General features: G+C 57.2%; 7 protein-coding genes across 22 annotated transcripts; 3 read left to right on the top strand and 4 right to left on the bottom strand.

Moving 5' to 3' along the window:
• Positions 1-4,265: 4,265 nt before the first annotated feature.
• Positions 4,266-33,040, top strand: WASF2 (WASP family member 2). 5 transcript variants are annotated; one of them, XM_048969084.1, is made up of 9 exons: positions 4,266-4,376; positions 17,697-17,850; positions 21,657-21,791; positions 22,303-22,456; positions 23,542-23,659; positions 24,748-24,878; positions 26,296-26,451; positions 28,132-28,640; positions 29,107-33,039. In XM_048969084.1, the coding sequence occupies exons 2-9, from the start codon at positions 17,721-17,723 to the stop codon at positions 29,262-29,264; spliced, it is 1,491 nt and encodes a 496-aa protein (XP_048825041.1). In that variant the 5' UTR covers positions 4,266-4,376; positions 17,697-17,720; the 3' UTR covers positions 29,265-33,039. The 5 variants fall into 5 exon arrangements, with proteins under 5 accessions (XP_048825041.1, XP_048825044.1, XP_048825043.1 ...); XM_048969087.1 differs by having other exon boundaries at positions 4,267-4,376; positions 17,702-17,850; positions 29,107-33,040; XM_048969086.1 differs by lacking the exon at positions 4,266-4,376 and adding an exon at positions 8,172-9,063.
• A 3,565-nt stretch (positions 33,041-36,605) lies between these two features.
• On the bottom strand, positions 36,606-39,543 carry GPR3 (G protein-coupled receptor 3). The gene is given in 6 exon segments (XM_048969098.1): positions 36,606-37,470; positions 37,473-37,580; positions 37,583-37,633; positions 37,636-37,842; positions 37,845-38,324; positions 39,460-39,543. Coding segments are annotated over 5 exon segments (942 nt in total). The 5' UTR covers positions 38,305-38,324; positions 39,460-39,543; the 3' UTR covers positions 36,606-37,354.
• A 1,000-nt stretch (positions 39,544-40,543) lies between these two features.
• On the top strand, positions 40,544-44,521 carry CD164L2 (CD164 molecule like 2). Its single transcript, XM_048969099.1, has 6 exons — positions 40,544-40,726; positions 41,556-41,648; positions 41,771-41,848; positions 41,946-42,014; positions 42,881-43,046; positions 44,323-44,521. Exons 1-6 carry the CDS (start codon positions 40,642-40,644, stop codon positions 44,327-44,329), a joined length of 498 nt encoding a protein of 165 aa, XP_048825056.1. The 5' UTR covers positions 40,544-40,641; the 3' UTR covers positions 44,330-44,521.
• A 121-nt stretch (positions 44,522-44,642) lies between these two features.
• On the top strand, positions 44,643-54,903 carry MAP3K6 (mitogen-activated protein kinase kinase kinase 6). Of its 7 annotated transcripts, XM_048969061.1 has the most exons (28): positions 44,643-47,172; positions 47,675-47,814; positions 48,272-48,295; positions 48,606-48,790; positions 48,883-49,051; positions 49,170-49,276; positions 49,344-49,514; positions 49,797-49,909; positions 49,994-50,153; positions 50,242-50,392; positions 50,462-50,569; positions 50,643-50,692; positions 50,783-50,875; positions 51,055-51,133; positions 51,204-51,337; positions 51,411-51,538; positions 51,616-51,752; positions 51,840-51,945; positions 52,039-52,196; positions 52,268-52,460; positions 52,534-52,669; positions 53,142-53,295; positions 53,369-53,554; positions 53,801-53,906; positions 54,003-54,111; positions 54,196-54,427; positions 54,514-54,590; positions 54,674-54,775. In XM_048969061.1, the coding sequence occupies exons 1-28, from the start codon at positions 46,917-46,919 to the stop codon at positions 54,759-54,761; spliced, it is 3,750 nt and encodes a 1,249-aa protein (XP_048825018.1). In that variant the 5' UTR covers positions 44,643-46,916; the 3' UTR covers positions 54,762-54,775. The 7 variants fall into 7 exon arrangements, with proteins under 7 accessions (XP_048825018.1, XP_048825014.1, XP_048825015.1 ...); XM_048969057.1 differs by having other exon boundaries at positions 54,003-54,427; positions 54,514-54,903; XM_048969058.1 differs by having other exon boundaries at positions 50,242-50,569; positions 54,514-54,903.
• SYTL1 (synaptotagmin like 1) lies at positions 54,774-64,102 on the bottom strand. Of its 6 annotated transcripts, none has more exons than XM_048969075.1 (16): positions 64,006-64,099; positions 62,907-63,220; positions 61,332-61,483; positions 60,271-60,416; positions 59,923-60,025; positions 59,801-59,840; positions 59,640-59,733; positions 59,428-59,525; positions 58,703-58,837; positions 58,453-58,619; positions 58,247-58,349; positions 57,995-58,156; positions 56,616-56,694; positions 56,447-56,546; positions 56,144-56,349; positions 54,774-55,007 (listed from the first exon to the last, which is right to left on the bottom strand). In XM_048969075.1, exons 3-16 carry the CDS (start codon positions 61,457-61,459, stop codon positions 54,862-54,864), a joined length of 1,707 nt encoding a protein of 568 aa, XP_048825032.1. In that variant the 5' UTR covers positions 61,460-61,483; positions 62,907-63,220; positions 64,006-64,099; the 3' UTR covers positions 54,774-54,861. The 6 variants fall into 6 exon arrangements, with proteins under 6 accessions (XP_048825032.1, XP_048825033.1, XP_048825029.1 ...); XM_048969076.1 differs by having other exon boundaries at positions 58,703-58,810; positions 64,006-64,098; XM_048969072.1 differs by having other exon boundaries at positions 56,447-56,525; positions 59,428-59,733; positions 64,006-64,102.
• Positions 64,103-65,296: 1,194 nt separating this feature from the next.
• Positions 65,297-71,633, bottom strand: TMEM222 (transmembrane protein 222). The gene is made up of 6 exons (XM_048968991.1): positions 71,485-71,633; positions 69,815-69,899; positions 69,432-69,463; positions 69,167-69,263; positions 68,921-69,051; positions 65,297-68,020 (listed from the first exon to the last, which is right to left on the bottom strand). The coding sequence occupies exons 1-6, from the start codon at positions 71,598-71,600 to the stop codon at positions 67,933-67,935; spliced, it is 549 nt and encodes a 182-aa protein (XP_048824948.1). The 5' UTR covers positions 71,601-71,633; the 3' UTR covers positions 65,297-67,932.
• Positions 71,634-76,260: 4,627 nt separating this feature from the next.
• On the bottom strand, positions 76,261-99,297 carry WDTC1 (WD and tetratricopeptide repeats 1). The gene is made up of 16 exons (XM_048968975.1): positions 98,941-99,297; positions 94,083-94,230; positions 91,834-91,917; positions 90,942-90,988; positions 89,659-89,770; positions 89,094-89,281; positions 88,544-88,726; positions 88,146-88,240; positions 86,976-87,091; positions 86,486-86,561; positions 84,894-84,990; positions 83,565-83,738; positions 80,660-80,895; positions 80,160-80,328; positions 79,549-79,741; positions 76,261-79,394 (listed from the first exon to the last, which is right to left on the bottom strand). Exons 2-16 carry the CDS (start codon positions 94,188-94,190, stop codon positions 79,197-79,199), a joined length of 2,076 nt encoding a protein of 691 aa, XP_048824932.1. The 5' UTR covers positions 94,191-94,230; positions 98,941-99,297; the 3' UTR covers positions 76,261-79,196.
• Between the last annotated feature and the right edge of the window lie 3,235 nt (positions 99,298-102,532).

The following is a 102,532-nucleotide window of genomic DNA, read 5'->3' as shown; positions in this document are numbered from 1 at the left end:
AGATCTCTGGAGATGGGGTTGGCTTTTTCATCCCTTCCACAGCTCTTCTGGCCAGGCAGGAGCTCCCCAAGGCCAGCCTTGCTCATTACATTGCAGCTCACCTACTCCTTCCCACTGCAAACAAGCGCACGTCTCAATTTATTTATTGTTTCCCTCTTTCCAACCCCCCCCCCCCTCCCAGTTCTGAGCAACCGGAGGCTGATCCGGGTTCAGACGTGGGGTGTGGGAGTGGGGCAGCCCCAGCTCCAACCTCACCTGGGCTGCGATGGGGCTGGAGCCACTGACAGCACACAAAGCCCAGCGATGGAGCTGCCTCTGCGCACCCTTGCACTGATGGACCGTGCTGTTTTCTTTAGTCTTTTATTTACACTTTATTGCTCTTGTTTTTGCACCGGCAAGCGCTGCTGGAGTGCACAGAAATCCTTCAGATCTCGGCTGGCAGCAGAGCTCTGCCTAATCATAGTCATTATCTGGAAGCAGGTAATGGGCATCTTTCCCATGTTAATTTGAAAACAGAGCCGGAGAGAGCAGGACGGCGGCGACAGAGCGGGATCTGAGCTTTGGGGTGGGGGCACGGGGGGCACCCCATGCATGGCTGCTGCCCCAAGCTTTGTGCTCCATATACCCACCAGGAAGGGCTGCACTGCAGCCCAGCAGTGCTGCTGAGCCCTAGCATCCCCAGCTCTGGAGGATGCCGCTCGCCCTCCTCCTCCTGCCTACCCTCAGAACTTGCCCTCGGCTCGGCCCAGCGAGGCTCAGCCCTTCGTTAGCAAGGCCTCGTCCCTTTCATCCCCGGCTGCAGGAGGGGATGGGATGCAGGGTGGCGGGAGGATGGCTCCCATGGGCGATGCTCCCCCTCACCGGGGCCGGGAGGGGAAGGCTGGGTGGCGTTGGAGTTTCGTTTGCTGAGATACCATTAACGAGTGAGCAAAGGTTGCAGAGTCTCCATGGAGACAAGACAGCAAGCGAGACGAGCGGGTGTGCAGCCGAGGTTAGAGCTGATTAGTAAATGTCAGCAGCACAGCCACTGCCCGCTGCCGAGCTGCCCAGCAGCACCCTGTGTGTCCTGTGTGTCCCATGCACCGTGGGCACAGCGTGTATCCCACGTGCTGCATGCATCCCATGCACCAGGGACACTGCATCCCATGTGCGCCCTCAGTGCTGCACACAACCCATGCACCACAGGCACCCTGTGCACCCCTTGCTCTGCATTGCATCCCATGCACCACAGGCACCCTGTGCACCCCTTGCTCTGCATTGCATCCCATGCACCACGGGCACCCTGTGCACCCCTTGTTCTGCATTGCATCCCATGCACCACAGGCACCCTGTGCACCCCAAGTGCACCCTCATACAGCCCAAGCACCCTGTGCACACTGTGCATTCCGTGTGCTGCGTGCATCCCATGCACCACGGGCACCTCATGAGTTGCATGTCTCCATGCACCCTGAATGCAGCATGCATCCTGTGCATTTCATGCATCCCGTGTGCACCCACTACCCTCAGTGCTGCTTGCACCCCATGCACCCTGCAAGCCCTAGGCACCTTGGGTACTTCATGCACCCTAAGCACCCTGTGCACCCCACATCCTCTTCCCTCTGCAGCCCAGATTGATGCTGGTAGGGCTGCGACTCACGAGAAGCAGGACAAGCCCAGAGCATGTCATCGTGTGTCTGTTTCCAGAGCATCTCTGCAGCTCTGGTGCTGCCAGCCCTGGCTCCCTTCCTGCAGGGATGCAGCTGGAGCCGCTCTGCCTTCATGCTGTGTTCTACTCAGCCATTTTGTGTGCAAGGACAGCACAGGGGCAGCCAGCTGGGGACAGGCACCCAATGCTCCCCCCTCCCCCCCTCCAGCATCCCTGAGTGAGGACGTGGCCACGGCCCCATGCAAGGCTGGGCAGCACAGCACAAGATAAGCTGGGGGCTCATCTCTTCAGCCAAGGATTTCTGCTCATCCCTGTCTGCGGAGTGAGGAAAGATGAGGCTGGATCTGCTGGATGCCGTCTGATTTTAACGAGGAGCAAAGCCCAGGTTGAGGAGAGCAGGGGTGGGATGGAGCCAGAGGGGCAGCAATGTGGAGAAGGGCCCTTTTAGGTGAGTGGGGGTTCGGACATTGCTGGAGCCCACCCAGGGAAGAGGCAGGAGCAGCCTGGCTGCCTGTCCCTGGCCCCCAGAGCATCATTTCTTTCCAGAAAACAGCACCTGGCAGGCGAGAGCATCCCTCTTGCAGAGAAACAAGTGTCAGGGGGTACGGCGGGGGGGCTGGATCCTGCAATTTAGCAGGTATTATTCGGCAGCTATAAACAGAGCCTCTCACACAGGCGGGGAGAGATAAAGGTTGCAGCGCAGATACAGATTAGGTGGTTCCCTTGAGGCTGTGACACCTTGAGATAGAAGCAGATCTTCTTCAAGGCAACGGCTGGCTGGCAGCCTGGAAAACCTGGAGCCCACAGCCTCCAGCTGCGCCTTGAGGCCCCGTCCTCGTTCCCACCCCATGCCTTTGCACCCATGGACGTTGGTGGTGGGTGGGGGCTGCAGCTGGGCATCCCATCCCGGGGCTCTGTGCATGTGAGAGGTGCAAAACAGGCGAGAACGAGGCACTGCCAACACGTGCAGGTGCCCATCTCAACCAGGAGGTGCGAAAGGAGGCGGTGGTGGAGGTGAGACCCTGCTGTCCAGCACCGCAATACCTGGGTTGGCTGGATTTGGGAGCAATCCATTTTAAAGCCCCCAGCAGAGCCGCCTGCACCTCACACCATTCATTTCACCTCCAGCTTCTCCAGGCAGAAATGAACCCAGCGTTCCTGTTTGTAATCAGGCAGGGGAAGAAAGATTTAATGCTCCAGGTGCACAGACAGAAGCGCTGCGGCAGCGGAGCACCGCACTGTTAATTTTTGATCAAGTATTTGCTCCTGCAGTTTGGGACAATGGAAATCTTTGTTCACTCTCTTCCTTCCCCCCACCTCGAGGGTGTCTCATCCAGGCGGAGGATTACTGCTCTATAGCAACCCATGCTGTGTGGCAGACCGAAGGGGGGGTCCCCAGCATTGATACCCCCCCTGCTGAGGACCAGCAGGATGGTGAGCAAGGCTCAAGTGTACCCCTGTGCCCGGTACCCCCAGTACCAAGCGCCCTACTGCCCAGTATCCCCATGCTGAGCCATTCTGGGCCTGGTATCTCCATGCTGAGTAGACCCAGTAACCCCAAATTAGGTTCCCCAGGACCCAGTGCCAGGCACCTCAGGTCCTGCACTCCTGTATGCTGGATACTCCCAAGGCTGGCCCTTCCACACAGGGTACCCCCAGGGCTCACTGTGTCAAGTGCTGGGTACCCCTAGGACCCAATACCCCTAAAGCTGGATGGCCCTGGGCCTGATACCCCCTGTGCTGAGTACTCCTAAGTCTGGTATCCTCAATGCCACGTATTTTCAGGCACAGCACCCCCATACCAGGTACCCCCATACCAGGTACCCCCATACCAGGTACCCCCATACCAGGTACCCTCTGGGCCTGGTACCCCCATACTGGGTACCCCAATGCTCCTAGCAACCCCATCCCACGTACCCCCAGCTCCCAGTACCCCCATTCCCTATACCTCCAGGTCCCAATACCCCCACACTGGGTATCACCAAGCCTGGTACCCCCAGCTCCCATACCCCCCCAGCCTGGTCCCACGGCCCGCATGGTGCATGGGACCCTCCGGGCTGGTCCCTAGCTCCAAGACCCACCAGCCCCACCCCTCCCCAGCCCTGTCCCCCCCATTCCCCCCCTTGTCCCTGCCCCGACCCCCGCCCTGGTGTGACACCCCCACTCCCCCAGGTGGAACTTTCCTCCCAGGCCGTCAGACCATAGAGGCGAAAGGCAACACCCAAGTGCGGCTCTCAGTGGTGGGGGGAGGAGGGGAGGGTGGAAAAGAGACGCTTTTCCTCCAAAGTCGCACGGAGTTTTGCCGCGATCTCGCCACACAGAACACAGAGTCATTTTTTGAAAGTGCTGTAACTGTTCGTGCTGTCGCGACTTTCCCTCCTGTCGCGGGGGACGCGTTCCAAAGCCTCTCGGACCCCCCCGTCCCGTCCTCCCCGTGGTACGTTCCGCCCTGTTTACTCTTTTTGCGCGGCTCCTTGGGTGGGGTTCCCCTCCTGCTCCAGTTTCGTACGTAAGTGGCGCAGGGCGCCTTTGATAGACAGCCATCCTCAGCCAATGGCGTGGCCGTATCGCTGGGCGGTGATCCAATGGCGCCGCGGGCCGGCGGCCGGGAGGAGGCGGGGCCAGGCCCGGTCAGGGCAGGGAGGGGGAGCTGTGGAATGGCGGACGGCCGGGCTGGCCCGCCCTGGTGGTAACGAGCCCGGGGGGCCTGAGAGAGCAGCACCGGAGTGGGGTGAGTGCGAGAGGGCTGAGTGGCGGCTCCCCGGCCCTCTCTGGCCGCCCCATCCCGCAGGAGAGCGGCGGAGGCGTTGGGGTGGGCCGCTGGGCCCTTGCTAAATAGTGAGCTCTCACGTTGAGACGGTCAGCGTTTCCTGCCACATAGTGAGCTCCGGGGCCTCGCCGCCCCCGGGGGCTGAACGGCTCGGAACCGAGAGCGGCGGGGAGGGGAGGGGGGCTGCGCTGGGCCGGGGGGGGGCCGGGGCTGCGCGTGGGGCTGCCTGGAGGCCTCGCTGTGAGTCCGTGCTGGGGCTGGGACCGAGGGCTGGGGGTCGGGGGGGTCGGGCCGGGCCGGGCCGGTGGTGCTGGGCAGCGCAGGGCTGTGCTGCACGGCTTCACGGCAGCACGGGGGAAGGGCGCTGTGAGCAGCGCGCCGGGCTTTTCCCCGTGTCAGAGCAACGCCCGGTGCCCAGCTGGGGGCTGCTGCTGCTGCACGGTGCCGTGCTGTCACCCCGCGTGCCTCCTTTCCTCCCTCCTGCCTTAACGCCTCCTGGAGGTGTGGGAGCCCCGTAAGCACACGTGACTCTTTCCCCCCCCCCCCCCCATGGTGTCCCACAGCTCTGTTGGAAATGCCCCCTCCTCTCAGCCTCTATCTCTAAACGAGCTTTGAAAGCTCCAGTGTGATCTGGTGGAGAAGTTTGGTCAAAGGCACTGACTGACCTGGCAGTGACCTCAGCCCGCGCTCCTTTCAGAGGTGGAATAAGTTGCTGGTGAATGTCCTCAGGGTTGTGCCTCGCTGGTAGTTAGGCTCGTGTTGGGGCTGCTCCTTTGGGATACAAATAGCAGACAGCCTTTGGTGAAAGGTAAGGGATGGCAGCTCTTCCCCGTAGCTATTATTTGACCCCAGAGAGCTTCTTCTGCTTGTCCCTTCTGTAAGTTTCACGTTTGGCACTGCTGTTCTGCTTTCTTTAGCAGCAGCAGCAGGGTTGCATGCTTTCCCATTGATCAGACTGCTGGCGGGGCCATACAGTGGGTTAAGAGAGCAGCAGAATGCCTGCTTCTGTACACCAGGTTGGTCTTCAGGAGCTTCATTTGTCCAGTGGCATCAAGCCATCAGTGCTGCAGGTGTTAGTGGACATGCAATAAGATCAGTGGTAATAAAGTTGTATTAAATCCACCTGCTTCGCTCAGAGCTGTGGTTTACCAGGCCCTCACACTCCTCCCTTGGGACTTGTGAGAACGGAAAAGTTGGGAGCGAAGGACATAAGGAGCCAGCAGTGTGTGTGTGTGCGAGTTCCCTTGTGGCAAAGCTGATGCACAGCATTACTTTGTGGGAAGTACTGAAGGTCACATGAGGAGGGGGACTGGTTGTGTTTTCCATCAGTGTGAGACGTCTGCAGGACGGGTTGCTGTGAAGCGGTGCAGAAGTTGTGAGCGCTGCACAGCGCCGTTTCTCGCCCTGGTTTGCCTCGCGATGACCTCGAGTGGGATTTTGTCATCAAAGCCGATAGAGTTTCATCCAAAACTTAGTTAAAAGCAAACCAAAGCTAACATCTGCCCACTGAAAGCACAGGCAGTGCGTTGATAAGAGTGGCTTTGACAGTCTGCTTGCAGTCGCAGCCAAGGACAAGCTTGATCCCAGAGCTGGGGTGCAGCGAGCAGAATGCTTTTGTTTTCTTCCCTTTGCCATTGTGAGGACTGTGCTTCCAGAGTTTGGATGAGAGAGTGTTGCCCATGCCTTAGAGGCCACCTAACCCTGGTGTTTGGTGGATCTTCCTGGGCAGGTTGGTGACTGCAGGGATCAAATGCAGCACTTCTGCTCTCCGACCCATCACCTTGTATTGGTGATGGGAGGTTCAGGTTGGATATGAGGAGGAGGTTTTTCCCCCAGAGGGTGGTGAGGCACTGGCACAGGTTGCCCAAGGAGGCTGTGGATCCCCATCCCTGCAGGCATTCAAGGCCAGGCTGGATGTGGCTCTGGGCAGCCTGGGCTGCTGGTTGGCGACCTGCACACAGCAGGGGTTGGAGCTGGATGAGCACTGTGCTCCTTTGCAACCCAGGCCGTTCTATGATTCTGGAGCCTGGCTGTGTGCAGATGAGAGCAGGTTTCCTTGCTGTACGTAATGTGAACTGTAAGGGAAAGCCTTCTGATTGCAAACTGAATGCCAGCTTTTCCTCCTGCACGTTTGCACCGCTTTAAAACCTAAATGCATTTTGTTTGTTTTCTTGCTTTGCAGCAAGTTCAAAACGCAAATGCCCCAAATTCCCCCCTTTCCAAGCTCTGTGCTCCTGCTCAGGCTTTCCCAACTGCTGCAGGGCAATGCTAGCAAAGTCCTGCTTCATCTCACTGTTCTCAACCTCTGCTCCCAGCCCTGCGAAACCAAAGGAGCAGCAGAATGCTTTTCCTCCCCTTATACCGTGGGCTCAGCCGTGCTTCTTGCTGTAGCCCTGTGTTCTCTTGGAGCAGCACAGCAGGCTGTTTCCTTCGTGCATAACGCGGCGCTGAGCAGAGCGGTGCGTTTTGGAGTCGTGGCTCAGGAGGTGTTTGCAGGCAGTGGTGATTCACGATGAATAATAGAACCCCTGTGATAACTGCCAGCCCAGTTTCTCAGCATACTTGGGATGTATCTCATTCTTCTGGGCTGGTCTAGGAAAAGCTGATTTCATTCACAAAGCTTAGATAATCACAGAGTGTGGGCGGAGGGGTTAAAACTGCACCCATTGCCTCATGTGCTCATGGTTACGTTGGTGAATTCAGCTTGTTTGTTTGTTTTAAATGATGGTGAGTGAACAAGGGTGAAGATGAAGATGTTTTGGGATGGACTGCAATAAGGAAGGATCCAGCAGGCGCGAGATGCTTTGATCCTTCTGGATCGCTGCTCTCTGCAGGCTTTCCAGACTCATTCCCAGCGTAGGGTTTCTGTTTTGGCAGTGGGTTTGGTGGTGCTGAGCCCTGGGGGATGCAGCTGTATCCAGCCCCTCTGGGTGGGGTGCTGCATCCAGCAGCATTCCTCTGGGAGCCCTAGGAAGGAGCTGTGTGTCTGTACCAGCTGCGCAAGGGTAAATATTTGTGAGATCAGGCCCTTGGTTACAGCAGATTAACGTTTATTTAAATATTCGGGGGTATTTATAAACGCTGTGGAGGTGGCTTCTGGGTAATAAGCAAATGACTGCTCAGAGCAGAACCACCCTGGTGGCATTCACTTCCTCTGTATTTCTGCAACCCTGTGCAATCAGGGCGCCGTTCGTTTCCTCTGTGAGGAGGGGAGGCTTCACTGCAAAGGGCACAGCGTGAGCAGGAGCTTCTGCACAGGGCTGGAATGAGGCCTGGTCCTGGTTCAGGCATGGTTTGCTTTTCTGGCCGAAGGACAGCAGGATTTTCTCCTCCCAGCAGTCCCTTCCCAGACCTCAAGCTCAGTGTTCCGATGAGGCGGTGCAGAGCATTCGCTGCGTGCTGAGCCCTGGACCTGCATGTGGGAGAAGTTGGGGCTTTGTGGGATGCTGTGGTGAAGTTCTGTGCTATGAGAGCGGTGAGGTGCTGGAACAGCTGCCCAGAGAGGCTGTGATGCCCCGTCCATCCCTGGAGGTGGTCAAGGCCAGGTTGGATGGGGCCCTGGGCAGGTATTGAATGTGGAGGTTGGTGGCCCTGCATGCAGCAGGGGGTTGGAGCTCCGTGATCCTTGAGGTCCCTTCCAACCCTGTGATTCTGTGGCCCTGGAGAGTAGAATGGGAGCTGCCTGCGAGGTGGCACAGCTTGGAGCCTGTTCTTAAGGCTTAGTTTCTACATGGCAGGCGGCTGCTGCTGCTCCATCACTGCGGCTCTGAGATGGCTGCTGGCTGGGAGGTTTCGGTTCTGCATGGTAAGGTGTGCTGCAGGGTGGGAGGGACAGCACGCAGGCCGCTGTGCTAACGATGATTCCTTCGTGCTCCACCAAAGCTGAACCGTGGGCTGATCACTTTGGTTTCTGCTGGGAAGTCCTCAGTAAGAGCTGAGCTCTTCCCCTGCGTTGTGTGCAGTCAGGACCTTCCTGATGGGAGGCGCTCATTTCGTGTGCACGGTGTTCAAGGCCAGGTTGGATGGGGTCCTGGGCAACCTGATCTAAATGTGGATGTTTGGTGGCCCTGCTAGGCAGGGGGGTTGGAACTACATGATCCTTGAGGTCCCTTCCAACCTGTGCGATTGTGTGATTCTGTGATGGTTCATTTGGCCGGTTCCCATAGGAAGCACACACAGACCCTCTTCTTGCCACACGTGGATCTGAATGGCGGCGTTCCTCGCAGAGTGATCTTCAGATGGAGGAGCTCAGTGCGGAGGACGGCTGCTCTGCGCTCACCTTGCGGTTTGGCCGTGCTCTGCTCCATGTCCCCCGATGCCGGAGCGGCTCTCAGTGTCGGTTCTGTGTCCTGTTTGCTCGCTGATATTTCCTGTGATGTTCCGGAGCGACGTTGCCAGCTCCCATTCCTCCTCATCAAACTGGGCTAATGACTCTGACCTTTTGTTTGTAAAGCAGAAGGAAAAGGCTCAACAAAATACTGGAGCTTATTTACTATCATTACCTCAGTGATGAGCAACGCCACTTTGCGGTGCTTCAAAGAGGCTTCGCTTATAAGATGCTGGAAATCCCGAGAGAGAGAAAACGTTTCAGATGGAGGAGGAGGAGGGGGAAGGTTCCTCCCAGCCCAGTGCTGTTAGCATACATGAGGTAATGCCTCCAGCCCTCGCCCTTCCATCTGGCTCCATGCAAGAGCTGCTCACAGCCTTTGCTTCCCTGTGCAGCAGCCAGGCTGGTTGGTATCGCTGCACGGGAGTGAGCTCTGCCTAAATCTGCTCTCACGCTGCACGGTTTTGCAGAGCACTCTGTTGACCTCTTGTATTACCGCTAATAAGATTGAATGTGGTTTTAATTTCTCGTTTCCTCTTTCACTGGATGCCCTTTCCTTCTTTCTGAGAGCCTCGCTTCAACTCCGCGCGGCGAAAGTCTTTTTCTGCTGCTCAAAGAATGAATGATGCTTTGCTTTCAGGCGGCTCCGTGCTGGAGGACTTGAAGTGGCATTCAGAGAAGGCTATCAGCCACAATATCTGATGTATTGGCGTGGCCGTGCTTCATGCATGGAGTGCGAAAAATAGGATTTAATTGAGAGGGAGGGGGAACGGCAGCCCTGGCTGAATGGATGGGTGAAAGTTCCCCGACCACCCCTTAGCCCAGCACAGTGCTCTGAGTGCTTGCCGGAGCAGGAGGAGTTCCCTTTCAGGCACCCTGTTTTTGTTCATGTGTAGCTCATGGGTTTGGCCTCGCAGCTGCAAAAAAAGCCCAACAAAACCAGGCACAAAAAGAAAGAACGGTGCACACACCCAGATCCTGCTTCTTTGAATGGCAACAGCTGCTGAGCCAATGGTGTGCTGGAGGAAGGCGTGTGGCTCTGAATGCGGCTTGTGTCCAACCTTTACCTTCTGTAGCGGCCACTTCCCCTTCCAGGTGGAGCTGGAGGCACGCAGCATGCACGGCATGGCCCTTGGGTTGCTAGTGAGGAGGAGTGTTGTATCAGGGTTACCTGTAGGCTCTGCCTTCGGTGGAAGGTTTCCATAAAGCTGCTTATCACACAGCTTTGATAGAAAGACTCGCATCTTTAGCATCCCTAAAGCAGCCTCATCTCTGCCGCAAAGATCAGCTGGATGAAGGCTTCAAACTCCCTGCAGTGGTTTGGGGGTGAGGCAGAGCCCAGAGTGGCGCAGGTTACCTGAGGTGAGGTCGCTGCTGGGCTCACAACACGACATGGAAGCAGTTTTTCAGGCTGTCCCATGGGGTTTTGCAGGTGGCCATCGCCACATCCAGTGTGCCCAGTGTGCAGAGCCATCCCTGCGCTGCTGGAGCAGCTGTTGCAATGGGGAAGCAGAACCCCAGGATCGGGGCTTGGGCTCGGTGGGCTGGGGGCTCGTCTGCCCAGCATGGATGCATGCGTTGCCCTCCATCCATCTCCTTTCTCCATCTCTCAATTCCTGACACCCAAAAAAGCCCCATGAGGGCTCCGAATGCAGCATCGCACACAGCGCTTCTGCCTCCTGCAGCCGAGAAACCTCACGTGTTATTGTGACTTTATTGAGGTGCCCTTTGCAAACCGTTTCAGCTCAGGTGCTCCAGGCTGTCCTGTTGTTTTAGTTGGGTTTCTTGTGACAGGAATCCCAGCACACACAGCGCTCCTGCAGAACATCTGGGCCTCTCTCTTTATTTTTGCTCGTGTCAAAGGTTAACTTAAAATATTAATGCTGCAAAGATTCGTTTAAGATATTCAAAAATGTTCAGGCAAGAATGCATGTACATATTGTAATTACTTCCTTTTTCTTACAATTAAAGTAATTGGATTATATTTAATGAGCTATTTACATTTAATAATTAAGAAAAGACTTATCTTTGCAGTATTCCCCAAGTGCAGCAGAAGGGTGGGGGCACTCGGAGCTGTGATATAATTATCCAGGCGTGAGTGGAAACTGAAAGAGCAGTTGAGCTGTATGGAAAACACTTGGAACTGGGTTGTTCCTACACCCCTCCATTAATCCAAAGAGTTGAGCGTGTGTTAAAGGAGGGGGGGCTGAGATGGGGCTCATCAGCTGAGGAGGAAGGCTGAAACGCATGTGGAGTTTGCAGGTGTGCTCCTGGGCTGAGTGAGAGCCGCAGAGGGGCTCCTGTGGCCCTGAGCACACCAAAGCCACCTGTTGATGGAGGCCGTGTTGCCGCTGGCTTTGCGTCCTTGCCAAAATCACTCCTAGGTTTAATGGGGAGTGCTCTGCTCCTTCTGCTGCTCCTGGCTCCTAGGAGGCAGCGAGGCCGGAGCAGCGCGCGCTGGAGGAGCCCGGTGTCCCTCCTGACGTGTCTCCTCACAGCAAAGACCTTGAAACCTCTCTGCTTCTGAGCTTTAATTCCTGTTGAATCAATAGTTCCGTATTCTGAGAATGAAACCTCTGACGGCTCTCTTTAATTGCACGAGCTGCCTTTCTCTTGGCACATCTCTCCTGGAGTTCCATTTCGATGCGTTCGTTCTGCCCGTGCCCCATAGGAGCACTGGGTGACCCTCTTTGTTTAAAACCTTGGTCAGCTAAATGAATGGAAGCATCCACGAGGGCAACAGCTTGGTTTCAGGAGTGAGAAATGTCGAGGTCAGCCAGCTGGCTCTGCTTGCAGCCTGGCAGGGGGGTGGGGGTGGCTGTGTGTCCCCAGGAGCAGCAGCACCCAGCGAGCCCCTTTCCAACAAAGCAGCGTGGCTGTTTGCTGCCCCATGGCATGCTGTACAATGCTGTTACTCTGAGAGCAGAGCTGATGCTTCCCAATGTCAGAACGTAGCCCTGGAAGAGTGCAGTGCTGCTCCTGCCCCGGGCCGTTTGCCTGCATGGCTCTTTGGTAATGCTGCTGCACTGCACCCCGGGGTTGTTGAGGTGGGTTGGTAACGCATGGAGGATGCTTTGGGGGTTCTGTGCTTTGGGTAGGAGCTGCTTTGGGAAAGCTGTGTGTGCTGGGGGTGAGGAAGCAGCACGCTGCAATGGTAGGAGGTGGTGGGGATTTACTGTGCGTCTCCCCTGCGGCTCAGGGGGAGAATAGACCACTGTGAAAGGAAGCAGCCCTGCAGCTGCCCTTCACTGCTGACTGCTGCTCAGCTGCTGGCAGGCTGGGCCCTTAATGACAGATGAGCCCGTGACGCGTTTTTGGGAATGAATCCTTGTTACAGCTGGCAGGATGGAGTTTGTGGCATCGCATGGCAGTTTGCTCTATAATTTTGCTCCCTATTGCTCGGATGCAGCACTGATTGCTGGGTCTCTCTCTGAGTGTGGAAGCGTAGCGTTTCTGATTGCTGCATCCCACTTCTGTGTGGCTGCATTGTGAGCTTGGATATCGCCCTGAGCACTCAGCAGAGCCTGCTGCTGATTTCCTCCCCCCCACCCCAGTTCTCCATGTGTGTGTGGCTGCTGCTTCCCTTTCTGCTCGCCTTTTGGGGTTACATAAAAGCCAGTCTCTTTCTGGCCATTACAGCTGCATGGGGGAGTAGTTACTGCTGAGAGAAGCTTGAAATTTGAGGCAGAGTTGTCACAGACATTAGAAAGAACAGTCAGTCTGCGTTGGCAAGCTCCTGAGTTAAGTCTCATTTCATACTGATGGGAATTTCAGATCTGATTATCTCCTTCCTCCCTCATTCCCAAGCCTGCTGCTGCAGCTCGTCCCCCCATGGCACTCCGGAAGGCTCTCTCCAAGGCTCTTGCTATGCTTGCCCTCGCTGCCTGCTCGTGTCCTGGCTGTGGTGTTGTGAGCCCTGCTGTGTGCACGGTGGCTGCTCCCCCCCACGGACCCAAAACATGGAGCTCCATCTTCCTCCCCTTCCCTAAAAATGGGTTCTGTCCTCCCTAGGTGCTTTGTGCCGCACCAGACACTGTGACAGATGATCTCACTGCCGGGGTCCAGATTTATTTGCAGATGGTCCCTGATCTGAGAGGTGGTGTGTCACATTGAGCAGGGAATTACCCAGGTGACTCCCACTAATGCTATGCTGGCCGGTCAGATACCGGCGAGAAGAACCTTGCCAGGTCTCCGTGTCGAGCTGGGCTGTTATTTACAGCTCTTTGTGTGCACTGCACACACATCTCACCTTGCAGCCCTGCCTGCCTTCCCCGCACTGCTGTGCTGCCTGTGCTAGATGCAGAAAGCAGCTCCTCTCTTGCTGTGCAGTGCTGTTTTCTGCTCGTCTCCAAACTGCTTGTTAAGGACTATTTGCTCCGAGTTGCTGTTTTCAGTTGACAGAACTCGCGTTGGAAAGCTAATGCTCAATCCTAAAACATCCCTGCACTGCTCCCCAATACTTGTAATCAAAGTCTGTCTCCTTTATTGTTTGTAACAATGCTCCAATTTGACTGTGCCAGCCCTCTTTATTAAAAATAGTCAATAAGACGTGGCTTTGTGTGAGGGCTCTATAGAGCGGCGGCTCGTGTGTGAAGCAAACCAATTGTGCTTGATTCTAATCCAGAACCAGGATTCCTGTGTGATCCGCTACAGCAGAGCTCCTGGGGAGAGCAGTCAATGAGAAACCCTACAGCAACGTGCTTGTCTTAAATGTACCTTGTGCTTCCCTCATAGTGCTGCATTAGGAGAAGCAAAAGCTGCACGCTGTGGTCTTGTTTTCCCTTTCCCGGCCCGTGCTTGGCCACCCTTGTTCCCCAGCACCCAAAAGTGTTTGCAGGAATGACTGCCACAATCAGAATGCACTTAAAATGTGGGGTGTGAGGTGTTAAAATGTGGTGAGCGAGGCGTTCCTGCGTGCTGTGCTGGGTGCAGGGACTCGGATGGGCAGCAGCGTGCGCAAAGCCCGCTTTCCTGCAGCAGTGCAAGGAGTCTGAGCTTGGTGCATGCAGTGCAGCACAGGTGCTGAGGAAGGATGGCGAGGTGCCGGTTGTGGCTGGAGGATTGCTAGGAATGTAGGATGGGGTTCTTGCCTTGCACAGCTTTTGTCGTGCTCAGCAAACTTTCCGGGCTGGCTTAGGGCTGTGAGCAGCGCGGCGCTCAGCAATGTGTGTGTAAGCGCTTTGGGAGAGAGGGGAAAGGATGAGGAATGCTGGCAGCGCCCTGCTGGACACGGGGGGAGGCCATGGGGAAAGCTGGGCTCTGGGTGCCTCGGCTTTTAGTCTCTGCTGTCATAACAAAGCTTGGAGCCTTCTGTGATTCAGGCCGTGGCTCAGAGACTGGAGAAGAAATGCTTTCCTGGAGCAGGTAGGGATGTTCTGCTGCAAGAGAGGGAGAGAAAAACATTGGTTCACTTGAGGCAAACCCTTCCTCCTTGTTCCTGAGAAGGTGTGCAGCACGGCAGGTAGCAGGACGGGCGTCCTGAGCATCTCTGCATGCCATGACATTGGTGGGGTTGGCACAGGAGCAGCGATTCCCTTCCACTCTCCAACCAGCAAAGAACGCCCCGCTTCCTCACTCACAGCTCGAGCTGCTTTCAGTTTGATGCCTTGCTTTTTTTCCTCCGTATTCGTTACAAATCTGTTGCAGACAGTCAAGTTTCATAGAGGCACTTTGCTTTTACCATACTCTGTGTCCTCCCTGCTTGCAGCAAGGTTGGGGAGGTGCTCTGTGCCCCCTGCAGCGCATGCACCCCAAACTGCCATTACAGCAAGTCAGATCTTCAGATTAATGAGCAAGTGGAATCTCTGCCCAAAAGATAAGGGTTGGCTTTATTTTTTATTTTATTTTTGGCCTCACAATTCATTTAACTTGCTTCTGAATGGCAGGATTTAGTTATAATATATGGTCTGCTGTGGTTACGTGACAGCGACTAATGCCTGATGACCACTCTGGCTAGCTGGGGTGGAAAACTGCTGTGCTGTCATGCCCTGACTATGGAAAGGAAAGCAGCTCTGGATGGCCCTTGCTGGTAGCGTGCTGTCAATCAGTTTCTTAATGACTCTCTTAAAGAATAAAAGCAAGAACCTCCTGGAAAGCTTTTTTTCTGTCTGTCCCTTCCTTGTTTCGTTTCTGCGTCCCTCCCCTGCCCCCAGCTGCTCACCTCGTGCTGTCTCCAGCATTTTGCTTCCTCCTTCTCCCTCTGCTCTCAGACGTTCTCCCTTCTCCACGCTTTATTTCCTGCCCCTCCCGGCTGCTGCTTTCAAAACACACCACTTATTTTCCAATCCAGACTATTAATCTTTGTCCCACCTACTCATGAGGCATGAAGGTTTTACAGGAGCCCATTAGCTGTTATCTCTATACCTTCCCACCAAAGGGGATGGGGAAAAAGGAGGTCCTCCAGGGAAGCTCCTTCTTGCGGGGGCACTGCTCTTATTGCTGGGCTCTGCAGCTCCCAGCTTTCCTCTCTCCATGCTGTGAAAACACCTGAAATCTCAAAGCTGAGGGGAGGTGGAGCGTTGCTTTCAGTGCCTCGTCCCAGCGCTGCTGCAGGAGCACAGGGCTGCCTGCCTGCTGCCATCCCGTCCTTCCTGCCTCCTCATCTCCAGTGCTCTGCAGGGTTAATGCCTTCACGTCTCACTGCTGCTTGCCAGCTCCTGGCTGGGGTTGGGGGCAGCAGGGCCGGCCCCGTTGCCTTGGGAAGAAGCAGCACTGCTGTGCTGTCGGAGCCATCACAAGGGCGAAACTCTTGATTCTGCAGTGGAGTGTGGCAGGCTGTGCTGGGAGGGTGGGGGTGGCTGCCAGGATGAGCTAGGCTATAAAGGGAGTGTTTTTCTTAGCCCTTATCGCTGCTGGCTGTCTTGCACTGGTGCAGATTCGTGCTGTAGTTGTGCAGTGCAGTTGTAAAGAGGCGATTTGCACCGCTACTCTTTGCCTTTAGTTGCAGAACAGGCTTTGAAACCAAACGCTCTGGGGGTAGGGAAAGAATAGACGAGGTGTAGCTATGGGCGTCCTTGAGGCTGGTCTTTCTGCAGGGGTATTTGGGGGTGTTACTCTGCATTTCTGCCCTCTTCTCTACATACATGCAGAGAGGAGCACTTCTCTGTGACCCAGCACAGCTATCATCTTTTGTGGGTGGTTTCTGTTGGTGCTAGTTTATTTTATTTCCCTTTATTCCATATGCACGCTCGCATCTCTCTCCCTTACAGCCCAGGCTCGGTGTCTGTCCCAGCTCTGCAGATCCCACCGAGCCCTGGGGAGCACGAGGGAGAAGCTCGATGCAGGCAGCCTGCAAATGCTGCCTTGTTTATGAGAGCTGCAGACTGCAGTCTGGGGGGAGCTGGGAAAGTTTGTCTGGCTTAAAGCGCTAAAGCTGGCAAAAGATTGCAGGGCTTGGGCTGTAATCAATAAAACACGGGGTGTTTGGAAGCGAAGGTCAGAGTCCTTCCTTGGTTCACCCTGTTCTTTAAATATCTCAGCAGTTACAGCGGCTGCTGCAGCGCTTGGGCACAGCGAAGAGCAGCACAGACCTCAGTCCTTGGAGAAGCACAGCTTTTATTTACCTGGAGGCAAACCCTGCTCCCTTCTGCTCCCAGGTTTATGTTTTTGGGGCCCTGTCCCTGGTGCAGGGCTGTGCGCACGCCGGCCCTGGCTCAAAATGGCATCCTCCATCTGCTTGTCCAGGAGATAGCCCTGCGCTGCAGCACTCCAACTCCTCTGCCTTAATGGGTCACATTTAGCAATTCAAAATCTGGCTTGTGAGGTAATTAGGAGGGATAATGCCCACTTCTTCCTCTTAACACCCTGATAGAAAAGCATCCAGGAAGGACTCCTGGACCTCAAAGATAAGCTGCCAGCTGCCACAGAGACTATCAAAGGGTGGCTCAAAGTCAAGAGCAAACAGCTGATTTTTTATGGTTCTTGGGTTTTTGCTGTTGGTGACAGGAAGCCATGTTCCCCAAGCTGTTAGCTTCCTGTTTTATTTTTACACCCGGCCCGGGCAGATCAGCATGCCTATCACATGGGAGCTGGCTGCTTCTCTTGGGCTGCTCCTCAGCTGACCTAGAAAAGTGATTCTTTCCCCTTCTAAATTAATCACAAAGTTGGGCTGTATTTGCTTTCTCTGAGTTTGGAAGATTTCAGGCCTGTGGCACCGCTTGCTCCGAGCTCTGCATAGCAAGGCACCCCTCCATCTCAGGGGCAGACATTGCGAGGGGGATGTTTGCTGCTTGGACACTTCAGCCTGTTGGCAGAGGAGAGTTTTGTCCCTTGGAAGGGCTGACCTGCGCCTGAAAGCTCTTTGTCCCGCTTTGGGCTCCCTTACCATTAAACGGCCCCAGCACAAATAACAATGGCCCGTGTAAACCTCAGCCCTGGGGGATTTCCTGAGGGCCGTTGGGTGCAGCCTGCAGGATGAAGAACAGTCAGCAGAAAGTTTCCTGGTCAGCTGCGAGCGCTTCCTGTTGTTCAGCAGAGCCGCGCCGCCGCGGGAGGAGCCGCGCGTTGTTCCCCCCCCATCTCCTGCCCTCGTCCTCTGGTCGAAGCAAAGCCTTCGCTCTCGGGTTTAACAAATTCCTGAAGAAGGGTTTGGAGGCTCGCTGAGATGCTGTGTGTGAGCGGGGAAGGCAGGAGGCTGCGCATGGGTAGGAAGGGAGCAGCGGCGGCGGCGATGCGGGCAGCACCTCGCGTGTGGGTGAAGCTGTGTAGTTTTCCATCGCTGCCTCCATACCTGAGCCGGTGGGACTTTGCTGTCACTGCAAGTCACAGAACAGCAGGATCTTTATTTCTGAAGAGCCAGTATTATAAGGTCGGGGAAAAGGGGGGGGGGGGAAGGAGGCTTATAAATAAAGCCATTTGAGAGCAGGAAAAACGAACACCATGGCTCTGGTGTGCCTGGAATTTGCGGTTGAGTAATCCTTTCCTGTTTCTTTTTTGGGTTGTTTTTCATCTTTCAGAACAGTGCCTGAAGCAGGTCCACCATGCCGTTAGTAACGAGGAACATTGAGCCAAGGCACCTGTGCCGTCAGACGTTGCCTAGCGTTCGAAGCGAGCTGGAATGCATGACCAACATCACCCTGGCAAATGTCATTCGACAGCTGGGCAGCCTGAGTGAGTACCATGGCGAGCCTGCGCGTTGCCCTCAGGAGTCGCTAGTGCTCTTTATTTAGCTCCCTTTCTACTCTTGTGTTCCTATTTCTCCCCCATCTGCCTTCCCCGGGTAATGCTAAAATGTTTTCCTAACGAAATCCGATGCTAATTTCATATCCCTGGTCCCACTGCCTTCCCCATCTAGGAGGAACCGGGGAGGGGGTGTGCGCATGTGTGTGCGTGCGTGTGTGCGAGGCTGCGGCGAAGCTGCAGATGGAAGGATGGAGCACAACTCAGGCTTGTAAAATGGGAGGCTCTCAGAGCAGCCAGGATCTTGTGTCAGAGAATGTGCCTCTAATTGCGTGCGCTACTAAATGGAGCTTGACTGCGCCGAAGCTGTGGCGTGTAAGTAGTCTTCTTTTTAATGAAAGATAATTAAAGTGCCCGTGCAGAAGCAGCCTGTTTGCCCCTGCTGTTTGCTACCTTGCAAGACCCAAAGTCCCCAGGCATTGCCTTTGGAGCACTGGGGGCTCAGGGCTGCTCACTCAGACGGCAGCACCAAGCTCAGCTCTCCGGTGGGCTGCCCCATAGCCTTGGAAAGGCCGGGGGGAAACGTGGGTCTGCGTGCCATGGGAGGAGAGAAGAGTTAATTGTGGTCTCTGTGGGATGGCTCCGTACTCCCTTGAAATGCTCTGGCTTCTGATTAGCCACCTTTACCCTTGAAGCAAGTCTTTGAGAATCAAACTAATATATTGTTGAGCTTAGCGGTGGTGTCTGCGAGCGCTTCTGCTTGCTCTGCAAAGTAAGCTCCTTGCCTAATGTGGCAGGAACCTCAGCTACAGCCTCTTTCCAGCAGTGAAAACCGTGGCTGCCACTGAAATCGGGGCCTGTGATGGCTGCCAGTCGGTGCCACGTTCTGTTTTGGGCTGTGGAAATGTCACTGCACTGGCAGGACCTGTGCATCCGCTCACCTTGTTGGTAATTTGGTGGGTCTGGTAGCCAAGAGGGTTGTGGAATGCGAGGAAAATCCATCTCGTGCATGTGAAATGAGGAGGAAGGAGGCAGTAAAGCTGTGCAGATCTCAGCTGCACAGAAAGCTAATCCCAGTCCAAAGGCATGCGGTGGGTTAGTGTGACAGAGCCCCGGTGAGATCCTGCAGATTTAGGCTGTCTTTGCACAGCTCAGATATTCAAAGCTTCTCTGTGTCTGCCTCAGCGGAGGCAGCAAAGCACAGGGAGCCAACTTGCAGCTGGGCTCCTTTCCTGGAAGGTGCCCTGGGACGTCTGCAAGGTGCAGCCGGGTACCTGGAGGAGAGATGGCTCCAGCTGACCCTGCGTGCCTCCCTGCACGAGGGGGAGCAGGGCATGCAGGGGGGATGATGAGCACCATCCCTTATCCGCATCCCTGGGGTCAGCAGTGTTTTAAATGAAGCCATTTAGGCTCGCTGCTGCAGAGCACTCACACCCAGGTGACCAAAGTGCTGCCTCCCTCCTTTACCTCTCTTACTTTGGAGGAACAAATCCACTCCTACTTCGCACGCTGAGCGTTGCAGGAATGCGAAGCAGGTTCCGTAGGCTGTGACAGCTCTGTCAAGTGAATAATCAGCCATGCCTAGTGCACCACAGTCTCTTTACAAAGATGCAAACATAAATCTTGTCAAACTTTCATATTCCAGTGAGTTTACCCCTCGTTACTATCACAGCTGGTAGCTCTCTGTGTAAGCTGGCTGTGCTATAGAATCCATGAGCTAAAGGTGGAGAGACCTATTGAATCACACTGTCTGTCTTCCTGCCAGTGCATGACAAAGGTAATTCTGATGGTGAGTTGCTCTTTGGCGGCAGTCAAAGTAACTAAACCAAGAATTAATCTCTGCCTTACCCCATCTGAAACTGCACGTGGAGCACCAAGGTGCACGCAAGATCCTGAATGCTGACTCAGGACTGCTGCACTCACACAGGTGAAGGAGCACAGACCATCCCTGCTGGCAGAGTTAAGGACACCACGTGCGATGCTCTTTGTGTTATTTCATGCTTGATGTGCCACTCAGTGCTGCAACCAAAGACTTGGTATCTTCCCTTCTACTGGTTGGAGTTCCTTGTGAAATTTGGAAATGATTGTCTGTTCTCCTGAACACAGAACTGAATTACAACTTTATGAGCTATTGCTGGGAGGGGCAACAAATTATCCTGGAGATAAGTGTTCACTTCCTTTGGTCAAACAGGAGGGCTGGTGCTGGTGGCGAGCACAGAATGCCTTGTGGCACCTGGCTGCAGTCACAGCTATCCACCCTTGGGTCTCCAGGGCTGCAGTCCTCCCCAGGAGATTGGGGAGAGCTGGGCTTGTTAGCAGAGCATATGTGGAGTCAGTGCTGTCCAGGAGAGCCGAGGGAGGAGGTCAGCTGAAGTTCACATGCAGCATTTGCCTTCTGCAGGCACTTGAAGCTGGCACTGCCACCAGGAGGGGTGGAGGAGGTTGATTTTTAACCTGCCTTGTTCTCCGTGCTTGGCGGCGTAAGGAGAACTGCGTGGCATTGAGAACGAGTCACTGATAACAGGGAGGAATGAGCAACCTCCGCTATGGGTGTCAGCTCAGCCCTGCTGGGAGGCTTTGCACAGGCACTGGTGGCTGCCATTGCCGTGCTTCATAGGAGGGGATCTTTCCTGCGTGACTCCTTGCAGCCAGCCACGTTTTCCAACATTGCTGGTAACGTCTGGCTTCTCACTGCTTATCCTTTCCTGAATGTCGGAGAGGATCTCTGGGAGTAACAGATTCCAGAACAAACTGCTGACCATACGATGCTGTGCTCACAGAACCAGACGGCTGGTTGGGAGCAGCCTTGTGCTCAGCAGCCGTGGCTGGAAATGTTTCCCATCAGTGGAAACTCGGTGGGCCTGGCTGCTGTCAGTGCCCAGTCTGTTCCCGTCAGTGCTGTCCTCTGCCTGGTTATTTGGGGTCTGCCCACTTTGAGGTAATGCTGGAGAGCGGAGCTTTAAGGACGATGCTCCTTTTAGCTTCTTTTTCTTTCAGTTCACCCATCTCTGTCCACCTGTGGTCATCTCTCCCTGTATATGTAGATTTTAAACTCTTAAGGACAGGGGACGTCTTTTTGTTAGGCTTGTAAGTGGTGCAGCAGGCTTCTGATCCAAGCCCCAAGGCGCTCTCACCATCCAAACGATGGATGATGTTTGTCATCACAGCCCACTGGGCAACCCAAGCTGTTACAGAGAGAACATTCCTGTTGGAGAAGTTCCCTTTTGGTTTTGATTTAGAATAAACGTGAATGCATCAATTTTTCAGACACTGCCACCTGAAGGAACAAAAGGGTCAGTGCTTTTGTCTGTGGTTATAGCTCAGGCTTTAGGATCAAGGGCTGGGTCTGCTCTCTGCTTCCAGAGCTCTTTGAGCTTGTAAATATGTGCCAGTTACCCTGGAGGCAGGCCTGCTGGAGACCAGGAGCCTTTGAGCTTCTCCAGAGCAATAAAAGTCTGTGTTGTCTTGTCTAATAAACAGAACAGCAGTGAATCTTAAAGGACCTACAGACCCATCCGGATTCAGACCACTGTTACGTTGTCAGCCCTCTTTTTCATTACTTTAACACTGACTTGAAAGCATGTCTCAGTTGTTTCTTCGTGGCCTGAAGATCCCCCAGAAATGCCAGGTTTTGGTGGAAGGCAGCGCTGTCCTCCTGGATGTTGCACCCAACCCTGGCAGACCCGAAAAGAAGCGCGGTTCATCCTTTCTTTCTGCAGGAAAACAAAGTGGGAGATCATGTTTGCACGTGGTTTGGTACAGCTCATGAGGGTAACGTGGTCGCTTTAACGTTGCAGGTAAATTTGCAGAAGACATATTTGGAGAGTTGTTTACTCAAGCCAACACTTTTGCCTCCCGGGTGAGCGTTCTTGTGGAGAGAGTTGACCGCTTGCAAGTCAAAGTCACTCAGCTGGATCCCAAAGAGGAGGAAGGTAATGCAGTGCAGCACAGTCCCTGCAGACAGAGCTCAGTAAAGGTTCTCTCTGAGCGTGGCTGAGCCGTGGCCCCACGGTGAGCCTGGTGCTGTGACTGGTGTTCGAATGTCTTCCCTTGGACTGAGGGGGTCTGTTCCACTGCTCCCAAAAAGGCCCAGTGCTGCCACATGGGCGTCCATCTGGCCGAGGAGAGATTTGCTTGTTAGCAGATCTGTGTGTGGCAGCTCGTCCTTCAGCACCTGGGTACCATAGATTTCCCAAGTCTTGGTCGCAGGGGTTTGAAACCACACAGCAGCTCTCAAGCCACGTCTGTACAGCAGCAGATCTTGTCACAGCACGGCCTGAGACTTGCTGGGCTTCCCAAGAGATCTGTGGGGAAAGAACCTGAGCTGAAGGAGTGCTAAGCACGCCAACAACTCCAGCTGAAGTCAGATGGTTGCTGCTTGATCCTCAGTGCCGTTGGCCTGGGTCAAGCTGCTCTTCACTTGCTCTTCTCTCTTTCTTACAGTCTCCCTGCAGGGCATTAACACCAGGAAGGCCTTCAAAAGCTCCACTACTCAGGACCAGAAGCTCTTCGACAGAGATTCTCTGCCGGTGCCTGTCCTTGAAACCTATGGGACCTGCAATACTCCTCCACCTCTCAACATTCTTTCCCCTTATAGGTAACACCACAGCACCTCCGTAGGCGTTTGTTCCCTGACAGAGGAAGCTTCTTCCTCCCAAACAGCTGAGGTCATTTCCCATCCCCTGCTGTATTGAAGTAGCCATCTTTAATTGGAAATAGATTTGGAGATCCGCCGGGAAATCTCCATCCTGTGGATTACATGAAACTTTGCTTTTGAGGCTGTACAAATGAGCATAGCTAGAGAATTATACGTTTGGTTACCTGCTGTCACTTTTGTGACTGCCTTGGGGCAAGGCTTGGCTTGCACTGCATAAACATGCTAGGTGTTGTGCAGATGATGCATTTTTCTTGTGCTTCACTGTAGCCCCGTGGCTTCTTTCCAGAAAGCCGCAGTGCAAACTGCAGAGCATCCATCTGTGTGTGGCTCTCACCCAGGTGGGAGCAGCAGGCTCCTGTAGGTCTGGAGATGCTTCCCATGGCCTCCCATGCCTGGCCTGAGACCTCTGATGTGACCTAGGTGGGCTTTGTGAGCCCTTCTCCCGAGCGGTCCTGCCGTGCCATTTCATCTTGTCCATGGCAGAAGTAAGGGGGTCAGAACACAGAGACTTAGCCCACATCCATAAATATCTTTTGAACAGGTAAAAAGTAATTACAGATAGCTGGAGGCAGCTGTCTTCTGCCAGACGCGGCTGCACTGCAAAGTAGGAGAGTGAGTGTGTGCACACACACGAGTTTCAAGGACGCTGCCGCTCTGATTTAGGGTTCCCGGGCTGGAGGAGATTTTTTCACACCAAAAATACAACACAAACAAGTGGGAGTTGGAGTGAGAGACCTGCTGCTCTCCTGGTGATTGCTCAGAGCAGCCGAGTTCTTCAGGTGCTGAAATGCAGAGTTTGTGTGAGGGTGGAAGAGATGGCAGGTGGGAGTGCTGGGACGAGCGGCGGCTGCTGTGGGTCTGCTGCCTGGTTTTAAATGGAGGACAGAGGCGAGAGCAGAGCGTTTGACCTTCTGATTGCAGACTTTTAATCTGCTGTCTGGGCTGGTGGCTTTTATTTTCTTTGGGCTGCAAACAATTGCATGACTTTGCCTCTTGATGTGTGCGTTTTCTCCTCCCCGTTCTAGGGACGATGGCAAGGAGGCACTTAAATTCTACACGGATCCTTCCTATTTCTTTGACCTTTGGAAAGAGAAAATGCTTCAGGACACCAAGGATATTATGAAAGAGAAGCGGAAGCACAGGGTGAGAAATGGGAGATCGCTGCCATTTCAGCAGCACTTCAGGGTGGGAGAGGAGGTGGAAAGCGTTAATGAACTGCGGGCTCCAAAGTTGCCATCCAAAATTGAGGTTTACTCTCTTAAGCTCTTCGGGGATCAATTCAGAGAAGTTTTGATCTGCTTTACTCTCATCGCTGTTAATTAAAAAGAAGACAACAAGGATACCCTTAATCTGTTTTTCCAAATGCCATCTTCTTTGTGTTGTTAGAAGGGTTTAATTTGTCTTCAGACGGCGCTGATGCAGTCAGCAGAGCAGGGCTGTGTCAGTCTTGTCTGTGCTGTGGTGCTGCACGGGGGTCTGCTGGGTGTTGAAGCAGCGCCAGCCCCTCTGCCCCAGCGCCACGCTTTGCCTGTGCTGCAATAAAATCTATTGTGGAAGAGTCAAAAAACAAAGGAGAAAACCTTCAGGAGTGCCAGAAGAGGCCATGATGTTCAATGAGCGGCCATCAGGAGGCTTAGCAAAGCCATGTAGGCTGAAAGCACCAGGTGAAGCTCCTGATTTGGTTAGTGGGGGATTTGAACCAATGCTGAAAGGGATACCATAAAAGCCTCAGTTTGAGCATGCTTCATTTAGCTTTCCAGCAGCCAAAGTCCCAAATATCAAAACAGATGCAGCTCTTTCCGTGTCAGAGTGACAAAGCAAGGAGCTAGGACGAGTCAGAACACAGAAAACGAGGCTGCACACCCCGAGCGTTAACACCAGCGAGGCGGCGGTGGGCTTTGGCAGCCTTGACACGCAGGCCAAGAGCAGAATTGATGAGGGGAAATGGAGCTCTCACTGCCCCCGAGGTGGTGGTGCCAGGCTGTGGCCCTGACGTCATGCTGAGGAAGCTGGGTGGTGTCTTTTGCTGCTCTCTCTGCTCCATCTTCTTTGTCTGGGAGGACGTTGGAGCTTTCAGCAGTCGGGAAAATGAGTGACAAATCTTGGCCCTCTCAGAGAATGTGCTTGCTTGAAACTGCTGCAGGTCTGTCCCATCCCTTCCTGTTCCCAGGGAGTTTAAAGCAAAATAAGGCTTTTGTTTGATTCCTCCTCCCTTTCCTTTCCTCCTGTAGAAAGAGAAAAAGGAGAATCCGAACCGAGGAAACGTGAACCCACGGAAAATCAAAACCCGAAAAGAAGAGTGGGAGAAACTGAAAATGGGGCAAGAATTTGTTGAGATAAAGGACAAACACGGCCCTGCTGGGTAAGCAAGTCCAGGGCTCCGCTCTGCTCCCCAGCAAGGGGTAGCGGGCAGGTGGTGGTGATTGTAATGCAGTTCACCCTGCTCTGCAGCTTCTCCAGATCTGCTGCACAGTGCGGATCGATACTGCCACTAATCAGATTCTCCAAAGTAAATCCATCTGCGGATTTAGAATTTGCTAAATAAATCAGGGAGCCACACGGCTTGAACAAGGTGGCAGCAACAGCCTCAGCAGCACGGCTGCTCCGTCTGCCTGCCTCGTGGGCACGGAACAGAGGCTGTGGCTGCGCATCCCTGGCCGTGCCCTTCCCGTCACCCCGAGCTCTGGGGCTGAGGAGCAGGGTGGCGCCTGGTGGTGCTGTGACGGCTCTGTTCGATCTCACAAGCGGCTCTTCACGCCCTGAAGTTGGAGCGGGGGCAGCTCCCATCCAAGTGTTCCAAGCTGCAGATCTCTCTTTAGTGCTTTTGGCTTGGGAATTCATTTAACTTTTGACACCAGCTAGGCTGGAAGCAGACTGAATTCCCCACAATGCACCTCTCTCTTGCTTGCTCCTCGCAGCTTCCTTTCATACAAGAAAAATCTCTCTTTAAATCACACTCTCCAGCTAAAAATAAAACTTGCTCTTAGTTTAATAGGAGGACAGGTTTGGTTTCTAGCAGAGGAATCGAGCAGCACAACAGCACCTTTCCCTGCTCCTCTGCTTTCTGGCATCAGTGCGTGCATGCGTTTGAATGCTTCTGAGGAGCAGTTGCAGCTCTGTGCCCCACGGTGAGATGAGCCCACTGCCACCTGAACAGCTGCACTGAGCAGTGCTTCAGTTGGGATGCTTGCTTTTAATGGCATGCCATATCTTTTCAGTAGCTCTTCTTTTTGTCACTGATGACACCCAGCGTAGCTCACAGCCTTTCGAGGCCAGCTTGCTCAAAATGCACTCTTTTATTTTCTTCTATCATCAAATACTTCAAAAATATTTTTGGTTTTCTTGTTGTTGGCTAAAATACATAATCATGTTCTGATACATGGCAGCAGTGACCGAGCAGGAGGGTATCCAGCAAAAGGATTACACAGAGTAAACTGATCCTAGGCACGTGATCCTTCATATAGCATGCTTTGAGAAATAGACTTCTTGTTTTTAACGGTTGCTTTCAGGTTTTGCTTCCTGTGCCCTGTTGTGGTGGTTGATAAGGTCCCACCTCGAGGCAGGTCCAGCTGTGCTGGGAAAAGCCTTCCTGCCAGGAAACCTAATTTCTGAGCCTTGCAGGTTGATCCATCTACTTGGTTAATATTACTGGTGCCAGCGCCGCACAGCTGTGATGCTGCAGCCCTTCTGAGAGGCAATGCTCTCGTGAGCGAGGGGGAAAATGAGTTTGAGACGTTGCTTTGAACTCTTTAAACACAGCGCTTGCCTTCCTCTCTCAGGTACCCCTCTAACATGGTGTATCAGAACGGCAGCATTGGCTCCAATGAAAGCATGGAGGTGAACTGCTACCCGCCGCCGCCGCAGACTGACTCTATTGTGCCTCCACCTCCTTCGTTCCCAGATGACAGCCTGCCTCCACCCCCGGTGGAATTTAGGTAAGCCTACGGGATCCCTTCTGTCACCAGGGAGTAGTAGGTGGTGTAAAAGGATGACAGGAGACGTGAGATGGCACAGCAGAACTTCCTGACGGGCGCTGGATGGGAAGCAGCGTCCGCCTGTCTGGAGGGAGGTGCAGCAGAGCCTCACTGTGTGCAGGAGGGGAGAATGGATTTGGAGGAGGACTCAAGCAGAGCTGTTCTGCTTTCTAAAAGAGCAGGGTCACATTTAATGGTCTGGCTCCGTGGCTTGGATCTGTCCCTCTTTTCCAGTGCAGTTCTTCCCGTGTGTGTAGGTTTACATTCCTGAGAGAGCTTTGCACTGGCAAAGTGTGCCCAGCACCTTCTTTCACTCGTGATTTTCTTTGCTATTGCCATTTGCCCTGTGATTTCTGACAAATGCACGATGTGGGCGCTGAAGATGTAGATGTAATAAAATGTGAAGGACTGGAACACACCAGCTGGCTCCTCCACAGCGGAAGTTCAGTGTGGCTGCTTTGTATCAGATGAAACGGTGGCTTCCAGTCACCTCCAGAGATGAGAACTATGGTCCGGCAGTGGCTTGAGACACGGATTGAAATGAGAGAGCAGCTTTTTGTTTTCTCTTAAAGGCACTAACAGTGTGTCTGATAGACAGGACTGCGTTAGCTTGTCTCCATCTTATCCAGAGGCAGCAGTGCTGCAGAAAAGGCTCTTCTGATGTGTCAGAGAGACCAAGCACTCCACTCTGCAGCATGTTCCTCTAGGGCAGAGCAGAAATGAGCTTTCAGATGAAGCTTAAGCTGCCTTATGCAGTTCCTTAGATCTCTGCCCAGCCACAGAGATCTTCTCCTCTCTGGTTTTGTTTTGGTGGTTTGTTTTTAAAGAATCCTGGGAGTGAGGTTTGATCTCCAGTGGTCTGTCACGGATCAGCGTTTGTGCACTGCCAAAAACTGTGACATTTCTGTGGCAAACAGACCAAACCTCTTTTGCCTTGCAGTGCAAGATGTCGTCAGTTTGGGGCTTCCTTTACACGCACGTAGGATGCTGCAGTCCCTTCTGGGTAGCGTTGTTCTCTGCTGCAGCACAGCTCCCATGGATGGGAACTCGCTGTTCTCCCTGAGAGCACACTGGGTGCTCATCCCTTCGTTCCCCACGGGGAGCTGTGAGACGTGGTTGCTGCGCTCCAGCTCTGAGCCACGGAATCCAGCGAAGAGATCTGTTCCTAGCAGGTGCTGAGAGCATATGTTCTCCTGGCAGACCCGCCAGCCCCTGTGCCATTTATCACAGTAGATGTCCCTGCTTGGCGTGTCAGAAGTCTGACCTCAGCATGGAGGGATAGCAGCTAGCAGTGCTGCAGGAGCTCCTAAGCCAAGAGGCTTCTCTGAGCTCAGATGTGACGCCTGGCCTCTGGCAGGGAGGTGAGATGGCTCGTGTTCTTGTCAGCCTGGAAGATGGGACAGATGATAGCACTGCTGCCAGTCCCCAGAAGCTCTCCTTTGTTCTGGTGGTGGTGGCCAGAAGAAACCCTGCAAGAAAACTAAAACCCGAGGAGCGAGGCCTCATGGAAACACCAGCTGAAGCTGAAGTCAGATTTTTGTCTGGGCTGCAACAGACACACATGATTCTCATTAACATGGAGTCTGTACGGTCTGACCTCAAAGCTAACGGCCTTATTTGTCTCTCCTTCTTTTGCAACAGCTATCCTGTAGACAACCAAAGAGGTTCTGGTTCTGGAGGGACCAAAAGATCCAGCCTGGTCAGCCCGAGCCACCCACCGCCAGCTCCTCCCATCGGATCCCCCGCGGGGGCCAGGCCGGGCTTTGCTCCCCCTCCAGCACCGCCTCCACCACCACCAATAATGGGCAGCACCCCTCCTCCACCACCCCCATCCCCAGGCACCCCGCCGCCGCCCTCTCCCCCCTCTTTCCCACCTCACCCCGACTTTGCTGCCCCACCTCCACCGCCGCCCCCTCCGGTGGCCGAATACAGCAGCATGCAGCCCCCTGCTCTGCCCCAGCCGGGCGGTGGGAGCGCACCGCCCCCCCCACCCCCCCCACCACCTCCTGGCCCCCCGCCTCTGTCTTCCAGTGGCCTCGATGGGCCCCCGGCGCCGCCTCCACCCTCAGACACCTCCGCCTCCAAGCCCAAGTCATCCCTGCCCGCTGTTAGCGATGCCAGGAGCGATTTGCTTTCGGCGATTCGTCAAGGTAAGGTTGCGTCTCAGCTCCAGCTTGCTCCACAGCCCGTGGAATACCCACCGTGTGCCGGGCGAGAGCGTGGGGAGCTGCCTCACGAGCAGGGCTGCGGCTGCCCTGCTGTTGGAGGTTTCTTGCTGTCTCCTTGTCTGCCCAACCAGATGATGGCCTCGTGGCTGTGTGCCTCTGCCTGCTCCTTGGAGACGGCAGTGCCAGATCCAAGTTTGCAAAGTGGGCTGAATGACAGTGGTGTAACCCTTTGGAGGAGCGCAGAAACGTTCAATTCCCATTCCACCTGCCCACCCAGCCTGTCTTGGCTGTCATTCACCATCACTGTTATTCCATAGCGTGTCCAATACTTGCTGGCAGAGTAGGGGCTGTCTTGCTCAGAGCATTTCATCAAAGGGACGGCTGCCTTGGGGATTTCAGCGTGACCAAAGCCTTTGAACGATCCCCTCCGTTGCCTTCTTCCCAACAGGCTTCCAGCTCCGCAAGGTGGAAGAGCAGCGGGAGCAGGAGAAGAGGGACGTTGTGGGCAACGACGTGGCGACCATCCTGTCGCGCCGCATCGCCGTGGAGTACAGCGACTCTGAGGATGACTCTTCAGAGTTCGATGAGGACGAGTGGTCGGATTAACCACGGCCCCGTCCCCTCGGTTCCCTTCCCTCCTGGGTTAACGGCTTCTTAAAGAACCAGGTGGCCAAACCTTCCACCGTTTCCTTTTCATCCCGTAACCAAAGATGTGCCAAGGGTTTTCAGACAACCACCAGCATATCTCCCCTCTCCCTCCCCCCCCGGGCTTTGGCAGGACTTTGTGCTCTGCCTTTCCAATAGGTCTCCTCGCAGGCAGTGAGGATGGAGGCGTTGGGATTTGGCTGGAGGCAGTGCAACGGTTGCTTATTTAAGAGAACTAAACCTGCAGATCCTCGATGCCACCAGGCAGAGCACACAAAACCCCTCCATCCTGAGGGATTTTTAAAGCAAAGATGGATGATCCTGTTGTGGCCGCGCGGCCTTTCAGATGAAGGACGTTTTCAGCTAGTTTCCTCATTGCAACAGCAGGCAGTTGATCTAGTGGCTCTTCCTTTCCAGTGAATACTGGTAGTGCTGCAAGAAAACAGGCTTTAAATGTCTGTTTTCTGCTGCATCCCACTGTCACATAATCAGTTTTCGGCACTGGTGCACAATTCCTTCCCCTCTGACCCTCCTCAGTATTTCCAGACTTACCCCTGCAGGGGGGCACTGCTGGCTGTAGGGCTGCAGCGTGCGTCGGGTGCAATGAGAGGAGGGCTGTGTTCCTTTTTAAAGCTGCCTTTACCTTCCTCAGCAACCTCCAGGACTGCTTTGCCACAAGGGAGCCTTGCACAAAGGGATGCAGGGCTGCAGCAGGACGGCTGCTTGGCTTCCTGCTGCAGGGAGAGCAGAGCTGACGGCTCCGCTTCGTGCCGAAAGAAACAAAGCAAAACCCAGAAGTGCCTACAGCAGGGAAGCAGCGGGGAGGGCTGCTCTGAGCACCAGGCCCTGTTTGACCAGTTGGAATCGCTGCTTCTCTCCTGCAGCGAGCACGCTTTTGCAGAGAGCATTGCTGCAGGAATTGCTGGTGTTACTTTTGCTTCCTCCTCCCTTTCACTTCAGGATTAGGGGGGTCCTGTGCCTCAAACCACCTCTGTGTGAGCTGAGTTGCCCGTTGGTTCCATCACACCTCACCCGTGTTGTTCCCCGTGTTTTGTTCCTGTAGTTGATTAGTTTAATTAATGTTTAAGAACATTTCTTCTCCCAGCTCACCCCGCAGATTCCTAGGCTGCTCACTACAGGCAGGGGAAGAAAATGGAGAACTTGAACTAGCTGACCTAGGTGTTACTGCTGTTTTATATTACATAGAATATATGCATATCTTGGAAATCTATAAGCAAATCTCCCAGTGCTGCAGATGTGCTTGTTGTATTTTAATTTGAGCACAAGTGTCTCAGAAAGCGATTCCAAAGCCTTGTGGCTCAGGCTGCTGTGGGCTGGGACCATTAAGACCAAATCTCCAACCTGTTTGCCTTTCTAATTGTCAGGTATTCTGCCAGCCTGTGCCTGTTGTTCCCTCTCCAGCTCGCCTTGTTTCGTGGTGTTGCTGATAGCTGGGGCGCCAGGCCCAGCCGGAGGCTGCTGGGTTGCTGAAAACCTTTCTTAGGGGTTTGATTGATGATTTCAGTTTGTGCCATCGAGTTCTTACTGATTTCTCGCGTGTGTTGGTGCATTTTTAATGTGTGCCAGAGCAGATGAGGGCCTGGAGGAGGGGCTGTGCTGCGCTGTGGGTCAGGCTGAGATCCGGCTCAGCCCTGAGCACAATCAGGAGAGATCGGCCAGGCTCTCCACCATTACATTTCTGTGCAGAGCAGGATGCAGGGCACAGAGCGAGGCATCCCAGCAGGCTGGGAACATCTGAGCGGCGCTCATTGCAGGTTCTGGAGGAGGGAAGGAAACCCCTCGAGTGCCAGCGAGCCGTCGTGCAGCGGAGGGACTTGGAAATGCAAAGTGATCAGCGCTGCACGCTGGGTGAGGGGGGCTGGAGGAGAATCGCTGCCTCTTGTTTTTCTGCTCCTTCTGTAAGCATCCTCCTCTGGCTTCTCTTGGAGACAGGTTCCTGGGGGAAACAGACCTCTGAGCTAAGCCAGGCTGACAGCATTATCACACAGGGAAGCGCGGAGCTCACAAATGCCAAACCTGGGTTAATTTTAAATTGCCTTAAGTAGATTTGGCCCCCTGTTGGGAAAGGGGAGCGAGTTATTGGTGTCGTGTGAAATGCAGAGCAATGCCACGCTCCTCGCAGCCCGGCGTGTGGGGCAGAGCTGGGCCTCGGGGCGCTGGGGACGCGGTCAGCCCACACCTGTGGCACAGGGATGCTGTGCGGGTGGAGCACAGGGCTGCAATGCCTCCCCTGCTCTGGAGCCCTGCTGGCAGCAGGAGGGGTGCAGCTCTGGCTGTGCAAGCCTGCTTTTACCCACGGCCGCTTTCAGATCCGGGGTGAGAGGCAGAACTGCAGGGAGGCAGAACTGCAGGATCCTGAGCACAGGGATTGCAGATCAACAAAGCAACGGGTGCGAGGTGCCCGTCTGTGAGCAGAGCTGCAGAGCGCCGGGCCGCTGAGCGAGCCTCGTATTTCTGAACCCAGCAGGGGAGGAGGAGAGGTGCCAAAAACAACCTTTGCGAAGCAGAGCAGCTGTGCGGTGCTGCAGGCCCCGCGCTTTCCTCCTGCCATCTTTGCTTCTTTGCAAAGGTCTCATCTTTGCAGCGCCGGAGCCGAGAGCCTCAAGCGTTCTGCACGGCCAGAAGCAGAGCTGGCCGCCGCGGGCCTCCCCTCTCTGCCCGCCCCCATGGGGGTCTGCACGGAGCTGGGGCCACCGCTGCCCCCCTCCCCTGCTCAGACGTTTCTCCCGCTGCCTTTGCCCGCAGTGCTCGGCTGCTGCTGCTGGCAGCCGCTCCCCCGGCGCCCCTCCTTGGCGCACAGGGCTGGCTGTGTCCCCGCTGCCTGGCCTCAGCCTGGAGCCTCGTCTGCAGCCGGTGACCTTCACCGCTTTTTGCTCTCCTTATCGGAGCCGAGCGCCGGCCCGCGTGGAGGGAAGGGGAAGGGGGCTGTGCGAGGCGCCATGCGGAGCCGCACGGTGTCGTTTCAGGGAAGGGCCGCTTCTGTCCGTGAGCTCAGGCGCGGCGCTGTGCTCTTGGAGCCCCTCGCAGGCAGGTGCTGCTGCCCCAGCTCAGCTCTCCGTGCTGCTGCGTTTCGGGGCTGCCGATTCCCCTCCTGTTTGATTTCTTTAAACAAAGCCTTGAAGTGGGGAAGCGGATTCGCTGGGTTTTATTACCGTATTAACATTCATTTAAATCCATTTCAGAAACTAACTCCTTTCTCTTCCTACTTAGAATGTCTTAGGCGAGCTGTAACCCTTCCAAAGTGCCTTATTTTTCCTATATGACATAAATATATTTATAAGAACTGTGCTGTGTGTGGCCGGGGCGCTGCAGAGCAGGGCGGCGTTGGGCCGATGCTCTCAGGGCGCCGGGGGGGAATTGGGTTTCTCACTTCAGACCAAAGGAGTTTCAGCTCCGAAACTCTGCTTAAAGGATAGAAAAAGAGGGAGAAGCACCGGCTGAGGAGCAGAGCGCTGCCTCCCTGGTCTCGGTTGTTCCCCTCTCAGAGCAAATGCTGATGGCACGGCTGGTGTAAGCCGGGCTTTCCTGCTGCCACTTTCAACCCCTTGGATGATGAAGATCCCGATTGCAATTTTTATTTTATTTTTTTTGTAATGTAGACGTGGACGAAAAAAAAACCAAACAACCAAACAAAGCCAACAAACCACGACGGTCCTTATTTTTAAAACCTCAAACTCGATAAAAAAAACCTTTCTATCCATCGGTGCCTTCGTGTGTTCTTGTGGGAGCCGCGACGCTCCTGTAGCGCCCGCAGGGGCGGTGCGTGCTGAGCTGCCGCTCCTGCTGCCCTGCAGAGCCGTGCGGGAGCCCTGCGCTGCGGGGCTGGGCTGTCCTTTGAGATGCTGCTGCTGGAGCCCGTGGCAGGGAGCTCAGCGTGGCAGAGCCGCCATCCAGAAGCAGCGCCGTGGAGCCGCACCTCGCTCCGTGCGCCGTGAGCTGCGCTCTGCCCTCGGGTTCCGCCTCCGCCTCGGCTGCACGAGGTCCCCGTGCGCTCAGGTGCGCCTCCTGGGCTCGCTGTCAGCCCCTTCTCGCTGCTGGATGGCGAGCAACAAAAGCGCCGTGCTTTGCCTGCTTGCTTCGCCGTGCCAAATCCCTCAGCTTCCCAGAGCCCCCCGCGCGCTCTGCGGCGCTGTGCCTTTCCTGGCTGACAACGGTCCCTGGCTGCAAAACCTCATTAGATTAATTGGCCTCGCCAGCTTCTGAACCAGCAAGCCCTCTCCCGTGCTGGGGCACGCAGGGCAGGGAAGGAGCAGCTCTGGGCTCTGCGTCCCGATGGCTGCGGGCTCCATCTCGTGTCGAGCAGCCGGGGAGCTGCGGTCGGTGATGGTTGGGGCTGCCTCAGTGCTTTTGCTTTTGCTCTGCAGGGCTGCACGTCGCACTGGAGGAGCAGCCGTGGTGTGAGCAGCACGCGGTGTGGGGCAGCTGGGGGAGCAGAGGGGCCTCGTGGCAGTGCAGGGCTGAGCTGTGCGTGGGGAGCAGAGCCCAGCGGCGAGATGAATGGTGTGCTGGTGCTCTGCAGCCCTGCGCCCTTGCTGGGAGCTGCCGGGAGCTGCTGGGCCGTGCCTTGGCACCGCAGCCCCGTCTGATGTTTGTGTGTCTTCTGCCACGGCGCTGGGCACCACATCACAGCTCCGACTCTGCGGTCTCCAAAGCAGAGCTTAATTCTCTCCTTGGAGGTGGTGCGAGCAGCACCCCGCAGCCTCTGCCCAGTGGGCTGCTGTCCTTCCCACGGCTGACGTCAGCTCCTCTCCTCCGTTCCCCCTCCGGGACCGACGTGCTGCCAGCTCCCATCAGCGTTCAGCCCCGCCTGGCAGTGCCAATGTCACCCCGGCACGGCTGCGGTGCTCCCTATGGAGGTGTGCGAGATGGCAGCTCAGCCCGCACAAATGGCCAGCCATCTCCTTCCTCTCTCTCTCTCTCCCTCTCCCTTTTCTGCCTTGGTTTTCTTTTCCCCCCTTATTATTTTATGTTTTCTCCCCCTGCCCACGCGGCGCTGAGCAGGGAAGGCGAGCGGCTCCCGTGCTGCGGATGGCTTTATCTGCAACTCCTCCATCTGCTCACAGCAGCTCGCAAATAACCGCGGGGTGCCAGAGGAATTATGGATTTGGAGCTCGGGTTCTGCAGCCTGCCAGGGCAGCCTCTCTGCGCCGGCTTGGCTGCCTGCACCGCCTGCATGGGGCGCCGGGGCTGCAGGGGGGGCTCCGTCCCGTCACCCGGAGCTGCGTACGGGTTGGAGCTGCACCAAGGGCACGGCCTGCGGGTCGCCCTGCATCCCTGCTGCACAGCCTGGGCTCGGAGCAACGCCGCAGGAACCGGGCAATGCTGCATGATGAGCAAACCTCCCCAGCTCCCGCTGTCTGTGCGCTTCTTTCCCCGTTTCCTGTGCTCCCGATGGGTGAAGCTCCGCTCCTGGATGCTGCCTGCGCTTCCAGGGAAGCAGAATCCCCAGCACCAGGGCAGAGGATGCTTATTTTGGCAGAACGCAGGCCCACGATTGCAGCTGCTCGGCCTCTGCACGGCATTCCAGTTCCGTTCCCGGATCCCTGACCTTTGTTGGGGCTTTAGGGGCTGCACGGCCTCCCTCCTTCCCTCCCCCCTCCCGTCGGCAGAGCCCTGCTTTTGGCACCGGGACGGGAGGCCGTGCTCGTTAGCGCATTGCTGGGGGAGCAGCCCTGCCTTCGCCATGGTTACTGCCAACCCGGTGGCCTTGCTGCTGGGCACGTGCCGAGCAGAGCTGGGGAGCAGAAGCTGCAGCCCCGTGCAGCCCTGGGAGCGGTGCTGGGGGGCGGGGATTGGGGGGGGGGGGGCTCACGGCACAGCCTGGCCCTGCTGGGAGCGAGGGCTGCGTGCCAGATGTGCTCACAGCTGGAGCGATGCGTTGCCCGTCCTGCTCACAGCAATCCCTGCAGCCCGAGCTTCCCACCACCCCCCCCCCCCAACCTCCCCACCACCACCAGCAGCACGGGGGGGGGGGTGGGGGGGGGAAGGGGGGGGGGTTATGGGGAGCTCTGCTTTCTCCCACAGCAGGAATTGGTTTTCAGAACCCCCCCAGCTCGCTGTAGGATCACGTTGGCTGTCGTCTGTCTCAGTGCTGGGGGTCCCAGCGTGGAGCTGCGTGCTGTCCCAGTGTCCCCGTGCTCAGGGAGGTGACAGCAGCCGTGTGACAGTGGGGGAACTGGGGCACCCAAAGCTTTGCTCCGTTCCCTTAATTGTGATAGGGCCAAAAGGAGCCCCCAACCCCCCCACCCCCAGATGTCCTGTGTGTCCCCATCACCCCATAAGGAGGAAGGACCCCTCCTCTTCCTCCCCTCCTCTTCCTCCCCTCCTCTTCCTCCCCTCCCCAAGATGCCGCATCCCCACGTGCCCGCTGGTGCTCTGACACCTGGATGTGACCCAGTGCCCCCAGGAGGCACCAAAGGGGAGGGGGGGGGGGTTGAGGGGTCGTGGGGCCCAGCACCCAGAGGGGACAAGCTGCCCTAATTAGCGCTGCGATCATTAACCCTGCCTTCCCCGTGCTTCCCCCCCCCCCCGCCCCCGTGCTTTGCATGGCGTTCAATGCAATCGACCCCTGCCCCCCCCTCCCGCCCTACATCACCCCTCCCCCCCCGCGGTGTCACCGGGGGTCGGCAGCAGTCGCATTTCCCAACCACGCGCATTGAGGGCAAAGGGGGGGACACCAACCTGCCCCCCCCCCCAGCATCACACAGCCGCATCTCATATCACAAATCGCTTTTATTCCCCCCCCCAACCACCCCAAAACGGCTGCAATCAACGCTCAAACGCCACCCCCCCCCCTCACCCCCCCCTAGAAAAAGTGCAAATGCACCCCCAGCACAAAGGAACGCTTTGGTGGAGGTGTGGGGCAGCCCCGGTGCTCGGGGGATGGGGGCTCATGTGGGCACCCGAAGGCAGTGGCAGCAGAGGGCAGTGCTGCGCCTCCAGAATTGCCCCCAAAAATAAAGAGATTAATATGGGGAGGGAGGGGGAGGGCAGGGGGCATCTGCAGCAATTCCCCCTCGCCTCCATTTGAGGTCAAATAAGCAGACGGGAGCGAATGTCCCCCCCCAGTCCCCCTTCCGCCACCCCCCCTCCCAGTCTCCCTTGTGCAGATTGGGGCTGTTTGGGGTAAAAATGCTTCTTGTGTGTGAAAAAATAGCGGGGGGGGGGTCGTGCACAAAAGGGTGGGGATGGGGAGAGCTGATGGGGGGGGGGGGGGGGGGAACAAAACCCACCGCAGCAAAAGGGATGAATGAGAGATGGGCAGGAGGGCGGGGGGGGAGGGCTGTCAGAGGGGGGCAGACAGACAGCAGGGGGGGCAGCTGCTGCTGGGCGACAACCAGGGGATGGGTGACAACCAGATGTCACTGGGTGAGAGCCAGCCACCACCAGGTGACCAAGAGACGTCGCTGAGTGACAAATAGGTGCCATCAGGTGACAGTAACACCTCACTGGGCACAGCCAGATGTCACCAGGTGACAACAGCACCTCAGTGGGTGACAACCAGATGTGACCAGGTGACAATCAGACATCGGCGGCCACAACCAGCTGTCACTGGGTGACAACAACACACCAGTGGGTGACAATCAGCCTCTACCAGGTGACAGTGAGACATCATGGGGTGACAAACAGATGCCATCGGATGACAGTAACACCTCACTGGGTGTCAATCAGATGTCATCAGGTGAGAACAGCACATCACTGGGTGACAACCAGTGACAACCAGATGTGACCAGGTGACAATCAGCCATCAGTGGGTGACAACCAGGCATCATCGGTGACAACCAGCCACCACCAGGTGACCATGAGACGTCACTGGGTGACAAACAGATGCCATCAGGTGACAGTAACACCTCACAGGGCACAGCCAGATGTGACCGGGTGACAACAGCACCTCAGTGGGTGACAACCAGACATCACCAGTGACAACCAGATGTCACCAGGTGCCAACAGCACATCTGTGGGTGCCAAATACACAGCACTGCCTGCCAACCAGACGTCACCACCGGCAGCCCCACGTCCCTTGGGGATGATCACACATCGCCGGGCGTCCGGGAGCGCAAGGGCACCGCAGCAGAGCGGCACCCGCAGCACAGCGCCCACAGAACCTTCCAGAGCTCGCCGTTACGGAAGGCGTAGATGAGAGGTTGAGGACGGAGCCGGCAGCAGGAGGTGGGCAGAGCGCGGCGAAGGGCAGCCAAGACGCGGCGAAGGCGCCCAGCGTGAGCGCCAGCGCGGCCGTCCCTGTGCGCGCCGTGCCGCCGCCCGCCCTGCGAGCTGCCTCTGCGCGGCCACGTGCTGTGTGTGCCGAAGGCGATGCGGCTGATCTGCGCACAGAGCTGCAGCAGCACGGCGAAGGCGGCCAGGAAGGAGACGGAGAGGGCGGCGAGGTGGGGCCGGCGGAGCGGCCGGATGGAGCCGCAGGAGGACGGATCCCGCACGCAGTTCCAGCGCAGGGCGGGCAGCGGCCCGCAGCACAGCGATGCTCCCCAGGCGAGCAGCAACGTGAGCCGGGTCCGGCCGCCCGCCCCGAGCTGTAGGTGAGCGCGTGCTGCAGCGACACGAAGCGCTCGGCGGCGATGGCCAGCACGGAGCACACGCTGGCGGTGAAGGCGGTGAGCAGCAGCCCTGCTGTGCCCAAAGCCAGCGCCTCCGACGGCACCAGATAGATGGAAGCGAAGCGCAGGATGAGGCGCAGCCCCACCAGCAGGTCGGCGGCTGCCAAACTGCCCACGAGGAGGAACACAGGCACGCGGAACGCCGGCGTCACCACCAGCACCGCCAGCACCGCCAGCACCGCCAGCACCACCAGCAGCGCCGCGTTCTCGCAGCTGATGATGGTGCCGGAGACGCACAGCTCGACGTCCCATGGATCCAAGGGCAAAGGTTGGAGCGTGGACTCCGAGGATGGAACGCTGCCATTCTGTACCCCAAAATCACCATACTGCGCCGTGCTCGCGTTGGGGGGCCGCAGCTCCATCATGGTGACAGGGTGGGGGTCACCTGTGGGGGACAAAGCCAAAGGTGACCCTCAGCGCCCACCTCCAGGGCGGCACCTGCAGCACCTGGGGATCTGAGCACTACAAAACATGGTGGATAAATCCTTGGGAGCAGCACCGGCCCTTCTGCCTGCCCCCCCCACCCCAAAAATAAGGAGGGAGGGTTATGGAGGCAGCCCCACTGCATGGGTCTGACCCCGCGACCTCAGCACCCATAGATGAGGGGGGCTGCTTTGGGGTTCTGAGGGGGCACTGAGTGGGCAGCACAGCCCTAGGTGTGCTGTGTGGGGTATCCCCCCACTGCCCTTCCCATGGCAATTTACCCAAATGGGCTGACAGCTCTTCCCCAGTGCCCTCATCCCACTGCCGACCCCATCCCAGTGCCAACACCTTCCCCAGTGTCCCCCCTCCCATTGCCTTCCCACCCCACTGCATCCCACTACTCTCTAATCCCGTCACCCCCCATCCCAGCATCCCCCCCCCCATCTCAGCATCCCCCCATTCCAGTGCGAAACTCATCCCAGTGCCCTCCCTTTCCAGTGTCCCCCCTCCCACTGCCTTCCCATCCCAGTGTATCCCAATACTCCCTCATCCCAGTACTGCCCATCCCAGCACCTCCCATCTCAGTTTTCCCCCATCCCGGTGTCCCCCCCATCCCACTGTCTTCCCATCCCACTGCATCCCATCAATCCCATCTCAACACCCCCCATCTCAGTGTCCTCCATCCCAGTGCCAACACCTTCCCCAGTGTCCCCCCTCCCATTGCCTTCCCATCCCAGTTCATCCCAATACTCCCTCATCCCAGCAGCCCACATCTCAACACCCCCCCATCTCAGCATCCCCCCATCCCAAAGCCAACCCCATCCCAGTCCCCCCTTTTCCAGTGTCCCCCATCCCAGTGCATCCCAGTAGCCCTTTATCCCAGCACCCCCCCATCCCATTACCAACCCCATCCCAGTGCCAAACCCAATCCCAGTACATCCCAGTGCTCCCCCACCCCAATGTTTTCCCCCATCCCGGTGCCTCCCCCACCCCAATGTCTTCCAGTTCTCCAACACCCCCCCATCTCAGTGTCTTCCATCCCAGGACCCCCCCAGCCCCAGTCCATCCCAGTCCCCCCCCCCGTTCCAGGCACTCACCTGCCGGGCTGCCGGTCCCGTGCTGTGCGGTGCTGCCCCGCAGCCATGGACGCTGCCGAGTGATGGGGACCGAACCCCTCCGAGTTGTGCAGGGGGGAGAGAAACGGGGGGGGGGGGGTGAGAGGTGTGAATCGCCGCCCCCCGCCCGCAGCCCCGTGACGTCAGAGCACGGCGGAGCCAATCAGCTCTCCGGGATGCGGGCGCGGGCGCGCGCCGCATCGTAATCGCAGCGAGGCGGGAGCGGCCCATTCATAAAAACAGCCCCCGCCCCTCCCCCCCACACCCAGCCCATGCCCGCCCCCCCCCCCCCCGCAGGCCCCCGACCCCCCGACCCGGATTCCCCTCGCCACATCTTTGCCAAAGTCATTGCGGTGCCGGGAGGGAGCCGGGAATAATTAATTAATCCTTCATCATGAGCCCTTAATAATTAATTACCGGGAGTGTCGGAAAGGGCGGGCGGGGGGGGCCACCCTCGGGGGGGGGGGGAGGAGGTGTGTGACCCCCCCTCGGGACCGCCCCAGGATTGGGGGGCCGGGGGGGGGGCTTCGCAGTGCTGAAGGTTCCCCCGACGGCGCCGCCCCGAGGGGAGGGGGACTTTGCCAGCCCCCCCAGGTGGAACCCATCGCAACGGCGCCCTCCCGCTGGCTCCGGACACGTCCCGGGATCCCAGGGGGGCGCTCGGGGGTGTGCACGGCATGGGGGGGTGGGTGGGAGGGGGCTGTGCGGAGGGTGCAGGGGGAGCGCGCTTAGTGCTCAGAACGCGCAATGTGCGCGCAGGTGCAGCGCCCACGCGGCGCGCAGCGCGCAACGCACGCAGGACGGGCATTGCGCGTATCTAGTACGCATAGATCGGTGCCTGCAGCGCGCGGGGTGTGCAACGAGTGTGCAACGAGTGTGCAATGCGTGTGCAATGCGTGTGCAATGCGTGTGCAATGCGCTCCGTGCGCGCACCGTCCCGCTGCCGGAGCCGCAGCCGCCTCTTTCCCACGGGCCGCCCGCGCCCAAAGGAGGGGGCTGGGGGGGGGCGGGGCAGAACGAGGCGGAGCCGCCCCCCCTCCCCTCCCTCTGCCCCCCCCCCCCCCCGCGGGTGCGGACGTCCCCGCTCCGTTCAGCTCTCCCGGGAGCTTCGCCGCCGCCGCGCCGCCGCGGGACCGAACGGAACGAACCGGGTCGGGCCGGGCCATGACCCCCCCGTGCGCCGGAGCGCTGCGCTGCGCGGTGCTGTGCGCGGTGCTGTGCGCTCAGGGATCCGCCGCCACCCGCGCAGGTACGGAGCGACCCCACGGGGTGGGGGTTGGGGGGGGGCTGAAAGAGGGGACGGGTCAAAGAAACTTTGGGGACTCGCCTTCCCACGCCTCCCCCCCCGCTTCGTGCCCAGAGCGCGGCGCCCACCTCTCCCCGGTGGCGGCGCTTTGGGCCGCGACCTGCAGGTGCGGGGTGAGAGGGGGGGGCACCCAATGGGAACCCCCCCCTGAGAACCCACAGGGGGAGCGAAGCGGCTCTGCCCGGCCCCCCCGACCCCCCCGCGTGCAGCTCAGCATCAATAATGCACAGCCCTTCTCCCATCCTCCCACCGCTCCGGATTAGCGGCGCGTCGCCGAGCCCCCGGGATGGGGTGATCAACCCCCGCCTTCCCCTCTCCCCCCCCCCCAGGCTTCGCTGACCCCGTTGTTGCTGATCCCCATGAGAACGGCTCCGGGCCCCATTGTGGGACGGGGGGGGGCACCCGGATCGGGGCCTCACTGCTGGCACTGCCTTCAATTAATGATGAGTGCGTGGGGGGGGGGGAGGGTGAGAGCCGGTGGCAGAGCAGTGACTCACATTGGTGGGCAGTGGGGCTCCGGGGGGCAGAGGGGCACTGGGGGGGTAGAAGAACACCGAGGGCAGATGGGGTGACCCTGCAGCGGCACCCAAAAGGATCCCCGTCCCCCATCTGTGGGCAGTGGGGTTGAGCCCTGTGCGCCATGGGGTGGTTTGGGGTGAGGGATGTCCACCCAATGGGACTCTGCTCCCCACCAGGAGGGGCCACCGGTTCTTCCCACTCGGAGGTGGGGAACGGACCCGGCCCTGACCCCGCTTCTCCCTTTCCTTTGCAGAATGCAGAGAGCTGCTGTCCTGTGAGCTGTGCACCACCGCTCCTCCAGCGCCCAACGGCACCGGCTGCCTCTGGGGGGGCTGTGGGGCACCGGGTGAGCGCTGCACTCCCCCCCCTTTCCAGTGCCATCCATCCTTCAGCTTGGGGTGTGGGGCTCCAGGCCCGCCTGGGTCTCCCGGGACCCCCATGGGAACCCCCTGCCCCATTTCACTGCAGAGACGTGGAGCTGCGTGCACAGCGGGGCGGCCACACGGGACACATGTGTGCTCTACAACAGCAGTGCCCTGTGCCCAGGTAACCCCACAGCCATGGGGCTGCAGTGGGGATGGGACCACGCATGGCTGTGCCCCCTGCAGCCCTCCTCACTCCTGTCCTCTGCTGTTGTCTCCAGCGGCACTGAAATCCCCCACCAAAGAGCCACCGCGGTCCCCTAGCAAGGAGCCGGCAACACATTCCCCACGTGAGTGGGGCTGGGGTGGGATAGCATGAAATGGGATGGGATGGGATGGGATGGGATGGGATGGATGGGATGGGATGGGATGGGATGGGATGGGATGGGATGGGATGGGATGGGATGGGATGGGATGGGATGGGATGGGATGGGATGGGATGGATGGGATGGGACGGGATGGGATGGGATGGGATGGGATGGGATGGGATGGATGGGATGGGATGGGATGGATGGGATGGGATGGGATAGGTGGATTGGGGTAGGATAGCATGGGATAGCATGGGATGAGTGGGTTGGGGTGGGATAGCATGGGAATGGGATGGGATGGATAGGTTGGGGCTAAATAACATGGGATGGGGTGGGATAGGATGGATGGATTGGGGTTGGACAGCATGGGATGAGGTGGGATGGGACAAAATGAGATGGGATGGCACAGGATGGGACCACCCACTTCCCTGTACATCCTGTGTCCCCGGGGATGAGCAGTGCCACCCTCTCAGGGTCCCATCACTGAGCTCTGAGCCCCACTGTGCGCACGGTGCCAGCCCTGCCCCAGCCCCACAGCTCTTCACCCCGTGCTGCAGCAGTGTAGGACGGGCTGGGGGGCCCTGGGGAGCAGCAGCAACTCCTGTGCGGGCAGCAGAGCGGGCGGGGAGCTGGGATGGGGCCGGGAGCGGAGATGGAGCCTCTTCCAGGAAATGGGAACTGGAGAGCTGGGCTAAAAGCGGCCGTAACCGGAGCTGCGGCTCTGAATTATTGATGCCTCGTGCCGCTCCAGCAACGGAGGGGGCCGAGCCCTTCTCTCCCGCTGGACCCCATCCTTCAGGTTAGGGTCGGGTTAGGGTCCGTCCCCGTAGCCCCACTCTGTCCCATAGGGAGCAGCACCACGCGTGCCCCGCTGACGGGCAGCCCCGAGTTCCAGCCTCCGGGCTTCGACACGGCCAGCTTTGTGGGCGGCATGGTGCTGGTGCTCAGCGTGCAGGCCGTCCTCTTCTTCATCCTCAAGTTCATCAAGTCCAAGGACAGCAGCTACCAAACGCTGTAAGGCTCCCTTGCTCCTCTGTGGGGTCGCACCGACGCTATGGGGCAGCCCCACCGTCCCACCGCGTCTCACCGTGGGGCGCTGCGTCCTCCCGTGGCTGTTTGTCCGTCCCCTCCCATGGGGGTGGGGAGGATCTGGGGCTCTGGGGCGCCCTCCCTCGTTGCCACGTGGAGGAAACGAGTGTCCGTCTCGTGTCCGTCTGTCTGTGCGCTGCTGTCCTGCCGCACCCCATAGGGACCGTGCAGCCCCCAGACCCCCCCCATGGGGGTCCGATGCTCTCCCAGCCCCTCCTTGTGCCCACCGTGGGGCTTCTAACGCGGGGGGGCCGTGCCTCTCTCTCTTTCCTTGCACGCTGCCAGAGAGGACAACCAGTAGGTGCTGAGCGCTGCCAGAGGATGGGGAGGGGGCTGCCCTGCTGCCCCGCGGCTGCCCCTTGGGGGAAGGGGCTCATTCCCCCTTTCCTGCTTTGCGTGGCGGGGGGGTTCTCTGCTGTTTGCTGTTTGTCCCCGGGGCTGTGAGGTGACCCCACATCCCCATTCCTTCTGCTGCGTCCCCAAGAAGGTGGCGGGCAGCCCCCGTCCCATTGAGCCCCTCGCTGGGGTGGGGGCTTCCCCCTCAGGAACTGCTCTCTAATAGGGCACCCAGCAGCGTGCATCCCCCCCCCCATCCCCCTGTGCGCCGTGTGGGGGTCCCCTCTTTGTTCAGCATCCCGGTGCCATCGCATCCTGCAGGGTCCCAGCCCCGCATGCTGTCCCCTCCCCTCCCATCCCACTCCCCCCCCCAGCCCTGAGCCCCCGCTCTCCCCAATATCCCCCCCCCCCCCCCTGCAGGAGCAGAGCCGGGACCTTGCTGTGTGCTTTTGTTGTGCCTCTGTGTTCCTGGGTGTCTGTGTGTGGGGGGCGGACGACACGATGGAGATGGAGATCCCTGTGTCCCCCTCCTCCCTCCCCCCGTGTGCTGTTTTGGGGAGGGGGCTGCGTGCTGTGTGCTGTGGGGTGAGGTTTGTCGCTCCCGCTGCCCCCATTAAACTCTGCCGGGTGGTGTCCGTGTGTCGCCCCATCGTGTCCGGGGGGGGGCATAGAGGTGGGGGGGAGGGGGAGGAGATAAGCCTGCAGAGCCCCTGTGCCCCCCATCCCTTCCTTGCAGCAGCTCCCATTCCCCCCCTCATCCCGAATGTGGGACCCCCCTCTCCCACGGGTGGGGGCAGTAGGGTGGGTGCTGTGCCCCCCCCCCCGGCCCTTCCTGCTATGTGCTTTTCTCCATCCACTGCTGCAGGATCTGAGTTCCGGGCGATGCTGCCCTCGCCTCCCCCATCCCCCCCCCCCCTCCCGGGGAGGTGGAGAAGAGACCACCGCTGTGTCTCCATCCCATGCTGGGACCACCCCAAAGCTGTGGGACCCCCCCACCTGCACCACAACTATGCAAAGCTGGCTCTGCGAGGGGGGGGAGGGGGGGGGCTGCACCTGGGGGCGAGGGGGGGTCTGGGCTGTGTGTCAGCAAGTCAAGTCACCCAGCAGGGCATGGGATGCTGCTGGGGGGTTCCCAATGCTCCTCGATGGCGTGGGGGGGCTCACCCAGCCCAGCTTTGCCCCCCCCCCCCCCCAACCCCACACCTCCACACCATGCGTGCCAGGAGGAAGATGTGGGGGGTAGGAGGATGGGGGCTGTTTGCCCCCCAACCCAGGGCTGGCACAGGGGGGGCAGAGACCCAATAAAGGACTTTCCTCCCATGCCTGGTGTCTGTGTCGTGGTTACCCCCTCCTCGTGTCCCCTCTCCCCATTAATTGACCCTGGGGGGGGATGGGGAGGGGGTTATGGGGTCACTATGGGGGTGCATTGATGGGGAAATGATGGAGATACGATGGGGACACGATGGGACACCATGGGGACACACAGGGTGGACAACCTGTGGGGATGTGTTGGTGGGGACATCATGGGGACGTTTTGGGGATGCGAGGGGGACGCAGTGGCGTCTATGGGATTCTATGGGGTTGTGCTGATGAGGACGTGATGGGGACACCACAGAGTCACGATGGGATGCGATGAGGACATGGTGGGCACACAGGGCACTGCCCGCCCCCTTCCCCAGGAAAACCACAGCTTCTCCTCCCCCCACCCATGCGTGCCTTGCAGCAGCAGCAGCTCAGGGGGAAGGAACTCGCTGTGGCCCCACAGCTTCCCCTTTCCTCAGCACCTCTTTTGCAACTGGTGCCACCAGGATGGGAGCAGCACCCGGTGCTGGGGGTCTCATCCCATTGGGTCCTATAGGGTTCCATCCCATCAGGTTCTATAGGGTTATGTCCTGTCCCAGCAGGTCCTATAGGTCCCATCCTCCTGGGGCCTTTAAGGTTCCATCTCGTCCTGTCAGGTCCCACTGCATCCTACAGGGTTCTGTCTTGTCCCATCAGGTCCTATAGAGTTTCATCCCATTCCACTGGGTCTAATAGGGTTTTGTCTCAACCCACTGGTTCCTATTAGATCCTGGCCTATCCCATTGGGTCCTGTAGGGTCCCATCCCATCCCACTGGTTCTACAGTGTTCCATCCTATAGGTCCTGCCCCATTGGTCCTATAAGGTCCCACCTCATCCCACCAGGTCCTGTAGGGTTCTACCCCATCCCATCAGGTCCTATAGGGTCCCATTCCATCCCACCGGGTCCTTTAGGGTCCCATCTCATCAGGTCCTACAGGGTTCTGTCCTGTCCCATTGGGTCCTATAGATCCCATCCCATCCCATTGGGTTCTATAGGGTTCTGCCCCATCAGGTCCTGTAGGGTTCTGTCCTGTAGGGTCTTACAGGTCCTGTCCCAACCCATTGGGTCCTAGGAGGTCACATCCCATCCCACTGGGTCCTATAGGTCCTGTCTCATTTGGTCCCATCAAATCCTATGGGATCCCATCCCGTCAGGTCCTACAGGTTTCCATCCCATCCCATCGGGTCCTGTTGGGTTCTGCCCCGTCCCATCAGGTCCTGCAGGGTTCCATCCTATTCCATCAGGTCCTATACAGTCCCACACCATCACACTGGGTCCTAAAGGACCATCAGGTCCCATGGATCCCATCCCACGGGCTCCTATAGGCTTCCATCCCACCCATCGGCTCCTATAGGGTTCTGCCCACCCCGTCGGATCCCATAGGTCCCATCCCGTCCCCACGCGGCCGCGCTGAGTCACACCGGGACAGGCGGAAGCGGTGCTGGTGCCCGGGGCGGGACGGGGCGGAGCTGGGAGGGGGGAACCGAACCCAAAGAGCAGAGCCGGCACGGAGCGGGGCCGGTTCGGCGGTGGGGAGCGGGGCAGAGCGGGGAGCGGGATCGGCTGTGCGGGGCGGGGTGCGGGGCTCTGTGGGTGCACGGTGCGGGCTGTTCCTGGTGCCGGATTTGGGACTTTCTCAGTGCAGGGTTTGAGTTCTCCCCGTGCGGGCTTGGAGCTGCCCTGGTGCGGGACGTGGGGCTGTGCCGGTGTTCGGGTTCTCCTGCTGTACAGCTGCAGCTCTCCCTGCGCAGTTTTTGCCTTCTCCTGGTAAAGAATTGGAGCCTTCCTAGCGCTGGGCTTGGTGCACGGTTCGAGTTCTCCCCGTGCAGGATTTGGGCTCTCCTGGTGTGGGGTTGAGGCTTTCTCACTGCAGGGTTTGGTGCTTTCTCAGCGCGGCTCTGGGGTTCTCTTGGTGCAGGATTCAGACCCCCGTGGTGCGGGGTTTGGAGCTCTCCCGGTGCAGGATTTGGCCTCTCCTGGTGAACAATTGGAGCTCTCGCAGTGCAGGCTTTGGGGCTCTCCGGGTGCGAGGTTCGGCCTTTCCTCACTGCAGGGTTCGGCGCTCTCCCTGCGCGCAGATCTCGGTGCTCCGCATCACCCCGACTCCTCACATCCCATGGCAGCCCATGGAGCCGGCAGCTGCTGGCAGGATCCTCTGGCGGTGGAGGGCACGACGTGCCGCCCGGTGTGCGGGACGCGGTGCGGGCGGGCGCTGAGCGCGGTGTTCGTGCCGAGCTGCCGTTCGGCTCCGTGCCCGGCGCTGCGCTCCCTGCGGGCCGCCTGCCGCCAGCTGCGGGGCCGGCTGCGCACCGTGCCGTTCGGCCGCCTGGCGCTGGGGGACACCGCAGCCCTGGATCTCTTCTATAACGCAGGTGAGGAGGAGAAAACTCCCCGCCCGGTGGGTGCCTCGGTTTCCCCGCTCGGGGCGGTGCTTGGTGCCGTCCTGCTGAGGATGGGCTGAGGGAGCTGGGTTTGTTCAGCATGGAGAACAGAAGGCTGCAGGGTGACCTCATTGCAGCCTGCAGTACCTAAAGGGAGCCTAAAACAGGAGGGGAATCAACTCTTGGAATGGGGAGATAACAGCAGGACAAGGGGAAATGGTTTGAAGTTGAGGAGGGGAGACTGAGGTTGGATGTCAGGGGGAAGTTCTTTGCTATGAGAGTGGTGAGGTGCTGGAACAGCTGCCCAGAGAGGCTGTGATGCCCCGTCCATCCCTGGAGGTGTTCAAGGCCAGGTTGGATGGGGCCCTGGGCAGCCTGGGCTGGTATTGAATGTGGAGGTTGGTGGCCCTGCATGCAGCAGGGGATTGAAGCTCTGTGATCCTTGAGGTCCCTTCCAACCCTGGCCATTCTGTGATTCTGTCCTGCCCAGCAGATGTGGCCGTGGTGGAGCTCAGTGATGCCGCCTGCCAGCCCTCGCTCTTCTACCACCTGGGGGTCCGGGAGAGTTTCGATATGTCCCACAATGTGCTGCTCTGCTGCCGCTCTGTGCTGCCTGCCCTGCGGGCCCTGCAGGTGAGCGGGGACCAGTGAGCAAATACCTGGGTGGGGGTTCAGGGGGGTGGGCGTCTCAGTGCTATCGCCATCCATCCCCACCCTGAGCCCGCGTGGGTTCCCATGGTTGCCCCCCATCAGGTGCCCAAAGGGGATGAGGAGGGGGTGATGCCTGTGTGTCCCAGAGCCCGAATCCAGGAAAATTCAGCTTGCTTTCCTGGGAAACACCAAACCAACGGGAGCAGCGGGAGGGCAGCGCATCTAAATTGTCCCCTAACGTCACTGCGACACGAGGGAGCACAAGGGCACCCATTCAGAGCCCCTTTTTCACAGGGTGGGGTGGCAGGGCTGTGTGTGGCCCTGCCTGGGGTTGGGGCCATCTCCGGGTGACTTTGACCCCGGATCCTGAGATCAGCTGATTTCTTTTGTGCCAGAACTCCTCATTAAGTCCCTCCTCCCTCCCTCCCTCCCTCTCCAGGAGGACATCTGCCAGAAGAACTCGGTACGGTTCTCCGCTGCTCTCACTGCTGCCATAATGCTGGGGGGGGGTTGAGCTCCCCCAGCCTCGGAGGAGTGGGCAGCACATGTGGGGAGCGAGACCCCCAACCCCAGATGCTGAGTTATGGGGAAGGGTGGCTCAGAGCAGCACCAGGAAGCACAAGGATGGTTTGGGAGCAACCCCAGAAAACCAACGGGGTCCGTTCACTCTGGAGCATAATGATGGCAGTGGGGCCCAAAACCCGAATTATGGGGGGTGGGGGGTGAACAGGGACGGCGTCGCCACTCAGCCTCATCTCCCCCCCCCCATCCAGGACCTGTGTGGCAGTTACACCTTCATCCCCTACACGGTGACAGCCCATGGAGAGGTGCTGTGCTGTGACAGCAGTGCTGAGCAGTGCCCTGCTGAGCTCCCCCAGCCCGGCTGCGGCATGGAGCCCTGCACCCCGCTGACAGCACGGCTCGTCCAGCTGCTGGAGGCCATCCCCACCAACTCCTGGTACCAGCAGCCACCCCTGTTGTGCACTCAGAGGAGGGCAGGCAGCCACGTGCCATAGCACCGCTCAGCCCCACATCTCTGCCCCCCAACAGCGGGTATTTTCGGGAGACCCTCCGACGTGACATCCGCCGGGTGCGGGAGCTGTTCCGGGGCGAGCAGCTGAGCTGTGAGCTGAGGAGCATCCAGCAGCGCCTGGACAGCGTGGAGCTGCTCAGCCTGGACATCGTGGTCAGCCTGCTGCTGTCCTACCGCGATGCACAGGTGGGCGCCGCGCTGCCATCCCCCCTCCTCGTCAGCCCCCGTCGGCCCCACAGCCCCCAAACCGGGGATGAACCGAGGGAGGTTCACCCTGGCTCAGCCTTTGGAGGCGTCCCCGCAGGATTACGACTCCATCATCTCTCTGGTGGACACCCTGCACTCCCTGCCTACCTGCGACGTGGCCGAGCAGCCCAACGTTCGCTTCCATTACGCCTTCGCCCTCAGTCGGTGAGTGGTGGTCCGGTGTCCCCACGGGGCGGGGGGCCGTGGCCCTGTTGCTGAGCACCGTACGCAGGAGGAACCGTGCTGGAGACCGTGAGAAGGCTCTGTCAGTGCTGCTGCCTGCCGTGCAGCACCGGGACACGGCAGCACCCGACCTGCTCTGCCTCTGCGGCCGCATCTACAAAGATATGTTCATCAGCTCTGGCCTCACTGACACGGAGACGCGGGACCGAGCGCTGTACTGGTGAGGCTGGGATGGAGCTGGGGATGCACCCAGGGCCGGGACCCCGTGGGGTGTGTGTAGGTTCCCATTCGGATCCCCCAAGAAGCCAGCTCCTGCAGGGCCTCGGCTCTCCCTCCCCTTGCACACGCTCAGTGCACAGTGAGTGGAAGCTCTTAGAGGTCTTTTCCAGCCCTCACTGCTCTGTCGTTCTGTCTCGGGAGCCCCACGTCACACAGAAGGGTTTGCCTGGGAGGCAGGAGATGCTGTCCCCATGGCCCCGTTGGGATGACGCCTTCTGCTCAGGTACAGCAAAGCCTTCGAGCTGGAGCCCAGCCTCCATGCGGGCATCAACGCTGCCGTCCTCCTCGTCGCCTCCGGCCATCGCTTCGACACCTCGCTGCGGCTGCAGCAGATCGGTGCGCCCCGTCCTGCACTGGGACCCCACAGGGGGCTGCTGCCGTCGGGGGCTGAGCCCTGATGGGTCGCAATCCCACATCCAGGCGTGAAGCTGAGCTGCCTGCAGGGCCGTAAGGGCAGCCTGGAGGAGCTGCAGCACTACTGGGATGTGGGCTTCTGCCTGGGGGCCGGAATCTTGGCCAACGACCTGGGCAAAGTCATCCAGGCCTCTGAGAAGCTCTACAAGCTCAACGCGCCAGGATGGTGAGCGCCGGCTGTGCACAGCCACCCACAGCCACCCCCTGCAGTCTGTGTCTGTGGGACGTCCCCACCTGCAATGCCTGCCATGCAGGTACCTGGTGTCCTTCATGGAGACGTTCCTGCTCTACAAACACTTCCAGCACAGCCCAGCGCTGCCATCCGCCCGGCAGGAGCTGGCTGACTTCTGGCTGGGCTTCCTGCTCACCTCCTGCCAGCCCTTCGTGCCTGAGCCGTGCTGCCCGGTGGGGAGCAGCCCTGGGGACCCGGGGACAGATGGGGGGACACGGGGTGACCACGTGTGGTGGCTGCAGGTCCTCGTCCTGGAGCACGGCAAGGTGCTGCAGCCGGCACGGCTGGCGCTGCGCAGTGCGGCGGAGGAGCCCGCTGTGATGCTCAGCCTCGTGTGCCCCACAGAGGAGGTAGGGCCGGGTTTGGGGTCCTGGGGGTGTCCCCTGGCTGTCTCCCACCCAGCCCTTCTCCTCCTTCCTGCAGAAAGCAGTGTCGAGCTGGAAGTTCCCACCCGCAGCCATCCGGGGCGTCAGGTGAGAGTGTCCCCAATTCTCCCTGCCCTGGGGGCTGCCCCCCAGCCCCACTGCTTATGGGGGGGTGGTGGGGGGCTCTTTTCCTCACAGCATCTGCAAGAGCGACGAGCGGGGCTGCTTTCTCTACGTGGTTCACACTGAGCACTTCCAGCTGTACTTCCCCTCCCAGCAGCACTGCCAGTGGTGAGCAATGGGGACCCCACGTTGCTTCTGGGGAGGACCCCCAAACACCCCCCGTGGGAGCAGCAGATCGTGTCCTAGGGAGGAAAGGGGACAAACCAAAGCGGCTTCAGCCCTTGTGATGGTGGGGGGTGGGTGGGTGGTGTCACTGGGACTCAGCACCATCCCCTCTCCTCACACAGGTTCTGTGAGCGGGTCCAATCCTTCCTGGTGGAGCAGGGCGGTGAGGAGCTGCTCGGCAGCACGCAGCCCATCCTGGAGGTGAGGGGAGCACAGCGGGTGGCGGGGGGCACCAGGGGCTCCTGATACCACCCCACGTGCCCCCCTGCAGTACAGCTATGAGTGCACCGAGTCGGGTGAGCGCGTGGTCCTGGGCAGGGGCACTTATGGGGTCGTCTACGCCGGGCGCTGCCTCAGCACCCAAGTGAGGATCGCCATCAAGGAGATCCCGGAGCGGGACAGCCGGTGGGTCCAATGGTGCCGGGGTGGGGGGGTGGGGGTCTCTGTGCAGCCCATCACTCTGCTGCCCACCATGCAGCTGCTCACAGCCCTTGCACGAGGAGCTGGCCTTGCACAAGCGCCTGCGGCACAGGAACATCGTGCGGTACCTGGGCTCCGTCAGCCAGGATGGCTTCATCAAGATCTTCATGGAGGAGGTGCCGGGAGGTGGGCAGCGCTGCGAGGCTGGGGGTGGGGGGAGTTGGGGACCCATAGGGTGAATGTGGGTGCTGCCCCCTCCCCAGGGAGCCTCTCGTCCCTGCTGCGCTCCAAGTGGGGTCCCCTGAAGGACAACGAGCCCACCATCGTCTTCTACACCCGCCAGATCCTCAACGGGCTCAGTTACCTCCACGACAACCACATCGTGCACCGGGACATCAAGGTGGGGGGTGGGGGGCTGCCCTCCGTGCCCAGCCCCGCTTGGGGGATGCACAGCTCGAGGCTGTGGGGCTTTGTTATGGGGTTCCAGGGTGACAACGTCCTCATCAACACATACAGCGGCGTGCTGAAGATCTCCGACTTTGGCACCTCCAAGCGGCTGGCGGGCATCAGCCCCAGTGCTGGCAGCTTCACGGGTAGGGGCAGCCTTGGGGGGGGGGGGGGGGAGAGGGGCTATGGGGCACCTGGGTGACGAATAGGGGCTTCTCTCCTCCCACCACCTCCCCCAGGCACCCTGCAGTACATGGCCCCCGAAATCATCGACCGAGGGCCGTGGGGCTACGGGAAGCCGGCAGATATCTGGTCCTTGGGCTGCACCGTCATCGAGATGGCCACGGGCAGACCGCCCTTCTACGAGCTGGGCAGCCCCCAGGCGGCCATGTTCAAGGTACCCACAGGCTGGGGGGCTGGGGGGGGGGTCCCTGAAATGCCTTCCCTCGTGTGGCCGTCCCTGTGCAGCGCATCCTGCAGGTGGGCATGTTCAAGGCACACCCAGAGGTGCCCGGCTCCATGTCAGACGAGGCCAAGGCTTTCATCCTGCGCTGCTTCGAGGCTGAGCCGGCCATGAGGGCGACGGCATCCGCGTTGCTGCAGGATCCATTCCTGGTTGGTGCCAGGCATCCCCGCAGCCAGAGGGCGCCCACAGCGAGAGGTGAGCCAGGGGGGCTGGGGGGTCCCAGCACGGCTGCCCTCTGACCTTCCCCCCTCCATCCTCCCCCTGGCAGGCGGTTCACCTCGCGATGGGGACGCGGTGGGGACTGGCAGCGCTGAGGGACGTCCAGCCTTTGGGGACGGAGTGGGGGGCACCACAGGCAGCACCCCGCTCCCACAGCGCCACGGCGAGGCAGCGCCGGGTCACAGGTATGTGGGGTGGTGGCCTCCCAGGGTCCCACAGGGTTGGATTTCGGTCTCCCGCTGGTGAGTGGCCCTCAGATGCCCCCGCACAGCGCTGGTGGCACAGCTGTCCCTTGTTATAGACTGCAGGGGCACGAAATTACCTGGGGTAGGGAACCTGCTTTGGCTGGGGGGTTGGACTCGATGATCTCTGGAGGTCCCTTCCAACCCCTACAGTTCTGTGATTCTGTGATTCTGTGAAATGCTGCTGGGTCACTGATGTGGGGCTCAACACCCCCCGTAGCCCCATAACCCCGTAACAGCTCCAGTGCTTTTGGGAAGGCCGAGCTGGTGTGGCTCCTGGTCACTTTCAGTCCTTCCCTCATCCCCTCCTGTGCTGGAAATGGCTTGGGTGGCTTCCCAGGGTATCAGCAGGGCTCCACGATGCCACGTGTGCCCTGGGCAGCCCCGACCCACCGTGCCCCACACTGCCCCACAGCAGCACCAGCTCCGACCTCACCCTGCGCTCATCCTCACCCGAGGAGAGCGGGGACAGCTTCGTGCTGCAGAAGGACATCCAGCACCGCGCCACCCTGCTGTGCATCCTGAGAGCCGAGGCGCCGGGCATCACTGCTGCCCTGCAGGAGAGCCAGGTGGGGTGCGAGGCTGGCAGGAGGCAGTGGGGGTGGGATGGAGCCCATCTCAGGGCTTTTCTCGCCCGTGCAGAGCGCGGTGGGACCAAGGCTGAGCTCAGAGCACATCGCCCAGCTGCTGAGCTGCCTGCAGAGCTACATCCAGAGCCCCCAGCAGCCCCGGCTGCGCCGCGACCTCCTGCAGCTGCAGGCACGGCTGAGGGAGGATGGGATCGGTGTGCAGCGACTGCAGGCACCGCTGCTCCACTTCCAGGCTGTGGTGAGCGCCTGGGATACGGCGTGGGGATGGGGCTGCTCCTGCATGGCGCTGCTCCGGCATGCTGACACTGCTGCTCCAGCACAGTGCTGCACAGCTCCATTCTGGCACGGCGTTGCACAAACACGTTGAGGATACAGAACTGCGTCACCGGCACGGTGCTGCTCTAGCACAGTGTTGTTCCTACACGGTGCTGCTCTGGCACAGTGCTGCCCATGGTGACACTCCAGCCCATCCATCCCCCCCCAGGTGACACGGGTGCTGCGCCAGCACCACATCAGGCCTCACTGGGTGTTTGCTCTGGACTCAGCCATCAGCCAGGCAGTGCAGGCAGCTCTGGCCGTGCTGCTGACAGGTGGGTGACACCGGCGGATGGCCGGGACGCGGCTTGAGCCCCCAGGGATGATGTGGGGTGGGCTGCGCCCCACGCTTTGCTCCCTGCGCCCCACAGAGCTGCAGGAGGACAACTCCGAGGCCGACGGCCCCACAGAGAGCAGCGCCAGCCAGCAATGCTCAGTGCTGCTGGCACAGCTCCGCCGCCTCCGCGCACAGACGAGCAGGTGGGGCCGGGCATCCGTGGGGCACAGGGATGGGGCAGCACCGTGTGCCCCTCAATGCCAGCCCACATCCCTGCTGCCCTCCAGGCTGCTCCGGCAGCTGGCCGACAAGGAGCAGGAGTGGCAGCGGTTGGCACGGCGGGCGCTTTGCTCGGTGGACGTCACACAGCCCGACCTCCCCCGGCACCGCGGTGAGCAGGGACACAGCGGGGGGGACACCGCAGCTTCATGCCCCGGGTGCAGCGGCGGGGCCCGGGCTGATCCGCTGCTCCTGGAGTGGCTGCAGCAGCACGGCACGGAGCCAAGCGCCACAGCCGCGGTGAGACCCACGGCCACGCGGAGCCCCTCGGGGCTGCATCCCGCCGATGCCGTGGGGCTGCGCCACCTCACCGCCACCTCCCGCAGCTCCTGACGCACGGCTTCACCCTGCGGGACCTGCTGGGCAGCGCCACCCGCGACGACCTCTTCTACACCGGGATGAGGTGCCCGCCGGGCTCGGGGGGGTGGGACGCGGGGCGACACATCGCCGTGCCCCCCCTGCAGCCCCATATCCGCTCCTCAACAGGCGCGGCTCTGCGTACCGCCTGTGGGCAGCCATCGTGCGGCACCGCGGGGATCAGCGGCACGGAGGGACGCCAGCGGCGGAGCAATAAACGGCATCCGGGAGAGAGCGCGCCGTGCTTCATTGCGGCCCAAGGCGCCCCCCGTGCGCGGGGCACATCGCGACCCCCCCCCCCATCCCCATGCTGGCTCTCACGGTGCGCTGCGCGGCACCAGGTCGGTGCGCAGCGGTAGCAGCGCTTCCACCCAGCGCCCGGAATCCCGCAGCACTCGGCCCCACAGCGCCCGCTCCTCCGCCGTCGAGTCCATCCAGCCCACGGGCAGCCCGTAGCTGCTCCCTGCGGGGGGAGGAGACCCCGCTCGGTTACGGGGCCGCGAAGGGCGCTGCAGAGGCCCCCCGGTGCCCACCGAACCGCGGCCCCGATTGGAGGAGAAGTGCCTCGGGGTCGGGGGGTGGGGGTGCGGGAGGACCCATGTCTGCCCTTACGCCCCCCAGAGGCCCCGTAACTCCCCACAGATCCCCTCAGAGCCCCATAGAACCCCCTACGATCCCAACAGACACCAATAGAGTCCTGTATTTCCCCTGCAGAACCCCCATAGAACTCCCCAGGACCCTAACAGACACCCACAGAGCCCCATATCTCCCCGCCAGACTCCTCATAGACCCCCATAACTCCCCACAGGCCCCCCTCTGGACCCCATAGAACCCCCCAGGACCCAAATAAACACCCACAGAGCCCCATATCTCCCCATATTTCCCCTCTGAAACCCCATATTCTCCTACATTCCCCACCAGAACCCCCATAGAACTCCCCCTAGGATCCCCATAGCCACCTGTATCTCCCCATATCTCTCCCCCAGACTCCTCATAGACCCCCACAACTCCCCATAGACCCCCTCAGGACCCCACAGAACCCCCCAGGACCCTAGCAGGTACCCCTAAATCCCCACATCTCCCCATATTTCCCCCCAGACTCCTCACAATCCCCTATAACTCCCCATAGATCCACCCAGGACCCCATAGAACCACATAGAACCCCAACAGACCCATAGAGTCCCATATCTCCCTACGTTTCCTTCCAGAAACCCCACAGACCCCTATAACTCCCCACAGGCCCCCCTCAGGACCCCATAGAACCCCCTAGGACCCAAATAAACACCCACAGAGCCCCATATCTCCCCCCAAAGACTCCTCAAGACCCCCTTAACTCCCCATAGACGCCCCTCAGGACCCCACAGAGCCACCAGAACCCTAACAGACACCCACAGAGCCCCACATCTCCCCTCCAGACTCCTCATAGACCCCCATAACTCCCCATAGACCCCCCTCAGGACCCCACAGAGCCAACAGGACCCTAATAGACACTCACAGAACCCCCCATCTCCCCCCCCAGACTCCTCCTAGACCCCCATAACTCCCCATAGACCCCCCTCAGGACCTCACAGAACCCCCCAGCTCTCCATCCCCCCTCACCCGTGCCCAGGCTGAGCCGCAGCCCCCCCAGCTGCCTCTTGGCGAAGGCATCCCTGTGCCATAGGGTGCACTCAGCGCAGGCCTGGGCCAGGTCGTGGGGCTGGAAGCCATCGTACACCATGGTGTGGTTGAAGATGGGGCTGAGGCTGCGTTTCACCACCCGCGTCTTCTGCCGGCCGGCCTTGCTGTCATCAGGCAGCACAGAGCTAGGAGGGGGTCAGCAATGAGGGGGGGGGCTGGGAGGGGGCTGAGCCCCCATGCTGTGCCCCCCCAGCCCTCCTTGTGCTGCCACGCAGCCCTCACCACTGCACGAAGGCATCCACAGTGCTGCCATGCAGCGGGACCAAGTCCTGTGCTGCCTTAATCCAGATGTGCAGCTCACCTGTAGGTGGTTGCCCCAAATCTGTGGGGTGGGGGTCCGGGTCAGGGCCTGTTGGGGGTGCACTGCCCCATCCCCACAGCCCCCACTCACCTTCAGAGCCGGCGGGGATGAATTTGAGTGCCAGGTTGAGGTGACCTCGGTTGGGGAGGCTGTCTGGGGGTATGGGGGTCTGCGGTGGGAGGGGGAGAGGGGTTATGGGGCTGTGGGGCAGGGAATGGGGGTGTGGGGTGGGGAGGATGAGGGAGGGAACAGGGTTATGGGGGGCTATGGGGTGGGGGGGGAGCAGGGCTGTATGGGGGTATGGGATGAGGAGGGTCAGGGAGTTTGCAGGGTTATGGGGCAGGGGTATGGGGGCTATGGGGTGGGGAGAGAACAGGGCTATGGGGGGCTATGGGGTGCAGGGGAGGCAGGGGTATGAGGTAAGGAGGGTCAGGGGAGGGAGAAGAGATATGGAGAGCTATGGGTGGGGAGGGAGCGGGGTTATGGGGGGCTATGGGGTGGGGAGGGTCAAGGAGAGAGCAGGGTTGTGGGGAGCTATGGGGGGCAGGGAGCAGGGTTATATGGGGATATGGGGGTGGTCAGAAAGGGAGCAGCGTTTTAGGGGTGTGGGGCAGGGGTGTGGGGGCTGTGGGGAGGGGGCAGGGTTATGGGGAGTTATGGGGTGCAGAGGGGGCATGGTTATGGGGTAGGGAGAATCAGGGAGGGAGCAGAGTTATGGGAGGTGTGGGGCAGGGAGCAGGGCTATGGGGTGGGGAGAGAGCAGGATTACATGGGGGTATGGGGTGGGGGGGGGGCAGAGCGATAGGGTGGAGGGGGTGAAGGAGGGAGCGGGGAGGGGGCGAGGAGGGACAGGGGAGGGAGAAGCGATATGGGGAGCTATGGGGTGGGGAGGGAGCGGGGCTATGGGGAGCTATGGGGTGGGAAAGGAACGGGCCTATGGGGTGCTATGGGGTGGGGAGGGGGCAGGGCTATGGGGAGCTATGGGGTGGGGAGGGAGCGGGGCTATGGGGAGCTATGGGGTGGGAAGGGAGCGGGGCTATGGGGAGCTATGGGGTGGGGAGGGAGCGGGGCTATGGAGAGCTATGGGGTGGGAAGGGAGCAGGGCTATGGGGAGCTATGGGGTGGGGAGGGGGCAGGGCTGTGGGGAGCTATGGGGTGGGGAGGGGGCAGAGTTATGGGGCGAGGAGGGACAGGGGAGGGGGCAGGGCTATGGGGAGCTATGGGGTGGGAAGGGAGCGGGGCTATGGGGAGCTATGGGGTGGGGAGGGGGCAGGGCTATGGGGTGCTATGGGGTGGGGAGGGGGCAGGGCTGTGGGGAGCTATGGGGTGGGGAGGGAGCGGGGCTATGGGGAGCTATGGGGTGGGGAGGGGTCAGGGCTATGGGGTGCTATGGGGTGGGGAGGGAGCGGGGCTATGGGGAGCTATGGGGTGGGGAGGGGGCAGGGCTATGGGCTGCACACGGGACTCACGCGGGGCTGCAGGTCGAACCACTCGGGCTGCGTGTTGGCCCAGTCCCACTCTCCCAGCCGGACCTCCACCTCCCCCAGGAAAAGGTTCCGACCCAACGCGTCGTGGTGCCACACCGACACGTTCAGCGTCCGGCCCCGCAGCTCCGCCTTGCGCACGTTGTACTGCGGGGAGGGGGGGGGGCAGGAGAGGAAAGAAACGGTGCGACCGGGTTGGGGGGGGCGGCACAGCGGGACCCCCGACCCCAAACGCACCTTCAGGGTCTCGTTAAAGACGGGGTCCAAACTCCACTTCCGAACCGAGGTCTTGCGCTTGCTGCGGTTGGATTTATCGGGCAGCAGGTAGGTCTTGATGTACCTGCGGGCGGCGGGGATGGGGTTGGGGGGGTTGGGGGGCTGTGGGGCACGCAGAGGGTCGCGGTGCCTGCCCCCCCTCCCCCCCCCCCCGGTTTCCCACTCACGGGTCGGAGCGCTGCCTCTTGGCCTCGGCCAAATGCCGGCACCGCACCACGTGCACCCGCAGCTCCTGAGCGGCCGCTTCGTAACGCAGTGAGAACTGAACGCAGCCCCGCACCGGCACCCGGCGCAGCTCCCAGTCGCTGTAGAGGCTCAGCAGGCTGCCGCTCAGCTGAGGGGGGACGAAGGGGGGATCAGCGACGGGGGTCTGGAGCGCCGGCAACCGCACGGACCCGCACCCAAAACGCGACGCACCGTGGAGGAGGTGAGGCTGGAGATGGAGGAGCTGCTGCTGAGCGCGGCGCCTGGAGGAGCGCGGCTGTCCGCCGGGGATGTCCGTCCGTCCGGGGGGCGCTCCGTGCTCTGCGGGGGAAAAGGAGAGGGGGCGGCCTGGGGCGGGCGGGGGGAGCATCCATAGGGCTGCAGCCACGGTGTGGGGCCCCAGGGAACGCTGCTCCGTGAGCAGCTTGGGCACACTGCCCCACACTGCCCCATATGGACCCCATACAGACCCCACACTGCCGCATATAGCCCCATACGGACCTCACACAGCCCCACTCAGCCCCACACTGACCCACACAGCCCCATACGGACCTCACAACCCCACACCACTCCACTCAGCCCCCCTACAGCCCCACTCAAGCCCATACAGACCCCACAAACCTACTTCCATCCCACTCAGCCCCACACTGCCCCATACAGACCCCACAGCCCCACACAGCCCAATACTGACCACACAACCCCACAACACCCCACTCAGCCCCACTTAACCCCATACAGACCCATACCAGACCCCACAGCCCCACACAGCCCAATGCAGACCCCACAGCCCCACACTGCCCCACACCACCTTACTCAGCCCCACTCAGCCCCATACAAGCCCCACAACCCCACACTACCCCACTCAGCCCCCCACAGCCCCATACAGCCCCACTCAACCCCATACAGTCCCCACAACCCCACACAGCCCCCCACCCCACCTGTACAACACCAGGACTGCTGTGTGCAGGGCTGGGCTCCTCCTCCTCCTCTTCCTCCACACTGGAGGTGCCAAAGGGGCTCCCGTCCGTTCTGTCACCTGCGAGGGCACCATGTGGGTGGGGGTCCCAACACAGCAAGGAATGGGTATAGGAAGAGGGAAGTCCCCTTTTTCCCTGAATCCCCATCGATTTTCCCTGCAGCCCCACATCACCTGGCTGTCTGCAGCCGTCCCGTCCCCCTGCTGGGACATCACCCTGCTGCAGGGATGGTGACACCGTGGTCCCTTCCATGGCAGTGGCTTTGGGCTGTGGGTGGCACAGGGGGTGAGGCGGAGCTCAGCAGCACAGCGCTGCGTGCCAGCCCAGCACCCACCTGAGGCTCTGTGGCTGCCAGGACTCCATCCTCACTGGGGCTGCCAGGAGAAGCGGTCAGCAGATCTTGGTGCTGCCCTGGAGCAGCACTGGGCTGCAGCCCCCTGCCCGCCCTCACCTCACCTCTCCTCCCGCACTCCCTCTTCATCCTCCTTCTCCTCCAGCAGTTTCTCCCTGATGGCCTCCAGCTCACCCTGGCTGAGCCTGCGCTCCAGCTCTGCTGCTCCTGGGGACAGCGGGGACCTCAGCGGGCTGACAGCCGTGTAGCCACCCACCCATCCACCCATCTGCCTGCCCACCATCCATCCACCCATCCATCCATCCCTCCATCCATCCATCCATCCATCCATCCATCCATCCATCCATCCATCCATCATCCATCCATCCCTCCCTCCATCCCTCCATCCGTCCATCCATCCATCCATCCCTCCATCCATCCCCCATTCCCTCCCTCCCCCCCACCCTCCATACCCCACGGCCGCCTCCTGCGCCGGATGGACGCACGGACCAGGTCGGATCCCAGCAGGTTCCGGTGGCGCTGGGCGCGGACGTGGCAGAACCATTCCCCTGTCAGGGTCCTCAGTCGCATCGGGTCCGACACAGACTGGCGCAGTTTGCTGCTCGGCCATGGGAGCGGCGCTCAGCTCTGGGTGCCGCTGGGGAACCCGCGCTCTGCCACCCCTCATCCATCACAGCCCCACATGGCGGCGGAGGGAAGGGGGCAGGGATCGGGATGGGGACACAGATCAGGTTGGGGACACAGATCAGGTTGGGGACACGGTCCGGGTGGGGGACGCAGATGAGATTGGGGGGCACAGATGAGGCTGAGGGGACGTGAACCAGGCTGGGGACACGGGTCAGGTTGGGGACATGGGTCAGACTGGGGGGACACAGAGCAGACTGAGGGGAGGGGATGCAGATGAGGGGACATAGAGCAGGTTGGGAACATAGACTGGGGGAACGTGGATGAGGTTGAGGAGACATCATGGAGCAGGTTGAGGGGACACAGCTCATGTTGGGGTCACAGATCAGGTCAGGAACGTGGATGAGACTGGGGACACAGACCAGGTTGGGGACATGGATCAGACTGGAGGGGGGGAGGGAAGGGATGAGGTTTAGGGGACAGAGACCAGGTTGGGACATGGACCAGGTCGAGAGGACACGGCATGGGTGGGGGACATTAATCAGGTTGGGGACAGAGATGAGACAGATGAGGGTGAAGGGACACAGACCATGTTGGGACAAAAGTCAGTGACGGATCAGAATGGGGGAGGTGAGGTTGAAGGGACATCATAGACCAGGCAGGGGACACGGATCAGGTTGGGGACACACGGATCAGACTTGGACACAGGAACCAAGCTGGGGACATGGATCGTGCTGGGGATACAGACGAGGTTGAGGGGACATAGATGAGGCTGGGGGAGGCGGCCCAGGCTGGGGACAGCAGCCATCTCCCACGGTGTTCGGGACCCCCACCCCCCCCGGCTGACCCCGCGTCTGTCGCTGCCCACGGGCGGCCCTGGGGGTCCCACCTCACTCGACCCTCCTCTGCGCGGCGCAGCAGAGCATCGCGGTGCAGCACCTCGGCGATGGCGCAGCGCTCCGCCTCGGTCAGGAAGCTGAGGTCCAGCAGCGCCTCGGGTCCCGGCTCCAACTCCATGGGTGCTGCGGGCTCGGGGGGGGGCTGGGGAAGAGGGGGGGCTGGGGGTGAGCACAGCTCAGCGAGGCGGGAGCGGGGCGGTGGGGCCGCAGCAGGGGGGGCAGCGTGCGGCATCCCGACCCTCTGCAGCGAGATGGGGGCAGCTGGGCGCAAAGCCCCCCCCACCGACCCCACCGACCCCCCCCCAGAGCGTTGCACGACCCCCCCCCCCCCCCCCGGCGCCCCTCCCTCCCCGGCGCGGTGGCAGCCCGGTCACTGTTTGCCAAAGGCGTTTGTTGCTGCCCCTCCCGCTGCCAGCAGGGCTCCCAAGGGACAAAGAGGGGCACAGGAAAGGGTGCGGGTACCCAGACCCCCAACCCCCCCCCCCCCAAAGAAATCCCACGGGGATGTCAGCGCCAGCACTGCACAGCCGTGTGCTCTCAGCCTGAGCGCTTGGGGGCGGCTGTGGCTGCCAACCCGGCCCCACGTTTGTCCCCATCCCAGCCCTGGGGGGGTCCCGGTGTCCCCGAGCAGTGCGAGCTGCTGGGTGGGCAGCACAGGAGTTGTGCACAGCGGGGACAGCGAGTGGTGGGTGTGAGTGCCACCGCCATAGGGACCACGATGGCGTGGGGACCACGGTGCCACACCACGGGGACTGCAATGGCACGCCATGGGGGCCACCATGGCACAGGGAGCAGGGTGGCACAGCACGGTGGCACACTACCGGGACCGTGATGGCACGGGAACCATGATGGCACACCATGGGGACAGCGATATCACACACGATGGCACTGAGGAACCCCCCCCATCCCCAGCCATCCTCACCCCATTGCCCCATCTGCCAACCCAGTGCCACCCCACGTCCCTCCTGGTGACCCCACGCTGCGCTGTGGTGCTCAGGGCTCCGGCAATGGGACCAGGCCCTACTCCTCCCCACCCCCCCCTGCCCCACACTGGCTCCATATCCTGTTTACACACAGACCTGCCCCATGGGGGTGTCCCGTCCCCCCCCCGGAGCACAGCAGCACCCAAAATATCACTGTGTCACCGAGGGGCAGCCCACACACACCTGCGGTTTCCCCCCATCCTTTGGGTGGCACACAGCTGGGGGGGGAGGGGAGGGGGCTGAAGTTTGGAGGGGGTGGAAGCTGCAAACCCCCCCACGGGTGCAACCAGTCCAACCAGTCGCAGCTCCCAGCCAGCTGCAGGACGGGGCTGCGCAGCCCTTTTTGTGCAAGTGGGGCGACGGGTGGTGCGAGCACAAACATCCCCCCACCCAAAACACCCCCAAGGATGGGCAGCCCCCCATTTCCCTGCTTCCCCCTGCACCCCACAACTTCGGGGCTTGCAGGCGACGCGGTGCCCAGAGCTCAGAGCAGAGCGGAGGGCGGAGCGCAGCCCCCCACCCTCAGAGCAGGAGGAGACCCCCTCCCTCACCCCCACGTCTCCCCGTTGGGTCGGTTCTTACCTCGCCCAGGGCTGCGGGGGGGCCATGGGCCGCGCGGTGCCCGCTGCTGCCGCAGCCCTAAGGCTGAGTCAACCCCAGCAGGGCAGGAACCTCCGCAGCCGGCGGTGCCAAAGCTGGGAGTGGAGCCAGAGGTGCGCAGCGGACGGGACTGGGCTGAACTGGGCTGAACTGGGAGGCGTCAGGTGGACGGGGAGGGGAATTCACCGAGAGCGGTTGGAGGAGGTGGAGGTGGGGGGCATCGCCGACACGATGGAGGAGCAGAGTTGAGTGGGGAGCCTCCGCTGAGCCCCACCTGTGGGTTGTGCTGGGGGGGACTGGGAGGAGAGGGATGGGGAGACTGGAGTGTGGCAGCCCACTGTGCCAGCCCAAACGTGGGGCACTTTGGGGCCTGGGGGAGGTGAAGGATCGCCATCGATGGATGCACACACAGCCCCATGGATCCCATCCCATGGATCCCACCCCATGGATCCCACCCTATGGATCCCACCCCCATGGATTCCACCCCCATGGATCCCATCCCATGGATCCCACCCCCATGGATCCTACCCCCATGCATCCCACCCCATAGATCCCACCCCATGGATCCCACCCTATGGATCCCACCCCCATGGATTCCACCCCCATGGATCCCATCCCATGGATCCCACCCCATGCATCCCACCCCATGGATCCCACCCCCATGCATCCCACCCCATGGATCCCATCCCATGGATCCCACCCCCATGGATCCTACCCCCATGCATCCCACCCCATAGATCCCACCCCATGGATCCCACCCTATGGATCCCACCCCCATAGATCCCACCCCATGGATCCCACCCCATGGATCCACCCCCATAGATCCCACCCCTATGGATCCCACCCCATGCATCCCACCCCATGGATCCCACCCCATGGATCCCACCCCCATGCATCCCACCCCATGGATCCCACACCATGGATTCCACCCCCATGAATCCCATCCCATGGATCCCATCCCATGGATCCCACCCCTATAGATCCCACCCCATGGATCCCACCCCATGGATTCCACCCCAGCCAGACCAGCCCCTCAAGACGCAGCCACCTGGCAGTGCTGCACCCCAGCCCCTCTCCTCACCCTGTGCCCCACTTTCCATGTTGGGGTGTGAGTGGGGGGGGTGCAGAGCTCAACCCCACCAGCAAAGGGGGATTTATTTTTAGTGCTGTTTCTAAGGAAATGAGACTTCAGCAGCGGTCTGTCTGTGTGTCTGTGTGTCTGTTTGTGTGCTGCCCTCCCCTTCCTCTCCCCATGGGGTGCTCAGAGCTGTGCACACGTGTCCCCCAGCCCCACAACACCCCCCCCCCCCCAACCTCACTCCTTTTCCTGTGGGTACAGCAGAGATGCAGTGAGCACAGCCAGGTCTCTGCTGGGGCTCAGCAGCCCTCACTGCAGCGGATGGATGCACTGGGGTGATGAGTTTGCCAGGTCTCCAACCCATGCTGGAGCTGAGCTCTGTTCACTGCAGTGACCACAGACAGTGCAGGCCGGGCATCCAGCACAGGAGCATCACCAGTGGGTGCTGGGCGTTGGATTCTGGGCTCAGGGTGAGATTCTGGGCTCTGGATATGGGATGCTGAGCACTTGGTATGGGATTCTGGGCTCTGGGCTCTGGGTGCTGGCAGCCACCTGCAGGCACCCAGAACAGGTTCTGCCTCATTTCTGCACTGGGTGCAGGGAGAGCGTGGGCAGAGCTGAGCCGGGTTTTGGGAGCAGATCCCAACCCCACAGCCACCCCACTGCCTCACATTCATCGTTCAGGTCTCAGCGCTCCCAGGGGGAAACGGAGGCAGGGAGCACAGGGCAGCTCATAGGTTGGACACCATGGGGACCCCCAGGGAGGGCTGGGGGGGCATGGAAGGAAACGGAGGCTTTGAAGGTGGCCGCAGAGGATGGGCACGCAGGGACGGAGCCGTGCACACCCAGGTGGGGGATCTCAGTGCATTTTTAGCTGCTGCTCTGGCCCTGAAGGGGCTCCGCTCCCCCCATCGTGGGGCCATCGCGGGTGGTTTGGGGAGGAACGGGCTGAGCTGCAGGAGCATCCTCACAGCTCGGGGCGGCTCTGCAGCTCCGCAGCTTGAGGAGGCCTGGCACAAAAGCCCTGGCACGGCAGCTGGTTCTGCCTGCACTGCAGCAAAGCCTTCCTGCTCTGCAGCAATCGGCTCCCAGCGCCAGCCCTGCTGCTCCCAAACCTCCCTGCACCGCAGGGCTGTGATTGCTGCCGCCGGCACGGGCAGCTCGGCGGGATGGAGGACGCCGTGCTCCCCAGGCGCAGCTCCTCGTGGTGCCTTCGGGTCGGAGCCGAGCTCGCCCAGGGGGCAGCGTGGCCTCTTCTGAAAGAGAAAAACCTCGGCAGCCAGAGAGGCGCATGGAGACATCCACAGAAGTTTATTTCCCCTACCATCAGGATTATGAAACCACAGAAGCAGAGTTTAAATATTTACAAAGTAATCCAGCGCCCCACAGAGATCAAGGGAACAAAGGAAGGGGAGATGGAAGGATGGCCCCCGCCGAAGAGCAGCAGCGGGGGGGAGAGGAAAACTGGAAGGAAAGGGACAGAGCCAACCTTTGTGGCTGAGGGACGAAGAGCAGGCAGGGAGATGGGGCACGGTGAGGGATGCACAGCCCTTGTCTGTCACCTCCCAGCCCTGGGGACACAGCAGTGGGTCCGCCTGCACTCACACGGCTTTATGTCACACCAGCAATGTGCTAAAGCAGGAAATGTGAGTCCAGCACCGTGCCCACATCCCAGCCTGCAGGCCCCGTTCTGTCCCTTCCCCTCCATGGGCAAAGGTGGCTCTGTGTGCTCGGTGAGGGCTGGGGCAGCTCTGTGGGATCTCTGCTTCATCTCAGCCCAACAGAGCGCAGGGCTCTGCTGCTGCTGCAGGAGAAAAGTCTCTGTTCAAAACTCAGATTTGGTACAAAAGCACTGGGAATGGCACTGGACGTTGTCAAGGATCCCAGAGCGGGGATCCCAGCCTCCCCCAGCAGCTCCTCAGCTTTGGCAATGCTCGTACAGCTTATCTCTAACGCACGGGGACGCGGCCCTGTGAGTCTCTGTTATTGCTACTGCATCAGATGGGTTGGTTGGCTTCAGCCCACGGCTCCTGGCGCGTCCTTGGAGGGTCTCAGACTTCCATTCAGAATTGGGGCACGCTGGCACTCATCTCTCCCATCCACCTGGGGCACATCGGCCCAAAGCCAGGCAGGGCAGCTCAGCAAGGCTCCACGCTTCCCTCCTCAGGTTCTCTCTGATGGAGATCTCGGCCCTGCAGCCCGCTCTGCACTGGGCAGGAGGTGACAGAGCACAGAGACAGCATCACTTCTGGGTGGGGGGACATGGGGGTGGGTGCTGAGGTCTGCACAGCGCCAGCAGGAGGTGACACAGACAGCTGGGGGACATGGAGAAGGGAGGGGAGCGAGGAGACGTTGAAACAGGACCATGGCAGAGGAGGAAATACAGAGACGGCCAAGGGGAGACCCTGTGCAGCTGGGGAGCAAAGAGGAGGAAGCAGGGGGGAGGCACAGAAGGAGCCAGCAGGGACCTGGAGGGGGCTTTAACGTCAGGGTGACACAGGGGTGGCGTGCAGACAAGAAGAGCCACGGGCACTTGAGACTGAAATGCAGCACGCAATGGAGTACAGAGCTGGCTGATGAGACACGTGGGGAAAAGCAAACCTCCCTCTGCCATCAGAGGGATCTGATGATGGCACATCACCTCCAGCAACACCTGCAGAAAGCAGCCTGGCTGCCGGCCCCACAGAAAGCAGCACCTGCAGGCCAGCGCCTCAGAGATCCCACACCCAAACCCCCTCAGCTCAGCGCTCCCATCCCCCAGCACTGCCTGAGCCGGGGCACAGGAGGGCCATCAGATCCCAGCACTGTCAGAACAGCATTCCTCACACCCAAGCCACTCCTGTGAAGCGCTTTTACCCCAAGCTGCTGTGCAAAACGCACCGCTGAGAGCCCTCTGCTCCCAGAGGAAAACCAGTGCCCTGCTTGCTGCTGCAAAGCCCAAGAGCACGTCTGCCTGCCAGGCCCTCTGCCTCCCCTTACATCTCCAGCTCAGGGCTCAGGTGCTGCTCTGGAGGCATGGATGCCATCACAGCCCTACACGAAGCCTTCTGGCCCAGCAGCACCCACCCGCTGCCACCTCTGCAGGCAGGGATTTGGTGACATGCAAAGCATGGAGGCTCAAAGGAAAGTGAAGGAGCTCATGAGAAGCTCAGTGACAACTTCAGGCACTCAGAGCACCAGGAGAAGCAGGGAAGCTGTATTTTCTCTGGCAGAAGCTAAAAGGGATTTGGCAGCAGGCTCCCAGCTCTGCAACGTGCTGCTGAAAGCGTGCAGGCTGCTACGAGCCGTACCCAAGCCGGTCCATCTACTTTCCTGCTTTTCTGGGCTCACCAGCAGGACCAGATGGATCTGCTCTGCCACACAGCGATCCTGCTCAGGGTGCTGAGCCACCAACACCTTTCTATCACTGCTGGGGACTGGCAGCACGTGCTGTGGCAATGCACACCCCCAGCAGGAGCCCCAAACCTCCTCTCCAAACCTTGTGCTAAGGGAGAGTCGTGCAAGAGGGACGCAGCCCCTCCTCGGAGGCTGGAAATCTAAGGAAGCATCTGATGAAGTGCAGCAGGAGGAAGGAAGAGGGGATGGGAGGAGGTGAAACCACTGGCGTTCCTGAACCAGCAGGCGGGGTTTGCCTTGAGGCTCTGCCTGGGCTGAAAGCAAAGGTGCCCACACCTCTCCTTTCCCAACTGCCAAACTGCAGAGGGACCAAATTCAAAGAGAAGTCAGGAGGCTTCAGGAGCCCGGCACTGAGACACAGCAGAGACAGAACAGAAACAGGAGGGTAAGGAGGCAGTTCCAGGCAACGAGGATGAGCTGTGACAGCGGAGTGGGACTGCAGCCTTCCCAGGGCAGTGCTGTGCCAGCCTCACTGAGCCGAGCATCGCAGTTCCCTCCTTCGTGTGCCCACGGGATGGGAGCTCACAGCTGTCATCACCGCAGGTGAAGCGTCAGAACGACCGTCAGGATGGCGCCCAGGAAGAGGACAAAGGGAAGCCAGGTCTTCACAAATCCCCCTATGCTGCAAGACAAAAAGGAAAGGGAAAAAGGGGAGGATTTTAAGTCAGCAGAGGAATACAGGAGGGACAAAAAGAAGCAACGATAGATGGAGAAATCGGAGGGAGACAAATCCTTATCACTGCTGCCATCGATGGGGATCAGGTCCAAATCTTGATATGACACGGGGTCCCCAAAGAACTGTGCCATGAGCCACGGGGCTGAGCTCTGCCTGCAGCACTGATGCCACTCACAGTCCAGCAGTGTCACATCTGTGCAGTCACACAGTGCAGTGCCACTGCAGCCAGTGTCTCTGATGGGGCTGTTGGTGCACTCAGCTGGCACAGCAGGGAGCACAGCTGGAGCTGCTGTCTGAGAACAGGCTGGACCCAGCAGAAAGGCAGCAGTGCAAAAACGGCACGCAGGGCAGCTCTCACAGAACCTCCAGGCCCAAGGAGTTGAAATGGAGACCAAGTGCCCATCCTTTATAACAAGGAAAGCTCAGGATTTCCCTCTCCGCTCAAGTTGGAAATCAGACCAGTTCTAATGCAAACAAGATTCAAGAGGGAAAGGAAACCAGTGACCCTTGGAGACAAGCCATCCTGTGACCTTCTGTTCTGACCTACCCCAGCCAAAAGACAACATGAGGGAAGATCTGCTCGCATCTCCCAAATTCCTGGCACCCTGAATTATTTGTTAGAGGCAGAATTTTGGGAACAGCGTTCAGTGCAAGCCAGCAAACACTCCTGGTTCTTCCCCTAAGGGGCAGCAGCAGGCAGTGATGGCACAGGACCTCTCACCCATGTGTTGGAAGGAGGGGGAGAGATGCTCCTCCTCTCCCAAGGGAAAGGCTGAAGCTCTGAAGGGACAGAAGAATGAAAGAGGATTCGGCTGCCTGCTGAATCCTGTCTGCTCCTCGGCTCACCTTACGTACTTCCCATAGAGGAGCGAGAAGAAGCAGAGTTTGACCATGTTCCAGGAGGTGCTGTTGTCGTATCTCATCAAGTTTAAGGCCAGAGCCACGTGAGAATGGCAGTTATCACAGCAAAGGTTGTGCTGGAACACAGAAAGGAGCCCAGTGTTAGAAATGCTGTCCTTGGGGCTCCCTGCTCCACTCTCTGCCCAGCCCCCCATGCAGAGGGCAGCAACCAGAGCCGCTCGCAGGCCGCACCATTCGGTGCTTGTACTCCTCCGAGGCGTCGTGCACAGCCGTGTCCCACGCATTGGGGCTGCTGGAGTAAACTTTGCCAGGATCCAGCTTCCAGTACCTGCAAAGACAAGAACGGATCAGAGCCCTTCGCTGCTCCTTCACAACAGGCTCACAAAGCCCAGGAGCCTCAACTCCACCCCACAGAACGGCGACGAGACGCAAGCGATGGCACTTTGTCAGCACAGCACAGGCTGCCATCACAACCTTTGAGTGTTTCAGCACTTACTTCACTGGCTTCCCAAACGCCATGTTGTCTTCCTGCAAGGAAAGGGAGAAGGCTCTCATGAGGACGATGCTGTGCTGCATTCGTGGCTCAACACCCCCACAAAGTGAAAGCCCCCAGCAATCGCAGGATGCCAACACAACTGCAATAGGATTTAGGCCCAAAATTCCCACAGACTATGAGGTTCTTTCCTCCTGCCCACAAACCAAACCAGCCTCTGTTTGCCTGATCCTCCCGCGCTGCACCAACGACCCACAGAGCGATGGCAAAGATGAGAGACATCCAACAGCACTGCTGTGCACAACACAGGGGGTGGCTCAAAGCTCACGGAGATGCAGACCAAGCCCAGATTTTGGCTTAAGCACCAGGAGCCACCTTGTACTCACTGAGACAAAATACGGCCCCGCAAAGTCCCGAATGACTCCCGTCGACGTGCAGATGCCCATATGGCCAATGATGGGGAAGAGCCACCTACAGAGGGAAAGGGTGAAGTGTCAGGCTGAGAGTCTGCCCCCAAAGCACAGCACTGTGCTGCCAGGAGCGGCCACACAACAGACAGCATGGGGCAGACAGGCAGGGTTGGTGCATGAGGCAGCCAGGAGGTGACAGCAGGGGAACCAGTGCCAGGTGGAGATGCAGGAGTGCAAACAGAGTAGGAGCACACAGGGGACACCTGGAGCCGTGCTGCCCTGACAAGCAGAGCCAGGGTTGGCTCTTCCATAGGGCGCTCAGGCTCCGTGCTTTACCAGCTCTGTGTTCCCACGTAAAAGGGTCGCATCCAGAAGAAGCAGTCCTGGGATAAACCTGGACTTTTTGCTTTGACAAACAAGGGATAAAAAGGCCATCCTGCCCAGCTGCCACACTGCAGCCTTTCACTGCAAACCAGATGTTGGCACCGCAGGTAGGAAATGAGCTTCTTGGTGTTCCCTCATCCCTAAATGCTCCCCTTGTTTCAAAGGCTTCTCCTCGCCCCCACTGTTCACAGAGAGCAGCAGGTCTGAATCCCAGCCCATCCATGGTCACGGTGTAACATCACTGTGCTGTCCCACAACTGCAGCCTTCCCAGCTCTGCTCACCTCTCCCATTCTCACTCATTTCCCCACACAAGGCTGTGCCCAGTAACATCTCAGATGGCATCGCAGCAAGGCCACACAGGAACAAACCACGGCTCAATAAGAGAGATCCTAAAGTGACCAAAACGAGGAGACAAACCACACGTGCTGATAAGCACAGCTGAGATAAACTGCACACAGCTCTCATCGATAACATCGCCCCACAGCACGGAGGATCTGCAATGTTCCACCTTCTGCACTCGTGCCACTTTTCCCTCTCCTCTGCCTTTCCCAGCACAAAGCAGGCAGGCATTTCCCGGTCTGCACAGAGCAGGTTCTGTCAGCCAGGAGGAGCACAGCGCTGTCACAGCACTGCCACCTTCAAAGGCGCAGACGTTCCTCCCTTTTGTTTCCCATTCTCCTCTCAGCGCTGCCTACCTTTCGAGCTTCCCAATCCGAGGATGACAGGAAATGTCAGAGGGAGACAATTGGAGCAATTATGCAATCTAAAGAGAGATTTTGCCAAACAACAACGCTGGGATTTCCGCTGCGGAACAAAACCGACAGGAAGATGCCACAGCTTCCCTGGGGAAGGAACCCACGGGCAGACACGGAGACCCGAAAGCGGGGCAGCGCAGCTCCGAGCGCCCGGCGGGGGAGGGGAGGAAAGGGGCAAGAAGGCGAAAGCGGCGTGAAATCCTCCAGCACTGGAAGCGCCGTTCCCGACCCGCTCCACGTCTTCCTCCCGTCCCGCAGCCCGGCCCAGCAGCGCTCCTCATTGGAGGGCGAGGCGGACGGGGAGCAGCCCTCGGCGCGGCCCGGAGCCGCACGGCGCGGCCTCGCCCGTTCCCGTGCCCCGTTGCCGCACGGCGGAGCGCAGCCGTCAGCCCCGGACCGCCAGGAGCCGCCGGCCCTCCCGCCCCGCACAGCGCCTTGCCGCAACGACAGCCCCGGGCCGGCCCGCTGCTCCCGCTGCCGCTCCTGCCGCCCGGCCCCGCACTCACGTCAGCACGGGGATGGGCGTCCACACCACGCAGTACGGGAAGCGGCCGCGCTCCGCGTCCAGCCCAGCCCCGCCGCCGCCATTGAACTGCTTCATCTTTGCCTCCGCTTCCGCCATCACCTGGGCCCGCCCCCCCAGCCGGGCCGTCGTGGTGATGACGTCACTTCCTGGAGACCGCGGCGGCTTCCGGTTGCGGCTGGTAACCAGGAAGTGGGAGAGGCCCGGAGGCCGCGTGGGCGGGCGGGGCTCGGGGAGCGGCGGCGTTAGGAGGCGGGAGGGCGCCGGGCTTCGCTTCGCAGGCTCGGGAAGCGGCGCTTTATCGCCCCTGACGCCTACCGTGTGCGGCCACAGGGCCCGCGGCCCTCCCGCTGTCCGTCCAGCCCTTGGCCGTCCCCTCTGGTACCTGGGAGAGAGCAGGAGGACGCAAGGAGTGACAGCATTTACAAATGAAGCAGCGGCTTACGAAAAAATAACAATTGCTTTATTAGGAAGTTTAATTAAACTACAGGAGGGAGCCGAGAAGGAAGGTGTTCTGGGTTGCCACCCTCACGACGCAGAAGGAGAGGGCAGGGATGGGATGCTGTGCCGATGGGATGCGTCCAGGCGCCCCGCTCCTCTTCAGATCCTCCCCTGCTCCTCATGGAAGCCGCTCATTTCCTCCTCTGGAGGTGCTGAGCTGCAGTTCCGTGGCTCCCAGGCCCAGCTGTGAGCTCAGGCAGCGCGGTGTGAATAAAACTGCCTCCCCCCCATCCAGCACGTTGTCGTGTGCCTCCTCCGTGGAGGCACTGCGGAGCTGAGCACAGCGCTCACAGAGGAGCTGGTTTTTGTTACCCACAGCCCAGCGCTGGCAGCAAGCAGAGCCAGGTTCCCAGCAGTCATCATGAGGTCACGGCCTTCACATAACAGTCCCATTTTTTCTTGTAACCCCTCTCCTTCATCAAGTAATTCTCGCATCGCTACTTCATGCACTCTGCTTCCCAGCACCTGACTTAGCTCAAAAATTGAGCTGAGCCCAGCCTTTCACGTTTGTCAGCACATTCTCCCCAGCAGCAGCACTCCAGGGACAGAACAGCGCTGATGTGCTCACACCATTTTAGCCGAGTGAAGCTTTCAGCGTGAAAGCCCAAGAGCTCAGGATCCTCTACCCCAGGAGAGGCAATCAGGGGACACCATTGAGGATCTGCCGCTGCGGCAGCAGAAAGCATTGGCTAACAGCCTGGTTGAGAGGCGGCCTTCCTGCCCTCCATACACACTAATGTCACACACGTACACAGGCTTCAACTCAACTAGCTCAGTGGTGCACTGCAATCTACGTTTTCTCACCTCTACCAAGCCCTCAGGAGATCATCTACCATTAGTCCCCAGTCTAGAGCACATTTTGGAGCAGAGCTTTCCAGCAGGGAAGGCGTCAGCAGAGCCACCCACCCCAGGGCTTGCAGGGAACAGCTCAAGTCGAGCTGCAGTGCAGCACTGGCTCAGCATGACCTGTCACTGCACCAGAGCTGATCAAGGGCCTGAGCCCAGGCTCATAATCTCACGGTGAAGGGATTCACAAAACAGTCCAGGTCCAAAAGAGGGAAAGCAAAGGAGAAACAGACACAGCGGAGAGCAAAGCCACACCTCATGCTTTGGTTTCTGAAAGACGCTTCCTGTGTTGGCACTTGGGGTAGAAGATACACACGGAGGTTCTGTGTGTTCCTCTGAACGCCTTTTGTTCTACAAAGAAAAATATTGGCATTGATCTGCTCCAAGCTCACGTAAGTACCAGAGATTGCTGAAAGCCATGAAACGGGCCCAACATCCACATCAGCTCTCGCGGCCTGGCACGTCTCTCAGGTCAGACAATGGATTTGCTCTTCCTGCTCAAGGCTCGCAGGCTGCTAAGCAGCGTATCACCATGGACCAGTTCTCTTGGCAGAGCCACACAGGAGGGACAGCACTGACAGCCTCCATGGGACGCCGTGTATCCGCACAGTGCCGCCTCACACCTTCCCTCCAGGCAGGGGCCGTCTCAGGCAGCCCGGTTTATTGCCTCTCAAACCAAATGCAGGAGGGCAAATCCAACGGCTGGAGCACAGAACGGCATTTTCCCCAGGCTGGATTTAAAAAAAAAATAAAGAAAGAAAATCAATACATCACTCCTGTACTGCACAGCTTTCTTTGTGCTCATCAGGCTAGCAGAAGGGCTCTCCATCCCCAGCACTGCACTGGCAGAAAATGGGTGAGCAGTAGCTGACAGCAGGGTCTTCCTAGTGACAACTGGAAAGCTGCTGCTGTTGTTCTGCTATTGATCTAAGCAGAATACAAAACACCTGAAGTCAGCAGGGAGAAATAGCTGCAGTTGGAAAAGAAACCGTAGGGGGGTGGGGAGCAGGGGTAGAGCAGGTAAGAAGTTTTCCATGCATAAAATTAACAGCCAGGCATTTTATTGCAGCTATCTTGCCCAGCTACAATAGTGGATTAACGTAGGGAGCAGGAACGCTGCCACCATTGTTTCTGCAGTCTCTCATTTGATGAGAAACAAAAGGTTTCACTCCCATTCCTGCCAGCAATTTGCCACCAGTGGCTCCTCTCCTGTTGTCAGCAAGGAAGCAGCTCTACCTCCTGTGGGCCCAAGATGTCCTCATGACAGCAATCTTTGCCTGCTTACTGCAGGCACCGGCGTGACACTCGCACCCTGGAGACACAGAGCATCCCTGAGAGCGTGGAAGGAGGAGCTCAGACCCCTCACCACCCTGGGCTCACCCCAGGGCACGCCATCACTGCCGCAGCCTGGCCCTGCCTTACCTCCCCTTTCTACCCTGGCTCATCTCTGAGCCTGAGAGAAGCAGGCACCCAGCCAGCTCTCGTTCAGCAAGCAGCTTCCTTGGGAACCTTCCCTGTTGTGACAGCTCAAACATTGCAGGGACTGCCAGGACCAAACCACTCAAGGAAGAGCTCCCCTCCCCCTTCTGACATTGACAACCACAGCAGCAGCAGGCGACACCGCGTGCAGGAGCCTATTTAAAATGTCACCCAGACACGGGCTGATGGAGGGCACCAAGGCGTCCTCCCCCCGCCCCGGAGGTGATGCTGGGGTGGGTTGCTCGGTGTTTTTGTTGTTCCTCTCCTGTGGTCTGTGCCTGCTGCAATTTGACAGTCTCTAATCGCTCAGCGTGAACCAGAAATGTCACTCTCATCTGTATTGATGATGGTGCTACTCACCAGCACGAGAACACACGCAGCTTCAGCCACCCACCCCAAAAGCACTCCTCTAAGCCATCTCGCCCCTCAGCTTTAACCTTCAGGTCTTTTCTGCCTCCCTGTCACTTGAAAGCTGCATTTTCCTCCTCCCTCCCTCCCTCACAGACGCAGCCAGTCTACAGGGCAACTTTCATGTTTAAAGGGAAAACCAGCAGCTTCCCAGGGACACAGGGTGGGAGAGCTCTAAGAGCCAAGCACAGGTCACAGTGATTTCTCAGCTGTGAAATCACAAAAAAATCCCTCACCTTTCCTCCTCACCTTCCCTAGAGGGGTCGCCCATCAGCCTCACCTCCTGCAGCAACAAGGCCTGAACAAGGCACAAGGAGCATAGCATGCAGAGGACTTAATGGCAGCAGGCAGTTCTCTGACATCCTGCTCCCATTTTGCTCAGAGACGAGAGCCATCTTGAGCCCTTTGCAGACTTGTTCCTGGCACTGCAAGCAGTCACAACACAACAGTGAGCTCATCCACACGGCCGCCGTTCCGCTCCCCCTCCAGCCCAATCTTCTGACTCGAGTTACAAATGAAACCCATTTTCTAGCTCCTTCTTGCCATTTCCACCCACAATTCAACCACACGGCTTCCCCTTCCATGCTTCCTCTTTGTCCAACCATTCAGGCCAAGAGCTGACCTAATTAGCTGATTGCCAATTCCAGCTGTGGATGCGCACTGCTTTGTTAGAGCAGAGCCAGCTTTTAAAGTCCTAATTTTTATCAGACAGGATTGGAAATGAAGAGGCCTGAAAAGGCCTTCGGCTGAAAGGTGTCTAACAGGAATGTCTGAGAGAAGAGTTCAAATGGATTCTGCAAATAGCAGACCGGCTCTCTAACCCAAGGCCCAGCACCGTGCTCGGAGGGCAGGGAAGTATCTGGGAGGCTCTGCAGCAGGTGCTGAGTGCCAGATGCTTTGAAGCTTATTGCTCGAGTGCTCCAGAGACCAGCACTGCTGCACACAGCTGCAGGCGCCCCATCCCGAGGTGCTCAGGGCCACGGATGGGACGCAGGGCAGCCCGACCTGGTGCCTGATGCAGCAGCCAGCAGCCCTGCCTGCAGCAGGGGTTGGATCCGCGAGGTCCCTTCCCAACCCAACCATGCTGTGATTTTATTAATTTTATCCTCTACCCTGCCATGGTTCCGAGAAAACAACTCCATTACACGGCCATTAGTCTTTCTGCGTGCATCACTTCTCCTTCCCCAGCACGTTCCAGGCAGCCCCTCTCACCCTCAGCCCAACATTCACAGCTTTCGTTCTAAACCACACAGAGAGGCTCTGCTCCCAGCACAGCGCTGGCTCTCACCCACAGCCTCAAGTCCCCACACCTGGCTGCAGAGCAGTGCTCACACAGCACCAACCCGCATTTCAGGCCCCCCGGCCCCCTCCCCAAATGAGTTTGCAGGGAGTTTTATCCTCCACCAGAACAGAACAGGATCCAGCCCAACCAGGCCCCCCTCCGCCCCGTCCACCTCCACAGAGCAGAAAGGTGGAACAAAGCCAGAACCAACCCCCCCCCAACAAAATGACACCAAGAAAGAACTAGAACAAAGAACTGTTTAATTGCTTAACCCTTTCTCTTCCAGGGACCAGAGAAACAAGTTTTCTGCTCCTAACGAGGGCAGTAAGGCTTGTGTGTTACCTCTACAACTGCAGGGGCAAAGTTTACGAGATGATCATCTTTAGTACTCGAAAAGGCTACAAATAATGGTCATTGCAACACTAAGAGAATCCTAGAGTCTCCTTACAGAGAGTCCATTGCTAGAATACAAAAATAAAGGAGGCATCCCTGTATATCCCAGGCTAGAAAGAGTTAACCAGAAAGAGCAGGAAGAAGCTTTCCCGAGGAGGGGGTCGAAGTAAACAGCAGAGGTCAATAAAGCAACATCTTCTCCCTACTTCCCCAGCATGTTTTTTCCTTCACCAATAAATACAAATTCCTCATTAACAAGCGACAAAGCAGGCGATCTGCCTGCAACAAGAGGGAAAGGGGCTCGAGGCAGAAAGATTTTTCTCTCCCCTTCTCTCCCATTATTATTTATCTTTTTAATCAAAGCAGCCATTAAGAAAAAGCAATCCACTGCAGAGGCAGGGAATCTTATAGCTCTCACACTGCAACTGGCAGGTAAAAAGAGCTGCACTGTCTCACCAAGGTAAAAACAACAAAAAATAGCTGCCACAGCAAAAGGTGAATGGGGAGGGACAGGTCTGTTCTTTTCAAAGCTCTCCTTCTCGGTCTCTGTTTACAAATCAGGTCTGTAGACATTGCCTACCGAAAGCTGGAAAAAAAAGTTTGATCGGGGTGGGGGGATGCATCTAATAGGAAAGCCTTAAGCAGAAAAGAAAAGGCCAGACCACATCAAAGAGACACTCAAGTGAGAAGAATTTTCTGCTGCCTCTGGGTTTTGAAAAGCACTGAGTGCCAGGGCACACCTGGGCTGGGAACCACGCACGGAGCCAACAGGTAAACTGAGAAACAAGTCGCATCTACTGCACTGCTACTGCATGAAAACAAGCAGATGTGCCCTCAGCAGCCAAGTGGCAGCGAGCATCTGTCCCAGGAGAGCTCTGCTTCAGCAGGAGAAGATGGAGGTGAGCCTGCCTGAACCAAGAAACAGGGATCTGCCATCCCAGCTCAGCAGAGCACGAGGGCAGCCAGCTGCTCCCTGGTGGTAAGGGGCACACTTCCACAGGACCAGGGCTTGCTAAGCTCTGCTTCAGCCACACGTGACAGAGCAGATGGACATTTCTGTCTGAGGGTAGAGATCAGATCCCAGTTAGCTTCACTGCGACTGCAAGGAGAGAGTTGGGGGGGGGGGGGGGGAGGAAAGGGGGGAGTATCTCTCTGCAGGGAACAACAAGCATCCTTTGAGAGATGCTGTCAGCTATGAGACTGTGACCTCCTTCCCTCCTGCACAAGGCTCACTCATCTCATAAAGACTGTTCTGGAAGGGAGGAAAAGCCAGTTACCTTGATCAGTCAGCAGTGTGCAGTCTCTCTCATCAACGCCTGGCAGCCAGAAGCAGCCAGAGGAGGAAAGGGAGGCCTCTCATCCTTCCACAGCAGGAACAGGAAGACCAGGGATTGCACCACATGGAAGAACAGCCCTAATGCAGCACACATACATGCTCACGTACTCTCAGACACACATCTCACCCCTGGGACCAAGGCTAGCATGTTCAGACCTTCAGCAGTAAGAGACACAAGACAGTGCAGAGCAGTTAAGATCTCCAGGGGCTCTTTGGTCTTAGTTGATAGTCCTAGAAAAAAAGCAACCTCTTCAGATTCGGTTGTAGCACGGCTGTGTAAGATCTATTTGATATTTAGTGTTTGGCAACTGCAAGAGGGGAAAACAGAGCTGCACGTTACATGAGAAGGTAAGGAATGGAAGTACAGTGCTGCATTTCTAGGCGTACTCCTGGCCTCGCAGCCAGAGCCAGTGTGTGGAGAATGGGAAGAGGAAGGAGGTTTTCCTGAGAGGACCACTAATCCATCAGCTGTCACACCAGCGAGGCACAGCAGGCCCACCTGGGCCAAGACAGAGCAGCCAACTGCATAGAAACGCTGCTGCCTAAAAGCTCAGAGCATTGGGTGCAACATGTAGAGGTGGAAAAGTTCTCAGCTCCAACACTGGTGACAAAGAGAGCAGAAGGTGAACACAGCTACACACGCCTCAGGCAATAGAGCAGCCCTGCCATCGCGCTGTTACCAGCCCCTTTCCTCAGCAGCTTTAGCTGCACAAGTCCTGGGCCTCCAAACTGACCTGCTCCCATTACTGTCACCTTTCTCCACAGGTTCACAGACCACAGAAGAAAGTATCAGAGCTGGGCAAACACACCCTGCCCCGCTGATTCATCAACTAAGACGGACGCCCAGGGACAAGACAGGCAATATCCAGTCCTTAACACAACACAGCCACGTATGATGGCAACACGTTAGAGATGGAAGCCAGAAGACAAACACTAAGGGACAAAACAGGTGTCTCGTGGCCAACAACCCTAAACCAGGGGCCTCTAGACAGGCTGGTAGCATAAGAGCAGAGTTAGGCTTGCAAGACCAAGATCACTGCAGTAAATTCATTCTATAACCCCTGCTCTAGGTTTGCATTTTATTCAGGAATTTAACATCCCTTCTGCAAATGCATGAATGCAGGCAACACTGCTCTGTGTCAGGTCACACAGCAGCTCTGGAGGAAGTCACCAGCTTACACTGCTTACGGACAACTCAAAGATCCCTGCTGGGACTAAGTTCCACTAAAGGCAAACCCCAGACTGCACTGCCATGCTGCTCAGCAGTGTGATGGGAGAAGGAGGAGGTGGTGGTAATGGTTTAAGGAGACGGCTGCTCCTGCCCCTGCCAGTTTGTCCTACTCTGTGCATAGTGCGATACAGTGCAGTCATTCATCAGAGAAAGTTCAGGACCAAGGAAACTAGGTTCCCTTTCAGCCAAACAATTAGAGGAAGGAGAGGCAGTTCTGTTTTAGCTGGGCCGGCACTGGACTTGCCCCTCTGAGCTGTCTTCATCATCTGAGCCTCCAGCCCCACCACTGGTCAGTCCTGTAATCCGGTACCCCATGTTCAGCAACATCACCTCCAGAGGGTCTGCATTCATTCGTCTCTGGTTAGCTTGAGAAGCACCTTCCATGTCTACAACCACACGGCCATTAAGGGTTTCACTCTGCAAGACAGGAAGGGAGAGAGCTCAGCAAGGCAGGGATAGGACCAAAGAGGGGCTGCTGCAGCTGCTGCAACCACCAGCAGATCCCAGCAGGAAAGATCGGGTCTGCGTTACCTCTCACATCACCACGACTGTCCTTCCCTGCAGCTCTTACCTCTGGCCGGGGATTCCACAGCCGTACCACTGGGTCAATGCCGCTGGTGGCCAGGAAGCAGTAACTGGGATGAGGCTGGAGACAATTCACAATCGACTCGTCTCCCTGCAGCACTCTGACGAGGTTGGTGGTTTCTTTCTCCCAGATGAAGAAGGAGCCGTCATCCGACCCACTGACAATGTACTGTGCATTGCTAGGGCGAAAGGAGCAGAACTGGAGATCACAGCTCAGAGCCAAAGCTGGTCCCCCGCAGACACGAGGATCCCAGCTGGCTTTTATAATCACTAGGCTGCTACCCTGGTGCCTATGGATCCAGATAAAGCTTTCTGTGTTGGTTCCCTCCGTCCCCAGGATTCGTGTTTTCAATCCTAGAATGGCTTTTCTGAAACAAAAGCCCAACTGAGGCCTCTGTGGATCTGCTCCTGTACCCACTATTCGTGCAGCCACACAAGGATGGGAGCTTGTCATCTTTCCCAACCCCACAAACCAGGGCCAGTGCCACTTTATGAACAGTGGCTCAGGCCTGGCACGAGGCTTTATCTGACGGACGAGAACATTCTGCTGCTGCTCCTACGCTTGTCCTGCATCCCTATAACGCTCTGCCAACGTACCTGCCAAAGAAATTGGCCTCTTTGATGTCTGTGGTAGTGTTACAGTGGCCACAGTATCGGAATTTGTAGTCGTAGCTGCGCTCCCTCAGCACCATCTCATCCTCTGAGATGGAATCCTTGCGGCCTGTGGCTCTCAGCCGAATGGGGCCACCCCCTTTCTTGTCCTCAGCTGGAAGAAGAACAGATTTCCCTCATCACAACCTGGGGAGGAACACATTCTGCACAACAGAAAGCACCCTGGGACAGCTCGACAATTTTATCAGGGAGAAGGGCTTAGAGCACAAGCTTCCTCCCATATTATCTCCTAGATACAAAAGACTGCTGTGCACCGTCCTCTTGCTTAAGAGCAAACCAGGACCAGACGCAAGGAAAAAACAAGCAGTTTTTGTGCACAGTAAGCATCTCTCAAAACCTGGAGCTTTACTTCACAGGGGCAGGTGAAAAAACCCCTTGTCAGTTCACTAGATCTTACAGTCACCTTGAAGAACAGCAGCACTCACCATTATCACTTTTGGAGAAGAGGGCTGCGTTGATGTCTCTGTCCAATGCGTCGCAGGCACTGCTGTGTGCTTGTTCTGGGAACTTCCCTTTAAAGTCATCCAGACACTCCAGCGCTTCCGCCACGTACTTGAGTTCAAAGAGACAGCGAGCAAGACGGAAATGGGCCTTCAGGTGGCACGGATTCAAGGATATGGCCTTCAGGCAGTCCCTCAAAGCGTCATAATGGTCCCCATCCCTGAAGAAAAGGGAAGGGTGGATTAGATAGCCAGGTAGAAACAGCTACATCCCCTGCTGCCGCTTCCCAGCACTCGCTTCGCTCCAAAGCTTGCTGTTCCCAGCACTGTGCAAGCAGACACACCACAAGCCCACATGTTAATGGCATTTGTGTGTCCCAGGGGCACCGTCTGACCGAGGCCGGCTTCTTGAAGGCACCTCCACACATACGCAGGCAGCCCTGCTATTACCACACAGGCAAGCCTGGCAAGCCTTGACCTGCCATTTTAAATCCAGCAGAGCAGAGCTCACTGCTACAGCACACTTAGGGAAGTCCTTTGAAGATGGAGGATGCTCGAGCCCTCTGGCCAAGCAGAGGCAAGGTCTCTCCTGCATGGTGAGCGGGGCTGCTCGGAGCACAGCAGCTCACGTGTGCCCCTTTGTGGACGCTCAGCGTGGCAACACGTTTATTTTGCCTGCCCACAGCCACTCACAGCCCTTGGGGAGGAACCACAGAACCACCACGTCCTGGTGGTTTGTATCTAAAGCAGCAGCCTTTTCTCCATTTTTATGGGGGGAAAAAACCAACAAAAGCCCAAAAATCTTGAAGTATGGGAAATAAGCATGGCAGCAGATTGGTACTGGAACAAAATCTTTATGTCCCATTTGCTGTTACTGGTGAGCATGCCTATTTCCCAAAATTCCAGGGTGGCAGGAGTACCAGGCACCTCTGCTTGTGCTCTGGAAGCAGGAGAGACATGACAAGGCTTGCGTGCTGGTTCTTAATTCAGATTAATAAAGGCTGGGATATCTGGGTGGGCACTGGCCACCAACAACAGTTCACATGTACAGCACCAAAGGTGAAGCACCTCGTCCATAAAACCTGCAGCAGAGCAGAAAAAACTTCTTGAGGTCTGTGTCTACCTTTGCAGTACTGTGTGTGCAGCCAGGAGACCAAAGGCACAGCATCACACTGGTTTTATTCTAATAAAGACAGAATGGAGTTTACCTGTCGAGATGACAGATGGGCATCTCGCATTCGCAGAGCTGCTGGGGCCATTCACTGCCCCACCACCCTCCAAAACCCCTCAGACTGAACAACAGCTACAGACAGCCCAACAAACTGCTGAAAGCAATCTAGAGAGTGATGCAGCTGGCTCTTATGAACAAGCTTTTGAAGGACAGCCTTGGAAGTGCTGTAGAATATGCAGAGCATCTTAAGGAAGGTGAGCAAGGAAAGGTCAGGAAGTCAGAGCTTCCTTTACTGGATCTCTCTGCTACTCAGAATGAGACAAAAGCAAGACCTGCAGTGATCTGCAGGGTGGCCTATGGCTATTCCTGCTCTGGACATGAAGAGAACCCCTAGAGATTTGGGGTTGTCCAGCGTGGGTCACATTCCAACTGCTTCACTCTTAGTGACATCCCAGCCTTCCTCTGCCATTTACCAGAAGCTGCTTCTAGCAGAAAAACACATCTCTGCACCTGAGAAGGTATCAGCTCAGCACTATTTGCATTCTAATCACTGCACACCACAGAAGCCCTCTGTGAATACATTTTCACATCATCCTGCTACTGAAAACTGTAGCAAGCAGTAGCTGACAAGCAGAAAGGTTCAGATCTGCCAACAAACTTTGGGAAAAAAAGCCGCCTGTAAGAAAAACATCATTCACTGAGATCAGCACCAAGCTTCTGCCTTCCATCCCTGAATTCCAACCCACTGTTGTTCTCCCTAAGAACACGGAGGTCTTTTTGAGGCATATCCCAAATCTCTGCTACTGCAAACCAGCCGGCAGGCCAGTAACCAACAGGCACAACAACTGCTGGCTGCTCTTCATCTTGGCAAGAAGATGGGAAAATTCAAACCAGGGACTTCCTCCTCACAAAGCAAATGTAGACGAAGGACCCCAGTTATTTTAAGCCATGCTACTCAGTCCTACTCTGCTCAAGGGGACAGACATTAAAATAACTCAGCTGTACCTTGCAGACGCAGCCCTGGCTACTGGTCAGAAAGGACATTGCCCACTGCAGAGGCTAACAACGGGTTTGACAACAGCTGAGACAGAAGCTCTCCCAGACTCTGAGGCACCACCAGCACCCTGCCTCATCCCTCGGGGGGGGCTGCTTCCAGCTGAGAGGAACACGGCTTAGCTGGGGTAACGTGGGAACCACCACTGGTGCCTCCAACTCCTGGGTCAAGCAGCAAGCAGAGCAACTCCAGGCAGTCCTACAACAATCTGATATCACGACATATTGTAATATAAAGTAACCATTACCTCATCTGTTGAGAGCAAGTTCACAGACATACTCTAACACAGAACAGAGCTATCAAAAGAAACTCCAACGCCCTGGGAGACATTCACAGTGCTGCTGCTCAGAAGTGGATTTTTGGTTTCCTTTCAAACAGGAAAGGAACAGAACATTACTCACCATACCAGGGGGCAAAATGACGAGCTGCTTCCAGGTGTGCTTACCTGCACAGTGTCTGTGGCCACGATTTCTCCAGCACACACTGCTGTACAATCTCCTTGTTCTGTGCCAGAAGCAAAGCACTTAAGGCTGGCTCCAACAACCATAAGGCATAAGGAGGCCTGGTGCTTCCAGCAGACAGCATGGCATTCGTGGCACTTGGAAGTCAAACAGCAGCACTGCCTGCAACACCAAGCTCTGACATTCCACGCTCTGCTTACTCACCACTTGCGCTTCATGTAGGCAGCAGCTCTGTTTCCATACAGCATGGCATTGTTGGGGGCTTTCTGAACTGCTTTGCTGTACAGCTGGATGGCTTGAGTCCACAGCTGGCAAGCAAAGGCCTCGTTGGCTTGCTGCTTGATTCTCTCCAGGTATGGAGGCAACTCCACCTGGGGACTGAAGGGAAAGGAGGAAAGCAGTGCAGGTAAGTCTCACTTGTTAACACTCCGGCCAGGTTAAATATCTGCAGTGTTTTGTTCTAGCTCAGCAAGCATTACCTCAAACTGGAAGTTTCACAGACCCTGCACCTGAATAACCTGAGCTCAGGAAAAAGGCTTCGTTTTGGCCATCACTTGAGAGTTTGCAGTTTTTCTTCATATACAGAAATACACCCAAAATTTAACGGTGGGCACTTCAAGTGTCTCATTCTCCAGACTCCACAGACACATCTTTGCTTTGACTGCTTTATAGACATACACACACATCCCAACTTCCTTCAGCAGTGTAGAACAGATTGCAAATTCAAAAGGAAACCAAGCATGCGAGTTCGCAGGGCTGCACAAGGGCCAGGCTCAGCAAACCAGAACGAGCATCTCTGGTGCTGTAGTGGAGGGGCCATCTAGAGGAAGCAAGCTGAAAGCACTCCAAGTGACTCTGGTGGAACCTAGACGATCCATATATGGTATCATGCGACTGTGTCTTGACTTTTAACCACATCTCATCTGCTGGAGGAAAAGCAGTCAGCAAGATGTGCTGCATGTCTGCTTCTGCTTCATCCCAACTGCACTTTGCTCTTATGGGGCAAAAAAACAGGAGGAACGGTGAGGAGGAGGAATGCTCCCTCTATTCTTAGCTCACTGCAAGAGTGAAAGCACCACTGCCATTATTGCAAGGAAATGTTCAGCGTCAAATGCAACAAGTTGGTGCCAAAAAATAACAACCAGCCAAGGGAAGCAAAGCTCTTTCAGCCTGATTCCCATATATCTGACCACAGTTCCTGTCAGTCGGGAAGTAAAATCGCTCAGGACAATTAAGCACACCTTGCTTTAAGGCTCCAAAAGGCATTTTTTAGTTTTGTCTGCAGTAATTCTTCACAACAGGTGATGAATTCTAACAGACCACGCTTCTCCTAGAACGGCACTGTCTGATTTGACTCCTGTTCATTGCCTGTACCCCAGGAGCAAATACAGCCCTAAGGCTGAGACCACCTGAGAATCAAGTCAACACAGCCAGTGTTGCACTTCACACCTCCTTAGCAGCACCAACCCTGCAAAAAGGACGAGGATGTGACCAAAGCCTCCTGCTTTCCTTCAGGCAGATCTATTGCCTCACCTCACGTGTGCTCTTCCTTCTGACAGGCGGAAGCCATTGCTGTGGAGATGGATGCCATTCGACACACCATTGGTAGAGGTTTTTCCATTCTGCACTTCTAAAGGTTAGGGAAAAAAAAAAGGACACAAACGTGCTGTGCATTGATGCAGATTACACAGATCAATCCCTGAAATTCTGGGTTTTACTTTACAGCACAGCTGAACCAATGCCACAGCATCATTCAGGGCAGAACGAAACAGACTTCTATGATTCCACACTTCCATAGTCCACCCCTGTCTTCTGGTGCTTGGGTTTGAGTTGTCTTCTTATATGTACCACAACATCTCAACAGAAGTAGAGCAAAGAAGATGAATGGAACTACTGGGAAAGTCCAGTGAGGGAGTTCCACACACTTCTCTCTCCTTCCTCACCCTACTGCTCAGGGAACACCCTCAAGCTGAAGCAATCCTCTGGGTGTCATCCAGATCACCTGCCATTGCAATAGCAAATACTCAAGTTTTATACACTGCAATCTGTGCTGCTGCTGGGAGTGCTCCTGCAGCCACTCCACAGGCTGGGAAACTGAGGACAGTGTCCAACTGCTCAGCTGTAGAGCTCAGAGCTTTCAGTGTGCAGACATCGTGCACATGAAGGACAGGTGCTGCCTCTCCACAGTCCTTACCTGAACTTTCTGTACCCAGAAGGGTGGAGCGTTTGCTGAAACTGTACCACTACAAACCTGTCCAAACTTCTTCCTGCCATGTAAAGCATGACCTCATTGGATACCAGAGTACAGATCACCTGCAGGCATTCAGGACAGAAGAACAGCAGGCAGGGCATCTCTTTGCTACCAGGATGTGAGTGCTAGATTAAGGCCCAAGGCGAGCTGAGTACACAGACTGAACTCTGAGAGCAGAGCTGGGCAGGAACACTCCCTGATAAGAGAAGTCCTGTGCCCCAGGGACAGAGCACTAGGCATTCACTGCATGGTGCCTGCAGGATCTGTGTACCAACAGGCCCTGTAAGAAACAGGGCCAGCAATAAAAAGGCTCTTGGATTTACTTATTTGTCAAGTAAATGGCTTTTTGAATCAACTAGCTTACCAGCAGGAGGGAGATTAATGCCAGGCCGGATTCTTAGACCAGGAAAGAGATTGCTCTGTCTCCTTGCTAATGGGTGCTTAAAGGGATAACGGCTGCATTCTACATTTTATATAAAATAAAACAAAAACATTGCACCACTTTTTTTTTTAATGTCTGTCTACATAAAAAGTTTTTCCCCCTTAGTTACAGGCAAGGCACTAGGACTTAATCACTCTACAAAGTCTGCTTTATCCCTCAGGTACAGCTTTAAGCGTTCTCTTTAGGTCACACATGCAAACAATTCTCAACAGCTCATTTCTCCCCTCAAGACACATTTCCACAGAATTTTGTCACCATGTGTAAGAGTTTTAGAACTCAGAGTACGAGCTGCAATGCAGAAATAGCCCAGCAACAGCTATGCCCTACTTCCTTTCCTTCCTGCCTGCCCGGATGGGGGCTGCACCCTGAAGAGTCGTGTAGAACATGGTTTCACTCTGCCTTCCACTTAATTGATGCCAGCATCACACTTACCCCCTGAAGTATGGCATTTCTTTGGGAGGAGGAAAGTGTATGGCCGCTGTTTGTATGTGAGATCAAACAAATAGACCTAAGAAAAGAAGAAAGAAGTTGACAACAAAAAGTCAGTGATACACAGATGCTCAAAGGACAGAAATGAAACAAAGCTGGATGGTTCCACATTGGTGTCAGTAATATTCCCTGTTGTCTATCCTGTTTACAGACAGGTGCACGTAAAATAATGGCAGTACCAGTGTCTTGCTGCATTCCAGCACTGGATTTATAAAGGACACCCCTGAGAAACAGGAGCCTTGTCTTCCTCATAAGGTTCAAACCAATCGATTCAAAAAGTTCAAACTCCAAGAAGATATTTTAACCATTAAATTAACACAGTGATCATAAATAATGGCAGGTAAGAAGCAGCCCACTAGAGCTTGGGTCAGTGGCGACCCAACAAACACAACTGTACGTGAAGCTTCCTGCCAAACTCTTGCCCACTTCTTACCTGCTCCCCTCCCATGTTGACTAAGAGCTCGGTGCCATCAGGACTGAAGGTGACATACGTAGCCACAAGAACCCTCAGCCTGTTGTTGTAGTCTGGAAGCTTCACTGGAAGGTGTCCTGCAGAGGGAAGAGGTCCATAGGATTGGAGTAACTCAGAACTGTTTGTCCTACACCAGCCCCATGCTTTTACAAGAGGTTGTTAGGAGAGCAAAAGCACAAAGCACACGCACCAAGCCATCTCCCATTTCCTTCCACTGCCTGCTGAATCCTCCCACCACTCAGATGTATGGAGCTGCCTTTTCATGTGCTGCACGTGTTATTTCTGCAGGGCTATTTCCATGTGAAGGAAGACCAGATTACAGCCAGCTTGCTAACTGAAGGCCGCAGAACGCAGCACATCCTGGCTTTATGGATTCACGAAGGATTTAGCTTCTGTGATTTGTGACCAGCTGCAAACAAACACCTCCATTTCTGACTGTCTAATCAGGTTTCCTTAATAAAGCTCTCAGCACAATCAGGCCAAGGCTCCTAAATATTCAGCTCACACAAGGGTTCTTTTGCTTCAGACAGCAGATGTGTTGCATGACCAATTCAGGGGACCTACGAAATCCTCCAGTGGGACTCATCAGAAGTGAGGCTGTCAACACTGGTCTGCTGGATGTGTTGGTCTAAGATATTAATAAAAAAACAACCACCACCTACAGACATTTTGGGAAACAATCATAAGCAATGAGCACTGGAGAAGAATGCCATCTACACTGCCCAGACAATGCATTCCTGACTCCTCAGCTGCTGGATGAAGACAAGCCACTTCTGTGCCAGGAAGATTTTGAACAGCACCCTTGCTGGAACCGGTTCCAGAAGGATGTCTAGACTCCTCAGGTTATCCAGGCCTTGACTTTGCAATAAAACTGACAACAAGACATTGAAGACATTTATGCTAGACAAAGAGAAAGGCCAGCTCACCAACACACACTGCTGCCAAGTCAGGGAAGGCAGGCCGGTAGCACAAGCAAGAATTCACAGCACAGAAGCAAAATAAGCCACAACTCTGTAGAACATCCCTCTATTAGAGAAGCACTCTTCCAAGCAGTGGTTTCTCACGTGATGGGCAGAAGTCAGGCCTTAATCTAAAGCCCATCAGTCTCTCCCAGTACACACATCCCAGTACCTGCCACGTAGTACTGCGCTGCGCCATCCGGGAGGGGCTTCTGCCGGTCACAGAACGTGTGCACCCCAGCTGAAGGACACTGCTTCATGCTTTTCCTGGCCAGAAAGAAGACCAATCTTACCATCACAGCACTCAAGCTGGAAGCCTGAGCTCTGCTGACACTGTCTGTTCATACATAAGCAGAAGCCCTCACACCTGTGCAATCCCAGACCTGCCTCACATCACCCCATGAACTCGCTTGGATGAAAAAGACTCCGGGTGACTTTTCTGAGTAGAACAGCACAGTGAGACCAGGCAGTGACAGACCACTGCTCCTCCTCCTCCCCACCAAAGCCTTGCACAGATTTCTGTACCACTCACGTCTGCCAAGAAGGACCACAAAGGCCAGCTGCTGTTACCTGTGGTTGTGGATCATCCGTATGTCATAGAGCCGCACAAAGGGGCCACTTGCCCCTACTGCTAAGTAGTTGTTATCCTGGGGGTTGACCGTGAGGCATTTGGCTTCCACCAGCTGCCCACAGTACTCTGTCAGGTCGATCAGGACTTCTGAACGCTTGCTGTTCTCTCGCAGATCATACTGCCTGCAAAGGGAGGAGAGAGTCAGGCCACCCATGTCACCAGAGAATGGCAACAACAGGAAGAGGAGTGTAGCTTTCCACCAAGCTGAAGGCCACTCAAATCACCACAGTGGTGCTGTTATCTGCCTTCCTCCCTTCCATTTGATACAGCCATTCCTTCCTTGGGCTCACTTTCAGAGGAGGAAAACAGATCAGCTGGGTAGCATCTTTATCAAATGCATCTGCATTTCAAGATGATTCCTTTCAGTTGCAGGGAAGAGAGACGAGCTGGAGCTCACAGTATTGAGACTGTCTGTCTTTCAATTTATGCCTAGTACATACTGCAATGGATGGCTATCCGTTTCATTTCAGGGCAGAATGACTTCAGTACCTGATTAGCCCATCTTCTGCTGCGCTCCAGAAGGTGTTGGGCCACATGGGAGCTGTGGCAATCCGCTTAACTCTGTTGGTGTGATCTCCAAACATGTGGATGGTCTCCTTGACAGTCAAGTCATGGACGTGCACCTTGGAATCTGCAGCTCCCGTGATGAGGATCCGATCCCCCGAATGCGGCAGGAACTGGGGAAGACAGCTGTGACATTCACACTACATTCACACACGCTGCTACGCACTTTCCAGAGTCCCCACTGACAGCAGCACGCAAAAAGGTCTCTTCATCACATATCTTTAGTTCTGATTAGCTACAACCATTCCCTCTGACTGTACAGAGAGAAGGAGCCAAGTTCAGGAGCTGCATGAACTAAGAGCATAAACTGAGCAGCACAGGTAACAGATGTAATGCCATTTTCCTCATGTTAGAATTACTAAATGACTGGGGACAGGGGAATGGATTGCTTGCATTAAAGTGCTTCCAGCAGCTTCTAAGGCGCTACCCTCTTGCTCCCCTGGTTGCCCATTCTTTTACCAACCCAGTCCTCCTTATCACAATGACACACCTTGACAGAAAAGATGTTTGCAGTATGTCCTGTGTGCATAGAAAGTAGTTTCTTGTGGTGCAGAGGATCCCATACAATGGTGTGCTGGTCATCTGAGCCAGAGGCCAACAAGCTAAAAGAAAGAGAAAAGAAGTGTGCATCTCGTATTCTCCTGTCCTGAGCTGTGATCAATTCCTAAGACTGGTTCAAGCACAGGCAGTCATTAAGCTAATTCAGGTCAGAGAAACCCCTCTTCCTCTCTCTTTTCACAGCTATGTTTTCTTTATGCTTCCCACATACCAGCCAGCTCAGGAAACTAAACCAGCCAAATAGCAATTCCACTGAAAATAAAGCAAGGCTGGTTTTTATCTTCATTTAGCATCCAAACCCAGCTCACCACAGGTTCAGATGTCACAGCAGAAACACCAGGAGCATTTGGTCAGCAACAAAACACAGGACCTCCATTTCCATTATCAGCCTGGCTGCATTAAGTGCTCCTGCATGCAGCACGCCCAGACTGAAGGCAAGCCATTCATGCAGGACTTTGGATGTGCCCAAGCAGTCCCAAGGCAGGGCTCACTCAGTGACTCACAGGCTGCTTTTTCAGCACAGGGTGTGGCAGCCATATTACAAAGCACCTCTATCTTTGCCTTATACATCTACGTCTGGTGAAGCAAAAGAATCTGACATCTGCACCCTCAGCTGTTTTACACGTATTTCCTTGGAGCCGGAGCTCTCACAAGTACATGAAATTGCCACTGGTAAGTAATTTTGAAGACTATCAGACAGCAGGCTTGGGTTTTGTAAGAGGCATGTCAGGAAATATAGGCTCTTCCTTCCATCCAGTTCTTTCTCATGCAGATTTGACTCAGTTGACTGAAATGCTTGGTGTTCTCTAGAAGTGCAGAGGGGGGCAAATGCTCGGCCTCCTCTCCTGGTGTATCTGCTCCCAGCAGCAGCCCTTAACAGCATGGGGAAGGAGGTAGGGAAATGTCACTTCTCACCAGCTGGGCAAATCCTAAAGATCCATTCCAATCCATAAAACCACTGAAGAGAAGCAGCCTCCAATCTCCCCATTGCAGTCCCACCACCTCCCTGACTCACGGGAGGCTTCCAATAACGTACAGATACAGTTACCAAATTCAGCTTTGATGTGAGAGCTCTACTACACAAAAAAACTTGGAGTCTGAGTCTTCACCCCCTTTACCAGCAATGGGAAGCAGATGCTTATGGTTACATGACCTACATCCAACTCTTGGGAGAACCCGGGCTGTCAGATCCCCCACAACAAGCTGCATACTTACTCTCCTTTTTCGTTCCATTCTAGACAGTTGACACATCCAGAGTGACCCTGAGCAAGAAAAGGGAAGACGGAATTAAACTTCAGAGCTGCTCTAAGACAACACACAACTTCTTCCAATACACCCAGCTTTCTATTCCAGCCCTGCTGAAGGTCACCCACACGGCAGATCAGCACCTCTGGAAAAGACAGACTTGCTACAAGCAGCTGGAGCAGAAAAGGCAAAATGAAACAAAAGAAACAACAACCTAGCATTGGATATAATGGCAGATCAGCCTCAGAGGCCACTGATGATATCCTGCTGCATGCACAGAAAGGTGACTTGGCTTCCACAGCCCTTGGCTAGGCTGACAAATTACATGTACAGGTTCTCTGGGATTGCAAGGAAAATGCATTTCTGATAACTCTCTTAGAAGCACCTTGCTGCTGGGTGACTGTATCATACATCTTCAGCCAAATTAGCTCACAACTGCAACAGGAAAAACTCAGAGAGCACTGAGCAGCATTTGAGATCAAAGCTGTGGTTGAAAAGGGAGATAGGAATTCTTTCCTCCCCCAGATGAAGACAACCCTAAAATTTGTGTCAGGTTGCAAACCTATTCTTAAGACAACACTATGCTTCAGCATTACAGCTGAATATCTTGAGCAGCTGACAGTTGCCCACTCCACACACCACCGCTGGGGTTCTGCTGATGCACACCAGCTAAAGGCTCCTGCAGATGCGTTAGGTAATGCAGAAAGCTCACACAGGATCTCACAGAGCCATTCCTGGTTTTAACACAGTTCAGGGCACTAAGCAGTCAGCATCCCTCTCGTACAAGAGAGAATTCCAGCTGTGCTTTCTCTAGTAAATTGAACAAGTAGCTCTGTTTGCTCCCTGAATGCTGCCCACTTACCTGCAGTTCTGCTTCCAGGCCCAGGCGCCGGATGAACGGGTCGGTGACGTGGTAATGCCTCTCAAAGCCCAGTGCACCCCGCTCCTGCAGGCAGCACAGAAGGGTTACATTGATTACAGCAAGCAAAACGTGCATCTTTATTATTATTATTATTATTATTTAATTTATGAGAAAAGGTTCAAGAACAGTACAAATCAATTTGGGACCCTGCCAGGCATTGGGGCGCCCGTGGCACTGGGGCACGTCCTGTGGTAGGAAGACTCACTCACATCAGCAGGCAGGTCGTTTGTGATCCTTGCACCTGGAGTGGTTTGAAATGATGGCTACTTAATTACCAGGCAGCCAAGATGAGGATTGAAGGTGCCCACACCAAGGCAAAGCTGAACACTTCTGCCAGAAATGGAAGATAAAGAGGTTGCCCATCTCAAACGCTTGGCAACTATTCCACAACCAATGGACTCCTGAGTCCACAGCACTGCATTATTGCTGCTGAGAAGTCTGGCAGCACACAGGATCTGTCCTGAAGCACAAAACATCGCTTTGCAACCTGAGTCAAGGCCTTGTGACCTCAGCAGTTCCACGTCATCCTCACAGGTCTCCCACCACCAATGGGAAATGTACTGGGCAATGTCACAGGACAGCACTGAGGTGGTGATTTCATCAGAAATGGGGCAGGAGCTCAAGCTGCAGCTCCACAGCACGGCCTGCTCTACTGGGAAGAGAACAGCTGCCACAGAACTGCGTCAGTGCAAATGAAGGTGAAGAAAAGCAGGACAGTTGTTTCCCCTGCGATCTCCCAGAGTTCACAGACGCGTTAGCAGATGGCTTCAGTGAAAGGCTGACAGCAGAGAAAAGGGAAAGCAAGTCATGTTTCGGATGGAACACCTACCACTGAGGAGAGCCTCTCTGCCAGCACCCAACTCAGCCCCAGTCCCCCCCAGTGACACGCTGCAGTCAGTGAGGACGACCTGAACCTTTGTCATCTCCATCTACAGGTAACACTGACATCAGTTTGTACTCATGGTGCTGGGAACACATCAGCAGTTGCAGAGTGGACACAAAGAACGAGTGTGATACATGGCAGCTCTGAGATCACTGTTAATCATGAACTCCATCACTGCCCCAACATGGAGACAGGCATAAGGATACTGGAAACAAACAAACTAACTCACATGGGCTTTGTAGTAACTTCCATGACAAACTTCAAACCCTGAGACGTATTTTTAAGGGTAGCATTCCCAAAACACTCCCAGGTCCAGAACGAGGTGCTGCAGTTATAATTGCCTTGCTGCTGCAACCTCAGGAGCTTTGTGAGCTCTGTGCAGTCGGATATTGCTTTTTCTACAAGGAACTGTCAGACTTAGCAACCTTCCCAAGGTCACACATGAAAGTCTTTCAGAGCAGTCGGTGTGAAGAAGTGCCAGGCTAACACAGAACCATCCCCTCCTCGTTAGGCAGCACAATGTATCTTTGCACGTGGATTAAATCACAGGCTTGTCGTGCAAAGTTTGGGACCAAACTGCACAGTGAAGTGGGGGATGCAAGCTCCCAGTGCCTCGTTCCAGTCACCAGCAGTCCATTTTCATGAATGCTGATTACCAGAAAAGCTGCAAATGCTTTAAGGCCTCCCAGTCTAAGCAATAATTGCCTATTGTGTCTGCTGTAGCTGGTCCTTTCACGTTAGGACATATTTCACTAATGCAGCCATCAGATGACTGATCTGACCACAGCTGAAGTTTTTTCCTACACAGAGGAAGCAAAAACACCACTTCTTTAAAGGAAGAGAAAGGCAGCAAGCAAAGGAGACAGAGATGGAGAGATCATTAGCCTCACTACAGTCAGAAAATACCTTTGATGGCAAGATCACACAAAAAGAACACAAAGAAGCAGGCAAAAAACCCATGAGGGAAGCTAGCTAAGGGTCCTTTGTGTTGCCCAAACACAAGTAGCCAGGTCTCTGTCTTCAGTGCTGCTCTAAAGGAACTGATCTGCTGATGTTGAGCCAGCTCGGTGTGTTCCTTCTAGGGAGGAAAACCATATCCCTGTGATGCCATTCTGTGCCCCAGCACCTCATTAAGCAGGATGACAGGCCCTGTACGTTTGTTCTGCTAAGCTCCTTATGCAGCTTAGCAATATGCAAGTAGCAGAGATCCCTTCAGAGGTGAAGGCAACACGGGCGCCTCACAGCCCAGCAGCAGAGCTGACTGCTGAGCGCTCTGCACCCAGCGCGAGGAAGGCAGCTCACACACCTTGATCTGCCTGTGGATGATGTCTCGAGTTATGTTTGCTTTCGCCATCCTCTTGCAGTGGGGTGGATGAGGAGAAGCTACTGGAAGAGCCGCTGTGCAGCCGAGCATGCCAACAGAGCAGAGATCCACACCACGGGCATCTAATTACCTGCAGGACAAAAGAGGGAGGGAATAAAGACAGGCAGACCAACGTAGCAGGTCACTCATATACAACAACAGACAGCATCAGGCGCTTCCTTGCCCTCCCTCAAGCCAGCAGTGGCCAAGAACTGAACGCAGGCTGTAGGAGAAACTCAAGGATGGGGAAAAGCAACACAGGGCTGAGGAACAGCCAATTCAGGAGCCCCCTCTCTGGACTGCAAGCACAACTCCAGCCTAGAAAAGCCACACTGCTCCGCCTGCAAAGACCCTGTGTGTCCACACCAGTGCTGCTCCACAGCCTCTCCTGCTTCTGTCCGATTTCACTCCTCTCATTACACCACAAACACACAAAGCACTGACATTTCTGGCAACCTCCCCTCTCTCATTTGCCCTATTCGATCACAGTAACTATTCTGTTGCAAATAATCAAACACAAGAGCTCCTCAGAAGCCCTAACAGCTCATCATCAGGTGACACAACCACCAGAACACCCCATCACACCAGCAATAGAAAAAGGGGGATCTTTTTAAATGGTGTTGCTGGGAGAAATTAAAGGCTCCCACCCCGTTTTGCCCTACATAAGCCAAGGGTTCCGAATCCTCTTTCAGCAAGCACTGGCAAGCAGAACAAGCCAAAAATGCTCTTGAACAAGGAAATGCTGATTCACTGAAATGAGACCATTTCATGGTGACAAACAGCCCTGTGACCCTGCAGGAGCATCACTGAACCCACAGACAGCAGAGGAATGGCACAGGAGCACAGCATGGGCCAGATCTTCTCACTGGCAGCTCTCAAACACGACGTTGGAAGAAGCAGAGCTGTTTGCAGGCCGGTGAGCAGCTCTCGTGGCTGCATGAAGCCCCATTGCATACTGCTGCAACGAGCTGAGCTTCTGCTGAATGCCAGCACCTGCTGAGTGAAGGGCACCCAACCAGGGCTCCCAGGAACCCAGCACACAGCCTGGAACTGCCCCCAACCACCAGCAGCCACGTGTCTGTCCAACCTGCCATCACACGTGTGTTTAATCCACGCTTCTCATACTCCAGAAGCAGCAGCAGCAAGGCTGGCACACACACACAGGAAGAGGCCTCACGTTCTAAGCATCCTCAGCATCATTCACTCCCGTGTTAAGTAATGGTTGCTCCACTCACGGGCTTAATAGCAAGAGGCACCACTGTGAGTGCATTTCCTCATCAATATTTCACAGTGATCCTTGTAGTGGGATGACTGAGCTGTCAGATTTTGATACCTGCTCTCTAGCTTGCCATGCAGGCTTAGAATTGGTTTTGTTCTGCCTGTTCGTGGAGATCAAGTCTACAAGGGGACAAAAGCAGCAGCAAACAAGCAGGGCTCCCTCCCTCATGCAGCCCAAGCCAAGGCAGAACCAGGAGCACGGTCTGCAGGGCAGGTGGGTCTGCTGCTTGCAGCACAGAGGTTAAATGGGAAACCAGGACAGTCCAGCAGATTCTCGTGGCCAGCTTGCCACAACCATCCCAGCCATGCTGAACAAGCCGTGCTGCTGGGCACTGCCAGCAGAACGTAACCTGGTTTCCAGAGCCTCTCCTGCTAAGTTCTGCAAGCAGAAGAGGACTGCCAACACAAAAAGCAGCTCCGCACCCAGGCAGGCTGCAGGGACGAGCGCTATCTGCAATCCCTCACCCCTGTTCCCCCCAGCCATCTCCCCAGCAGGCCTCCACCCACCCACCAACCAGCCTCACACCAATCCTGTGCAGGGCTCCCTCCGCATACACACAACAGGGCACGACCTGCCACCCCTCTGCAGCGCAGAGCAGGGCTACCTGCCACGCAATGCCCCACGTCTCACACCTCAGCTCCCCTCCTCCTCCACACACAGCAGTCACACGCTGCACTTCCACAGAGCTCTTCTGCAGGAATCTGTGAGCAGGGCCTGATGACAACAAGAGAACTCTTTCCAAAGAGGAGAACGATCCACCAGCAGCACAAAGCGCAGCATAAAGAGATAAACAGGGACAATATTCCAATAGATCCCAGCGTCCCAACCTTGCTGGAAGCTTTCCACCCATCTCAGAGCTACGAAATCAGAGCAGGCAGTCTGGGCAGCCCCTCCTCTTAAAGCACAGCTCAGTTTTCTACAGATCTTTGGACACCCAGCAGACCAAGGAGCAAAGCAGGCGGTCACCTCCCCAGTGACAAACACTTTCCACAGCCCTGGGAGCACTTTTAGCAGATCTCTTAGCTCTAGTCATGCCAGCTTCTAAGCACCTCCTTTCTATTCAACATATCCACCATGAAAGCTCAGCAGGTGACCCAAAGGATGCGCGCAGCAAAGCAAGACACACACAGAGCCCACACCAAGGAGCCCATTTGCTGCTGAAGAGGCTACAGCAAAACCATCAGCACACTGCCTGTCTATTCTCTGACTGTACGAGCAGCCCAGTCAGAGGAAGCAGCAGCACAGCCCCAAACCCTCTGCCCCTTGAGACAGATTCCCTTCTCTCCAGCAGCTCCACACAACACTGCGCCCACTCCAGAATCCTGAAGCAAACCTCCTCTGTCAGAGCACAGCAGCGCTCTGCAGTTTGACCCCTCTCCCAGCCAGGATTACAGCTGTGCTGTGGAGCATCCCAGCAGCGCTCGGCAGGTCGCAACACGAGATCAACACATCTCAACTTTAGTTCTTCAGAGGTAAAGGTCAACAGAGTCGGGGATGAAATCAGCCCTCTGGTTGACAAAGTGGAATAAGACAGAGTTTTAAGTAACATATCCAATGCAAAACTGACTTTAAAATGCTCTTACCAAAGCCAGGCACTGGCCAAGTGCATCTAACACAGTGGGATGCCCCAACACGAGATTTCTAGCATTTGATCATTAAAAACAACCATCACGACGCATGAAAAGAAGGGATCGAGGTCCAACGACAAGGAACAGCTGAGGATAAACCTGTGCTGTCGCTCCCAGCGATGATCACACAAGCAGCTTCACCTTCCTGCGCCTCAGAGATCACCACAACCTTTACTGCTCCTGTATCACACGACTGCTGCAGCACGTTTCACCACCACCTTCCAAGGGCGCCTCCATGCCTCTCTTTTGGTCCTCCAGTCTCAAACCAGAGGCAGCCTTCCCTCACCCTCACTGTGCCAAACCCAACTGGGACACCCCACGTACAGCTGCCACCTCGTCCACCCAACAGCCTTTTCCCAAACATAAAGAGGTTCGTCCCACCTGTGTTGAGCTGCAGTCCACTCATCTGCCTCTCCACACAAAGCTCCAGGGGACAAAAAGAAAAACAAAAAAAAAAAAAAAACCCACCCCAAAACTTTCGCAACACTCGGCCTTTAAAATCTGCAGTCAAAAATTAACAAGCCCCACATTTCTGCAGGCTGTGGTCCCGAGATCTGCTGGGCTGTATTTACACTGACAGCAACTTCAGAGCCCTTTAAGCTCCTGGAAAAGTGCTCTTCCAAAGAGGTGCTGGGAGGGGAGGGTTACCAGATTTTACCAGATTCTCTCACTTTCCCCAGCTCTTCTAATCTTCCTGAGACACTTGCTCAGAGCCTAGGAACAAAGTGCCACCATTCGCAATGCAAACAATTCAGCTCTTCTACTATTGAACGGTCCCAATGCAGCCAGAATTTGGGGGTCTGTTCTTTTGCTTGAATGCATTTTCGTTTCACAGCGCCCCCCACACAGCCCTACCTCACTCACACCTGCAGCAACGCAGTGACACAGACAACTTACGCTTCCAAATCCAAACCACACAACCCGCTGCCCTTCCGAAATCAGCAGCGACACAGCATCTCCACCAAGCAGCTTAAGGAGCAATCTGCTTCCTGACTGTTTGGATGAGCCCAAGTTTTTCGGTCTTCACGCTCAAGGTCATCGAAAAAAGCAGCACTTTGTGCACGACGAGGCTTTGCGGACCCGTGATTCATCCCAAAGGAAGATTCCTATGACCCTCCCCTTTAGCATCTCTAAATTACTTCACTCATCCAAACACCACTTGGAGCCCAATCCCATGACCCAGCGGGCTTCTTTAGACTCACAACTTACTTCCTTTATACCTTGACCTCCTGAGAGGCCGTGGGTCAAATCAGAACATACGCATACAGATTTATTAACAAACCTAGGGGAAGGAGAGGAGGCGGCAGCAGACAACGAGTAAAAGGAAGGTTTTGCTCCAGCTGAAGGTGCTGCCGGGAGCAGCGGTCGCTCCCCAGGCACTGCACACAGAGCCAACAGGAGACGGGCAGCTTGCAGAGGAGCGCAGGTAAGAGATGAGACCCGACGGACCAGAAGCGGCATCAGGCAAACTTTGAGCTGCACCGCAGGGTGGGCAGATCGACGGCAGCCCTGCGCCCTCCCTCCTGCCGGCGCTACAGAGATGGGGCAGGGCAGCAGGAAGGGCAGGGCAGCCCTTCGGGGAGCAGAGCAGCGGGCGAGCAGAAACTTTCCGCCTCGGGGAGGGAGAGGTGAAGGCAGAAGCGGGGGGGCAACGCCGTAATGCTCCTAGGGGGGAGGGGGGGAGCACAGGGCTGTGGGTCAGAGGGGGGCGGGTGGGGGACGGGTGCAGGCCAGGAGCCGGGGGCTGAGGGCAGGAGCGGGGCCTGGCGGGGGAGGGGCTGCTGACAGCACAGAGCGATACGGGGGGGCAGTGACAGGAGGGGAGCGGGGAAGGGGGGGGGGGGGGGGGGGGGGGGCGGATAAAGCCGGGGGAGGGGCGGGGCCGGGCCGTTACCTGTCAGGCCTCCCGGCCGCGGGCCTAGCGGGCGCTGCAAGTTGTGGTGAGGCTCCATCCCCCGCTGAGCGGGGCCGAACGCTAAGGGGCGGCCCGACGGGCCCCGCAGGTTCCAAGCGCTGCGCTCCGGGCTCGGGGAGGGCCCTGAAGGACAGCCCCGGCCGTGCCCCCCCCGGCCCGTGCCCTGTTTACCCCCTCAGCTGTCCGGGGCTCAGCAGCACCCCCAGCAGCCGCTCGCCCCGCGCGGTACCGCGCATGCGTCACGCTAACTGCGCCACCGCCTCCCGGGCACCGGCAGTGATCGCGGCGCCACGCAAACGGCGTAAGTCGAATTCGGGAATACTTCCCCCGGACTACCCTCCCGAGCGACACCGCCCCCAGTGATTGACAGCTCACCAAGCCAACGGGAAAGGGGAGAGCGCTTCGGAAGGGATCGGCCAATCGGCGAGGGGAGGGGAGGGGCGGGAGCGGGGTGCCGCGCAAGGGCTGCCGGGAGCCGTAGTCAACGGCGGAGCCACCGGCAGGAAGGGCATGGCGGCGTGCGAGCTGCGCAAGCCCTGCTGCAATCCCAGCCCGTCCCACCGGCCGCGAGCGCTGAGTGCAGCTCCCGCAGCGGCGCCGGGAGGGAAAAACGTGGATACGTATGAAGGGCCAGGGGGTGGCAGTGTTGGCAAAAGGCTGCAGCTCAACCTGCATGGAATGGCAGCGCCTGGCGGCGGGCTGCAGAGCATCGCAGGCGTGCCGGGTTCATTTCGCAGCCCAACGCCGTGAGCTCTGTTCGCAAAGCTTTTCGTTTAGAATTTCATTTTGCAGCCCGTGGGTAACCCCAGAAGTGAGTCCCTGCTTCCCCGTTGTGTGAATGGCGCAAAAGGGCCCTTTTACATCAGGGGGAGGATGGAGGAATTCCCCGCACGCCTCGCCGTGTGAACGACAGATCGACCGTTAGCCTCAATGATTCGCCTCCATCTCACAAGCCATTAATTTCTTTAGCTGTGGTCAGAGTTCTTACAGAAGATAATTAATTGTTGCCTTTGCGTCTGTCCAGACTCTTTTAATTAAACAAATAACGATTGGTGTCCATTCCACCACCCTACGGCAGGGCTTTATCTTCTGTTCTCAGATGCCATCCTCATGGGGACCTGGAGCTCCACGCAAACCAGGCAGGCTGCAGATGCCCTTGACATGGAAGTGGAGAGGAAATTGGGGCAGAGGAGGCTTCGTTGTTGTTTTTTTTTTTTTTCCAGAGCTGGTGACAGAGATAACCGAAATGGAAGGGAGCTGAGGGGAGCTGCTGCTTCTGCATGGCAGTCTAAGGAGCTCACTGCAGCCACAGAGGGAACTGGAAGCACTGTGGGGAATGTAAACAAGGCACTGTGCTCCCAGAGCTGCATAAACACCTCAGAGAGCAACCTCATGGCACAGGGCTGCTGGATTTTCAGCCTGAAGAGAGCAAGGGGTAAAACTGCCTGCGTGCTGCGCTTGTTCTGCCTACAGCACAGAAGGGAAAGAAGTTTAAGTCAGATAGGAGGCACTGCTTAATGCTGGCTATAAATACAGAGCTCCCATTCTGCTCTCAGTTTACACAGAAAAGTTCAATGTGCTTATATATACATATAAAACTTTAGAAAAATAATGACAAAGTTCAGCTTGCACCGCATGCCACAGTGAAGGAGTCAGAGCACACGTGTGCAGGCTCACAGACATCAGCCTTGCTCTGTGAGAGAGAAGCTGCACGATGTGCTGCAGACATCTGACCAGCGGGAGCTGGACCAGGATTTGTTTGCAGGTGGAAGTGGCTCGAATAGAGCAGCTGAAATGAAATGTAATGGCATGCATCCTTTATTTCCCACTTCCCTTTGCTGACAGATCAGAGGAAAAAGAAAATCACGTGGCAGGGAAAGCCTGATGCTCATCCATTTTGCTCAGCCACGTGTGAGTTGGAAGTGGGGATGAGGGAACAAAGTGCAAACACGGAGCTGGTGCTGCTGAGTTAGTCTTCATCAAATAAATACACAGATGAGAAAGAAAGGGTCTAATGGAGAAATAGACTATAAATGTATAAAAGCTCCTTTGTAGCCCACGTGGCCTTCAGCCAGCAAGGTTTGTGTTCCTGGTTTCTTTGTGAAAACCTACAGCAAACACTTTCCTTCTTCTCGTGCGCCCGCCTGGCTTTACCTCCCTGCACAGCATAAACGATGTTTACCTTTTGATGATTAATGTCTGCTGGGAAATATTCAGATCAAAGGTACGACGGAACAGCAGAGCTTTGCTGCAGCCTCTATCAATAAGAGCACTGAATTCTGCATGACTTGTGTGTCAACACAACTGCAGGCGTGTGCTGGGTCCTGTGTTGGGTGTGCTGGGTTGTGAAGGGGTGCTTCCATAGGTGGGGTCAGAGCGAGCAGGGGCCCATTGCACGGCTGCTTGGAGGAAAGAGGGGAATGCATTTCCAGGGACGTTTGTCTTTCCAGGGAAGACAATTATGATGTTAGATATGGAGGCAGCTGTATCCACAGGGTGTGATTTTGCTCTCTGAGATACAACAAGCTCTGGTGTATTATAACTTATATAATTTGCTTGATTGGACACTTTTAAAGCTCTGTCTGCCCTCTCATGCAGCTGCATTGCTCTCCTTTTGCAGGCTAAGCAGCTTAAGCCTCATTATGCTCTCTTGTGCAAGTTCCACAACTCGCAGAGAGCATCTCAGCCAGGCCATAAAACTGCAGGTAAGTGGGCTGCTCCCATAGCACACGAGCTGAAAAAACCCCCACCAAGGCTGGTGGATATTCGGATATGTGGACGTTTGCCAACAGCACAGCACTGCAGCGTTGGCCGATTTACTCTGGAAAACAGATTGAATCTCCAGGTCTCTGCGTCCCGATGGGGGAGAAGCAGGAACATCTTTCCTCTTTGTCATGAATTTGCACCAATTTCAACCGTTCCCAGGGTGTGCAGTGAGTTGAAAGGCCTCTGTCTGCACAATGCAGCCAAGCAGCAAAGTAGCAAGCAGTCAGTTTGATGCTGCATCACATAACAGCCGTGTGCCGGACAGTTGGTGCCAACCCACTACGAGTGCTGCTCAGCACAGGCGTGAGGAGGTGGAAGAATCCGACCCTGTTATTTCACACTGTACCAGTTTTAGCTTCTCTTCCCTGTTTGTGGAAGAGAACCAGGGCCTGTGTTTGCTCCTGAACAAGCGTGCGGTTGTGTGCGAGCTCCTGCTGCAGTCCTGCTCCAGCTGAAAGGCAGCTGAACTGCTGCCATCTCGGCCAGGCCTCTCACCCAGATATAAAGAAGCTCCCTCAAAACGAGGAACATTCTGGATTTCGCACTTAATTGGTAAAACAGATTAATTTGACTGCCGAGACCTGGAAGAAAGGAATTGACACACCTAGCTGGTGATTCACGTTAACGGAGGGCTCACGCTGATTATTTCCACCAGCAACACTTCCTGCCCAGCTCTGCCAGAGGACAAACGTCGGCGTTTCCTGCAGCCTTCCCTGAGCAATTTGGAACTGATGCCATCAACGGGAACATGGCTGATGTAAAGCAGCACGAGTAACCTGCCAAAGCTCTGGAGTTTCAGCTGCCA

The sequence above is a fragment of the Lagopus muta genome, chromosome 23 (genome assembly GCF_023343835.1).
Source record: "Lagopus muta isolate bLagMut1 chromosome 23, bLagMut1 primary, whole genome shotgun sequence".
NCBI lineage: Eukaryota > Metazoa > Chordata > Aves > Galliformes > Phasianidae > Lagopus > Lagopus muta.
The sequence above is the reverse complement of the archived record's forward strand: the minus strand, read 5'-3'. Positions and strand labels throughout refer to the sequence as shown.

Bases quoted from the DNA above. Each gene is read 5' to 3' on its own strand.
- SYTL1 (XM_048969070.1), bottom strand. From the start codon at position 61,459: ATGGAGTTGGAGCCGGGACCCGAGGCGCTGCTGGACCTCAGCTTCCTG. The intron at 59,734-59,800 runs GTGGGTGCTGGG...TGCCACCCACAG, and splicing joins TGGCAGCCACAGAGCCTCAG to CCCAAAGCCACTGCCATGGA. The intron at 56,350-56,446 runs GTGAGGGCTGCG...ACCCCCTCCTAG, and splicing joins GTGGATGCCTTCGTGCAGTG to CTCTGTGCTGCCTGATGACA.
- CD164L2 (XM_048969099.1), top strand. From the start codon at position 40,642: ATGACCCCCCCGTGCGCCGGAGCGCTGCGCTGCGCGGTGCTGTGCGCG. The intron at 41,649-41,770 runs GTGAGCGCTGCA...ATTTCACTGCAG, and splicing joins GGGGGGCTGTGGGGCACCGG to AGACGTGGAGCTGCGTGCAC. The intron at 41,849-41,945 runs GTAACCCCACAG...TGTTGTCTCCAG, and splicing joins CAGCAGTGCCCTGTGCCCAG to CGGCACTGAAATCCCCCACC.
- MAP3K6 (XM_048969054.1), top strand. From the start codon at position 46,917: ATGGCAGCCCATGGAGCCGGCAGCTGCTGGCAGGATCCTCTGGCGGTG. The intron at 49,277-49,343 runs GTGAGTGGTGGT...CACCGTACGCAG, and splicing joins TACGCCTTCGCCCTCAGTCG to GAGGAACCGTGCTGGAGACC. The intron at 51,539-51,615 runs GTGGGCAGCGCT...CCCCCTCCCCAG, and splicing joins CATGGAGGAGGTGCCGGGAG to GGAGCCTCTCGTCCCTGCTG.
- WASF2 (XM_048969087.1), top strand. From the start codon at position 17,721: ATGCCGTTAGTAACGAGGAACATTGAGCCAAGGCACCTGTGCCGTCAG. The intron at 23,660-24,747 runs GTGAGAAATGGG...TTCCTCCTGTAG, and splicing joins AAGAGAAGCGGAAGCACAGG to AAAGAGAAAAAGGAGAATCC. The intron at 24,879-26,295 runs GTAAGCAAGTCC...TTCCTCTCTCAG, and splicing joins GACAAACACGGCCCTGCTGG to GTACCCCTCTAACATGGTGT.
- TMEM222 (XM_048968991.1), bottom strand. From the start codon at position 71,600: ATGGCGGAAGCGGAGGCAAAGATGAAGCAGTTCAATGGCGGCGGCGGG. The intron at 69,900-71,484 runs GTGAGTGCGGGG...TTCCCTCTGTAG, and splicing joins ACGCCCATCCCCGTGCTGAC to GTGGCTCTTCCCCATCATTG. The intron at 69,464-69,814 runs GTGAGTACAAGG...CTTTCCTTGCAG, and splicing joins CGGGGCCGTATTTTGTCTCA to GAAGACAACATGGCGTTTGG.
- WDTC1 (XM_048968975.1), bottom strand. From the start codon at position 94,190: ATGCTCGGCTGCACAGCGGCTCTTCCAGTAGCTTCTCCTCATCCACCC. The intron at 90,989-91,833 runs GTAAGTGGGCAG...TTTCTTGCTCAG, and splicing joins GCCTGGAAGCAGAACTGCAG to GGTCACTCTGGATGTGTCAA. The intron at 84,991-86,485 runs GTAAGTGTGATG...CCTAACCTTTAG, and splicing joins GAAATGCCATACTTCAGGGG to AAGTGCAGAATGGAAAAACC.